At 41.9% G+C, this 144,179-nt stretch overlaps 3 protein-coding genes across 5 annotated transcripts in view; 2 read left to right on the forward strand and 1 right to left on the reverse strand.

Annotated features, from left to right (window-relative positions):
* Nucleotides 1-211, forward strand: part of LOC114651590 (T-cell ecto-ADP-ribosyltransferase 1-like) — a 23,167-nt gene extending 22,956 nt beyond the window's left edge. For 2 of the 3 annotated variants that reach the window (XM_028801417.2, XM_051927607.1), the window contains one exon: nucleotides 1-210. This exon is cut by the window's left edge and continues 660 nt beyond it. The gene's annotated coding sequence lies outside the window, so the exon portion shown is untranslated. The other variant, XM_028801419.2, reaches the window with a different exon arrangement.
* A 9,840-nt stretch (nucleotides 212-10,051) lies between these two features.
* Nucleotides 10,052-63,453, forward strand: LOC114651591 (ecto-ADP-ribosyltransferase 5-like). The gene is made up of 4 exons (XM_028801421.2): nucleotides 10,052-10,125; nucleotides 42,841-42,927; nucleotides 53,361-54,000; nucleotides 63,094-63,453. The coding sequence occupies exons 2-4, from the start codon at nucleotides 42,850-42,852 to the stop codon at nucleotides 63,180-63,182; spliced, it is 807 nt and encodes a 268-aa protein (XP_028657254.1). The 5' UTR covers nucleotides 10,052-10,125; nucleotides 42,841-42,849; the 3' UTR covers nucleotides 63,183-63,453.
* Nucleotides 63,454-110,674: 47,221 nt separating this feature from the next.
* Nucleotides 110,675-144,179, reverse strand: part of LOC114652592 (uncharacterized) — a 34,799-nt gene continuing 1,294 nt past the window's right edge. The window contains exons 2-6 of the mRNA XM_028802965.2: nucleotides 129,272-129,401; nucleotides 126,113-126,282; nucleotides 125,195-125,614; nucleotides 116,956-117,074; nucleotides 110,675-111,432 (exon numbers count right to left, since the gene is read on the reverse strand). Coding sequence (XP_028658798.2) covers nucleotides 110,992-111,432; nucleotides 116,956-117,074; nucleotides 125,195-125,614; nucleotides 126,113-126,282; nucleotides 129,272-129,401 — 1,280 coding nt within the window. The 3' untranslated portion in view covers nucleotides 110,675-110,991. The remainder of the gene's footprint in view (nucleotides 111,433-116,955; nucleotides 117,075-125,194; nucleotides 125,615-126,112; nucleotides 126,283-129,271; nucleotides 129,402-144,179) is intronic.

The following is a 144,179-nucleotide window of genomic DNA, read 5'->3' on the forward strand; positions in this document are numbered from 1 at the left end:
TAACAGAACTAAAAATCAGTCTTAAATCCTTCCACTGGCACCAACTGAAGGAGTTTACCAAAATCAAATATGTTTATTTCTTTATCTGTCACAAGCAAGGATTTGTATTTGTCACACACACAGACAGACCACAGTTACAAAGCTCGTGTACTGTATATGTGTGTGCAGCTCGCTTACAGACACGCCTTTTTAAAATAATATTTCTGACCTTTAGAACATCACACCCTGGTCAATATGAATTCATTAATAAATGCTGATTCTCAGGATACTCAAGTGATCAAACAGACGTACCAAGAAGTATTTATCGGAAACAAATAGTTTTACAAAACAAGCTTGCACATGAGAAAACCTCAGGCCTGCACTACTCTGTATTTGTCAGTTTTGCTAACCTCAAAGGAAGCTGTCGTACGTCTTTCAGCTCCTTCTGATACAAAAAGTAAATGTGACAATTATACATAAAGATACATAAAGAAACAAAACATCTCATCTGCTTGTTTTTCCTGTCTTATCTATTACTCTAAATATGCCCTCCACCCTAATGATTACAAGCAGACAGAGTTTACTTTTCTGATGAGAAAATGCAGGAATTAGAATAAATGAATAGGCAGTTTTCGAGGAGTTAATATGTAACCACAAACAGCCTGTCAGTTAAGCTTATGAGCCCACTGTGCTTGAACCCAGGACTCCAGGGGTTCCAGAATTTCCCAAACAGGCCCCACAAGATCAGCATCTACAGGTAGTAGTGGGGTACTGAGTGTCTTGGGCTGAGCCTCTTCTGAGATGAATAGTGAAGGTCCTAGTCTGCTCTGTATGTGGATTTGGAGACCTCACATCCCTCATTTGCCATGTTTGAGACTTCAATTCACAATACTTGCATTGTTTTGATTGTCACGTGATTCCTGTCACAACAAGCTCAAAAATGGATGCAGGCCTCAATGAACCATCAAAAACCGGACTTGCCCACCTTACAGGTTTGGATGCGGTGAACAGGCCTCACCCTATGCAACTTAGCTCCAAACTCAAATTGAAGGCTTCAGGCTTCCCAAGGCCCAAAAACGGGGACGAGCTTTTTAAACTCAAAGGGTTAGTTGTATTGTCCTATGGGTTTAAGATGATCTGGTCTTGGTTTACAGTAACATGACCAATATTTGGGTTTAGTGCTGTGGCAGTGGGCTTCAGAGCTGTGGACTAGCAGAGGAGTAAGATTAAGACTAAGTGCAGTTGGAGTGTTCTTCTAGGAGTCGGAGAAGGGGAACAAAGTTGTGCTCTAACTTAGAGCACCTCATGAGCAGGTTTAATGGACTGAGTATGGTGGGTAATGTTACAAAATGAATTCTGCATGCATCAGACAGACTGTTACAGACATGATAAAGCATAAATATTTCATTTAATAAAAGTTTATATTTAGACTGAATTATAATATGATACTGAATTAAATATATTTAAATCAATACCATAGAAAAGACAAGCAATGCATGGAAATATATATATTATGGAATATAAGAAATATAGCTTAGTATACATTTAACCATTAATCTTCAGTTAAAAGATAAAGAGCAAGTGTCTTTAACTAAGAAATTGCCCTCCAGTTCACAAAGCGCACATTGAAAGAGGCCTACAGTTTCTTCCATGCTCTATTCCTTTGGAGTGTCATGGAGGCATTCAATCATATCAAATTTTATTTGTTACATACAGTTATACACATAATGCAATCAGTAGTTATAGGCTTATTTACAGAACCTCAAGAAAAATTTAAATATTTTAAAAAATAACAATCTACCACAACACACACTCGCTTAGCAAGTGTTCTACAGATCTGATATAAAATCTCGCACAATATGTATTCCACAGAGCTTGTGCTCTACTATGAAGTTTAAGGTACAACGAGACATTTATTTATGAATATTATCCCGTGTCTGTCAAGGTGTTTATTGCATCTTTGGTGACTCTTGGATTAATTCAGTTTTTAGGAAAAACTAAATGGGTTATCTGTTGTAACCACAAGGGGGTGCCACTGAGCCCAAACCACCGACCCAATAATGTCCATACACAGTTCCGATTCAAATAAAAGGTTTTGATTCACTACAAATACCTTCTTTACAATAACACCAGCTACCAATTCAAATACAAATCATCTCCTTCAACGTTCAAGAGAGTATTGGTGGGCTCTCTTTTAAACTAAACCCAGGAACTGCTTCTGGTCTCCTGTCCATGTCCTCCAAAGCACTTTTGGGTCATTTGGAAACCACGGCAATGGACCCCAAAGGCCCCAAAAGGACTTCGCCTCTGTACTCCATCTCCCATGCCACCCTGCAGGTGTCATAAACTGGTCCAGCCTGGAAGAACACTGCCACCTGTCTTGTGGGGGAATGACATGCATCTGATAAACCTATTCACTTGTTGCTTCCATTATGGCCTCCTGGCCCGGGTATGAATCCTTCCTTTATCCCAGCCAGGAATGCCTGTCCTTCCTTCCAGGTACCTGCAGTATGTAATTGGGAAATGAGCCACAGAGACACAATTATGCTTCAGATAGGATTATATGACATCTACCCCTTGACGTCATTACTTTCTATTTGCTTTCAATTTGGGTCTTTCCATAAGCTTGAAGTGAGTAACGTTTACAATAATGACTGCGTCACTCAATTCAATCTAATGTAACTTAACGACTGCAATTAAGTTTAAATGAGCATGCACTTCTTCCCTGTGCATTGTCCCTTTAAATTGAGAGAAATGTAGCTGTTAAAAGAGGGATACATGTTAATTGTTGGCCCGCTGCCTTTAAGGGGCCATCAGCCGGTCAGTTAAGCAAACACTAAGCAAAAACAAGACTAGCTATAGATTAGTTAAACTTGACATTGGTCTTGCTATACTGTTCACTGCAACAAAACTTAAACCTGAGGTTCATGGCCTCTTAGTGCCGTACTACGTAGACTCGTCTTAATCTCTGACTACTACAGTGCTATCTCAAGTACACTACAAGCAAGTCAAACAGTTCAAAGATACCCTGTAGCGGTCCGGTGCCGCTAAGATTCACACTGTCAAAGAGACGGTGATTTATTTATTTATTTTTATTGTGGAGATTCCAGGGATGCCCCCAGCCTTGGCCCGACCCGCACACACTCACAAGCAGAGACAAAAAACAACAGGTGATAAAACAATTAAAGAATGTATTAAGCACTAATAAAGAAAATATAATTATACGCTAAATAATTCCACCCCAGTCCCTTTACGGTGATTTACAATAAACAGCAACAACCGACAACAATAAACACTCATTATAAAATCCATGGAAAACGGCAACGGATGAAATGAAATGATGCTGGTAGATAGTCCAGAGATCAGCATGTTGAATGGGAATGTAAAGATTGTCCTACCGGTATTTCCTAATGAACTGAAGACGGGTGAATAGGATCAGGAGCGCTCCTTTCTTCACAGGATGGCAACAAATCCTTGGACAGTCCTCATGTGCAGGAAGAAACCAGACAGACCACGGCCCAAAACAAGAGATGATCCCGGACAAAACGAGAATCCACAGGTATCAGAATGAAAGGTCGACAGACAGGAACTTCAGCAACGAAACACAAAATACTTCCTCTCTTTTGGTATCATTAGCCCTCTTTTAAATGTCGCACTGGCCTCCTTGTACCCAACAGCCCCTGCATCCTAAATAGATGATCAATAAAAGCTACTGCAGGGAGTGCTGGGAGCTGAAGTTTCAATACCCCAAAGAACTGCTACAATCCTTTATGAAGGAAAAAAGTGCTTAAAAACTCTGAGCCAAAGGACAAATAAAGCATGGTTTCTTTATATCTAAAAAACTGATTAAGTTTAAAAAAGGAAAGAAAGATAATGCAGGAAAAAAGAAGAACAAAATATTTTCCTCAAAAGGAAAACCCTTAAGCAAACCACAGTTAACTCCATCTATAAAAAGTACCTTAAGTGAAGGAGGGTGCAAAGACAGAAAATTCAAATACAAAAGACTTACAAAATTACAAAAACAGGATCTGAGTAGTGTGGACCACCAGGGGGAGTACCAGCCACCCTACCCAACTCAGAGAGATGCAAGAGGCACAAGTTCAAGCACATACAGTTTATTTTTTTTCTTTTTCCCTCGTGGGAAACGCCTTCCCCCGTTTCCCACAAGTATAACACTGTTCAGCCCACAGCACTCTTCTTCTCTCTTTTCTCCTCCACTCCTCCTAGCAACCTTTGTCTACTCCCATCCGACTCTGGCTCCTGGAGTAGTGGCTGCCAGCTCCATTTCCAGGTACACGTTGATGAATTTATGAAGAGCTGCACTCAAGGGCTCAACAGCAGTTGCAGCACCCCCTGGCGACGCCCATGGAACCCAACAGGGCTGCGCCAAATTCTAGCTCCCATGGAGCCCTGCAGGAGTCCAAAGCACTGCTGCAACCCAGGTGGGCTGCCACCTGGTGCTCCACTGGAGAGGTAATACTCTGGATATTTTCCCTCCCCCAGTCCTTCCAGCGTTGAGGAGTTCCAGCTAGGCAAGGGTCCTGGCCGTCCATCACAGTAGCTTTGGCTTTAATACTGCTGGGCCTTGTACCCTAGCTGCAAAATTAGGTGGTCCTGCTCAGTCTTCAAATACAGGAGACAGGGCTGAGAACAAAACACAACACTGAAAAAAATGAACAATTAATGCCATATTAAATAAATAACACACAAAGATTACGTAGAAAGCCTGAAACTGAAACAGTAACAAAATATATAAAATAATACTTGCAAAACAAAAGAACTGGTTAAATTAATAGTAAAAGCAACACTTGAGGCATGGAAAAAATCTGCACTGAACCATGACTGATTATTGTTTCGACTCTGAACCGCAGCAATGTATTTAAGTTTCTTAGAAAATCTGATGTGGTGATGCTTTACTTCAGGGTACACACACTCAAATGGGGAGAGGGTATTTTGAAAGAAATGGAGCAGAACATTAGACATAGTCAAAATACACACAGAAAGTGGAAACGAGAACCAAATCACACTTTTAACAAGCCAAAACTGAAACTGGGAAATCAGAGTCGAAAAACATTGCAAAAAAAGTCACACGTCTGAGAGAAAAAGAAAGAACAACTCTAAGTCTTTTAGGGAAGTGTCGTCAGACTCAGGTGTCACATTAACCTGTCACATTAACATCTTCACAATGTAATTCACAAAAATGGTGGCCCTTTCAACAAAATCAAAATAGGATCAGAGAAGGCACAAAATATTTTTAACAAAGTGTATAAAAATAAACCAACTGGTGTATGGCCGGAGCTCTTGGAGTAGTGGAAGGACTGGCAGACTGAGCCTATTCAGGGCATTACCTCTCCAGGAACGCTAGAGGACAGCCCACCTTGTTTGCAGTGGTGCCTTGGGCCCCCACAGTGCTCCTTTGGAGTTGGAGTTTGGAGCAGTGTTGATGGGTTCTGTGGCACTGACATGGGGTGTTGCAGGAACGGCAGAGCCCTTTGGTGCAGCACTTCTGCCACGCCTGGAAGTGCTGCCAGAAGAAGATCACCGGACATCTGAAGCACTTCTGGGTGCCCTATAAAAGGAGCCAGCTGCCACTACTCCGGGGTCCAGAGTCAGGAAGAAGGCAGACAAAGCTTGACAGGAAATGTGGAGGCAGACAGGAGAGGAAGAAAAAGAGAAAGGAGAGAATGAAGAAAAGAAAGTGCTGTGCTAAAGTGTATAGGTGGGAAACAGGGGAAGGCATTTCCAAGGAAGAAAAAGAAAAAACAATAAAACGTGTGTGCTGAACTTGTGTCCTGAGTCTGCCTGTGTTGGATTTGGGTGGCAGGAGCACCCTCAGCAGGCCACACCAGATATTTGCTGTCTTCATAGTTAAAAGTCTATAATTAACACATAAAGACAAGAAAAAGATATAAATGAAGACTAAAAATATTAAAGCAAAACAGAATAATAACACAGGACTCAAAGTTCTGGTCACCCAGTGTTAACAGACATCACTCACATCAAGTCATTCATGAAGAAAAGATGCAACTGACCCATAACTACATAAGCCACATAGTGTCTGCTACCTTATGCATCATAATTCTTTAATTCTCCATTGCAATTTACTACACAGTGGATTCATGTCAAAGACCAGCTAGGCCTTGGGTCATCTTTATAGTCATAGTAATAGAGACAAGTTTATTGTCATGTGTACATAGTACAAGTAAATTTACATTTGCATGCTTCAAGAGATGTCCTTTCAAAATGAAATGTTGCAGTTTACCGCTCACAAGTAGCAGACTGGCCCTGGTAAAGATGACTAGGCAAAAAAATATAAGAAGTTTATTGTCCTCTAATATTAGAACTAGAATAAAACAGCCATGCTGACTTCTGAAACATGGTCTAAAAATACTGTAAATTACAAATGCTAGAAACGTAAGAACTTAAGAATTAAGGCAATGCTTAAAGGTAAGGTGTTTAAGACAGTGGTATACAGTATATGGAGCAGAGACAAGGGCAGTAAAGAGAACACAGGAGAAGAAGTTAGATGTAGCAGGAATGAGAATACTGAGTTTGATGTGAGGAGCTACAAAAAAGGGCAGAAAAAGGAATGAGACCATCAAAAGTGGGAGAGAAATTTAAGAAAGCACAAGAGAGTAGGCTGAAGTGGGATGGACACGTGATGAGGAGAGACAATGAATATGTGGGCAAAAGAGTGATAGGAATGGAAGTACAAGGGAGAGAGAAAGTGAGGGAGGACAATGTAGAGGTGGATGGATAAAGTAAAAGAAGATTTGAAGGAAACGGGTCGGACTGGTGAGGACGTGCAGGACAAAACTGTATGGAGAAGGCTGATCAGGCACATCAACCCCACACAGAACAAGAAGAAGAAGAAGAAGAAGAAGAAGAAACTTGTTCACATATTTTAGTACACTTAAGTTACAAAATCAGCACCATAGAATAACCCTTTCAGATTCAGGCTCAGAGTGCCTTCTTAATGGCTTATCTAATCAGTAATAATAACAAGTTAGTAGAAATGCAGCAGATCTATGTTACCTGAGCACAGTAATTAAAACCATCTTGGCTGTGACAAAATAGAAATACATGAATGTGTACTAAACATGTCACTGAGTTTGTTATGTTTTAATAAATTTGGAAAAATGTCTATTCTCCATTCATCCACTAAACAGTATCATCTCCAGACAGAAGAGCAGCTTCAGCGACAGACTGCTGTCAATGTCCTGCTCCACAGACAGATTGAGGAGATCGTTCCTCCCCCAAACTATGCGACTCTTCACTTCCACCCGGGGGGGTAAACGTTAACATTTAACATTATACAAAGTTTTTGTCTGTTTTTCACCTGCATTATTATCTGTCTTTAATTTAATATTATTTATTGTATCAATATGCTGCTGCTGGAGAATGTGAATTTCCCATTGGGATTAATAAAGTATCTATCTATCTATCTATCTATCTATCTATCTATCTATCTATCTATCTATCTATCTATCTATCTATCTATCTATCTATCTATCTATCTATCTATCTATCTATCTATCTATCTATCTATCTGTCTATCCTTTTTCATTTTGTCATTTTGGGGTATTGCATGTTGCTTGATGCAGGGTAAAAACTATATTAGAACAAGACTACAACTTAACAAAATGTGAAAGAAGTGAAGGTGTCTGAATACTTTCTGAAGGCATTGCATATTGTATTGTAAGCTGTTGTTCATACTCTGATGTTTTCTTAAAGTTTTTAGTGTTTATCTGAAAAGGAAAGAAGAACATGTGGGGAGAAATTGTCGGTTGGAGTGGAGGAGTGGATGAGCTGGTGTACTGTATCTCTGTGGTAGATGTTCATGTTTGTTTTATAACATCTTGCGATAAACTGTGTGATCTCCTCTCTGTATATATATATCTGTATTTCAAGAGCGGTTCTGTTATATGCTCCCAAAAATTAATAACGAGGCGCCTTCCATGACTGTTAAAGCATTGCATTTATCATATATTATTTCATTCTATGAATTCATTGTCTTTTTTGCCTGTTGTTCATATTGTACTGCTGTCACTAAATGACACATAAGCATGTCACTGTCCTATGTGCATATGACAAGAAAATGGAACTTGAACTTGAGATTTGTATAAGCACATGGCCCTAGAAATAAACCAATAACCAATAAATAAACACAAAATATGTTATACTTTATTGTACCATAAATGTATAAAAATATAAATAATTTATATCAGAAATGCATGACAGAACATTAGAACAATCTAGATGAGAACAGGCCATTCAGCCCAACAAAGCTCGCCAGTCCTAACCACTTAATTCTTCTAAAAAAACATCAAATCAAATTCTGAAAGTCACTAAAGTCTTACTGTCAACCACACTACTTGGTAGCTTATTCCAAATGTCTTGTGCGAAATTTACCCTTAAAAAGTTTTCAACTGTGTCCCCGTGTTCTTGATGAACTCATTTTAAAATGACAGTCTCGATCCACTGGACTAATTCTCTTCATGATTTTAAACACTTCAATCATGTCTCCTCTTAATCTTGTTTTGCGTAAACTGAAAAGGCTCAGCTCTTTTAATCTTTCCTCATAACTCATCTCCTTTAGTTTTAGTGTAGGATAAAAACCAAGAGCCAGGCCTTTAATGTCCTCTTGGGCTCAGCCATCAGCAGTGTGTCTGTTTGCGGAGAGAGTATGGCAACCTCGTCGAGAGGTTTACTTACCTTGGCAGTGATATTCATGTCTCTGGTGACTCTTCTTATATCAGTAGATGGATTGGGAGAGCATGGGGGGGGGGGTCATGAGGTCGCTGAAAAGGGGTGTGTGGCGCTCCCGATATCAATGTAAAAGGACGAAGGTCCAAGTCTTTAGAGTCCTGGTGCTTCCTGTCTTGCTATATGTTTGTGAGACATGGACGCTATCCAGTGACCTGAGATGAAGACTGGACTCCTTCAGTACTGTGTCTCTTTAGAGAATCCTTGGGTACCACTGGTTTGGATTTGTGTCGAATGAGCGGTTGCTCATGGAATCCCGAATGGGGCACATTACCTGCATTGTGAGGGAGCGTCAGTTACAGCACTATGGCCAAGTGGCAAGATTCCCCGAGGGTGATCCAGCTCACAGGCTCCTCATTGTTGAGGACCCGAGTGGCTGGACCAGGCCAAGGGGATACCCATGTAATACCTGGCTGCAGCATATAGATGGTCATTTCCAGAAGGTGGGATTGGACCGCGTGTCTGCCTGGGGGGTTGCTAAACAGGATCCCAAGGTGTTTCATGATGTGATGGGTGTGGCAAAGTGCTGTACCAGTGCAGGCTCCCCAACCTGACCTGACCTGACCTGACTTGTATAATTTTGTTCAAATCCAGGGATGTAGAGAATCAGACCAACAATGAATACTATGCACTGACAACTAATTGATGTGATGACCCATTTAATGTGAAGTTCATTTGCTTACTCACACAGGTACAATTTAGTGTGGCCACTTAACCAAACTGTTAGCTACAGTTCGACCTCAGAAAAATCAAGAAAAGACCATCCATCAAGCTTAGAATCGAGATTTCTCCAAAGCTGGGTCACTGGTGCTGTGATTATGTTCTATTTAGTATTAATTAGTCCTTTTGTGAGCCTATTTCTTACTGTAATAAATATCTCCTAGCCCATGTAACAGAATATGACAGAACTTTAATGGAACCGAACATATTCAGACTACACTAGGCAGTTCTTCAAATTGCATGTAATTACTGAGTAGAATGTGTAATATGTTGCATAACTGGGAGCATTTTTAGAAAAGGAAAATACTTCATGTCCCAAAATCTTTGTGTAAAAGTAATTTTCTGTAAAACAAAATCTTTGCAAATAGCACAGAATAGCATGTCAGCCAATGGAGTCTGCTAGAAGTGAGCCTGCACTTGATCAATGCAAAGGTACGGTATAGAAGGAATGCTTGTACATGTGCATAAATGTGATAAGAAGTTGTTTTCCAGGAATTAGTGCAAAAAAAATAAATTAAAATAAGAAGTAGGACGATAGTAAGTCAGAGCACACTTACTACACCCACACGAAGGGTATTTGTGAGGCCATTTTGCCAGTCGTTCAAGCACTGGGAAGTCTCTCTTCAGTTTGAAGCTTATGAAGTATTGAAGATAGACTGGGTAGGGTCACTTTTTGTACTTTGCTGTTTATTTATGTAAAGCAGATATTAAATAAATGAAATTATTTGTCATCATGGCTTCACATTAGCCACATAAAACAAAAGCTAAGTCTTCATCTGTATAGCCATCTCTTTGATTTAAAGGTGACTAATTAATTAGTCTGAAGGAGCAAAGCATTTGAAATCAGGTCGAAAAATAACAAATCATGTACTTACTATCACTGTTTTTCACTGGTAATTGTTCAGGATATGCAGAATAAACTGATACTGTAAAGAATGGTAATGATCTATAGGTAAACTCAAGAGTATTTTTTGGCTTCATTTATATATAATATTGCTTCTACTTTCAATTAGCTATAATGACAAAGTGAAAACATATTTTCAGAAAGGTTTGCAAATTTATTAAAAATCAAAAACTGAAATCTCTCAAGAATTCAGACTCTTTGCTTTGGAACTCCAAATTGTGCACAGGTGCCTCTTGTTGGTTTTAATTCTCCTTGAGATGTTTCTAGAACTTGATTGGAGTCCACTGTCTCAAACCGAAATTGATTGGACATCGTTTAGGAAGGCACAAGTGTAGCTGTGTATAGAGAGGGTCAATTCACAATTCATTCTGCAAGTCAGGACAAACACCAAGCCACGAAGTCCAAGGAACTCTTTGTAATTAAAGTTTGGTGTATGTGGCATAGATCAGGGTACGGGGATCAAATCACTTCTAAAGCTGTGACTGTTCCCATGAACATAGCTGTACCTCCATGACTGAGAAATTGAAGAATTTTGGAACCACATGAACTTTTCCTAGACTCGGCCGTTCATCCAAACTGATTAATTGGGTACAAAGGGCCTTGGTCAGGGAGGTGACCAAGAACCCAATGGTTACTGTAACAGAGCTTCCGAAGTCCTCGGGTGAGAACCTGTCAGAAATGACAACCATCTCAGCAGCACTCCGTTATTCGTTTGTTTGTGGTAGAGTAGCTACACGGAAACAACTTTTGACTAAAAGGCATATGACTCTGGTCTAATGAGGCAAAAACTGAACTCTTTGGGGCAGAAGTCTAATGTCTGGTGTAAGGCCAGGTACTGCTCATTACCTTCCTAATACCATCTCTACAGTGAAGTATGTTGGTGGTGGCATCATGCTATGGGGATAGGGAGGCTGATCAGAAATGAGGGAAGGAAGAATGCGGCCAAATACAGAGAGGCCCTTGAAGAAAATCTGCTCTGCTGTGCACACCACCTCAGACTGAGGTGAAGATTCACCTATCAGCATGAAAAGAACCCAAAGTATACAGCCAAGTACTTCTAACTTCTTTATTTTTGACAGTCCTAGTCCTGTGGATGGCAGGTTATAGACGCTTCCCACCCCATCTAATGGAGCCTGAGACAATCGTCCAGGAAGAATGGGATAAACTGCCCAAATCCAGATGTGCGCTTGCAGAGACTTTCAAAAAAGACCCAAAGGTGGGAGTGCTGCCAAACGGACTTCTAGAAAGTACTGAATTAAGGAGCTGAATACTAATCAGAAGGAAAAATAATGACATTTTAGGTCAGCGTTTCTCAACCTTTAAGTATTTGCGACCCGAGTTTTCATAACAGTTTTAATTGCGCCCCTGTAATGTTTTTTTGGAAGGAGCCCACTAATAAAAATGTGTTCTTTTTTAATTAATGATATATCACAGATGCACATTTTATTATACCTGCTTAACTTTTATCGACATTTATCTAACTCTATATTTATTTTTCTAGTATCAGAATGTAGTTTAAGTTAATTTGTTTTGGTTTCAATAGATGTATTTTTCATATTTTCAATTCTTATTTTCTTTTTTTCACATCTTTGCGCCCCCCCTTTTTGTTACTTTGCACCAGAAAGTTAAAAAATAAAGCAGGAACAACAAATAAGAGATAAAAAGTATACTAGATAGATAGATAGATAGATAGATAGATAGATAGATAGATAGATAGATAGATAGATAGATAGATAGATAGATAGATAGATAGATAGATAGATAGATAGATAGATAGATAGATAGATAGATGGTATGTTTTACACTTATAGTAATATAAAGCAGCCATTATAAACAAACTCAGTATAGACTGCATGAAGATCAGGAATTGAATGCTGGTTCCTGGAAGTATTACGATTAACTTAGGTACCAACTGAAAAGAGATTAAGGGGCATGTGATGGCTAAAGGGATTTATATATATATCCATCCATTCATCCATTTTCCAACCCGCTGAATCCGAACACAGCGTCACGGGGGTCTGCTGGAGCCAATCCCAGCCAACACAGGGCACAAGGCAGGAACCAATCCTGGGCAGGGTGCCAACCCACCGCAGTATATATATATATCCTCTTTATCAAATACAATTTTAAAGTTTGAAGGGGCAGAGTCTTTCTGGACATTACATATTCCACTTTCTGTGATGCTAGACATTGTTACTATTTGGTAAAAATTAAGGGGAACTATGTAATTACATGTGGAGTTGGCATGTTCTCCCTTTCTCTACAATATGTGGATTTTGCTCCAGATTGTCACCAAAATGCACAAATTAGCTAAAGTAGTAGATAACAGAGTGTGCATTAGTGTGACCTTCCATGGGTTGCCTCATGTTTGGCTCCTGCCTTGTGTCCAATGCTCCAGGAACAGGCTACAGACTAAAATTCTTAGTTGATTTAAGTGGTCATAAAATGGATGGATGGATGGAAGGAGAAGCATGCCTCATGCATCATGCAAGACAAACATCATTAGCATTCCATCTTCATTTAGTGGATTCTCTGTCTTACAGTGCCTTTTTAAAAACTTCTATATATATATATATATATACATACATATATACAGTATATAGTAAAAACCTCAATACTCTAAACATACACTGGAACCAAATTTGTAACGGCTATTGTATTTGTAGGTTAAAACAAAAAAAAAACTGATATACTTTATTAATCTTAATTATTAATGTGAATTTCCCCGTGGGATTAATAAAGTATCTATCTATCTATCTATCTATCTATCTATCTATCTATCTATCTATCTATCTATCTATCTATCTATCTAATCCCTGAGTGGAAATTGTCTCTTTGCATGACCCTTTGGAGGTCATCAGCCATACTAAGGAAAATAAAAGTTTCTTGTTTATTCAGTGCTTCTTTGGCTAGCAATTTGCCTTCTTATCTACAGCTCTGCATTTGTCTGGTATTGATAAGTCATGAAGTGAATATGAAAGGGTGTGAGTAGACAGTTTAGGGGGCACAGTGACTTGCAATGATACGCACCTTTGCCATACATTTTCTTGTCTATTCTTTTTTTCTCACTGTCCTTTATAAGCTGCTAAGAGGGAACTGGCTGGGTTACTTCTGCACTTGATTAAAAAGAATAAAACTATAGATATGGAAGGGGTAACCAGGGCAAAGAATGATGTGCCTCTACAGATTTCCCCAGTAAATCATCATGTTATTTTGCAGACTCATAATTGTTCTGTGTGGTGAGATACTTGAATGCCTTTTTGATACTCTTTTGACGTATCTTAATCATGTTGTTCATAGTGTGTTCTTTCAGTACAGTAGTGTTGGTCCTCAAAATATAAAATAGACAAGCAGAGATGTTAAGATACAATTAATGCATAGGAATGCTTTGATGATTTTTTTGAACAGACATATTGTTGTTGCTACAAAATGTATTGCATGTTTTTTGTTCTGACATTGATCACAATTTTACTGAGGAAGTGTAAACTTCTGCCTCTGCCATTTGAAATGTAGTATATGCTCTACCTTTAAAGACAACAGCAGCAACAACAGCATTCATTTCTGCAGCACATTTGTATATGCAGGGTGTAGCACACAGTGCTTTACAATGTCAGACAAATAGTTACAAGAAAATTAGGAACAAATAATAATGAGTAAGTGATAAAAAAATAAATCAACGAAGGCTTACATGACACGGATAAATATTTATTAGAAAAGACAGCCATTGCACAATGGGCTTTGGTTATGTTTGGAGATCAAACTGATGTTTTGTGCTATTATATTTTTATGATTCAAATAAAATGTAGTATTATATTATTATTATATTTCATAGTTTATGGTTGGGATAATATTCATTTCAAAAATTGTAAACATAAAATTCAATGCCTGAAACTGGAGATTGTGACCTACCTTGTTATTCAGAAAACAGTGCTTACAAATAATTTAAAACTAATATCAAACAGCAAGTTAACATATTGCAAAGGTAAGGTCAAGTAAGTTACATCCACATTAAAACATTTTCATTTAAAAATTATGTTTTTCAATGAAAATGATCCACAGTAGCATTTTCACATCATTCGCGAAAGTACGAGGGTCATTTCAGCACTTTTTTTAACACAATTTATTAAGAATTTCAAAAACAAATTCCATCACTTTTCTACATCGTCACATGACACACACCATTTCCAATAAAAATGTAAAAGTACGGAAACTTTTTGAACGTCCCTCATACTTACATCCACACTAAAATGACTTAAAAACGCATATGATGTAGTTGTCCCCTCACACTGGGCATGCACAAGGCATAGATATCCTAAACTGGGCATGCACTGTGTAATCGTGGCCCAATTTTAAGCCTAATTTTCAGCTGTCGACAGACTTCCTGTTTTATGTGCAGTATTGAGAGGGTTGCATCTTATGACTGGGCTATGATGAAAGCAAAAGAATTTCTGTCATATAAGAAATTTCAGTCAGCTGTTGTGTAATGGAAGCTGTCTCCCAAGCTGATTTTCTAATGTTGACATCTAATATACTATATGTGTGTTGTACACATATAGTCTGAGCACCCATTTCATGGCATGTCAATCAGACTGAACATACTTGTGCAGTTTGAGCACAGTTATTACATTTATGCAGTGTGAGTCTCTCACTATCTCTCTGATCTCTAGCTGTCAGGAGGACAGGTTGGCCACACAACTAGTGTGCTGCTGTGGGTGCTGCAGGATTTCAGACTCACTTCATGATGCTTTTCCATGCGTTATGGTTCATGGTGATGGTCCTGGCCTGGTTTCAGGTCAAGTTGTCAAACCTTCAGATCTTCCTCCACTTGTTTGGTCCACGTTTTCTTGAGCACCGCCTGTTGTATCCTCCACTGGGTGGGATGCTGTCTCCAGAGGAGTCTGTGTGGTAGCCTGTTTGTGCCCATTCTGCACACAAGGCCAAACCACATCAGTTTTTGCTGCTGGTTTTGTTCATCAATGGTTGGTTTCTGTTGACATTTTGCCCAAGTGATTTTGTTGCAGATGTGATCACGAAGTGAGACTTCCAGGGTCTGTCGCAAACATCACATTTGGAAAACCTTGAGAATGTTCAGATCCAGTTTGATCAAGATCCATAGAGGAAGATTGGCAAGATCAGCGTCCGGAAGAGGCAAAGTTTGGTCTTCATGGAGATGTTGGCTCTCCGCAGCCACCTGTCCAATTTTGTTATGGATCTCTGCTGTAGATGCCACTTTATTTTCCTGGATCAGTGACCCTAAGTATTTGAAGTCCTGCATCTGGTAAATCTGGACACCCACAAGGTGGACAATGGCCTGTGATCTGTCCATTGTCAGTACCTTGGTCTTGCCCATATTGATTTTCAAGCTGTACAATTGGGTGATATCATAGAGGATGTTCATGGCCTCTGCATCATTGTCTGCGAAAAAGGAATATCACCAGAAAACATGAGGTCAGTCACGAAGTGGTCCTCATCAAACTGTACCCCACATCTGCCTTGTAATGATTTTCTCATGATGGCATTGATTACAATGTTGAAAAACAGTGGAGAGACTATGTCCCCTTGGCAGACTCCAGTCTGAATGGTAAACTCCTGTGGTTGGGCGGTGGAAGTCGAAATTTGGAGATGCTAACTGGCTTGTCCCTTTTAATCGTAGCCGGACAAAACAAACAAAAATGAAAAGCAACGAAAAACTGTGCTAATGCGCTATTCCCAATCAGGGATTCCTCCTTCTTTAAGGACTTGAGAGTCTTGTGCTCTGCCGTGCGGCTTGTTCGGGTCTTCCGGCAAAAGACGCCTTTTGCTTAGTCAGTGCTTCTTTTATAGCGAAACTTCCGGAAGGGGTGGGATTAAGTGCCCTTACTGGGCGGCTTATTGGAGCTGTGAGGGAAGAAGAAGAACAGAACAAAGTCAGCAGTAGCCCCCCGTCTCATCTTGGCGGGTTATTTCATACCATTCCCCGGCCCTTAGAGGAATCCTCCAACGCCCATGCGTGACACTCCTCAGATAGTTAATTTTGGATAGGCTGGTTGAACCATTGAACACTGTCTGGAGGAGTGTGGTGACTTTCAGTTGCATGTGTTCACGCTCCCATGATCACCTCAGGACAGGGCAGTAAACACAGTTGAAAGCTGACTTGAATTCAGTGAATATGATGACAGTTCACTAGCCACAACGGATTCTTTACTCCATTAGTTGACGAATGGCAAAGATTTGATCACAGCATTCCCAGTTCCCAGTTTTTCCAGCCTTGACTGAACCATCTTGATGAACACCTTGCTGAAGATGGAAATGAGGCTGATGCCTCAATAGTTCTTGCATTCTCTGTTGTCATCCTTCTTGTGGATGGGCACAATGACGGCTTTTCTCTACGTGAGTGGTTCTTATTCCATGCACCAGATGGTTCGAAAGATTGAGTGAAGTCAATGGAGCAAGATATCTTCCCCAGCCTTGATCGCTTCTGCAGTAAACTGGTCCACTCTTAGAGCTTTGCAGTTCTTCAGTGATCATGTGGCTGATTTCACTTCCTTGATCGTAGGCTCAGCATCAACTATCGGTACCTTGGATGGGTTAGTGGGAGGTGAAGCTGCTGGTGGTCCCTGGGATGCGTTGCAATTGTACAACTCATCGTGGAATTCTGTCCACTGTTGGAGGCATTCAGTGGGTGATAGCATGAAAGTCCCATTCACTTTTCTTGATGTTTGGTCTTCCCACTCTGTCATCTGAGGGTGCGGTAGAGGATGTGGTACTTGTGCTTGGATGCTGCTTTTTCAAGATCAGCTGCCGCCTGCTTTAAGTATGCCTTTCTCTCTATATTCATCTTCAGTCGGACTTCTCAATTGAGCTGCTGGTAATGTTCATGGTTGACCCATTTTATCTGGTTTTGTTTGTCCACCAGATTCAGGCATTCGTCTGATATCCATGGCGGCATTTGAAAATGGGCAGGTGGGCACACTGGTTTGTATATTGCAGGGTGGTGTCTGAAATCCATTTTTCTTTTTCATCTACCTCCTCCAACACAGCCAAAGATGAAAAACAATTGGATAAGGCAATCTGGAACTCCTTTTTATGAATAGTGAACATCAGCTGCTTTCAATCCAACCTGGCTGGCAGAAATGGCGTTTGTGGCTTCCATTTCATACATTGTAATCTGAGTTGCACTTTGGCCCAGATGAGGTAGTGATTGGTTCCACAGTTGGGTCCTGTCATGGCACAGTCATCCTTAGGCAGGGCCGGATTTATATGAAAAGAGGCCCTAGGCTATTCCACTTATGAGGCCCTTTCACCTTCCATTTTTAAGTTTGTAAATTACATGAGAGATAATAAAATACGTAATACACGTTGATCTTAACCAATACATTTTTATGTTTGTTTATTAGTCATATGCGTAGAATTTCTCCTTATTTTCGGTTCAGTGTTTTAGTGTTCACTGTTTTTAGAATAGTGTAATTTTAATTTTGCTAACAATTTGAATGTAGGCCCCTCTTGATCTTGAGGCCCTAGGCTGAAGCCAAGTTAGCCTATAGGAAAATCCGGCCCTGTCCTTAGGTGATAAGCAGAAGTGGGATGCTGAGTTATTGCCTGATGAATCTTGCTACATGAGTTGATGTTTTTGGGGATGTTGAAAGTGACTGTTCCCAACTATCAAATTGCTGGATGCAGTGAATGACAGGAGGTGTAGGCCATTGTCATTAATCTCTCCATGACCAAATCTGTCCATCATTGCCTCCCAATCAGACCTTTCTCTGCAAATGTGGATGTTGAAATCTCCAGCCAAAATGTGGGATTGAGTCCAGCATGAATTGAAGCTGGTTGTAGAAGGCACCCTTGGCCAGGTCTAAGATGGTGATGCCAGTGGTGAGGACTACCAGGTGATCTGATATTGGTCAAAGCTAGCAGCCTAAGTGTCCGCCATAAATCCAACACCTGTTTTTTATTTCTCACTGCCAGAGTAGAAAAGCATCATCATTTCATCAATAGCTGGTGGTTGAATAGTCACCATTCCAGATCATGTAACTCTAAGTTCAGATAATGCTGTGATCAGTATCTGATGTTTGGATTCTCACATTATGGTTTCCTTGTGGCCAACATGATGTGTGCTTTGAATGTTCCACGAGGCCATGTTATTTTCCATTTTCAGTGTGTCAAATTACTTTCTTCCGCCAGTAGACCACTTCTCACCAGCACCCTGGGTACCTAGTACTCAGTTTGATCAGCTTTCCATATGGTTTCCTGTCTGCTTTCCCACTTCCCCAGTTCTGGTTATCTCAGCAGGGTGATCACCTTCTTCCTTTTGCAGGAGGGCTTGGGATCGTCCTGGCGTAGTTTGCAGCGTGAGTAGTCTCTTGAGCATAATTTTTAAAATATCGGACAGTGTGTGCCCAGGATAACTCAAAACAGTGGAACACACGTAAAACATATCTCCACAAGCTTCTTTGAGGACATTTCATTAGATCATTTCTGGCCTGAGAGATATATTTGTTTACAGCCTGTTTTTTTCATATTAGACCATATGATTGTTAAAATTGTTCCTTTTTTTTAACCAAGTGTTCTATGTCATTTTGTAAGTTTGTTGGTCTTTTTGACAATTTCTGTTTGGCCTCAAGATTTTGAAATTATCTCTTATTATTTGACTTCTGATTTAGCAGACTTGGTTTTCACTTTTGTAGAATTGTATTTTATTTTTCTTCTTTCATTATATTTTGGTTTTCTATGGATTATTTTCTGTATTTAATTTCAGATTTTTGATCTTTTGGGATTCTTAACATTTTTGATTGTATTTTGAGTTCTTTTGCAATTCCCTTATTTAGTTTAATAAATTCTGTTAAATATTCATAGTTTTTGTGCTTGGTCAGAGTGTTTATCTGTGATTTTGGCCTTACATGTTGAAGTAATATTTAATGATATAATGATGGTAGTAGCTTCGGCAATGGACTCTGCACCAGCCACTTAGCCTGCTAGAGCTGTAAATGTCAAACAACTAATGGTAAAGAATTGTAAAGCATTCTGATCTTGTGAGAGGCTTTGGATGAAGATGTCAGCCAAATACAGAATAATAACAACATACATACTGTGATGGATGGCCGCCAGCTCAACCCGGCAGGGACACCCAAAGACTGGAAGGTTGGGGAAAGGCAGCTACTTTGGGACACTGCCTACCCCAACAAGCCAGATGGCAACTTCCCTGCAGCATAGCGGTGCCCCAGATTCCTGCAGGGTACCATGGGATCTGGAGTTCGGCTTCACAGCCCTGCTGGGTACCGTGGGTGCCGGCAAGAGATGCTGCAGAGGAATCTGGGAGTTTTTATTGTCTGCATAGCCCAGAAGTACTCCAAAGTCATGGGGACGGAAGCCCCAAAGTATTTCCAGGCTGAAGAAAAAGCCAATTCTGCATCTAACCTGCAAATACCAGCAAGTCATGAGGATGGAAGGACAGAAGCACATCCGGGCCAAGAACTATATAAAGGACTGCTGTGAACCCAGCAAGCGAGCCGGTGTTGGGAGGAATAGGACAAAGCTTGCTGGGAGGTGTGGAAGAGAGATTTGCGTTTGTTACTAGTGTTATTGGTGTTTTCTTGCCTGTTTATTGTGGCAGAGGTGCTTGAGGGCACTATTGCAGGAAGAAAAATATTAAAAGATCTTCTTGTTGCTTTTAACCTGTGTCCAGTGCGTCTGTCTGTTGGGTTTAAAGGTGCAACAGCGACCCCTAGCGTCTTACAATACATACAATCTGCCCTTCAGCCAATGAATAAGAAGTTTGACAAATGACAAGTGTCCATCAAATAAAGTTTTATCTATCTATCTATCTATCTATCTATCTATCTATCTATCTATCTATCTATCTATCTATCTATCTATCTATCTATCTATTTATCTATCTACATTTCTAAAAATTGTGGCTTACCTTTTGAATTGAATTTTTCTACAAATGAAAAAGAAAATGAAGTAATGATGGAAGATGTTAAAAAAGCTCCTTGTTAAAAAATATTTAAAATCTGAAGAATCAGATAAGCTGCATACAGATGCTGATTCCATGTCTTATGGGATTTTATAAAAATGGCCAGAATGTGTAGACTTATCATCCTTACTTCTGTCTTGTCTAAGATTACCTACATAGATAGATAGATAGATAGATAGATAGATAGATAGATAGATAGATAGATAGATAGATAGATAGATAGATAGATAGATAGATAGATAGATAGATAGATAGATAGATATTTTATTAATCCCGATGGGAAATTCACATGCAGAAATTTTGTCAAGAATTTTATGTATGTGGTTAGCAGAGGAATATTTAACCTTTTTTATTTTACTTTTTTGTTCTGCTTTAATGGAGTCCCTGTGGGCTGGGCTTTATTGGTATGTTCATGACATATAAACGTATATTAGTTCAGTTTTAAATATATATATTGTCACGCACGAGCGATTAGGGAGCAGCTGAGCGACCCGGTCCGTTGCATAAAACACCCCGCGAGGGAGCTACGACGGTGTACTAACCTTTGTTTTCTTAATTCCTCAGAAAGGCAGAAGCAGCGGAGCCGTAAAGAGCGCCCGGAACGGTCTCGCAAGCGCACACTTCCGGGTGCAGTTCTAAACAAAGACGAGCCTTGATGACGCCATGCCCAGAAACCACTGCAACGCCTCCCAACATTCCTCCTGTCTTATTTCCTGTCCCGTCAATATAAAATGTCCGTGTTACCTATTGTATCTGTCGAAAGTTGATTTAATGAACTGTTTTGACCTGGAAAACCGTACCATTCAGTATACGGGGCTCACAACCCCAACCCTTAATCTCTTGTGTTTGTCTTCTTTTGACAGTGGCGTAGTCGGCAGGATAGTAAATACTCTTATCGTCCGAGAAAATGACTGAAGGACAGGACCTGAACGCGGTCCTCAACACCCTCGTCGCGGAGCTGCAGGCGGTGAAACTGGACGCAGCCGCGACGAAGGCCGAGCTCTCTGATACGAGGAGGCGGCTGGCGGCAGCAGAAGCGGTAAGACCGGAGCCGGTGAGACCTCCTCTCCCTTCGATGGTGGCCCTGACGGCCGATGATGACATTGAGTCATATTTGAGTGTTTTTGAGCGTACCGCCAGCCGTAATCAGTGGCCGCGGGCTGAGTGGGCGTCCCTCTTGGCGCCGTACCTGAAGGGGCCCGCGCAGCGTGCTTATCATGACCTCCCCGAGGAGGAAGCCGCCCAATATGACCTCCTGAAGGCCAAGATATACCTACGATACGGTGTGACCTCTGGCCAGCAGGCACGCGCCTGGCGGCACTGGAGATTTGACCCCGCACTCCCAGCTAGAGCCCAGGCTTTCGAGTACTGGGGTAAGCTAGGGCGCTGGCTACGGCCAGACAGGAACCAGGCTCGCCAGGTGGTTGAGCAAGTGGCTTGTGAGGGTTTGATTCATGCAATGCCAGACTATCTCGCCCAGCAGGTCCGGAGGCACCCGTTTAAAGACATGAATGGCCTTCTGGAGGTTTTGGAGCGACAACTGGCGGTGACCCAACTCGGGGGATCTGATGGCTCCAGTCGGGGGTCTCGACAGGGACGGCCCGTTGCCTCCGAGCCCTATCGCCGCCCCGCTGAGGCTCCGGTCAGGCCAAAAGAGCGTAAACTCGCGCTCCCGCGCTGTTTCAAGTGTGGGGAGCCGGGACATTTGCTGCCAGCCTGCCCCCTCAATCAGGAACCCATGGACTGCACTTGGACCCGGGAAGAAAGGTACTGTGCACTGTCTAATCCCCTCGCGGTTACTAATACGGGGGTGGTGTTGTTGAATGGACACTCGGTGGTGGCTATGTTTGATTCCGGGAGCAACATTACCATTGTTGCTCGCCGTTATGTTTTACCGCGACAATGGCTACCCCAACATTTGGGGGTAAAATGTGTGCACGGGAAGACCCGCTCTTACCGGTCCGCAATGTGTTTCATCTCCTGGGAGGGGACTCTAAAACGAATGATGGTGGCCGTTATGCCAGAGCCCCCTTTCTCAGTTATATTGGGACGGGATTGGTCTAACAAAATAAGCGGTAAGACTATCACCACTCCAAAAGCCAAACCGGGTCTAGTTATGGTGGGTCGGGAGGCCCTCCCAGCTGCTCTCACGCCGTGCACCTCGGCGAATGTTGATGACGTGGACTGCTCGGGGGGGCCCTCTTCGGCACCGGACCTCGGACGGGAAGTAACCCCGGGCGAGGTTCCGCTGCAGTCGAGTGCTCCCTCGGATCCAATAGTGGATACACTCAGCGGGTTAGACATACAATATCGCTCTACCCCTGCGTCATTCAAAAGGGAACAATGGAATGATGATTCCCTGAAGTTCGCCAGGAATGCTATAGTGTCCGCTGACGACATATCGTCTATGGCTTCCACACCACATGGGCCGTACTTTGTGTTAGACAATGACTTGTTGTATCGAGTGGCCAAGCATGACGGTGAGGTAAGGAAGTTGTTGCTAGTACCGAAGACTTACCGGCGGGAGGTCTGCGAACTAGCTCACGCCCACCTCCTAGGCGCCCATCTCGGGGCCGAAAAAACACTGGAGAGGGTAACGCTTCGGTTTTACTGGCCCGGGATCAAGGAGGAGGTCCGACGTTTTTGTCAATCCTGCCCGGTTTGTCAATTACGACAGATTCCTCGGAGGGACCGCGCTCCTCTAGTCCCGATTCCCCTTATTGATATACCCTTTGAGCGGATCGGTGTCGATCTGGTAGGACCCCTGGAAACCTCGGTGCGTGGTTTTAAATATATTTTGGTAATGGTAGACTACGCAACTCGATACCCTGAAGCAGTTCCCTTGCGAGCTGCTAATACAAAAAACATCGCACGGGAATTGGTAGACTTATTCTCCCGAGTGGGTATACCCAAAGAAATCCTCACAGATCAGGGTACCCCATTCACCTCGGAAACGTTCAGGGAAGTTGCCAAATTACTCCGGGTTAAGCATCTGAAGACATCCGTTTATCATCCCCAAACGGATGGACTAGTTGAGCGCTTCAATCAGACATTGAAGCAGATGCTCCGCAAGGTAGTCAGAGAGGATGGTAGAAACTGGGACCAGCTTTTACCACTCGTACTTTTCGCATACAGGGAAGTACCCCAAGCCTCCACAGGGTTTTCCCCCTTTGAATTGTTGTATGGACGCCAACCCCGGGGATTATTGGATATACTAAAAGAGGGATGGGAAGGGGAGGCCCATCCGTCCACCAATGTCTTAGAATATATCGCGCAATTTCGCGATAGATTGGAGAAAATTAGGCCGTTACTAAAGGATCACATGGCCAGGGTTCAAGCAGCGCAGGTCCGGAATTACAACCGAAACTCTTCGCTGCGTGAATTCCGGCCTGGAGATCGCGTGATGGTGCTCGTGCCCACCTCCCACTCAAAACTGTTAGCCCATTGGCAGGGCCCATACGAAGTGAAGGAGAGAAAAGGGCTCGTCGACTATTTGGTGAGCCAGCCGAATCTTCGACCGAGGGAGAGAGTTTATCACATCAATCTTCTGAAACCTTGGAGAGACCGGGAACCGGACCCTCCTCCCGGTCCTACTCTCGCCCTATTCTCTGAAATTATGCCCCTTAACTTTGGCTCCAATTTGGTGCCCCACCAGCGACAGGAGCTCGAAAGAGCCATCTTGTCTGTCCCGGAGGTGGTCAGCGAGACACCTGGCAGGACCTCGCTGATTGAGCATGATATTGTGACCGACCCTGGGGTGGTTGTCAGGGAACGGCCCTATCGTCTCCCTGAGGCGAAACGTGCTGAGGTGGAGCTAGAGGTTCAACGGATGTTGGACATGGACATCATCGAGGAGAGCCATAGCCCTTGGTCTAGTCCTATCGTCCTCGTTTCCAAGCCGGACGGTTCGTGGAGGTTTTGCAACGACTTCAGGCGCCTCAACCAGGTCTCGAAGTTCGATGCATATCCCATGCCCCGGGTGGATGAGCTTCTAGAGAGACTGGGGACGGCCCGCTATCTGACTACCCTTGACATGACGAAGGGGTATTGGCAAATTCCCTTAACGTCGTCCGCAAAAGAAAAAACGGCTTTCAGTACCCCTAGCGGTCACTGGCACTATAAGGTGCTCCCATTTGGATTGCACGGGGCACCAGCGACATTTCAGCGTCTGGTTGATCGAGTGCTACGGCCCCACCACTCCTATTGTGCCGCCTACCTGGATGACGTGGTTATCTATTCCGGCACCTGGGAGGACCATGTAGTGCAGGTTTATACGGTTCTCCTGTCACTAGCGAAGGCTGGGCTTCGTATCAATCCTCGGAAGTGTTACTTTGGGATGAACGAAACCCGCTATTTAGGCTACCTGGTGGGAGGGGGATTAGTTAAACCACAGTGTACCAAACTTAAAGACATCTTGGAATGGCCCCGTCCGATGGTCAAGAAGCAGGTGCAAGCCTTCCTGGGGTTAGCAGGGTACTACCGCCGGTTTGTACCCCACTTCTCTGAGAGGGCAGCATCCTTGACGGATCTTACAAAGAAGCGGGCTCCTGTTACTGTGGTGTGGACCGAGGAAGCGGACCATGCATTTCGTGACTTAAAACGAGCCCTTACCTCTGCACCGATATTGCGTACTCCTGACTTTTCTCTACCCTTTCTTCTCCAGACCGATGCTTCGGACACAGGTTTGGGTGCCGTGTTGAGCCAAAGCATCGATGGTGTTGAGCATCCTGTGCTGTATCTGAGCCGGAAACTGCTGGACCGGGAGACCAGGTATGCTGCGGTGGAGCGGGAGGCCTTGGCGATTAAATGAGCAGTAACCCACCTGCGGTATTACCTGTTGGGACGGGAATTCACTTTGATAACGGACCATGCCGCCCTCCAGTGTATGGCCCTGCATCGTGACTCGAATCCTCGTGTCACCAGGTGGTTTTTGGACCTGCAGCCGTTCAAGTTTTCTGTCGTTTATCGTCGGGGCTCCCTGCAGGCCAACGCGGATGCTCTCTCCCGCGTTCACGACCTCTCGGTTCGGGTCGCCCGACCCGGTGGGTCTGGGCTAACGGGGGGGTTCTGTCACGCACGAGCGATTAGGGAGCAGCTGAGCGACCCGGTCCGTTGCATAAAACACCCCGCGAGGGAGCTACGACGGTGTACTAACCTTTGTTTTCTTAATTCCTCAGAAAGGCAGAAGCAGCGGAGCCGTAAAGAGCGCCCGGAACGGTCTCGCAAGCGCACACTTACGGGTGCAGTTCTAAACAAAGACGAGCCTTGATGACGCCATGCCCAGAAACCACTGCAACGCCTCCCAACATTCCTCCTGTCTTATTTCCTGTCCCGTCAATATAAAATGTCCGTGTTACCTATTGTATCTGTCGAAAGTTGATTTAATGAACTGTTTTGACCTGGAAAACCGTACCATTCAGTATACGGGGCTCACAACCCCAACCCTTAATCTCTTATGTTTGTCTTCTTTTGACAATATATATATTGAACATCCTTCACAGAGTATAGTAGAGTTTGTTACTTACCTTACTACTTAAGTTACCGTGACCACTAGGGGTTGCTCTTGAGCCAGTCCTAAACACAGAAAGACCCAGAGACGCCACAGTTCAGTAACAGGGGATTTACTGAAGGAAAGCATTTTTGGGAAGGTGCTGGGAAAAGAAAAAGAACAAACACTAAGCCCCTAGGGGCCTGACTCCATAACATACAATACTTTGTCACCTGTTTACCTTCCTCTTCCTTTTCCGGCTCTCACAGATAGCATCGGAGTTTCCTCCTCTTCTTCCTCTATCACATTGTAAGTCAGTCCTGACTCCAAGCTTACCAGCTGAGGGCAGGAGGTTCTTTTTCAAGGGCAGCACAAGATCAATTCTGACATTATGGCCATTTGGCCAGCTAATAGTTCAGAGCCATTCCTAAACCCTGTGGTTGACATGCATCTTTATTTTTAAGGAGCTAGGCATGCATATATTTCGCCGGACCATGTCTCCATCCTCCTGTTCCTCCAGAGTGAGCTGGGGGGACTACCAGATGGTCTATTGACCTCCTCTGGTCAACATTAATATCCCAACTTCTGAAAGACTCCTTTGGCTTCCACTGGTGGTCCAGACTGACTGATACTGTATACAGGAGAAAGAAACCTCAGGACCCTGATGTCTTTAACAGCATAGTGCAAAAGTCATAAGCACTTTAGATAATTCAAAGTGGTCTTAGATGGTTATTTTATGTCTTCTGGATTAGTTTGTCAATAGAAAAAAAAAACTATTTTAGAGTTCCAGACATTCCTTTTGCAAAAAGAGAGGCGATGCAAAAAAAGACATTTGAATGCACTTAAAGAAAGTAACCATTTTCCAACCCACTGAATCCTAACACAGGGTGTTCTTCTTCATAAAAGAAACACCAAAAAGCCATTCCTCAGAAAGTGGAAACATAGTCAAATGACTCACCTATGGCAAAAACACAAGGACCGAGGCGGAGAAAAATGACAGCCGGTCATCTGGACTGACGAGTGCAAATTTTTGGTTGAAGCAGAAGGCAGTTGGTCCACCGAAGGACTCGAGAACAATATGGATGAATAAATATATGGATGAATGGTAACAATGAAACACAGTGAAGGTTTGAGGTTGTATTTCTGCAAACAGAATTGGAGATTTGATCCAAATTGATGGCCCCATCACTACTGAGAAATACAGGCAGATTTTTATCCGTAATGCAATAACACCAGGGAGGCATCTAATCGATCCCAACTTCACTCCACAGCTTGACAATGACACACGACCCAACTCATCAAAAGAGGACCAGACTAATGGCCGACAACAGAGCTCTAAACTCCACATCATCAGGCCAGTCTGGGATTACAAGCAAGAAAGCCAAAGTGCAGTGGAATTGACAAAACTGCATGAGAGTGAAGCTAAGAGGAGGCAAAGGGTACTCATGCCAGGCATTCATTTATGATTTTCTTTTTTGTTTATTTGTTTGTTTACTGCACTTTGTAGCAAGTTTACTGATTAATACAATGTGTTCACATCATTATTTTTGAAAGCATTCTTATTCAGATATTTTTTGCAAGTATCACACAGACACACACACACTGTTGGGCCACTTTACCATCACCCATCCATCAAACTTGCATGTCTTTGAATTGTGGGAAAAGCAGCAGGAGGGAACATTTTAGATAGATAGATAGATAGATAGATAGATAGATAGATAGATAGATAGATAGATAGATAGATAGATAGATAGATAGATAGATAGATAGATAGATAGATAGATAGATAGATAGATAGATAGATAGATAGATAGATAGATACTTTATTAATCCCAATGGGAAATTCACACATATATATACTAGTCATTTAGCCCGTTACAATAATGGGCGCTAGAACAGTAGTGCATAAACATTAGTAGGAACAGTCTATATTAAATGGAAAGGGACTTTGACTTCATTCTGTTTGTTGGTCGTATTTTTCTTTCTTTCAGCCTTTCTTTTGTTGATGTTTACTTACTGAGCTGACCGTTCTTCGTGGGCTGCCGCCGTGGATTGTGTGTCTTTAATTTTCTGTGACAGTAATACTGTCTTGTACGTCTGCTGACTTGTACGTCCGTAATATACCTTTCATTTTCTCTGGTGGTAATACAGGCGTGCGCGTCGGTAATATGCCTTTTAATCTCCTCTGACAGTAATACTGGCTTGTATGTGGCTGTAATATGAGTCACTTTATTGTATACCTTTAATTTCCTCTCGCAGTAATACTGGTTTGTATTTCCGTAAAACGCCTCTAACTTTCTTTGACAGTAATATCGCGCATCGCACCGTGCCCAGCGCATGTGAACTTCACCAGAAGACACACACACACGGACACCTGGATGCACAAAGGGATTTTATTAAAGAGGATATATATGTGGAAGTGAAGGTTTGTGAAACGGTTTGCATACATTGTAATGAGGTGGGGTTGGGAGGGTATTGGTTGTAAAGTTTTATTTATTATGAGTATGTTCTTCTTAACTTTGCATATGCTGGGTTCATGTCCAAATGTCTGTTAATGGAGATTTTGTTTGAAAGCCAAGATTCGGCCAGCTCTCTGGCACTTTTAGTACTGTCCTTAAATCTTACTTGTACATTGTCCCACTTGAATGTATGTCCTGTTGATTTAGTATACGTGTAGATCAGTGATCGTGAGTCCTTCCTTCTGACGGCGTTGCGATGTTCCTGTATACGTGTTGTGATTCTTTTTGATGTTTGTCCTATGTATACTGCTGGGCAAGAACTGCATGGAATACTATAAACTGCTGCCGATTTCTTGTTTTTGACATTAAAAAAAGAGGGCTTGTGTGCTATTCTGATGCCTGATTTGGACAGGATACGTGCTAAACCTTCTGACACTCTGTGATGATAAGGAAGTGTGTGCCAGGTGGGATGAAGGGTCAGATTGTAGTCGATTGTTTGCTGGGTTCTCTGACGTCTCCTGTGTAGGCATTGTTTAATGAATGTCTTTGGGTATTAGTTTGAAGTGAAAAGATGGAAAAGATAGTGTCTTTCGTTCATTTTTGTCTCCTTCCCATTACAATGGGTGTGAACTCTTCTGAATAGAGTTTTAATACAGCTCCGTTTATGAGATGCTGGGTGATTACTGGTGAAGTGTAATATCTTGTCTGCATAGCATTCCTTACGGTAAACACTTGCAATCAGGGTGGCGTCGTTACGTCTTTCAATGGAGATGTCCAGGAAATTGATGCGTCGGTTTGTTTCTTTTTCCATGGTGAATTGGATTGCATATATATATATATATATATATATATATATATATATATATATATATATATATATATATATATATCATATATATATATATATGATACATAAAGGACTTTTATTCTTTTCCCAAGCACCTCTCCAACTCTCCTTCTGATAACATGCCACAAATACAATTACAAACACGATAAATGAGTGAATCTTCCTCCTTCTATCCTCCAGTTGAGTGTTGCTTACTTCCTCCTGACTCTGACTCCAAGAGCTATGGAAGCAGGCTGCTTTTATGGCGAACCCGGGAGTACTTCCAGTGATGTTACGTGGCTAGCTAGAAGCAATTCTGGGCTACAAGAAAGCCAGGGAGATTCTTTCCTGGCAGCGCACCCTACCATCCCCAAGGAAACCCTACAGGGCTGCACTTTCATACTCCAACTTCCATGCAGCCCTGTGGGTATCCAGACTGGGACCCTGCCTGAGGGAGACTGCCACCAAGAATGGAGAGGGATGAATTGCTCTCCTGCTGGTTTCTGATGTCTTTGTGCATCCCAATCAGGATGGATATCATAAGGCGTCCCAGCCAGATATTACCGTCATTCCATTATGGCATCCTGGCTGGGTTAGGAATTTGCCCCCTGTCCTGGGTGGGATGCGCACTCAACCTCTGGGACAGCTACAATATATTTTTATAAATCTCTCTATTATATAAAAAAAGCTTGGTACGAGACCTGACTTTTTCAGAGAGACGAGGCAAGATATTTTCAGAGAGATAATTTCAAGTCCAGTGAGACGAGACTTTGTGCCAAGAGATGAATTGAAAACCTAACAGGTCCAAGCGGGGGTGGAAATAAAAGACAAAGAGTAGAAGACAAAGTAAAACATCGTAAAGAGGTTCAAAAACGTTGGCGTGATACACATGCAGAGCAGGTTAGAGATTATGAAAGTACTAAAATTCAAAAAACTGATAGTAAAGATTGCGTTAGCGCTACGAAATGGAAATTATTACTCAGTGAAATAACAGAACAGCGAAAACAAATCAAATACATGGACATAGGTGATATGACAGAGCTACTACAAGTTTAATTTCAAAGATTCAAAAGATTCAAATTCGGTCACGTTTATATTTATATATATTTATGATCACGGTGAAGCGATGCTATATAGAATCGAAAGAGTTTTTATCGTGTTTATCCAAAAGCACAGCATGATCCGTCGCAAGTGGCAGATCCAGGAAATGACTAGCACATAGGCGAGCAGGGGGCAGAGCCCTCTAGTATATGTACAGTGGGGCAAAAAAGTATTTAGTCAGCCACCAATTGTGCAAGTTCTCTCACTTAAAAAGATGAGAGAGGCCTGTAATTTTCATCATAGGTATACCTCAACTATGAGAGACAAAATGAGAAAAAAAAATCCAGAAAATCACATTGTCTGATTTTTGAAGAATTTATTTGCAAATTATGGTGGAAAAAAAGTATTTGGTCAATAACAAAAGTTCATCTCAATACTTTGTTATATACCCTTTGTTGGCAATGACAGAGGTCAAACGTTTTCTGTAAGTCTTCACAAGGTTTTCACACACTGTTGCTGGTATTTTGGCCCATTCCTCCATGCAGATCTCCTCTAGAGCAATGATGTTTTGGGGCTGTCGCTGGGCAACACGGACTTTCAACTCACACCAAGCTGCTTACCTATTGCAGATTCAGTCTTCCCAGCCTGGTGCAAGTCTACAATTTTGTTTCTGCTGTCCTTTGACAGCTCTTTGGTCTTGGCCATAGTGGAGTTTGGAGTGTGACTGTTTGAGGTTGTGGACAGGTGTCTTTTATATTGATAACAAGTTCAAACAGGTGCCATTAATACAGGTAACGAGTGGAGGACAGAGGAGCTTCTTACAGAAGAAGTTACAGGTCTGTGAGAGCCAGAAATCTTGCTTGTTTGTAGGTGACCAAATACTTATTTTCCACCGTAATTTGCAAATAAATTCTTTAAAAATCAGACAATGTGATTTTCTGGATTTTTTTTCTCATTTTGTCTCTCATAGTTGAGGTATACCTATGATGAAAATTACAGGCCTCTCTCATCTTTTTAAGTGGGAGAACTTGCACAATTGATGGCTGACTAAATACTTTTTTGCCCCACTGTATATACAGTCACATGAAAAAGTTTGGGAACCCCTCTTAATTCTTTGGATTTTTGTTTATCATTGGCTGAGCTTTCAAATTAGCAACTTCCTTTTAATATATGACATGCCTTATGGAAACAGTAGTATTTCAGCAGTGACATTAAGTTTGGATTAACAGAAAATATGCAATATACATCATAACAAAATTAGACAGCTGCATAAATGTGGGCACCCCAACAGAGATATGACATCAATACTTAGTTGAGCCTCCTTTTGTAAATATAACAGCCTCTAGATGCTGTCCTCCTATAGCCTTTGATGAGTGTCTGGATTCTGGATGGAGGTATTTTTGACCATTCTTCCATACAAAATCTCTCCAGTTCAGTTCAATTTGATGACTGCCAAGCATGGACAGCCAGCTTCAAATCATCCCATAGATTTTCGATGATATTAAAGTCAGGGGACTGTGACAGCCATTCCAGATAATTGTACTTCTCCCTCTGCGTGAATGCCTTTGTAGATGTCGAACTGTGTTTTGGGTCATTGTCTGGTTGAAATATCCAACCCCTGCGTAACTTCAACTTTGTGACTGATGCTTGAACATTATCCTGAAGAATTTGTTGATAATGAGTTGAATTCATCTGACCCTCGACTTTAACAAGGGCCCCAGTCCCTGAACTAGCCACATAGCCCCACAGCATGATGGAACTTCCATCAAATTTGACAGTAGGTAGCAGGTGTTTTTCTTGGAATGCGGTGTTCTTCTTCCGCCATGCAAAGCACTTTTTGTTATGACCAAATAACTAAATTTTTGTCTCATCAGTCCAAAGCACTTTGTTCCAAAATGAATCTGGCTTGTCTAAATGAGCATTTGCAGACAAAACAAGTGACTCTGTTTGTGGCGTGAGTGCAGAATGGGCTTCTTTCTCATCACGCTGCCATACAGATGTTCTTTGTGCAAATTGCGCTGAATTGTAGAACGATGTACAGATATACCATCTGCAGCAAGATGTTCTTGCAGGTCTTTGGAGGTGATCTGTGGGTTGTCTGTAACCATTCTCACAATCCTGCGCATATGCTGCTCCTGTATTTTTCTTGGCCTGCCAGACCTGCTGGGTTTAACAGCAACTGTGCCTGTGGCCTTCCATTTCCTGATTCCATTCCTTACAGTTGAAACTGACAGTTTAAACCTCTGAGACAGCTTTTTGTAGCCTTCCCCTAAACCATGAGACTGAACAATCTTTGTTTTCAGATCTTTTGAGAGTTGCTTTGAGGATCCCATGCTGTCACTCTTCAGAGGAGAGTCAAAGGGAAACACAACTTGTAATTGACCTCCTTAAATACCTTTATATCTCATGATTGGACGCACCTGTCTATGAAGTTCAAGGCTTAACGAGCTAATCCAACCAATTTGGTGTCACAAGTAATCAGCATTTAGCAGTGACAGGCATTCAAATCAGCAAAATTACAAGGGGACCCACATTTTTGCACAGCTAGTTTTTCACATTTGATTTAATTTCATACAACTAAATACTGCTTCACTAAAAATCTTTGTTCTGAAAACACCCCAGTACTCAGATGATCCTAGGAAAAGAAAGACATACCACTGTTATCTTTTTTGTTGAAAGTAGAGTCAATTACTATGCAGACTGAGAGGGGTTCCCAAACTTTTTCATATGACTGTATATATACACTATATAGCCATATATGCCACAGAGGATGGTTCTTTGCCTGGCAAGGACATAACCCAGCCAGGACACCTTATATTCTTCATCACGGATGGGAATAAAAGATTAATGGATAGACTGGGCAAAGGTGGATGATGGGAATAGTTCATTCCCCAACACAGAAGGTGGCAGTGTTCCTCTTGGCTGGACCCAGCTAGGACACCCACAGGGTTGAATGGGATTTGGTGTGCAGAAGTGCAGCTCTGTCAGGGTCCTTGGGTTCCACCAGAGGGGGCTGCTGGGAAAGGACTGAATTGGTTTCTAAATGACCTGAAAATGCTTCTGACTGCCAATGCTATCACACCAGGAAGCATTTCTAGCCTGGCTTAAAAGAAGCTTCACCTTGGGGAGTCAGAGTAGGGAGGCCGCAGGCAAAACTCACCAGGAGGGTAGAAGGAGAGAAAAGCGCATTTGCTTTGTAAATTGTGTGTATTTATGGCCATGTTCACCGGAGAAGGAGTCGGTGATAAATAAAATCCTTTATTTGATCCCAGAATTGTGTTGCATGACATTGTGTCTATAGTTTGGGGCTCAGTGGCATCCCCTTGTGTTTACATGTATATTGCTTTTGGTTATGCACATAAATATTTATTATGTTCCGGTACCTACACCACCTTGGAAGTTTTCATCTTTTATACGATATTGAATCACATTGGATTTAATTTGGCTGGGTTGACAATGAGAAACAGAAAGAGACACTTTAACGTCGAAGTAAAGCAGACACCCCGCTTAATCCTGACCAGGGTCATGGAGGTCTGCTGGAGCTCATCCCAGGCACCACAGGGCGCAAGGCAGGAACAAATCCTGGACATGACAGAAAGTTCATCACGGGGTGAGCACCAACCAAACCAGCCAATTCACCTAACCTGCATGTCTTTGGACTGTGGGAGAAAACCCACACAGACACGGGGAGAACATGCAAACTCCCCAAAAAGAGATGTGGACCTTGGAATGCTTAATGCAAGGCAGCAGCACCACCACTGTGCCCACCCCCTCTGCAAAGTGGTCATAATTAATTCCAAATATATAAAAAACAAAATAACATCGCACAATATCGTAAAAGAAGTGAATAAAAGGACTACAAATAATAATGTGATAATTAGAGAATCAGGACAAAGTCACAAAGGTCATTTGTGAAGCTGGATTTTGAGATGACTGATTGAGCTGAGATGGCTGAGCTCATCGGCGGACCCGTGCTTGGACTGTTACTCTTTCAAATTTGTATTACTAATGTTGTTTTCATCATATTGTGAAAATCTGCAATAGTTTTTTAGTAGACACCAAAATAGCAAATGCAGAGGAGGCAGCAAAGACATTTCAGAACAATCAGGATGACTTTCAAAACTGACCAAACACTTGGAAAGATGTGTCAGCAAAAGCAACATTAATTATAAAAAGAAGGTGGAGAAGCAACTGATGACAGCCATTTAAAAGTTTATGATGGCATAACGTTTTCCCAGAAATGGACAGAATAAATTAAACACAAGTTAGGTTATATTACAACACTTTTATAATTGCAACATAAAAAGTATTTGCTCCCTTCTTTTATTCTTAAACAGCATAATAATCACAGATCTGTTGTCACTTTGACACTGATAATCAGCATCAAAACCCCAAATTAAATCCACTTTGATATCCATCCATTTTCCAACCCGCTGAATCCGAACACAGGGTCACGGGGGTCTGCTGGAGCCAATCCCAGCCAACACAGGGCACAAGGCAGGAACCAATCCTGGGCAGGGTGCCAACCCACTGCAGGACACACACAAACACACCCACACACACCAAGCACACACTAGGGCCAATTTAGAATCGCCAATCCACCTAACCTGCATGTCTTTGGACTGTGGGAGGAAACCGGAGAGCCCGGAGGAAACCCACGCAGACACGGGGAGAACATGCAAACTCCACGCAGGGAGGACCCGGGAAGCGAACCCAGGTCCCCAGGTCTCCCAACTGCGAGGCAGCAGCGCCACCGTGCCGCCCCACTTTCATATATTGTTGAATAATAATAAGATGTGAAAGCATCCAGTGAAGTGAATACATTTTATAAGCATAGGTAAATATAAACCAGTCAGTCAGTCAGTCATCGTCCAACCCGCTATATCCTAACACAGGGTCACTGGGGTCTGCTGGAGCCAATCCCACCCAACACAGGGCACAAGGCAGGAACAAACCCCGGGCAGGGTGCCAGTCCACCACAGGACACACACACACACACACACACACACACACACACACACCAAGCACACACTAAGGACAATTTTGGATCGCCAATGCAAGTAAGCTGCATGTCTTTGGACTGTGGGAGGAAACCCACGCAGACACGGGGAGAACATGCAGACTCCACACAGGGAGTACCCAGGAAGTGAACCCGGGTCTCCTTACTGCAAGGCAGCAGTGCTACCACTGCATGCTATCACTGTGCCGCCCGGTAAATATGAATATTAAATAAAAATAGATATAATATAAAAAATATAGATATTGCAGTGCCGCTGCTGAGTCTGTTTACATCTTCCCCAAGTGTGCTGGTGTTTCCTCCCAAATTCCAGAAGTGTGATTAATTTGAGGCTCTAAGCTGGCTTGATGGAAGTGAGTGCCATGCTACAGTCTCCTCCCCACCCTTCAGCAGGCTCTGCAATGGTTTTTAATAGTAAATGCTCCGTGGGGACCTAATACAGATAATCTGAAAGGCACTGATAAAGCTGATGCATCTTTATTCCTTGAGGTAAGTAGTAAATCTCGTGTTTGGGGACTCCGATTTACATTAATGGAAAGTGAATTGGAATGTCGGAAGTTGAAAGGGTCATGGGAATCCAGAAATAAAAAAAGAGTTATGAGGCTGAAGTAGGGGCCCTGACAACTTTTAAATAGTATCTGGATGAGACAAGACTGAGCAGAATTATAAATATTTCTGAGTAGGTGCAGTTTGAATTTTATTTGTAAGCTGAAAATCAAATATAATTCTGCAGTGCACAGACTTATAAGCGGTGTAGGACTTACAGCCACATGCTGAAGCTTACTTGGAACTTCTTTTTTGTAAAGAATTGAATCCAAAATTGCAACACTAAACAATAAAGGACATTTTAGGCAGAAAAAAGTTTGTTCACCATTATACAAGGAACTCCAAAACAGTTAATAAAGTGGGAAAGAACATGCCTTTGATTTCCAGTCAATCAGCAAGTGTTTGAGGGTCCCATGATAACAAAAGCAACTGTAACGTCTACATAAAGAGAAACTTTAAACGCATGCATTCTGTGTCTTCCTCCAGATTTTCATTTTAACTAACATATCATGGGATTTTCCTTTTAGTTTTGCGTTCTGCAGAAGGGGTCAAAAAACAATAACGGGTGAGCCTTCCTCAAACATCTGGACTGTAATGACAAACCCCCCCCGCTAAACATGTAACAGCAGATTGGGGTGGGTGGTAGGTTTGGGGGGGGGGGAGGGAGGTGTGGCAAGTCAAACTTAATCACTCCCTTGACTTCTGAAGAGTTAAATTTCAAACCTACAGGCTTCCCTCTGCACTGTTAGCTCTCCACATCTTTCCTGTCCTTCTCTCTCGTTGTCTGTAAGTATGCCTGATTTATTATATTTAAGTTGAGTACTTTGTGTTTGGATATTTGTGTTGTATGGTGGATTTGCTAAAAATAAACGGCATCAACATCATGAATGGCTTTTCTTAAAATGTTTTCTTTTATGAATCTGTACTGTCATCTCAGACATAAGAAGTATTGTAAATAAGGCAACTTAACAGACGTGCAGACAGACATACAGGCGTGAGCTCGGGAACCAAAGCAGGTTGATTTTTTTTTTGATCAGTTATTTATTAAACTTAACAGAGAGCGATGACACAAAATATAGGAAGGAACTGAATTTTACAGGGAAATCCACCCACCCCAATTCCACCTAACCCAGGAGATAAAGGTTAGAATAATAAAGACCACCACCAAAGAGTGGGGCAGCAACAAGTGAGAACTTAAACAGCAGAGCTGAAACAAATGCAGATTTTAATTAATCTGCTGGAGGCCCCGTTGCTCAAATGATCCAAGGTCGCTGAAATTGTGAAAGGATTATTGCCAATGACTAACAGTAATGAACTTGGGGCCTTGCTTTGGGCACCGATAATTAGTTTGGAATGCCGAGACAGAAGAATAGGTCTGACAGAAAGAAGGTTTGGGGTAAAATTAAAGAAAGATAACAGTCAGAGAAAGAATAATGATGAACAAAACAGCAGAGTTTGATTTGCACACAGTTTCACAAAATTGACCCTAAAATTAATTTCACAGTTGCTTTAAAAGTTTTAAAAAGTTGTTTGGGGTAAGAAGCAAGAAATATTGTTCCCTCGGGGTTATTCCACAGCCAAAACGGACATTTCCTTCCTCAGTCGCTCTCTAGTTTTGCTGTTGCCTGCATTGCAGCTCCCCACTCTTATGCTTTGCCTTCCTTCTGCCTTGCCCCGCTCATTTTGGGTGACAGGTACTGACATCTACACTCCCTTTCTCCAACTCCACATCCTTCTGATGACTCGTCGGCAGCCATTTACCCAGGCTACTGGATTACAGCAGTGAGGAAGTGCATGAAGGTACCATGAACACCCACGCTTTTCCACCACACTCTACTTTGCACCGCTCACTTCACAAAAGAGGTAGCACCATACTTGCCCCGACCTCACAACCTTCTGGAGAATTAATGGCAGCCACTCATCCAGGTATTGTAATGAAATAATAAAATGTAAAGTAAATAAAGTAATAAAGTAAATGTATTGACCCAAGTCAATACATTTTAGAGGCAGAGAGGTGTGTGCAGATGCACAGTCTCTATCCACTCCCCCATTTTCATGTTATGAACAAGAATAAATTCCTCCATGCTTCTGCATATGGATAAGAAAGTTACAAATCAGATGAAAATATTTTTTAATGACACCGATTGCATAATTTGTTTTGCAATTTTTTTTTACACTGAGTTGGGTATGTTGGGGTAAAGGAAGGAAGGATAGAGCGAAGGATAGAGCTGCCAAGCAAGAGGAAAAGAGAAGGTTTATGGATGTGGTGAGAGAGGACATGCAGGTGATGGGAGTAATGGAGCAAGATGTAGAGGGCAGGAAGAGATGGAAAAAGATGATCCGCTGTGGCAACGCCTAATGGGAGAAGCCGAAAGACGAAGAAGAGGAGATTTGTGGATATGGTGAGAGAAGACATGCAGGTAGTGGGTGTAACAGAGCAAGATGCAGAGGACAGGAAGATATGGAACAAGATGATCTGCTGTGGCAATCCCTAACGGGAGCAGCCGAAAGAAGAAGAAGGAGATAGTCATGTAGATGCTGTGTGTGCGATACTACAATGGCTGTTTCCTCTGCACATGTCCAAACCAATGCAATCTTACCTCTCTGACTTTGTCTCCCAACCATCCAACCTGAGCTGATCCTCTAATGTCCTCATTTCTAATCCTATCTATTCTCGTCACACCCAATGCAAATCTTCACATCTTTAACTCTGCTACCTCCAGCTCTGTCTCCTGCTTTTATGGTCAGTGCGACCGTCTCTAACCCATATAACATAGCTGGTCTCACTACCATTCTGTAGACCTTCCCTTTCACTCTTGCTGATACCCGTCTGTCACAAATCGCTCCTGACGCTCTTCTCCACCCATTCCACCCTGCCTGCACTCTCTTCTTCACCTCTCTTCCACAATCCCCATTACTCTGTACTGTTGATCCCAAGTATTTAAACTCATCCACCTTCGCCAGCTCAACTCCCTGCATCCTCACCATTCCACTCACCTCCCTCTCATTCACACACACGTATTCTGTCTTGTTCCTACTGACCTTCATTCCTCTCCACTCTAGAGCATATCTCCTCTTCTCCAGGGTCTCCTCAACCTGCTCCCTACTCTTGCTACAGATCACAATGTCATCAGTAAACATCATAGTCCAAGGGGACTCCTGTCTAATCTCGTCTGTCAACCTGTCCATCAACATTGCAAATAAGAAAGGACTCAGAGCCGATCCCTGATGTAATCCCACCTCCACCTTGAATGCATCCATCAATCCTACCGCAGACCTCTCACAGCATCTACATGGCAATATCTCCTTAAAATGTGGCTGTTATGTGTGATGCTGTTCAGAAATAGGTTTAAATAGGAGCTGGTTTAACTTTTTCTTGCAGATTGTATATCCATGTATTTTATGTGGCCAAGATTTAACTGTCTTGCAGTGTGTAGGAGTGGGGAGCTGGGAACAGTGCCCAGCCTCATGTCAGAGTCAGCTGCTTGCTCTCATGAAGGTGTTCTGTCTGTTGGGAAGGGCGGGGTGTTCAATTGTTCTCTTGCTCAGCTTGATCAGAAACATCTTGAGTTTATCACTCTGTAACTTGTATGTTACTCGTTCACTTCCCAAGTCCAGTGTGACAACCATAAAGCTAATTATCGGGCTGAAATAAATGATGGCTTAACCCAGATTTACATTTTGGTAGGGGGCAGTGGATGAGTATAACATTCTGGCCTTGCATGAAGTTGTTTTTTCAGCTGGGTTAGTGTGGGATTGGTTAGGAGTTTCTCACTTGCTCAGCTTGATTAGATAGCTCTCAGTGTGTTACCCTAAACCTAAAGGCCATTGCTTCATGTCCCAAGTCCGGCATTAATAGTGACATTCACAGAGCAAATTATCAGACTATGATAAATGGCGTCATGGATTCCTTTTGTGGGGGGATGGAATGTAACAGTCTGGCAGCGAGTGGGAACAAGGAAATGGGAATGGTGCCCATAGTGGCCTCAGAGCGTGCTGCTTGCAGTCATGAAGGTGTTTGGTCAGATGGTGAGGGAGTATTTCTCAGTGACACAACTTGACGAGAAATCTCTGAGTGTACAGTATCTCTGTAACCCGAAGGTCGCTGATTCACATCCAAGGACCCAGGGTGACGTCCACAGAGGGAATTTTTGAACCAAGACCAATGTTGCTATGACCAAGATTTGATTTTGATGTTTGGAATATAATGTTCCAACAGTGCATAAGAGCAGGGAATAGGGCCCAGCCTCACATCATAGCAGCTGCTTGCTTTCACAAAGCTGTTCTGTCAGCTGGGGTTGTGTTTGTGTTTGTGTTTGGTTTGATCAGACATCTATGATTTCATCTCTTTGTGTCTTTCTGGGATGCTGGCTCACACCAGTGGGCCAGTACTAACTGAGACATCCTTAAAGTGAATAACAAAGCCTAAACCAAACCAAAACCCCTAGTCAAGAAACACTCAGAATCCCGCCTCCCTAAGTGTTCTTTTCAATAGCCAACAAAGTTTTCTGTAACATTCCAAAATCTTCAATGCTTGGATTACAGTGATGTCATCCTAATGTAAAGATGGAATAAGATTATATCACAAGTAATGTGACTTTTAGTCACATGACCAGAAATGGTCCTGTTAGCCACAAAAGAGACATAAAAAACATAAAATGGCACCACCCGTGAGGTAAAAGTGACAGAACATAACAATAAAAATAGTATGCTTAAATGACAAAATAGACACAGATGCATAATAAATACCCTTAATTATAACAGTATGATGTGATTCATCTACCTAATACACAGTATGCATATCTTATTCCCCATAGCTAATTTATTGTATATTTCACGGACCCAGAGGAAGTATTAATGGGATCCCCTGATTACCATGAAGTATTTTGAACCCTAAAACCTGGGTGCAACCACAAGGCCGGCTGCCAGTATTGAGCACAGCAATGAGAAAAATGGGTGTGTGAGTATGCCATCTTTCAACAGCTCCACAATGCCAGACTCTGATGGCTTACGGATACAATGCAGTGAACAAATGGAGATTTAAATATTTAGGAACAGAACACCCTGCAAAGAAAGTACAGAAGAAAGCAGAAATTCAATCGGAAGCTACCGAGTTGATTGGGAAGAAGGACATAACCGCGATCAAGTAGGCCACAGGGATTAGATCATGAACCGACATCCTAGCTCTCAGTTTGTCATGAACTACTGTAAAGCCGTGTGCTTAAAATCAGTTGTTTTATCATTCCACAGAAAACTAGAAACTGATTTCAGCCCAGTATTTAATGGGAGGAGTAAGTGGAACTATAGAATACCAAATACCAATGTTCTCTTTGATAATAGCAAGACAAGACTGAAAGACCAGAGTTATTAACAATTAATAGAGGGTCTTATATTAAAAAGAATGTGGCGGTAGTTCTTAAAGGATATAATTGAGCTAATGATAAAAATCTGTGACAATCAGACACAGGAATAAAGGGGGAATTAAGGACAGACTCAACATTAAAGGTCATTGAGAAATAAATGACAGGATTAATTCTAATTAATTTTCTAACCAGGTAAGATTTCAGATGTCCCAGATAATATTAAACCCTGGTAGATGTCAGATGGAAAAATTACCTAAGCAAAGAACATTATCTGCATGTACAAATAATTACGTAACAGGAACTGAAAACTAGATTAGGAGTTAAAAGCTGGGAGATTTGGATGGCAACTACATGCAGTGTAAGATATAAATTAAAAATCAGGGGGAAAGAAGGTAACTCTGCCTGGCTTGTCTACTAATGAGGAAGGATTTGAGATTTTAGATGGTCTCAAAGAGTGTGGAGGGGACTGTACGTAGAGTATTATTCAAGTTTACAAAACTCATACTAACACCAAATTTGTCCATGACCTGTTATAAGTAAGGCCAAATCACGTGGTTGAAAGCTCAACATAAAGGGAAAGGAGAGCAACTGGACTTGTAAGAGATAAAACATAATCAATAATATTTAGAAGTTTGTGGATGTTGTTAGAAGCCAACCAGGCTGAGCAGGATAAATTAATTATCTAAAGACATTCTTTAAATGTCAAGCTATGACTTTAGCTAACAGTTTTACATCTGTGTTCATAAAAAAACAGAAGATCTGTAAATTTGAAAAAATTGGGAGTGGTCTCCCCTAGACTTTCTCATATACTCAGATATGGGGATGGATATTTGAGGAGTAATCCGCAAGACAATGATTATAATTTTATATTATGTACTGTACATTAAAGAATCATCAAGAACAAATCACATCAAATTAATAATATTGTATATTGAACAATTATAAAAGTAAAGCTGAATACATCGGACCCTGCAGCTGCATGAATAAAAGGTTAAGTACCACCTCCGGTTAGCAAAATAGCACAAAAGTCTATAGAAATCTACGTTTTGTACCTAATACTTGTATGCAAAATTTGGTTGAACTTAGTGAAAGCGTACTCAAGTTATTGTGTTTACACACACACGCACACACACCCACACAGACATAATTCCAAAAATGGTATTTTCTGACTCAGGGAGGTCTAAAGCATTGAGATTCATCAAAATCTTGAAATGGAGCTTTTGGGGGATTCCAATACTTTCCCCATACTTTGTATATGAGAAAGTCAGGGAGGTCTAAAATGTAGAGATTCTTCAAAATCTCGGCATTGAATTTTTGGACAATTACAATACTTTCCCTATACTTCATTTACAAGAAAGTAAAAAGTAATTTCCTTGCCATGCTTTAAAGATTAACAATGACTGCCATGTTCGTTCTTGGGTTTAAGTGATTAGATGATGTGACATTTATCATATCAAAGATACAGAGGCATAATTAGTTTCCAAAATGACAAAATTAATTATCCATCCCTTGGGCCAGCTCAGGAGGAGGCCTATCAAGCCCTGGGGACTTCCCAAAACTTATAGTGTCCAAGTTTGCTTGAGTTCAATCACAGAGATGGCAACACTGAAACAGGAAGGCTCTTCATTTGTGAGACTAGGATGGCAAGGATACTAAGAAAATATTTAATATTGGATGAAGCAATGCTGATACAACCTAGATAATGCTACTAGGGTGGGTGACGTTTGATTGCCAGAAATCAGTATTAAAAAATGCTTGTGTATTTTTGTTTCACAGAAAGAAGAAATGCAATTTCAAATGTCTTCCACCATCTATACAGTCCTCCTGGTGTGTTTTCTCATTTTTGTGAATGATGCCAAGTCGGTAAGTGCAATATGGCAATTGCCTCATACAAAGGGCACACATGGGGCTCACTGTGCTGAATCACTATAACCCTCTTTGAAGTTGATGGCAAATGAAAATGGGCATTTATAACGAAAGACAAGTTAGAAAATTCAGGTGTGTTCAAGGAATTAGTAAACTCTTTTGGAGCATTTTTACATTTTGTGCTTTCACTTCACTAAAGATATGGACATCACATTTATGTTTTAAATATTTTGTAAAATGTGTCATATTAAAAATAACAGTGACAATACACTGAAATTAAATACTTCAGCTCCATGCATAAAATACAGTATCTCTATTTCAATAGAATTTTGCAAAGTAATGTTAAAAATATGCATTTATTATTGTGTCAGTGAAGAGTTAATTTATTACAGATCATATAGCAGTAAAAATGTTTTGGTTGTTTATAATGTTTTATAAATGCTGAGTACACGTGTAGCTTTCAAAGTGACACTTTAGACTCTCCTTTCACCTTCCATTCATTTCTAGGTGCAGTAATAGATTTTTTTCTTGCCTTGCTTGCATTTTTTTTCTTTTTTATGATCCCAAAAGATCATTTAATTTACCTGGCATGACTTCATGCAATAGAAGTGAATTAGTGTGGCAGAGGTTCACAAAAGCTGCCAGGGACATGGCGAAATGGCGACATTCACGGTTGTGTGAATAACTCAGGCAGTGTGGTGTAGTGGTTAAGGCTTTGGACCTCAAATCATGAGATTGTGGGTTCAAATCCCACCACTGATGCTGTGTGACCCTAAGCAAGTCGTTTCACCTGCCTGTGCTCCAATTGGAAAAACAAAAGACACGTAACCAATTGCATCTTAAAATGTTATAAGTCTCTTTGGATAAAAGTGTTGGCCAAATAAGTAAATGTAACTCTGCTGGCCCACAAGACAAAATGGCAATAATAGGTGCTTCTGCATTTTGTACAAATGTTTCCAAAGTTAATATTAAAATTTAAAGCAAAGCAAACAATTGCACCAGCATTCAAATAAGACTAAACAACAAATATATTAAATGATGATAAATTTCCCAATGTCATTCCTAATTTAGATATAACAAGTAATTGAAAATGTTCTTAAAATAAAATTCTCCAAACTCTATTCTGCTCCATGTACTTGATGCATGTGTGAATTTTCTACTGCAAATGATGGCATAGATTAAACTGAATTTCATATTCTGTTTAGCTCACATTAGACTCCAAGGACATCTAATTACTGATTGCATTGAATGTTACGTGTTAGCTGGGATGGCATAGTGGGTAGCATTGATGTTGCATGGATCTACGATTCTGAGTTTGGTTCTCACAGCCTGTTATGATCCATGTGGAGTTTGCTTACTCACCCTCTGTCCAAATGCGTTGTCCCCTGTGAGCACAAGGAAAAGCTGATTAAGAAATGGGGATGACCAGGACAGGAAGCATTAAGGGAAAGATCTGTCCCATCATTCATCATCTAACAATCTACTATCAAAGAAGCATTGTAAGAAATAAATAGAATATAGTCAAGAATTGGGAAGAGTAAAGCACTTGAAAAAAGTTTTTATAGATATCCACAAACTCTGATAATGATGTGTCTGAGGCGTCGCTTTTTACATTGCTGCATGGGCTTTGTAGAATTACATGATTTCCAGAAACACCCTCCGAACTCACCGATATTGCATTGTAATCATAGAGACTCAAAATATCGGCATCTGTAAAAAAAATAAGCAACAGCTAACTTCTATCCATCTATCTATCTATCTACAGTGTATCCGGAAAGTATTCACAGCGCATCACTTTTTCCACATTTTGTTATGTTACAGCCTTATTCGAAAATGGATTAAATTCATTTTTTTCCTCAGAATTCTGCACACAACACCCCATAATGACAATATGAAAAAAATTTACTTGAGGTTTTTGCAAATTTATTAAAAATAAAAAAAACTGAGAAATTCCATGTACATAAGTATTCACAGCCTTTTCTCAATACTTTGTCGATGCACCTTTGGCAGCAATTACAGCCTCAAGTCTTTTTGAATATGATGCCACAAGCTTGGCACACCTATCCTTGGCCAGTTTCGCCCATTCCTCTTTGCAGCACCTCTCAAGCTCCATCATGTTGGATGGGAAGCGTCGGTGCACAGTCATTTTAAGATCTCTCCAGAGATGTTCAATCGGATTCAAGTCTGGGCTCTGGCTGGGCCACTCAAGGACATTCACAGAGTTGTCCTGAAGCCACTCCTTTGATATCTTGGCTGTGTGCTTAGGGTCGTTGTCCTGCTGAACGATGAACCGTCGCCCCAGTCTGAGGTCAAGAGCGCTCTGGAGCAGGTTTTCATCCAGGATGTCTCTGTACATTGCTGCATTCATCTTTTCCTTTATCCTGACTAGTCTCCCAGTTCCTGCCACTGAAAAACATCCACCATGCTTCACTGTAGGGATGGTATTGGCCTGGTGATGAGCGGTGTCTGGTTTCCTCCAAACGTGATGCCTGGTATTCACACCAAAGAGTTCAATCTTTGTCTTGGGACCTTATACAGACAGGTGTGTGCCTTTCCAAATCATGTCCAGTCAACTTATTTACCACAGGTGGACTCCAATTAAGCTGCAGAAACATCTCAAGGATGATCAGGGGAAACAGGATGCACCTGACCTCAATTTTGAGCTTCATGGCAAAGGCTGTGAATACTTATGTACATGTGATTTCTCAATTTTTTTATTTTTAATAAATTTGCAAAAACCTCAAGTAAACTTTTATCATGTTGTCATTATGGGGTGTTGTGTGTAGAATTCTGAGGAAAAAAATGAATTTAATCCATTTTGGAATAAGGCTGTAACATAACAAAATGTGGAAAAAATGATGTGCTGTGAATACTTTCCAGATGCACCGTATCTATCTATCTATCTATCTATCTATCTATCTATCTATCTATCTATCTATCTATCTATCTATCTATCTATCTATTGTGAAAAGATCAGACTCGACACACTTGAAAAGGTTTGGGGCAGCCACCTGTATATTATCCCTGGCTGCAATGGGTTTGTTTTTTGTAGACAGACGTGTCTTTGATGGAGTCCAGACATGAACTGATTGAGGTTGAGAAGATGGCGGTTTTAACTGACAAGACTGGAAGTGACGTAGGGGAACTGGAAGTGACCTTCTTCTGACGTCATCCTAGGTGTCGGAACAATAAGTGACATCTTCAGTGATGAATCAGACAGGTTTTCCCGTGGCTTCTCTGCAGAGATAACAGGAGAAGTTTTAGTGCACCCCACCACCCCCTGGCCTGGCGTGGAATTACCTTCGCTTGGTGAATACAACGTCCTCCTACTTGCCCATGTGTGACACTATCTATCTATCTATCTATCTATCTATCTATCTATCTATCTATCTATCTATCTATCTATCTATCTATCTATCTATCTATCTATCTATCTATCTATCTATCTATCATATAGTGTTTTACAGTTCTATTTGTCTATCTGTGCCCTTCATTCTGAGCAGGATCATAGGGAAGCTGAAGCCTATACCAGCAAGCATAAGCCACAAGACAGGAACGGTCCCTAGACACGGTGCAAGATGTTTAATTAAATTAAAAAAGAAACAAAGAAATATTATGTATGTTTAGAGGCTAAATGAATAAGTGAGAAACAGGTTTATTGTGTCATATGACATCACAGGTACATACTAAGTGAGTTTACGACTATAATTTTTGATGTGATAAAGAAAGGAAATATTTAATTGGTGCTCAGAAATGTGCTATTAGGCATTTGGCACCACCTGCTATTATCAAACAACCAATAATAACATCTCTGTTTAAATCATCAATGGAACAGGGAACTGTCCAAATGATCCCAGAGTCCTAGCAGAGAAGATCAGATGAATCAAGCATGTCCTGTCTTCTGTTGGGGGCTTCCCCTTGAGCATGGTAACCCTGTTGAAAATAAAATGGCAGTTTCCCCACACCAGGCCCAAAGTGTCCACTTTATTACTTCAGTCACTTGAGATGTACAGATAAAGTACAGAGAATTAAAGAAAAGCAGAATGTATTAAAATAGAATAACAGCAAATTAAGTAAATGAAATAAATGACAGAAAAGACTGAATTACACTAAACTTTGAGTGTGAAGCATTAATAAAAAATATATCTTTGCTTTAAAGTCAGAAAGCTTAAATACTGCTTTCCATAAAGATTAAGGTAACATCTGTGTCAGAGGGGCTTCTCCTAGATTCAGCAGTCAGGCTCATGCATGAACAGCATCTTTGATGTCAGGATGGCTGGAGAGTGTTTAACACCTCTGTTGTCTCCTCTTAGATGGGCCGTTCTTTATGCCAAAACACTCATGTAGGGTTCCTGGTGTAGTGGTTAAGGCTGTGAGGTTGTGAGGTCAAATCCCACTGCTGACACTATGTGACCATAAGCAAGTCACTACACCTGCCTGTACTCCAATAGAAAATACAGAAAACGGGTCACCAATTGTATCTCACATATTGCAAGTCACCTTAGATAATAAAGTAAAAATGTAGATGTTCCAGAATGTGTGACATTCTGGTGATTGAGAAGCGTGGCCTTAATAATAATTTTTAACTTATTTAGGGTGTTTCTGAAATGCAAGGACACTTTACACACTACCTAAAAACATAATTAGCCAGAAAAAATAATAGTAACCAAAGAGAACAAACACGATAGTTACAATATACAGTAGTTACTTTCTACAATGGTTAAAAATCTATGACTCCAGAAAAATATTAATCAAACAAATACGTTTTCAACTTAGTTATAAAAGAAGGTAGTGAAGAGCTGTTGCACAGATACTGAGGTAAGGATTTCCAGATGTGAAGATCTGTCATTCCCACCAAGAATGTTTGCTCTGCAGGGCCATTAGAAGCCCACTACCACAGGGTCAAAGGGCATATGGGGGTTACCTTATCTGTGAAGAAGGTGGGAAGGATATTTAGGAGCAAGATCATGCAAATCTTTAAAAGTAATGAGTGCCAGTTTATATTTGATATGAGACAAAACAGGCAGCCACTGTGAAAGCTTGAAATTCTTTGATAACAAAAGTATGTGAAAAACACTTTATCTTGTCAAGGGAGCTTTACCAGTTTATTTTGCCAGTTCCCTTGGTGTCTTCAGTTATCCTGGGGAAAAAAGTTTACGCCAAAGTCTAATCTTTCTAATCTCACGTTATAATATAAGTTATACATTTTGATTGCAATGAAGGAAAATGTGCATGGACTTGGGTAACAAAATGGAAAATATCCAAAATATAGGGAGTTAAAACAATGCCGCTCACAGCACTGCACTTCATGGTGTATCACAGCACTGCTCTTTGTAAACACAGTGCACATATTGCACACTAAAACATGGCGTACGGACAAAAGCAGAAATGTGCATACGCACAAAAAAATCCACATGCATAAATCTGTGCGCACACCAACTTCCATGTTCTTCCGCTCTATAAATCCCAGTCAGCGTGAAAGTAATGTTCGTGCATGCGCCTGTACCCCCACCCTGACTCCTCCCAGAATTACACCTCTTTGAATATGCAAATAAATATAAATAGTTCTTTATATTTTGCGTTCTGTGAAAAGACAACAGCAAAAGCACAGGGAAAAAGGAAGAATTTCAGCAAATACCAAGTAGAAACGAGGAAAAACGTTCTATTTGTTTGTTTAAGCAGTGATATAAACAATAAAAGGAAGCTGATCAAGTGACAGAGTGGTGGAGAAACTTGAAAGTTCAAGTTCAGATAGTCGTACAGTGCCCAAAATAAATAAGAAGTGGTCAGATATCAAAGTCGCAGTGAAAAGGCGAGTCGTAGCCCACCGTTTGAGTGTCAATATACATTATTTAAATGCAGTTAAAAATGTATCTCTATTACGTAATATATACTGTATATTTTACTGCATTTCATCTTAAAAATGATATCAAGAGCTCCAAGAAAATAGCGCCTGGAAATCTAAATCAACTTAGAAGCCAGTTGTCATCATCTGTAAATACGCGCTCTCTTCTATTGAATTGAATTGAATTCCTTTATTGTTATTGTATGATACTAAAATGGTAAAATAACAATAATAATAATAATAATAGGATAAAAAACAGTGAAAAATATACAATATGAAAGCATAAATGGCTCAGGATATGCAATATTACAACTGTATTGCAAATGCAAGTTTACAGTGAGGTAATTGTAGTTATAAGTACAAACAGTTTTACAAGGGGCACTTGATGGACTGAATGAGTGTGTTTATAGCTCTTGGGATGAAACTGTTTCTGAACCGCAAGGCCCCTACAGGAAAGGCTCTGAAGCGTTTGCCAAATAGGGGAAGTTCAAATAGACTGCGCGCATGGCTGAAGCAGCGTGTGCTAGAAGCTCTATCTCACAGACACAGTCTGCCATAGAGCTTTCTGATCAGCTGCTGTAGAGCTGTGATTCCACACTCAGATACAGAGGGTTAAATACTCAGCGCTGCACTGACAGTGACATCGCTAAAGCAGCTATGGTATTTGGAATAGGCTGGCCATTCTGTGCACCATTATATGGTTACAGGTTGATTACAATCAGATACCTTAAACTAATAAACAATATGCGGTTAATTTCTGTGTATTTAATAAAGCCTCATCATGGATGTGGATCTTAAAAAGAAAGGGAAACCACACTGGAACAAAAGCACTGCTTTGACGCTGGGTGCCGCCAGTTTGCAAAATCGAGTGGAGATCTTGCGTACGGTAGGGATTGACCTGACCGTGAAAATGTGAGTGGCTTTACGCCAAGTTTAGTTTTTATACATCACGATGTGAGCGTGGAAACGGCGTACGCAACACTTTGGAAAATTGGATAAGCTTGCCATATCCAGGTGTGGAAAGCATGTAGAGACTTATCCAAGATGACTTAAAGGTGCAAAGAGCCTTCTACAAAGTATTGCATTAAAAGCCAAAATACTTATATGAACAAGAGGTTTCAGGTTTTTGATTTTAAATAAATTTGCCATCCTTAGTGAAACATGTTTTCACTTTGGCATTGTGAGTGATTGATTAAGTGTAGATTAATCTATTGTGTAAATGTACCCATTTAAAATGTTCAAATAAAGTGTGCAGAAATTGAAAATGTCTGAATCCTTTCTGAATCCACTGTATTAATAATGATGTACTAAGCGACCTGCTCTTCCTAGACCCTGGCGGTATTGAAGTCTAAGCTAAAATGATAGTGACCCCATATTAAAATGAGAAATAGCTACAGAAGAAGAAGAACAAAAGTATTGAACAGAGATAAGTAAAAAAGCATTGGAGTCTCAAAAAACCTTATTGATACCAGAGCAGCATTCCACAAAATGCAACAAATTGGTCATACACTTATCTTTATGATTCCAAAGTGTGATACAATTTAAACATGTCCTGATTTGGTCTGTTTAAATTGTGCCCCCTCAGCCCCAATGAAGGCACTTGGAGACTCGGGACAGACAGCAGAATCAGGCTTTATTGTACAGTGCACATTCAGACGACTTGAGCCCTGAGCCATAGGCATCTCTTACATTTATTACAATTCTTATCATGCAAGCCATTATTCATCGATCATCTGACTCCTATAATTTCACTTCACTAATCTTGCCTTTAATTAATTCTAATATTTCTAAGCTAAGGGGGTATCAAACTCCTCTCTGTCCATCAAATCTGTTTGACAAGGCCTACCTGTACTCCCTACTAGCTCTGTGCTTGCTACCTTTATTTACAGCCAAAGAGTTCTAAGTGATGGACCCATCTTTCTCCAGCTCTCCTGCACATCTAACCTTTGACTTATGAACTATTGGTAGTTTCTAGCTCATACAGAATAATAAAAAAATATGCAGGCATAAGCCTTTTCAATCCTAACTCTTACATCTTAATACTTAGTGTCTATTTTTCTCATGTACTTATAATACATTTCTAGTTGTAGAGATTAACAATTTTAAGAATAAATTTTTCTATAACAGCAAGCAAGCTGTTAAACCACTGGAGCCAAAATCATTACAGTGCATACAACATTGTGTCTGATTTTTGAAAACATTCAAGATGCTGTTCAGTTCCGATCTTTTCACTCAGATGTGACACAGGTCTGATCATTTAAAGAAGGGTGATCAGCATCAAAAAACAGTATGGATTCAAAATTTTTAAGAGAGAATGTAATCAACTTTCATAGAAATTTGTTTGCTTCTCAACAGCGTCTCCTCTCGTGTCAACAGGTTTCTACATAAAGCTCCAGCAGTAATAACTGAGCTCAGATGTTTCCTTTCGTTTCCTGTTTCTCCTCCTTACAGTCATGAGCTGACACATTCAAAGTTGTCCTGCACTGAAACAATGTGACGTGGTGCAGCACCCAGTACACTGTATGGCTATTACATTGCACATATATGTAAGATTTGGTTCACTTATAAGATAAATTGAAGCAGTCAAAAATAAATCAGAAATGAGGCAAAAATCAGAATGAGTCACTTTTAGCTGCAATATGAAGGTAGCCTTAATAGCCTCATAAAGTTGATCAGAAAAAGAGCTTGTAACCACAAGGGGCTGCCACCGAATCCCACACTTCAGACGCTGTTCCACATAACAGTCCCAGGTTCAAATAAGGGATTATTACTGATCACCAACACTGTTTCCAAAGTGAACACAGCCAAATATACATACTCTGATGCTTCTTCTCTCCTTCCGTTCCTATAGGTGAGTGTCTCCTGCTACCTCCCGACTCTGACGCAAAGCGGCTCCTTTATCTTAGACCCGTGAGTACTTCCATTGTTAGAACACACTCCGTTTGAAGCACTTCTGCACACAAAGCAGGGATTGTAAACCCTTGCAGCACCCTCTGGCGGAACCCACAGAAGCCAACAGGGCTAAATTCCGGGACTCCAGTGTCCAGCATTCGCTTTGGGTATCCAAATCCAAACGGCAACTGAAGCCCAGGGATGCCACCATCTAGTGTATTGGAAGAGAAAATATTCACCACTTATCATCTACCCCGATCCTTTCATTGCACTGGCCTGGCTGAGTAAGAGTCCTTGCTCAATCCTGGCCAGGTTGCTAGCCCATGTGTGTGCCATCTATTATTATAAGCTGTTTTATGTCACCAACAGCATTCAAAAACAAATGTACCAAAATGCTAAATAGAGAAATGTTTAACCAGCATTCTGCTGTAATTGATTTTAGTTTTTTGGATGAGGGTCCAATCTTTGCAATTGCTAGCCACTTCACAAATTTTGCCCCACACCGCACCAGGGCGTACAGACCAGCCTTATGCTGGATGCTTGCAACTCCTTTACCTATCGAATGCCATGAGTGCCCCCTGATTCTCTTTTCAAAGTTTGCTGCTTTCTCTTTCCCCCTTTGGGACGGTGTGCAGCACTTTTCAAACCGCATGAAATCACATGACCCAGGATTTGCCATCCTCCCGCACTCCATGTGCCCAGATTGTGGTGAGCACCAACACAAGCAAACACCCAAGATGTAGTAGACATGTGATACTGGAGGCTTCATAAAAGCACTTCTGTCCTGAAATGGCAAAACAATAGCAAGCAGTGTGCACCTCACTGCTGATTACTTAATTTATTTAAGATCAGCTTTACTTACTCCTCCTGATTTTTCCGTAACTGAATAAGTGTGCCCATGTTGCATTGTGCCACAAACTATGATTCTAAATTGGCCCTGTGAGTGAGTGGCCGTGTAATCAACTTGTGCTCTGACCACAGCTGTTTTCTTACTTTAGCCTGATGCTTCTTGGTTCTTCCGTTTATGAACCGGAGGCTCCACCAGTGTCAGTGCACCAAGGCCTATGAACCTTAGCAGATGGAGAACCGTTGATCGACTTGCAGAGGTAGCAGTCTCTCAGCTGTCTTCTCCCTGTACTGATGCTGCAAATGGCACTCCACATCGCAGATCTCTCCTCAAGACTTCAGCAACCCCTCCAAAGAGCCAAGCAAGTCCATTAAGGTCTCTGTGGTACCCTTTGCTTTCCTAAATTGCACAGTAGGCCTTATTCTCATCCCACTGCTAACACCAATATAGCACTCATGTTGAGTGCCAGAATGGATTCTCTGCTCTTTACAAGGCTCTTTTAGATCGCTTGCTAATCTTTGAAGGACTTGTTGCCATTGGCACACTAGATGGAATTCTGTTTGTGACATTGCAGGCTTGCCATTTTCATAGGTGTCCCTACTGCTGGCTCTGAAGCTGCTCATTTGCATGATGGAATGACAGTTCATACTATGGGTGAGTTATCCTTGGCTGATGCACTGGTACAACATGTTAGGGAAGTGTTAGTGGTAAGAACTGAGCGATATAGGGCCATGTTTTGAAGAGCATTAGATTTTTAAACTGTCTGTGGTAAAATACTATTAAATCATTAACCCACTCATCCATTACATGATCTTCCTACTGATCCTACCTTTTCTTCTGTTTCAGTCTTCATATATGAATGAGAAATCCTATGATGATGATTACAAGGGGTGCCTGAAAGAAAGAGAAAAGGAAATTACAGAGCATTACCTGTTTCACGAGCTGAATAATAGCTATCTCATGGACTTTGTCTGGGAAAATGCAAGCAGTATCTTGGAATTATGGATGCCGGAAGGTTTGGACTATTATACTGCCATAGCTGTTTTGGCCTACACGGGTGAGCATATGTATTATGATTTTAATGTTGCAGTGGCAAAGGGTGTGAGGGAGGTGACAGCCGAGTACTTCAGGTCAATGCATTTCCTGCTCACCAAGGCCATACAGACCCTCAAAAGTAGCGACTGCATGAGGACTTACAGAGGAATATCAGAAGAGTTGCGGCCAAAAAAAGGAGAGACTTTCCGCTTTGGAAGATTTGCATCAACTTCTAAAGATTTTAAAGTTGCAGAAGAATTTGGCAATGAAACAGTATTTAATATCACAACATGCCATGGAGCGGACATTTCAGAGTTTTCCGTGTTTAGGAATGAATCTGAAGTGCTTATTCCACCCTATGAAGAGTTTGTTGTGAAGGAGACTAATGGTAGACACATTACGCTTGAATCACACAAGGTCACCGTGAACTACAGATGTTGGCCTCTAAGTGGTAAGTTCTGCTATTTCTTGAATGGGCATGTCTAATTTATTTTCTTTAAATCTGAACAATAATCTGTTAATAATAGATGTCATTACTGCTTATCAGTTCTCTTTTAGTTAATAGATTATAAAATAGGGAGGCATGATGGTGTAGCAGTTAGTGCTGCTGATTCAAATCCTGGTCAATGTGTGCAGTTTGCATGTCCTCTGTGCCTGCAAAGGTGTTCTCCAGATGTTCCTACTTTCCTTTCACATGCTAAAGTTATGCCTATTATGAAATTGACTGAGTACAGTATAAGCAAGTGTGTCCGGTGGTTGTCTCATGACTTCTACTCAATAGAATCAGCAACCATCAATACCAAATTGATTGAGCTGCTAAGGACAAACAAAAACTGTTGACACAAGAAGTTCAATCTTCTTATTGTGAAGAGCCCTGTCTATCCATCCATCTTTTTCCAACTTGTTCATCCAGTGAACATGAGAGTATCTTAAGCACCACTGAGTAGAAAACTATTGACATAACCAGCTCAGCATCATTTAAATATTATAAATCCATGTGTATACAACAAACAAGAACTAATCAAAGGAAAAAAAAAATCCTACATCCAACTCATAAGATCCTCATTTTTGGGGACCCGAGTGGTTGGACCAGGCCAAGGGATCACCCACGTAACATCTGGCCGCGGCAGATAGATGGTCATTTCCGGAGGGTGGGACTGGACCGCATATCTGCCTGGGAGGTTGCCAACCAGGATCTCAAGTTGTTTCATCGTGTAGTGGGTGCAGCAACGCACCGTACCAGTGCATGCTACCCAACTTGACTTGACTTTATATTTCATATAACAAATTGGAACCAGAAACTCACAAAGAAATTGGGATGAATTCAATAACCATGTCCCTATCCCTGTATATCCCAGTCTACAAGGGAGAGATTATCCACTGTTGGATAATCACAATCAGTTACAAATGGCCGCCTTGGACACTGTAATTCACACTGAAGCCTGACTGACATGTTTAGGACAAGGAAAGTCCTTCTTCACAGCTGTAAAAGGCTTTGAAATCCTGTTGGAGATACCATGAATACAGTTAATCGCTTTTTGTTTCCAAAATGACAGTTTATATATTGGTGTAATAAAAGTAGTACTCACTAAGTTAATAAATTTAGAACTATAGTAAGTGACTAGTCAAGATAAGGCCACCTATACTTCTTCAGTTTCTTCTTCTTCCATAGCTATTCCCATTTTTATATGGAGGGATGGGTTTTTATTTTTTTGACTAGACCTTTTATGTCTGAATGCCCCCCTAGATGTCAACCTTTCACATGTATCTGGATTTGAGACCGGTTTGAAAATGGGTTACCATTGGAGAACCATTATTTGGTCTAAAAGAAAGGTATAGTTGGCTATCAAGTTGAACTCAAGTGGAAGTGCTAATCACATCCTACTGATCCAAATCAGGGTCACAAGAGACTGGAGTCTGTCACATCAGCATCAGACGCAAGATAAGCATCACCGCTGGATTGTCCGCCTGAGCAGTGCAAGGCCTTCTCACACACACAGAGAGCCAGTTTAAACCTGCCATTTAACCGAGTAATCACTTTAATTATAAGTAGTGTTTCTTTCTGCTTAATGTAAATCACAGTGTCAAATTTTTAAAGAGAAGTCAAAATACAGGGCAAACATGAGTAAGTGACAAAGGGGGCACGATAGGCTACCACAAAGTAACTCACCTACAAGTGCAGGGGCTGACAAAAGACAACGACAATGAAAGTGAACAGAAAAACAAGGAGAATGCCTACTCCAGTAATGAAGAATCACGAGAGGTGAGCTTTGCTATTGAGATGGCATGTCAATTCAAAGAGTTCATCAAGCCCACTGGGAGTAACTGTTGCCATTTTGTAAATCCATCAGGACTTTTTTCTTATTGGAGGTTGTCATAATTTCTACCTCTGGGGTGCGGTTTGACAATTTAACAAATCAGTGGTGCTTCTGTGTGCATTTTATTTTGAAAGTGTCTTGACACTTGGACCCTTTCAGGGTGAGTGGTTTTGTGTTCTGTGATTTTGTTGTGTATACAATGTTCTTCCAGGAGAAAAACATGGGCGATAAAATGTAAATACCTTAGTTGTGTTGTACTGTAGTTAGAACAATGTGTCAATGTTAAATTGGCCTCTTTAACATTTAGTCTGAAAATATCACTACAGCAAGTTGACTGCTGATGTGTGCATGAGTCAGTGAATTATTTACTACTAGCTGTGTAAGCCTGTGCTGTAAAAAGCCCGGGCTCCTAGGAATCATGGATTCTGGCACTTCAATCAATCAATCATATCGGTTTTGCATTAGCTAAGCCAGTTTCTCGCTCCTTGGAGGTTTTGTTTTGCCGATATGCTTGCCTCGCTTGTGTATTAGCGGCTAAGCGAGTTTCTCTTTTGTCGGTGGTTTCACTTTGGCAACAGAGTCGTTTTCTTTGAACGTTATGCTGTAGCCTTGCACTTCCAGTCCACCTCGGACAGACAGACACACTAACACGTGTAGACGTTTATATATAAGACTAGGAAATACTTAAGTCTCTCTGGGCCAGACGTGATTCGCACACGAGAAAACAAGTCTGGGGACAACCCGTTAAAATAATTTGTAGTGAACAGCGGCAAAATTCGGCACTGCAAAAGCTACGCCCACAGTGTTTCTTCCTAAAATTCCCTGCCTTTGATTTCTCCAGTCCTTGCATTTTAAACCACCGCCGGGGTATCAGGGAGAGAGTAAAAGATATGAAAGAAAAGACTTGATGCCGAGAGAAAATAAAAAGCTAAAATGGCTGCTATCTATTCAGGAGTTCAGTAGCACCAGGTAACTGAAGTTCAATAATTCATTTGCTCGTTTTAATACAGTCCTGATCAAAAGTTTAAGACCACTTGAAAAATGGCAAAAAATCATATTTTGCATGGTTGGATCTTAACAAGGTTCCAAGTAGAGCTTCAACATGCAACAAGAAGAAATGGGAGTGAGACAAAACATTTGTTGAGCATGCAATTTAATGAAAACAACGATTAAACTGAAACAGGCTGTTTTACAGCTGATCAAAAGTGTAGGACCACACCTCCAAAAAAACCCGTAAACCCCCCTAAAACAGAAATCAAACTTCCAAACATGAACTCAGTACTGAGTAGCTCCACCGTCATTGTTGATCACTTCAAAAATTCGTTGCAGCATGCTTGATGCAAGCGTTTCCATGAGGTGAGTGGGAACATTTCTCCAAGTGGTGAAGACGGCCGCACGAAGGGCATCAACTGTCTGGAACTGTTGTCCATTTTGATAAACTTCCCTTGCCATCCATCCCCAAAGGTTCTCAATTGGATTTAGATCAGGGGAACAAGCAGGATGGGCCAAAAGAGTGATGTTATACTCTTGGAAGAAGTCCCTTGTCTTGCGGGCATTGTGTACTGTAGCGTTGTCCTGTTGAAAAACCCAGTCGTTACCACACAGACGAGGGCCCTCAGTCATGAGGAATGCTCTCTGCAACATCTGGACATAGCCAGCGGCCGTTTGACGCCCCTGCACTTCCTGAAGCTCCATTGTTCCACTGAAGGAAAAAGCACCCCAGACCATGACAGTGGAGACAGATACAGACATACACCCATGTAGACCACCACAGCTACATGGCAACACATGTTTACGATGCGCCTCTGTCTGCTACAATATCTTTCTATCATTACAACTATTGCATCCCTATATGACATCACAGCGGAAAATAGAGTTTAGATAAGCGTTGCTGTCTATGAATATACAACGTATTAAAACACTGCAGCTATTCAGGCATGGCATGTCTCAGGAATGTTACATTTTATTAGTTATTCATTTAGATGTGCAGTCAGAAGGTGGATGCGGTGCAGTTTTGTCCATGTATTACTGGTGTTGTCAGGCAGATTTGTTGATTCAGGTGTTTTGAGCACTGAAACCTGCATCTTGTTGGCTCATCCTTACCAGCAATCTTCATGGCAGTCCTTTAATGGAGTGTGATATACCGATTACTTCAAATGCATATTTTACTGTTCATATTTTCGTGATTATAGCAACCAATTTTTTCAAGCTTACATCAACTACTATACTAGCGTGAACAACAGAGAACACACTGAGCACCTGTGACAACATATTGTTCACATTTCCATTGATGCCTTCAAATGACAATGTCTAATCTAATATTACACAAACGTTTTTCCCTTGCTTCAGAAGCATGCAATGTGCTCTCTCGCCACATGCAACCCACATTTATGTGTCTAATAGGGTTATTTTTTTTTGACTGTAGACGGTTCATTGTAACGAGAAGCTTTCTTTGTGTCGGACCAGATTAATGAGAGCAACTCTGATCTTAACAGTTCAAAATCAGTGCCACCTTAATGAGGCATTGGATTGGTTTAGGAAAATCACACTCATTAAGCCGTCTTTGAGATGTGACAAGGATGGACAGGATTAGAAATGAATACATTTAGAGGGTCAGCTCAGGTTGGACAGTTGGGAGACAAAGTCAGAGAGGTGAGATTGTGTTGGTTTGGACATGTGCAGAGGAGAGATGCTGGGTATATTGGGAGAAGGATGCTAAGGACAGAGCTGCCAGGGAAGAGGAAAAGAGGAAGGCCTAAGAGGAGGTTTATGGATGTGGTGAGAGATGACATGTAGGTGATGGGGATAACAGAGCAAGATGTAGAAGACAGGAAGATAAGGAAGAAGATGATCCGCTGTGGCAACCCCTAATGGGAGCAGTCAAAAAAAGAAGAAGACACTTATTGAGCCGTCTAATTGTCCCCACTCGGTTTTAAGCAAAACTCACTCCTGGTTGTCTCCAGATGTATAAATTACACATCTTGCTTCAGAGAGACTAGGAAACATGGAGCTCTCCAGTCCACGATGGTGGTGTGTATCAGGTGGCGTAAGTGGCTTCCATGATTTCTCTCAGCGTTCAACTGATTCAAGAACTGTCTTTCATTTTCTCTCTATTGCATAAGCAGCTGTTGCAATTTTCCTCATGTCAATTTGATTTTGCTCTTCTTCTTTTGCTTTCCGTCATGACACCTTCTCCAGCAGTCTCTCTCTGCAGTTTTTTATACGAAAGATGGGAACCCCAATAACTTCACAGAGGTTCCAATCAGTGAAATCTTAAGCTTCACCTGCCACGATTATACATCATAAGCTTTTGAGTAAGATCAAGATTAAGGTTGTACCCTCAGTGTTTTGCGAGTAATCGTCACACTCATATAAGCAGCTTCCATGATTGCTTGATTCTCAGTGAGCAGCCACATCCAGGAATGTTGTTCATCTACTACCTATCATGTAAGGGGATTCTGCGATGTGCTTCATGCCTGGCAGCTTCTTCAATTTGCATCATGCTCAGCCAGTGTTTCTGTCCTTTTTCTTTTCTCTGCCATGTCATCTTCTTCAGAATTTTGCCTATGGGGTCACCAATAGAAACGCATGAAGTCAGATAACTTGACAAGGGTTGCTGTCAACCAAATACTCTTCAATTAAGACCGAGAACAAGGTTGTAGCCCCAGTGGTTCATGGGTAATCATGTGACAGACAGCATTTTATATATGCAGATTGCTTTGTGATTGAATGGTTTCAATTTGTTATATAAAACTAGTCATTTAGCCCGTTACAATAACGGGCGCTAGAACAGTAGTGCATAAACATTAGTAGGAACAGTCTATATTAAATGGCAAGGGACTTTGACCTCATTCTTTTTGTTAGTCGTATTTTTCTTTCTTTCAGCCTTTCTTTTGTTGATGTTTACTTGCTGAGCTGACCGTTCTTCGTGGGCTGCCGCCGTGTATTGTGTGTCTTTAATTTTCTGTGATAGTAATACTGTCTTGTACGGCTCTATTCAATAAGGGTGCGCACAAAAAGGCGAGCTTCAAAAGGGCGACCTCAATTGAGCGCGGCGAATAAAGTAGATAATTTAGTTCAAATGGCTCTGGAACATGTGAAGAGCAACAAAGGTGCAGATCTTTATTTACGTGCGCCTTTATTCGCTGCGCCCAATTGAGGTCGCCCTTTTGAGGCTCGCCTTTTTGTGCGCGCCCTTATTGAAGGATACCGTCTTGTACGTCCGCTGGCTTGTACGTCCATAATATACCTTTAATTTTCTCTGGCGGTAATACAGGCGTGCGCGTTGGTAATATGCCTTTTAATCTCCTCTGACAGTAATACTGGCTTGTATGTGGCTGTAATATGCGTCACTGTATTGTGTACCTTTAATTTCCTCTCGCAGTAATACTGGTTTGTATTTCCGTAAAACGCCTCTAACTTTCTCTGACAGTAATATCGCGAGTCGCACCATGCCCCGCGCATGCGCACTTCACCGGAAGACACCCACACACGGACCCCTGGACGCACATACGGATTTTATATATATAGATACTGTACATAATGTATTAAGATTTGTTCTATGTTTATTATTATTTATTTATTATATAAATTCAGATTTATGATATTTGAAATGCTTGTGTCAATAGTGTCCTACTCACGCTTATTGGAGTTTTTGCACAAATTCACTTGGAGCTTTCGCTTAGATGAATAGCAGGATTGTTTTGGTGGTCCCTTGAGGAGTATTTATTAAGTCATAGAGTGTGAGGGGTGTAACTTGTGGAATTTTCACACAGTCATCCATACATGTCAAAATACAGAATGGGAGGAAGTGGGGGCTAACCTCTCAAGAGATAAGGGGCTGGATGTCTAAGATCATTGAATGGGGTTGCGTAAGGGGGTTCTCAGGAAACCCACCCCTAAAGATGACACTGCTCAATGGTGCCTAAGATATGCTCAGGTTCAATGTGATGCCAAACTTGAAAAAAGATGGACAGGCGGACAGGGTGGCACATTGCTGCTGCAATAAGGTGACAGGGGTTTGCATTTCGAATGTTCTCCACATGCAGTTCTGCACATGTTCTGCCTGTGTCAGGGTGGGTTTCCTCCCGCAGTCCAAAGACATGCCAGTAAGGTGCATTGGCACTATTGGGTGAATGTGTCCATCCTACTATGGACTATATGGGATTGTTCTATACTATGGGATTGTTCTTGCTCTGGATAAGTGAGTTAAGAAATAGATTGTGTGATAAATGACCATGCTTCATTCTTAGGACTGAGGAGCCACTCATTCAGTGTTATTTGTGTCAAATCAAGAAAATGCACTGAAAACAAAATTAGAAAAAAAAAAATAATGAAGGGTTTAAGGAGCACTATGGCACTTGTCCAATAGGAAAGAGTCCAGTATCAACACAGTGTTTAATTAGCACTTTTAAATGTTTCTATGGTCCTACACCAAACATGGGGTCTCCACTTTCAGTCCTGGGGAGTCCACTGTAGCTGCAGCTTTTCGTCTTCACCAATTTCCATTAATTAATTTTCCATTATTTTGTTGCTCCAGAAATGATAAACTGATTATGCTCAATCATTATTGGACAAAGCAGGCACATGTGTGTTAGATGGGGATGAAGTCATTCTTTTTCACTCGCTATTTAATATTGTTTTGTTAATGTTCAAGTTATTTAAGCTATTAATTAAGAAGTATGCAAGTAGATAACTCTGAAGGAAGTGCTGGCTTCTCTTACAAATTCTCAACAGTATGTGAACTGAATACGGATGGAGAGCAAGGAAGGAAAACCATGGCATTTGGGATTTAAAACAAGAATGTTATGTCAGGGAAGATAGGAGCAAAATCTTGGAAAACATCCAAGTTCTCTAAACCCACTCATTCCAGCCCTGGGTCACAAGCAAGGCTGACCCTATTCAGGAAACATTGTGCATATGGCAGGAACCAGCCCTGAATGGAATGTCCTTAAGTACTGTGAGCACTGTGGTTGGGAGGCATCTCTGATCCTCAATCCCCAGACACAATGGCACAAGGACTAGTCCTGGGTTCAAATCAATTCTTCATTTGAAAAAATCCCATCAAAATAGGCTGATTCACACAACAATGATATTCTTTTCCTCTTCCGCTCCTCTCCAGGCATGCCTTGTCCTCTCCCTGGGTAAGATGGATGGTTCCTTTCTCAAGTCAGACCCTGTAATACTTTTAGTGCGACACTATGGTCTTCCATGTCATGTGGACCCTCACAGCTCTTCCCACACTCCCATTGTCCCCGATATGGCTGCCTGTGGGGACTACAGTTTCCACACTGCCACCCAGTGTACTGTTGGAGCACTTGGTCCGGGGTGGCAGACTCTCTTAGTCCTTCTCCTTTTTTGGCTTTCCAACCAGTAATGGGAACATCAAACATCTCAGTTAGGCAGATGGAATGCCCATCCATCCATAGTGTCCAAATCAGGAAAGTGAGCAGGAAGCCCATTCATCTCTGTTGTATGATGGCCTCCTGGTGGAGAAAGGGGTACCCCATTAATCTCAGGTGGGATATCAGCCTATCTGCACCATCTATCACAATACACTCTTCCATTTTTCACTCACACTGGCTCCATTTGTACTGATTTGGACAGAAAACCCTGGTGGACATGGAGAGAAATGTGAAATATGCACACCAAAAACTGACATCTGATACACTGAAACTGTGAGATTGCAACACAAATGCCTATAGACAATTCATTTAAAAGCAGACAAAATTTGAAAGACGAAAAACAAAAATGAAATTAAGTCCATCTTGTTAATCAACTCTTTAAAATAAAGGCAAGGCTGTAAGGTCTTTCACTCGGCCTAACCGCTGACTTGTAGAGCTTTAACAAGCAGGCTTGGGTGGGTGTAAATAGTTTAATCATTTTTAAACAAGGGACTTGTGTCTATTGAAACAATTGTTCTGTTATTTAGATTTCTTGGTATTAGAATTCTCAATAAAGTTGGCTGGAAAGCCTGAAGGAGGCCCCTCATTACGTCAGAGCAGGAAGTTCAGCAGTTTGCACATCAGCGAGGCCTTGTGGATCAGTGGAGTAAGCAGAGCAAAGTTAGGCCCTGTCATGGACTTCAATAAAAATGATGTCATATTTAAATCATCAGTTAGAGAAACAAAAATAACATTCAAAATGAAATTGTAAACAGAAATCTGACAAACTGTATAAAGCGTATGTACCTCCACCCACCTGACTGTGTCCTCTCCTGTCTGCAGGGTCTTCTGGAAGGAGCACACTGCCACTGAATGTTGTGGCTCTGCTGATGGCAATTCACCTGCTCCTCAATTCTTCCATATTACAATAAGGATCCAGAAAACGTTTTTGACAATATGGTAATGTGTGCTTTAAATGGGTTTATGCGAGAAAAATGATGGTCCAAAATAAAAAAAAAAAGTTTTATATGTACTTTAAATAAAGATCGCCTTTTATTTTTTTATTGCGTCTTTCAGGGGCAGCCATCTTACTTTTTATTGAATCAAGTGAATCCTTTTGTTTTTGATAATGTGTTCTCACACAAAATTGTTTCCAATTTTTTAATTACAGTGACTCTGGCTGATAATGTGATTTCTGAATTGGTTTATGGAAGGGAAATGTTGGTAAAAAAAATAAAGAAAAATTGTAAAAATTGATAAAGAATTTTGTTGTGCTATCACTTTTTAGCATCCTTTTTCATATTTCTAGTGAATCTTACTTCCTCTGGTACCGTGTTCTTATATTGGTTATTATGGAATGAAATGATATTTTTTCCCAGTTAACACGTATTGGTGTCAAAAAATAGGAGAGTCAAGCTGTTCCACCGTGGACTTCTGTGTTATCTATTGACAGAGGTGTACAAAGCGTCAAAGGAAATAAAGCATGGCGACAATGCAGTCTTTATTCAAAGCTGCTGAAAGGCGTCTTGTCCTTATAGAATTGGGGACTCATAAAGAGTTTAAGATTTGGATGGCAGATGTGAAGGAGGTGAAACTTTGAGATTGTGGACACCCTAAGCCTTGGAAATGGACCATCATTCGAGAAGTGGTGTTAGTGGAAGTCAATGACACAAGGTTAAGGTACAGGGCCTGCACGTGTAACTGAAACTAATTAACAGAGATGGCAGGAATGAAGACGAAATTTGGTAGTAACACATAACAATTACATTTTGCGATTAGTAATTTATAAAATAAGCTGTGAAAAACTGAATTTGCAACAAAAATAAAAAAGGTTGCAAAGCAAATGGGGCTACACTTCCAGCTAAATTTGTGCCATTGACACAAGGAGAAAGGAGTTTAGTTCTGATCTGGAAGGTGTCACAAAAGGTCTCCAGACAATTGCAAAGGTTTGGGGCAGCCACCCGTATATTATGTCCTGCAGAAGGGTGAAATAAAGCAAAGTTGTTCACAAGACTGAGTCCAAATCAGAACTGAATATGTGGAGGTAAGATGGTGGTTTTAAAGGTGGTTGGAGGAAATTATGTAATTTATGCCGGATATGAAAGTGACGTCTTCGGGACCAGAAGTGATGTCATCAGAGGTGCCAGTACCTGCCGGGATTTCCCAGGAATAGTCTGCAAGGAACTGAGAAAGACAGTCATCACACTCCGCCAGCCCCTGGTCTGATGTAGCATTACAGTTACTCAAGCCCTTTAGCGGCATCCTATTCTCACGTATGTGACAAAGGGTTTACTTGCATTAATTCCATACATTATATGTTTGCCTGTCATTTAGAATTAAAAAAAAAATACTTTCCGGATGCACTGTATATGTGTCCATTTGGTTGCTATGTCTCAGTCATTCCAACAGAAGGCTCATCACAAACATTAATATTGCTTTTACAAAACCCAAAGACATATGTATTGCATTGGTTATTACAACAGTGGCACATAGATAGATAGATAGATAGATAGATAGATAGATAGATAGATAGATAGATAGATAGATAGATAGATAGATAGATAGATAGATAGATAGATAGATAGATAGATAGATAGATAGATAGATAGATAGATAAAACTGAAAGGCACTATATGATAGACAGATAGACAGAGAAAGGCACCATTAGCACAGTCTGGAAGCACTTCCGGGTGACACAGGAGCCCGACAAAGTAGTGCTTCCCAGTCCCTACAGCACCCCCTAATGACACCCCCAGAACCCAAAAACAGTAAATCAGTAAAGGAGAAAGGACTAACCGCGTCAGCTGCGGAGCTCAGCTCGGAGCGAAATGAAGTGAATGAAATGAGGTGAATGGGAGGGGAGATGATCACATGACTCCCCCACCCGCCTTAACTCTCCGTCCCTCCACAAACACACAAACACAGCCACACGGATCCCAGCTCTCCTTTATAGATATATATATATATATATATATATATATATATATATATATATATATATATATATAACATATACAGATACACAGTATATTTATATGGTGCATATACAAGAACGTTGAATATAAAAGAGAATAACATAACATTCTTTCCTTTTCATATGGATGCAACTGATGCACAAATTACATTCAATATCCATCACTGTTTTACATCTGTTATATAAATTTTTACTTAGAAAATTGTCTCAAAATTATTATAAAATGAACATCTGGAGCCATGCCATTGCATCTGTTTTAAAATTCATTGTGAACGCAAACCATTGCCTACAGAACTGTGTTGTACTAAAAAGATAATAATCTGACACATTGACTTGTGAACTGTGAAGTTAGTAGCTATTGGCATCAGAAGCGATTCACAAAACTGGATTGCTCAACTGAAGACAAACAGTAGAGATAATCTTCACTGAAGTCTTTGGAGATCCATTTTTTTTTTATAACTCAGGTAGAGGGGACGCTGGCACACGCATGTTGTTGCCATTCCTCCCTGTTAACAACACTTTTCGCAAAATTTGCCTTAATTCTGCACTTTCTTACGCTTGTTTTATTTCTTTTACTGTACGTATACTTCGTGGATACACATGACTCGAATTGCATGGATTTGGCTTAATATTTACAGATTTTATGGACTCCGCTTTACTGGGAACAGCTGAGTCTGTGGATCACGGGATGAGACCTACGAACATTTCTTTGTACCTGGCGATCTAGGACCTCGGGATGATCTGTCTCCGTGATTATATTCGCTATGCTGATCTGCTCCCGTTTCATCTTACAGTACTCTACGACCGGGAACAGATTTGATGTTCACACTAACCTGGGTTTTGGCTCTGGGACGATCACGCCTGAAATTACCAAACATTACTATTTGTGGCTGTGTAGTGGAACCTCCAAATCCTGCTACCTCCTCCTGCTATGCTTTCTGCTGCTTTGCTCATCTACGCTACCACACCCGCCTGTCCTACCGGTTCCGTTGTGCTGTGCTGCTTCTCCAGTGCTATTCAGATAAGTATTGCCCAGTATCATGCTAAAATAATCTCATGACAAACTCCTTCTTCTTAAACAGTTTGTCCAGAGCAAATGGTCTGACTGGAACATCCTAAAAGACGCCAGTATTTTGCAGCGCCCGAAATATGTACATCGAGGGTCAGGTCACTGCCACCTCCAGGCTGCGAATGAAAAGACCACGGGCAGCATTTGCTCAGGAATAAGCCGTCCTTCTCATGGCCCTGGAAATAGAAGTGTCAGTGTGCCGAATTTACATTATGTGGAAATAAACCCTGATCATGACTCTGTGCAAAAAGAAGCCTCATTATCTAATATTGCATTTTTTAACTCGAGATCTCTTAATGGCAAAGCATTGGTGCTGTCAGAACTCATCACTGACACCAAACTTGATAGTCTGTGTTTAATGGAGACATGACAAAAACCAAATGAATTTACGTCACTCACCAAGGCGACACCTCCAGGATTCACTTTCCACACAGAGCCTCGCAGCTCAAGGCAAGGCGGTGGGCTTGCAGTAATTGTCAGAGCAGACTTAAACATCAAACAAATCCCAATTGACTGTCCATTGTCTTTTGAGTGCCTGGCTCTTAAACTAATAACGGAATCTGGTCCTGTCTCACTCATTGTTCTTTATCGTTCCCCAAAATACAATGCATCCTTCTTATCCGATCTGATTGAACTTTTGACCCACCTAAGCTCTTACTCTCAGAGAATTATCCTTCTTGGTGATTTCAACATCCATATTGACATTACTACATCTAAACTGAGAAATGAATTCCTACCCTTACTGGACTGTTTGGACTTGACACAACATGTTGATTTTCCCACCCACTCTGGTGGTCATATACTGGACTTGATCTGCACTTCTGGACTATCTGTTGCCAACATTTACAGCACTGATTTGGGACTCTCTGACCATAAAGCAGTATTTTTCACTGTCTCATTACCTCTCCCATCTTTTACCTGTAAATGTCAAATTTCTTTCCGAAACCTTAAAAATATCTGTCCCTCTATCCTTTTTGGATCCATTTCTGATCTTTTACTGTCTTCACCTATTCCGTCAACACTAGATAGTCTTGTTGACCACTATAACTCAGCCCTTCATTCAGCATTAGATAAAACAGCACCTTTAAAACATAAGGAGGTTTCCTTTAAACGTTCAGCTCCTTGGTATCATTCAGAATTGCGATCTATGAAAGCAGTCACGTAAGTCTGGGATGATGCATGCAAAATTTGAAAATCAGACGTTCCACCTGCTTTGAACTGGAATATCACCATGACTGTTACGGCTTACGCAGATGATCAACTCCATTTTGAGATGAATGCCACAATGAAGCGTGGTGTGCATTTGGTGGCAAACAAGCACTTCAGGTCCATGTGGTTCCTACTTACCAAGGCCATCCACACCCTAAAACTAAGGATCTGCATCAGGGTTTACAGAGGGATAAAAATACTGTTAAGGCCAAGAAAAGGAGAGGCTTTCCACTTTGGAAGATTTGCATCATCTTCTCGTGACAGCACGGGTTCAGCTTCATGCTCCTTCTTCCCTTTTTGGAGTCTCTCCAAAACAACACTTTTGGTAATGTAACTGGATGAGCTTGGCAAATGGGAACAATTCACACTCAGAGCAAGGGGATGGTGCTTCTATTACAAAAATCAAACAAAATCAAAACAGTGTCCATAGTGCTGTGCTTCAAAACATTCCAGAAATAAATAATTTTTATTACATCTTGCCTGAAGAAGGTGTCCTGAGTTGCCTTGAAAGCTTGCATATTGTAATCTTTTTAGTTAGCCAATAAAAGGTGCCATTTTGCTTGATTTCGCATTACATTCATAATGGCTAACACAGTACAACACCCTAGTACTACATAAATAATCCATAAAATCAGGTAAAAATAAACCCAGATGTTTAAACCAAGGCAAAAAAACAAGAATAGATAGATAGATAGATAGATAGATAGATAGATAGATAGATAGATAGATAGATAGATAGATAGATAGATAGATAGATAGATAGATAGATAGATAGATAGATAGATAGATAGATAGATAGATAGATAGATAGATACTTTATTAATCCCAGGGGGAAATTCACAACCTGTATAACCTGAATAACCTGTAGCAGTCATTGGGGCCACACCAGCCAAACACTCCTAGTCTCTCCAGCTCACCCAAGGATTGCTCAGCTGAAGAGACTTCAGCAGTCACGCTTCTCTCGCTACTGACTCACATCTTGGCTGCCTCTGCCGGTGTTAGCCAGACCACTCTGGGTCCTCCTGTCTTCCTTCTCGCACATGTAGTCATCCCTCAGATCCCTAGGGAGAACTCCACCTCGATCAAACACACTCCTACACATTGTCCGTGGGCACGAACCGTCCCTCGAGCGCCGATCCTTCCCTCCATTAAGGACCCCTGACTGTACTGACCTCTCTCTCTCTTCCAGCCAGCTGGCTCATCCTCTTTCTTTTTTCCTCCCGATTTCCTATGCTGGCCCATATTTATACGGCTCCATTTTGCAGAGTGCCTCAATCATGCACTGCAGGAAGCTGATGAAGCAATTGAGAACGATGGCACCCTCATGTGCAGGTGAGACTCACCCCAATTACCTCATCAACTCTCCATGGCTGCATGATCGTGCCCACAGAGAATGACACAGCCAAATGGATTATTTTAAAGCTGGCCTTTCATTTAGAACTGTGGACCCGCTACACCAGACGTCTGCAAGTCTTGGCATTTTAGCACTGCAACACTATTCAATATCACAAGGTGCCATGGGGCGCACATTTTCAAAATATTCGGGACAGAATTTGAAGTTCTTGTCCCACCCTTTGAAGAGTTTATTGTCAAAGTCAATGGTGGAAACATTACTCTTGAATCGAAGAAGGTCACGGTGAACTGCAGGGGTACACCTCTGAATGGTAAGGTGCTGCCCACTACCTCTTTTGTTTCATCTGATTATTTTACTTTTTTTCTAAATGTAACAATGACCTGTGATTGTATTATGGGATTGTCATAATTTTGAACACCTAGATGCCATTGCTGCCTATCAGTTCTCTTCATTTGATATTTTTTTGCGGTTTGCACACTGGTGTAACGGTCAGTACCCTCTGCCTCACAGCTCCAGTGTCAAATTCTGGTCTTGTCACTATCTATGTGGAGTTGGCATGTTCTCCCTGATTTGTTTCACACACAAAGATGTTCCTGTTAGGAAATGTAGGGAGTCCACAGTAAGTTGACCTTGAATGAGTAAGTGTGCCCACTAATACATCAGTGCCAGCGTCGTGGTGGTTGCCTGCCCTCAAACTAAAATGTGCCTAAGATAGACGCTAGGTGGCTGTGACCCCAAACTGGATAAGTGGACGAATAAATGTGGATGGGCAGTGAGTAGATTAGCACATGAATGACCATGTAGCTCTCTGAAGATGGATGGCACATTGTGACAAATCCATTCAGTGAGCTCAAAACAAATGAATTAAAGAAAAACTTTAAGAGCCTGAGAAGCACTAAGCCACAAAGATGCACACCCATCTTCCATCCATCCATCCATTTTCCAACCCGCTGAATCCAAACACAGGGTCACGGGGGTCTGCTGGAGCCAATCCCAGCCAACACAGGGCACAAGGCAGGAACAGATCCCAGGTAGGGTGCCAACCCACCGCAGGACACACACAAACACACCTACACACACACAAAGCACACACTAGGGCCAATTTAGAATCGCCAATCCACATAACCTGCATGTCTTTGGACTGTGGGAGGAAACCGGAGCTCCCAGAGGAAACCCACGCAGACACGGGGAGAACATGCAAACTCCACGCAGGGAGGACCCGAGAAGCGAACCCAGGTCCCCTAACTGCGAGGCAGCAGCACTACCACTGCGCCACCGTGCCACCCCACACCCATCTTTCATACATCTATTAAGAAAAAATTAAATTTTGTTTTTTATGACCCCTTTGGTACAAAGCATTTAACAATGTCATACCACACGAAGGTTAGGTGCATATGACACTGATAATTTTTATTTTCTTATTTTATTTTTATGTTATTATTCATTTTATCCATGCATCCATCCATCCATATCCAACCCGCTATATCCTAACTACAGGGTCACGGGGGTCTGCTGGAGCCAATCCCAGCCAACACAGGGCGCAAGGCAGGAAACAAACCCTGGGCAGGGCGCCAGCCCAACGCAGTATTCATTTTATATTTTTTATTTTATTATTATGCCTGGCGCTACTTCAGAGTTGTTGTTCCAAAATAGCTCATTCACCTTCAACCAATCAGCTTTCAATGTTGCCTCTGACATCACAATGGAGGTATTTATATTGAAAGTCATTTAACCGATTTAAAAAATGTTACCTTATGAATTAAACAATGATAGATCTTTTACATGTAAGCTTGGAATGTTTTACACACATTTTTGTGACTGAGACAGAGAGGTTCTTTCTTTAAGTCCAATGAGGGATTTTGGAAGCTTTTTTGGACACTTTCAGGTTTGTGATATTTGAGGCTGAGTTTAAAGTTCTATGACTGAAGGTGGACTACTGTCCCGGAACGACAACTTTGATGTTTGTCCGATAATATTACATGATCCAATGGTGCGTCCTGTTGTGGACCAAAGCCCTCCTGTACATCTTCCACTTTCTCTGACTGGACATCAGCTAATGAAGGAGCCACACAGAGTTCTACATTCATTATGAGGTCATTTAATGGCCAGTGACCACAATAGTAAACACAAGCAAGAATAGGAAGATTGAGATGTGGTCTACAGTGCCACTCAGTGGTTAAAAAAGGAACTTGTAGCCATGTCAGAGAAGTGGAGAAATAAGAAAATACAGGTTTTAAAATTTAATGATACATTAAGCTGATGTCACATTAGTGATTTCTAGTTTGTGGGGTTTGTGAGATTTACTGACCGCAGTTGTAGATTGTGTCACCAAAACATGTTATTTTAAATAAGGGGTTCTCAACATCAGTCCTGGGGGCACACTGTGGCTGTGGGTTTTTCTTCTAATCAGCTTCTGTTTTAAATTGTACTCCTGGGCTAATTAAGTGATGTGTTATTTCCCAAGTTCTGTGTTTTGGAAACAATATAGAAATTACAAAACCTAGTTGGATAATATATATATATATATATATATATATATATATATATATATATATATATATATATATATATATATTAAAATGTACTAAGCAGTTATATCGGAATAATGTTTTTTTTTTTTCATTTTAACAATATTTTCATCTTGATTTTCATTCTGCTTTTCCAGGTGTTTTAATTGTTTAATTAACCCATTATTTACTAATTAGTGGGTCTGATGCTAAAGTAGTTGCAGCCTTTCATGATTCAGGTGTAGTTTGCCTGGTTTTATTTGTCATTATTACGATACAATGAAGGGAGCAAACTGCACAGAGAAAGGGCAAAATATAAGGAAATCTACAAAAGAGAGTTAAGCATTTAAATTTACAGCAAAAATATAAATGTTAAAATTATGTCTCTGTGCTTTTTTAATGTAGAATAAGAAAAAAGAAAAAAATACCAATTTATGAAATGAGATCAGTGTTAGCCATTGTCACTGATTATGAATCTGGTTGAAGCAAAAACCTAAATCTACAGTGGGTACCCCAGGACCGACTTTAAGAACCCCTGATTTAAATGACTGAAAATCCCTGGCCATGTCAAGTTTAGCAACTGAGTGCTGACCTTCCAGTGCAGTCATGCACGTCACATTTTTGTAACTGCCAATAACGTACTACCTGATGAAGCCAGCAAGTTCAGCCACAAACTCTGATCTATTTTTTCCTTTTTTCGTTCTTTCATGGTACATAAAACACGACACATCAGAGGGACGAACTCCTCTTCTGTTTTGTGTGGCCCAAAGCTAATATGTTCCTTATTCTTCGTCTCTGCATTCTATGCACTGTACTTTTGGAGGAGCACTCATTGGTTGTCAGCTCTCCTGCACACATAGCCCACTCTTTACGACTAAAGACTATGAAATGAATAGCCTTGACACCTGCAAAAAGGTTTGGGGCGGCCACCCATATATTGTCCCTGGGTTTTTCTACAGCACTCATGGGCACTGTTTGGAGTTCTCCACTGAACTGAGTGGTGGAAGAAACATGGCGGCTTTATAAGCCGAAAGGCGGAAGTGATGTCATCTGGCCAGAACCGGAAGTGACTTTAGTCTGGAGGCTGGACCCGGAAGTGACTTCAAGAAGTCCATGTGACCGTCATCATCAAATCCTTCCATGAGAACCCTGAATACAATGAGGACTGATCATTTATGTTGGGTAGATTGCCTAGAGGGGGCTGGGCGTTCTCATGGCCTGGAACCCCTGCAGATTTTATTTTTTCTCCAGCCGTCTGGAGTTTTTTTTTGTTTTTTCTGTCCTCCCTGGCCATAGTGTTCCCTTACTCTAATTTTAATTTATTTTGTCTTTCTTCATCATGTAAATCACTTTGAGCTACATTATTTGTATGAAAATGTGCTATAGAAATAAATGTTGTTGTTGTTCAGTCTGGGGCTGGACCCGGAAGTGTTGTTGAATCAGGCAGGTTTTCCCATATTTGGCCTGTAGAGATAACAGAGGTAGGTTTAGTGCACCCTGCCACCCCTTGGCCTGGCGGGTAATTACCTCCACTTGGTCCACTCAGCTCACTCCTAGTTGCATGTGTGTGACAAGACACAATCAAACCTGTTTGAATTTATCGGAGCAAGTCACAGACTAGTTGGAGTGAGGTGCTGAAGTATGTCAGCAGTTCACGAGAGGGTGATCACAACTGCCTCCATCTCACTAAGGTTATGTAAATGACAGCTACGGTTGAAAATCACTGGAATTCAATTTAGGCTTGGTCTGAAGGAGAGACTGTGTGAGGGCATGTGCAACAGTGTGCCAAGTGGGAGTTCAGGGTGTTTGTGAGTAGAGGGCTGCAGAATTGGCTCAGACGCTGGAAGCAGAGGGTGATGGTGTGATGAACCTCATCAGAATTGGTTGATGTTAAGAGTGGTGTCCCTCAGGGGTCAGTGCTAGGGACGCTGCTATTTTTAATACATGTAGTGCTCTCCATAATGTTTGGGAGAAAGATATATTTTTCCTTGATTTAACCCTCTGCTCCACAGTTTAACAATACAAATAAAATAATTCAGATGTGATGAATGTGCACATTGCAGTCTTTTGATACATTTCGTTCACATCATGTGGAAATGACAACACGGTTCACCTGTTTCAGGGCACCATAATGTTTGGGACAATTGGCGTCACAGGTGTTTGTGATTCCTCAGTTGTGTTTCATTGCTTCATAAGATACCTCGGCCTGCTTCTACCTTTTAGAGTCTGTAGCTGCCATTGTTCAACAAAGTCAAAGAAGCCATTATGATGCTGAAAAACAAGAAAATCTGTAAAACCTTAGGAGTACCAAAGTCAACTGTCTGGAATATCATTAAGAAGAAAGATCACAATGGTGAGCTCAATAATTGTAAAGGGACTAGTAGGCCAAAGAAGACCTCCACTGCTGATGAGCCACTGTCTGAGTGTCAACACCACTGGAGGAGGAGGTGGAATTCCGGGGATTACACTGTTTGATCAGCGAGCTGCTACAATTATTGGCGAGTCTCCTATAACTGGCATTTTCTCGCTGCTTGAGCCTGAGAGTGGAGGTCATTATAACTTCATTCTTGTTCAGTCAGTGAGCTGGTGAGTGGGGTGAGAAGCTACGTCTTCAACAGGTACCCTTTGTCACCTAAGAAATCGTGTTATATGGTTACAACATACAGACAATTTTGACCAAAGGGGTAATATTAAATGCGTTATATTTCTGAGAAGCCAGCCATCACACACAACACCATTTTCAAGTTTGTTCTCCACACTATTATTTCTCAGGATGAATGAATCATGAGTTGAGCCAGACCATCTCAGCCTGCTTCTGCTTCAAACTTCTGCCTGCTTCTACCCTTTAGAGTCTGTAGTTGTCATTGTTCAACATGAGGACAAGAGCTGTGCCAATGAAAGTCAATGAAGCCATTATGTGGCTGGAAAACAAGAAAATCAGTAAAACCTTAGGATGACCTAAATCAACTGTCTGGAATATCATTAAGAAGAAAAAGCACACTGGTGAGCTCAGTAATTGCAAAGGGAATGGTAGGCCAAGGAAGACCTCCACTGCTGATGACAGAAGAATCCTCACTATGGTAAAGAAAAAAACTGAAATGCCTGTCTGACAGATCAGAAACAGTCTTTAGGAGGCAGATGTGAATTTGTCAGAGATGACTATCAGCCAACTTCATTAGAAATACAGAGGACACACTGCAAGATGGAAACCACTAGTTAGCCACAAACACAAAATGGCCAGACTGCAGTTTGTGAATTAGTACTTAAAACAGCCTGCAGAATTCTGAGATAAAGTCTTGTGGCCAGATGAAACAAAGATGAACCTACATGAGAGTGATGGCAGGAGCAAAGTGTGAAGAAGAAAAGGAACTGCTCAAGATCCAAAGCAGACCACGTCATCTGTTAAACATGGTGCTGGGGGTGTTATGGCTTGGGCATGTAAGGCTGCCACAGGTCCTGGCACACTTCTCTTCAATGATGATGGAACTACTTATGGCAGTGGCACAATGAATTCTGAGATGTACAGAAACATCTGATCTGCTCAACTTTCAGTAAAAACCCCCAAACTCATTGGATGGCACTTCATCCTACAACAGGATAATAATCTACACATACTGCAAAGTTAACATAAGAGTTTTTCAAAGCTAAAAAAATGGAAAATTCTTGAATGGCCAAGCCAGTCACCTGATTGGAATCCAACTAAGCAGGTCTTATGTATGCTGAGCTGAAAGTAGCTGCATTAGGGGCTTGGCAGAGCATCACTGGAGAAGATCCCCAGAACCAGGGGCTTCATGTATGGAGCTTTGTGTAGAATTCACACTAAAACAAGGCTTACAGACAAAACTAGAAATGTGCGTGCGCACAAAAAAATTCAGATGTATAAAATTTTTGTGTATGCAAAGTTCTACGCACTTTCCCTTTATAAATCTCAGTTAACATGAATTTTAATGCACATGCACGTGCCTACCAGTCCTCCCAGAAATTTGCCTATTTGAACATGCAAATCAATATAAATAGCCCCTTCTCTTCAGTGTTTTGTCATAAGACAATGGCAAAAGCACATGTACAGAAGAAGAATTTCAGCGAAATGAAAGTTCTGCTCAGTGAAGTGAAGGCAAGGACAAACATACTATTTGGTGGCTTAAGCAGTGGTATAAGTAACAAAAGGAAACTGATGGAGTGGCACAGCATGGTCAGAAGTGGTCAGATATCAAAGTCAACTTAAATTGTAGATCTCAGGCCTATGTGAAGTTTTTAGGCCTAGGATTATTTGAAGGATTAAGCCTATTTAGATGTTTTGGTACTATAAATCAGAACCATGAAAGTATGTAACGGTTCAGCTCCTCTTGATATCTCAGTTGGATTAAATGGGATCAGTAGAGGATTCGTGGGTGGTTAGGCTATGTGGGGGAGCTAATGGAGGCCTTGAAAATTCTCAAAGGCATTGATGAAGTTCATCCAGCAGTATTCTTTGAAGCAAGCAGACTTTTAGTCCAAGTCCATCATCTTAATTTACTAGTTCTATGTAAGATGACAAGAACTGCGTTATTGATTTCCTATAATTTGGTAACGGATGAACCGTTTGTAGATCACAAAGCAAAATGCAGATTTAACTTTCTTGTGAAGACAAACTTCAGATTTGTTTCTTTCTCTAATTCTTTATTTTACATTGTATAAAATACAGCTTTTGCCCTTTCTGCCTTCTTCATTAATGACAGGGACAAAACAAAAAAAAAAAAACTTGGGCGAACCCTTTTGGAAAATCTGGACTTCAAAACAGGGATCGCAAAGGTGTTTAATGGATTTGAGTCCAATTTAAACACAGCCCTGTGAGAGAGACGGCAAAATTTGAAGATTTCTTTGGGACTTCACGTCTTCAAATTGTGAACAGCATTTTCTACATTGTTTTCTGTCATCTGTAAGTATGTCATATTTAATATGTTTTAGTCATATTTGGCTGGGGGTGGCACGGTGGCGCAGTGGGTAGCGCTGCTGCCTCGCAGTTGGGACACCTGGGGACCTGGGTTCGCTTCCCGGGTCCTCCCTGCGTGGAGTTTGCGTGTTCTCCCCGTGTCTGCGTGGGTTTCCTCCGGGCACTCCAGTTTCCTCCCACAGTCCAAAGACATGCAGGTTAGGTGGATTGGCGATTCTAAATTGGCCCTAGTGTGTGCTTGGTGTGTGGGTGTGTCCTGCAGTGGGTTGGCACCCTGCCCAGGATTGTTCCCTGCCTTGTGCCCTGTGTTGGCTGGGATTGGCTCCAGCAGACCCCTGTGACCCTGTGTTCGGATTCAGCGGGTTGGACAATGGATGGATGGATGGATGGATATTTGGCTGATTGTGTTGTCTGAATGCAGGTAGTGTAAAGGGAGTTTTAAATTAAACTTTATCATCTTTATAAATTGCACTTGTTTCAATTAAGCAGTTACATTTTTTTCCACTAAGCATTTATTTGGTATGCATATACTAATAGTGTCTCAGATATATTGTTAAGTTTTTTTTTACATAAACGCTACTAAAAAGATCTGAGCTCAGGAACCAAAGGTGTTTTCAATTCTGTGATCAGTTTTTATTAAATCAAATGCAGAGTAGCAACAGGAACTTTAGAAAGGAACAGAAACGATAACGTTAAAGCAACCCTTCTTATACTGTCCTGCCTGAACCTGGGGACAGTCATTGTAAGGTACCCTGTCCCCAGAAGGAAAGGGGGAGCACTGAAGGAACAACACACCAGGGTTTGAACAAGTGAGCCGAAAAAGTCGGCTTTTCAATTGACCTAATGGATGCTCTGTTAATCTGTGACTTCAAGATGGAGGAAATAATAGATTGATGATTATAAAGAGCTTGGGGGCTTTCCAGCAGGAAGCTAGAATACGGAGACAGAATAATTTATTTCAGTGAAAGTTAAGAGGTGGCATTGAGTGGTCTAAGATAAGGAGGTGGTAGGTCTGGCCACACTCATCTGGGCTGAGAATTTCAGACTGTAGAGGAAATGGCTGTTTCAGTTAATAAGTTTGGTTCAGTCATCTCATGTCATAGAGAGAGAGAAATGAAATGCACTTTACGATAGATAGATAGATAGATAGATAGATAGATAGATAGATAGATAGATAGATAGATAGATAGATAGATAGATAGATAGATAGATAGATAGATAGATAGATAGATAGATAGATAGATAGATAGATAGATAGATAGATAGATAGATAGATAGATAGATAGATAGATAGATAGAGTTACAGAAGCTCATTAAATAAACAACTAACTAAATAAATATGTACACCAGAATGACTAAAAAGAAAGATAACATTTGACTTGGCAGTCCCAGTGCCAGTCCCAGTCGGGTATTATGCAGACCTACTGCTGTTTCTATAAAGGAAATCAGTAACATGGACACCATAGGCTCATCGACCTACAGAGATGGCTGGATGGTAATGAAGGGAGAAATCAAAGAACAGAATCCTCAGACTGTTGCCAGCTTTGTTCAGCCTGGTAGAGCAGATAGGTAACTCCATCCTTCTCTCCAGTCCTTGTTCAATAGGCAAAGTGCAGTGAGTCCAGGTGGCCTACCACAAGAGGACTCATATATTCCAGGACCAGTCTCTCAAAGGGCTTCATGATGTGAGACATAAGCACCACTGGTCTGTAGCCATGAGGTGAAGAGGCGCCTGTCTCCTTTGGAGCAATACAGAATGTTTTCCACAGCAGTGGCACTTTCTGAAGCTTTAGTGACAGACTGAACAGGTGACAGAGGACACCACAAGGGTGGTCATCACTGGCCTTAAAAACTCAAAGACTGACTCCTTCTGGTCCTGCAGCTTTTCCTGTGTGTAGCATCCACAGTTGTCTCCTCACTTGACAAGTAAAAACTTCAAACATCAATGAGATGACTTAGATACTGTACAGTATATTACATACCTATATAAATATACTGCTCAAGGGTGGCATCGTATGCACCTATACATAATGTCCCAGAGGTTCTCAATTGGATTCAGATGAACAGGGAGCCAGTCAATGGCATCAATGCCTTCATCATCCAGGAACTGCCTACACACTCTGGCCACATGAGGCCAGACAGCATTGTCCTGCACCAGGAGGAACCCCAGGGCTCACTGCACCAGTGTAAGGTCTGACAGCAGCTCTGAAGATTTTATCCCGGAACCGAACAGCAGTCAGGGTACTGTTGCCTACCATGCGGAGGTCTGTTTGACCTTCCAAGTTATGCTTCACCAGACCATTTCTGGCCCACCACTAAAATGGTCATGCTGGATGGTATTACAGGCTGCATAACATTCATCATGGTGTCTCCACACTCTTTCATGTCTGTCACAAGTGCTCATTGTGGACCTGCTCTCATCTGTAAAGGGAATGAGGCACCAATGGCGGAGCTGCCAATTGTAGGATTTTTTGGTAAATGCCAAATGAGCTGCACAGTTATGAGCTGTGAGCACAGGTCTCACTAGATGATGTCGGCCCTCATTTTCCCCTCATGGAGTCTGTTTGTGACAGTTTGGTCAGAAACATGCACACCAGTACCCAGCTGGAGGTCATTTTGTAGGGCTCTGGCAGTGCTCCTCCTGTTACTCCACACACAAAGGAGCAGATACCACTCCTGATGCTGGCTTGATGCCCTTCTATGGCCCTGTCCAGCTCTCCTCATGTAACGGCCCATCTCCTGGGAGACACAGAAAACTTTCTTGAAATGGCATGTATGAATGTGCCATCCTGGAGAAGCTGGACTACCTGTACAACCTGAATTGGCTGCAGGTACCACCTCATGCTACCAGTAGTGACAGGGGCACTAGCAAAGCACTAAACTAGAGAGGAATCAGTCAGGTAGGATAAGGAAAGAGCAACTGCCTGTTGCCACCACCTGCAAAGCCATTCCATTTTTGGGGGTTGTCTTGCTGTTGCCTCTCCAGTGCACTTGCTGTCTCCTTCATCCAAGCTGATTCACAGTCGCTTGTGCTTCCTAACTGGACAGACTGATAGCTCTGAAGCTTAACTGACTTGGTGGCAGTGTATATATGTGTGTGCACATACTGCGTATAAAAATAATTACATATATAATACTGTATATGCACTTTGAATTGTATTTCAGTAACTCAATTTACATGATACTTAATTTGCATTATGGACTCATGCATATATATTGTGACTTTATTTTTGTTTAATAAACATGTTGAACAAAACAAAGATGAATGTCCATCCTTTCTCTACTACATACATAGGCACACGCTGAAGCTGAATAACCTTCTCATATTTGTAAGATCCACATTTGGACACTTTTCATTTATTCTGTTTTATATTACTAAGAATGACCCAGGCTCGCATTTTACTTTTACACATGTCTCATTACATACAATACTTTACTTTTAAAGCAAACCATATTTACTTTTAAATTCAAAAAACAGTATGTGCAGCTGTTTGAATTCCTTAACTGATGCCTGTTCTTTTGTCCACATTACACATATTGTTCAGTCCTTGACTTAAACATCTGGATGCAGAATAGAATCAGCTCCTTTTGTACCATCTACTTGTCCTGTTCTCTTCTTGTATATTATTTTTTCCATTTTGTTCTTCAACACTTATAGCAATTTGTGTGTGTGTGTGTGTGTGTGTGTGTGTGTGTGTGTGTGTGTGTGTGTGTGTGTGCGTGTGTGTGCGTGTGTGTGTGTGTGTGTGTGTGTTTTAATACTCGACTCCAAGTGCGGCCCTCAAAACCCTCCCTGCAAAGTGTTTATTTTAAACCCCTGGAGACCACCCCCTCCTAATTCTCTTCTGTTATCACTTAAGCATTTTGGCAACAGACCCTTCCTGTTTCCAAACGTCCCCAGTTTGTATGATAGAAGGAGCACATTTCCATGGAACATTTCTTCCTTAAAAATTGCCACCTTCTTCAAATAATAAATTCCTGTCTTAATGGAGACATAACAGGTTATGCAAGGAAGGTAATATCTCACTGGCTTTTAATATCAGATTTTTACTTTCACATAAGAAGTAAAAAAAGACAAGCACGCGTCAGTGCTGGATTTGTTGTGAATGCCACAAAGCTTCTTCTTCTTCAGAAGAGGAGGACAGGAGTGGAAAAACTTGAGTTTCTAAGTTTACAATATGCTTCAGATAATTCAATTAAATGCCAAGCACATCACCAAGACCAAGACGCTGCATGCTACTCAACTGTACTCTACTCAGCCCTACTCTAGGCATCTCCTCCTCACAAATTACAAAAAAACAGAGTATGAAAAATCAAAATCGCAATGCTGAAGAATCTAAACTAAAGTTTCTTCTTTAATGCAACTGGGGCCACCAGCCAGCTATATCATCACGTGGCCCTGCCTCCTTGGACATCTATCTATCTGTCTATCTATCTATCTATCTATCTATCTATCTATCTATCTATCTATCTATCTATCTATCTATCTATCTATCTATCTATCTATCTATCTATCTATCTCAGACGTTCTGAGCTTTGGCTGGGCCACTCAAGAACAGTCAAAGGTTTGTCCTGAAGCCACTCCAGAATTATTGGCTCAATCTGATGTGATGTGTGCACTGGGACAGGTTTTCTTCAAAGGCCTCTCTATACCTGACTGCATTCATCCTTCACTCAGTTCTAGCTGACTATACTTCCTTAGAAGGCTGGCATCCTTCAACATCTGCAATAAGATGCTGCAGATGTTCTATCAGATGGTTGCGGCGAGTGCCCTGTTCTACAAAGAATAAGGATGCCTCATGCCTGGAAAAACTGGTGAGGAAGGAAGGCTCTATTGTAGGCATGGAGCTGGACAGTTTGACATCCGTGGCGGAGCGATGGGCGCTGAGCAGGTTCCTGTCAATCATGGAGAATCCACTGCATCCACTAAATAGTATCATCTCCAGACAGAGGAGCAGCTTCAGCGACAGACTGCTGTCACCGTCCTACTCCACTGACAGACTGAGGAGATCGTTCCTCCGCCACACTATATGACTCTTCAGTTCCACCCGGGGTGGGTAAACGTTAAAATTATACAAAGTTATTGTCTGTTATACCTGTATTTTTTATCACTTTTTAATTTAATATTGTTCTTTATCAGTATGCTGCTGCTGGAGTATGTCAATTTCCCCTTGGGATCAATAAAGTATCTATCTATCTATCTATCTATCTATCTATCTATCTATCTATCTATCTATCTATCTATCTATCTATCTATCTATCTATCTATCTATCAGTTCCTCCAGGAACTGCTTGCATACTTTCACCACATGAGGCCAGGCACCAGGAGGAACCCAGGAGTCACTGCACCAGCATAGGGTCTGACAATGGGTCCAAGAATTTTATCCCAATACCTAATAGCAGTCAAGGTGCCGTTGTCTAGCCTGTAGAGGTCTGTACGTCCCTCCACGGATATGCCTCCCCAGACCATCACTGACCCACCACCAAACCGGTCATGCTGAATGATTTTATAGGCAGCATAATGTTCTCCACGGCTTCTCCAGACCCTTTCATGTCTGTCATGTGTGCTCAGGGTGAACCTGCTCTCATCTGTGAAAAGCACAGGGCACCAGTGGTGGACTTGCCAATTCTGGTATTCTATGGCAAATGCCAGTCAAGCTCCACGGTGCTGGGTCGGTAGTAAGCACAGGGCCCACTAGAGGACGTCAGGCCCTCAGGCCACCCTCATGAAGTCTGTTTCTGATTGTTTGGTCAGAGACATTCACACTAGTGGCCAGCCTGCTGGAGGTCATTTTTTAGGCTCTGGCAGTGCTCAGCTTGTTCCTCCTTGCCCAAAGGAGTAGATACCAGTCCTGCTGATAGGTAAAGGACCTTCTACAGCCCTGTCCAGCTCTCCTAGTGTAACTGCCTGTCTCCTGGAATCTCCTCCATGCCCTTGAGACTCTGCTGGGAGACACAGCAGACCTTCTGGCAAAGGCACATACTGATGTGCCTGTCATCCTGGAGAAGTTGGACTACCTGTGCAACCAAACCCTATCGGGTCCAGCTATCTTCTCATTCTACTAGTAGTGACACTGACCGTAGCCAAATGTAGAAAAACGAGTGAAAAAACAGATGAGGAGGGAAAAATGTCAGTGGCCTCCACCTGTTAAACCATTCCTGTTTTGGGGGTCATCTCATTGTTTCCCCTCTAGTGTACCAAAGCAGCTGGAACTGATTAACAACCCCCTCTGCTACTTAACTGAGCAGACCAAGTTTCACTGACCATGATGTTATACTCTCATTAAAAAGTGTGCCTTTAATTTTTTTGAGCAGTATATATACAGTATATATGTACAGTATATATATTTGTAGGTAGTTACACATTTGCAAACCGTATCATAGACCTTCTCTTCACACACACATACACACACACGCACATAGACATAATTCCAAAAATGGTATTTTCAGACTCAGGGAGGTCTAAAACGTCAAGATTCATCAAAATCTCAAAATCAAATTTTTGGACAATTACAATACTTTCCCTATACTTCGTAAATAAAAATCAGTTAGAACAACATGACGGCAGTTGCAATTAACATCCAGCACAAGGACGTTTCTTAGTAACTTAGTAACCTTTATATTTAGAAAATTCAAGGAGTAGTAACGCCACTAGATGACAGTATTTCAACTCAAAAGACAAGTTCTTAGGTGTTATAGGCTTATAAGGACCTTATTGTCCCGTGACAGAGTACAGGGAAAAATTAACCTGCTTCTATAACCCCAATTCCAATGAAGTTGGGACGTTGTGTAAAACGTAAATAAAAACAGAATACAATGATTTGCAAATCCTTTTCAACCTCTATTCAATTGAATACACTACAAAGACAAGATATCGGATGTTCAAACTGATAAACTTTATTGTTGTTTTGCAAATCTTCACTCATTTTGAATTTGATGCCTGCAACACGTTCCAAAAAAGCTGGGACAGGGGCATGTTTACCACTGTGTTATATCACCTTTCCTTTTAACAACACTCAATAAGCGTTTGGGAACTGAGGACACTAATTGTTGAAGCTGTGGAGGTGGAATTCTTTCCCATTCTTGCTTGATGTACAACTTCAGTTGCTCAACAGTCCAGAATCTCCGTTGTTGTATTTTGTGCTTCATAATGCGCCACACATTTTCAATGGGACAGGTCTGGACTGCAGGCAGGCCAGTCTAGTACCCACACTCTTTTACTATGAAGCCACGCTGTTGTAACACATGCAGAATGTGGCTTCGCATTGTCCTGCTGAAATAAACAGGGGAGTCCCTGAAAAAGACGTTGCTTAGATGGCAGCATATGTTGCTCCAAAACCTGTATGTACCTTTCAGCATTAATGGTGCCTTCACAGATGTGCAAGTTACCCATGCCATGGGCACTAACACACCCCCATACCATCACAGATGCTGGCTTTTGAACTTTGAGCTGATAATAATCCGGATGGTCCTTTTCCTCTTTGTCCCAGAGGACACGACGTCCATGATTTCCAAAAACAATTTGAAATATGGACTCGTCAGACCACAACACACTTTTCCACTTAGTGTCAGTCCATCTCAGATGACCTGAAGATGAAAGCCGGCGGCGTTTCTGGGTGTTGTTCATATATGGCTTTTGCTTTGCATGGTAGAGTTTTAACTTGCACTTGTAGATGTAGTGACGAACTGTGTTAACTGACAATGGTTTTCTGAAGTATTCCTGAGCCCACGTGGTAATATCCAGAATGATGTCAGTTTTTAATGCAGTGCCACCTGAGGGATCGAAGGTCACAGGCATCCAGTGTTGGTATTCGGCCTTGCCGCTTAGGTGCAGAGATTTCTCCAGATTCACTGAATCTTTTGATGATATTATGGACAGTAGATGATGAAATCCCTAGATTCCTTGCAATTGTACGTTGAGAAACGTTGTTCTTAAACTGCTGGACTATTTGCCCAAGCAGTTGTTCACAAAGTGGTGAACCTCGCCCCATCCTTGCTTGTGAGCCTTTTGGGGATGCTCCTTTTATACCCAATCACGACAAACACCTGTTTCCAATTAACTTGTTCACCTGTGGAATGTTCAAAACAGGTATTTTTTGAACATTCCTCAACTTTCTCAGTCTTTTGCTGCCCCTGTCCCAGCTTTTTTGGAACGTGTTGAAGGCATCAAATTCAAAATGAGTGAAGATTTGCAAAACAACAATAACGTTTAACAATAACAATAACTAGATATAATCGGGCTCACCTCGACGCACAGCTTGGACTCTGGAACCAATCTCCTTGGGAGGGGCTGGACTCTCTACCACTCTGGAGTTGCCCCCGGTGAGAGGCGCCGAGCAGGTGTGGGTATACTTATTGCCCCCCAACTTGGAGCCTGTACATTGGGGTTTACCCCGGTGGACGAGAGGGTAGCCTCCCTTCGCCTTCGGGTGGGGGGACGGGTCCTAACTGTTGTTTGTGCGTATGCACCGAACAGCAGTTCGGAGTACCCACCCTTTTTGGAGTCCCTGGAGGGGGTGCTAGAGGGCATACCTTCTGGGGACTCCCTCGTTCTGCTGGGAGACTTCAATGCTCACGTGGGCAATGACAGTGAGACCTGGAAGGGCGTGATTGGGAGGAATGGCCCCCCTGATCTGAACCCGAGCGGTGTTTTGTTATTGGACTTCTGTGCTCGTCACGGATTGTCCATAACGAACACCATGTTCAAGCATGGGGTGTTCATATGTGCACTTGGCACCAGGACACCCTAGGCCTCAGTTCGATGATCGACTTTGTGGTCGTGTCGTCGGACTTGCGGCCACATGTGTTGGACACTCGGGTGAAGAGAGGGGCGGAGCTGTCAACTGATCACCACCTGGTGGTGAGTTGGCTTCGATGGTGGGGGAGGATGCCGGTCAGGCGTGGTAGGCCCAAACGTGTTGTGAGGGTCTGCTGGGAACGTCTGGCAGAGCCCCCTGTCAGAAGTAGCTTCAACTCCCACCTCCGGCAGAACTTCGACCACATCCCGAGGGAGGTGGGGGACATTGAGTCCGAATGGGCCATGTTCCGTGCCTCTATTGTTGAGGCAGCTGACCGGAGCTGTGGCCGTAAGGTGGTCGGTGCCTGTCGTGGCGGCAATCCCCGAACCCGCTGGTGGACACCGGCGGTGAAGGATGCCGTCAAGCTGAAGAAAGAGTCCTACAGGACCCTTTTGTCCTGTGGGACCCCGGAGGCAGCTGATAGGTACCGGCAGGCCAAGCGGAATGCGGCTTTGGTGGTTGCTGAGGCAAAAACTCGGGCGTGGGAGGAGTTTGGGGAGGCCATGGAGAATGACTTTCGGACGGCTTCGAGGAGATTCTGGTCCACCATCCGGCGTCTCAGGAAGGGGAAGCAGTGCAGTGTCAACACTGTATATGGTGGGGATGGTGCACTGCTGACCTCGACTCGGGATGTTGTGGGTCGGTGGGGGGAATACTTCGAAGACCTCCTCAATCCCATTAACATGCCTTCCAATGAGGAAGCAGAGCCTGGGGACTCAGAGGTGGGCTCCCCCATCTCTGGGACTGAGGTCACCGAGGTGGTCAAAAAACTCCTTGGTGGCAGGGCCCCGGGGGTGGATGAGATACGCCCGGAGTTCCTCAAGGCTCTGGATGTTGTAGGACTGTCTTGGCTGACACGCCTCTGCAACATCGCATGGACATCAGGGACAGTGCCTCTGGATTGGCAGACCGGGGTGGTGGTCCCCCTCTTTAAGAAGGGGGATCGGAGGGTGTGTTCCAACTACAGAGGGATCACACTCCTCAGCCTCCCTGGAAAAGTCTATTCAGGGGTCCTGGAGAGGAGGGTCCGTCGGATAGTCGAGCCTTGGATTCAGGAGGAACAGTGTGGTTTTCGTCCTGGTCGCGGAACAGTGGACCAGCTCTATACCCTTAGCAGGGTCCTGGAGGGTGCATGGGTGTTTGCCCAACCAGTCTACATGTGTTTTGTGGACTTAGAAAAGGCATTCGACCGTGTCCCTCGGGGAATCCTGTGGGGGGTACTCCGAGAGTATGGGGTACCGGCCCCCCTGATAAGGGCTGTTCAGTCCCTGTACGATCAGTGCCAGAGCTTGGTCCGCATTGCCGGCAGTAAGTCGAACCCATTTCCAGTGAGAGTTGGACTCCGCCAGGGCTGCCCTTTGTCACCGATTCTGTTCATAACTTTTATGGACAGAATTTCTAGGCGCAGCCAGGGTGTTGAGGGGGTCCGGTTTGGTGGGCTCAGGATTGGGTCACTGCTTTTTGCAGATGATGTTGTCCTGTTTGCTTCATCAGGCCGTGATCTTCAGCTCTCTCTGGATCGGTTCGCAGCCGAGTGTGAAGCGGCTGGGATGAGAATCAGCACCTCCAAATCCGAGACCATGGTCCTCAACCGGAAAAGGGTGGAGTGCCCTCTCAGGGTTGGTAGCGAGATCCTGCCCCAAGTGGAGGAGTTCAAGTATCTCGGGGTCTTGTTCACGAGTGAGGGAAGAATGGAGTGTGAGATCGACAGGCGGATCGGTGCGGCATCCGCAGTAATGCGGGCGTTGCATCGGTCTGTCGTGGTGAAAAAGGAGCTGAGCCGCAAGGCGAAGCTCTCAATTTACCAGTCGATCTATGTTCCTACCCTCACCTATGGTCATGAGCTATGGGTAGTGACCGAAAGAACGAGATCGCGAATACAAGCGGCTGAAATGAGTTTCCTCCGCAGGGTGTCTGGGCTTTCCCTTAAAGATATTGTGAGAAGCTCAGTCATCCGGGAGGGGCTCAGAGTAGAGCCGCTGCTCCTCCGCATCGAGAGGAGTCAGATGAGGTGGCTCGGGCATCTGATCAGGATGCCTCCTGGACGCCTCCCTGGTGAGGTGTTCCAGGCACGTCCAACCGGGAGGAGGCCCCGGGGAAGACCCAGGACACGCTGGAGGGACTATGTCTCTCGACTGGCCTGGGAACGCCTTGGGATTCTCCCGGAAGAGCTAGAAGAAGTGGCCGGGGAGAGGGAAGTCTGGGCATCTCTGCTCAAGCTGCTGCCCCCGCGACCCGACCTCGGATAAGCGGGAGACAATGGATGGATGGATGGACAATAACGTTTATCAGTTTGAACATTCGATATCTTGTCTTTGTAGTGTATTCAATTGAATATAGGTTGAAAAGGATTTGCAAATCATTGTATTCTGTTTTTATTTACGTTTTACACAATGTCCCAACTTCATTGGAATTGGGGTTGTATTAATCAGCATGTGGCATGCCACCATTCTCTGGTCCCATCATTACTGAGAAGAACTACCTTACCTAGAGTAATAGAGAGTAATATCTATCATGCATGTTTATAGTGTTTGTTTATTTTATTTACTTTCATTAATGTCTAGCAATATCTTCTTCTTCTACTTTAGCTGCTCCCATTAGGGGTTGCCAAAGTGGATCCTCTTTTTCCATATCTTCCTGTCCTCTACATCTTGTTCTGTTACACCCATCACCTGCATGTCCTCTCTCACAACATCCATAAACCTTCTCTTAGGCCTTCCTCTTTTCCTCTTCCCTGGCAGCTCTATCCTTAACATCCTTCTCCCAGTATGCCCAGCATCTCTCCTCTGCACATGTCCAAACCAATGCAATCTCGCCTCTCTGATTTTGTCTCCCAACCATCCAACTTGAGCTGACCCTCTAATGTCCTCATGTCTAATCCTGTCCATCCTCGTCACACCCAGTGCAAATCTTAGCATCTTTAACTTTGCCACCTCCAGCTCTGTATCTAATTGGAAAAAAATAATCTGGTAGTCAGGGGAGCAGGAGAAGCCAATTTTTGTTCAGAGTGTAACTATAACTCACCAGAGTAGGTAGAAAAGAGTTTTGTGGGAGATTAAAGACCAGCGGGTTTATTATCTGACCAGCCAGACTTGGGGAATACAGGTGGAAGAGATGAAAGGACATGGTGCTGACCAGCCGCTGGACTGGATGGGGTGATTTGAGTCCATCTGAGAGACTGCTGATGCAATACACCCCATTGGTGGAAGAGGTGGGTCAAGAACCACTACAATTGGATAAATTGTAGCTTGAAGGTGCCTCTTGCTGCTGCTCTATGCAGAAGAACATGCAGTCTGTTTCTTTGTTCCATCTAAGGGCCATGCCAGACCACCAATAAACATACTAAGGCAGAGAGCCATCTGGTAGTAAGCATATAACAATCCAGATAAATTGCTTATTATCAAAGTTGTATTGGTATTATTGTCACACTCATTGCGTTCTGTTTAAATGTTGATCATATTGTCTATAATGCATGAATAAAAGCATAACTTTCACCCCAGCCTGTTCTGATTCTTTATCTAATTGAAAGGGGAAGACATTGAACTACAGTAACGGTCAACCCTGACATTGACCAGGCTGGAAAGAACAAAACATATAAGAGATATAGATGAATTCTGTTATGTTGTCTACATAAGGAAAAGTCTAAAAAGGAAAATAAGGTCATCTTAGGACCCTACTATGACAAAACACCTCCAACCATCCATCTTCCTCACCTAGAAAATCTCAAAACACATTTGCCATAACCTAGCAGCAACACATTATACACCATACTGTATGTGGTGACACGTTCAATTACTTCTGCCCTTCAATGATGGCACCAATAATAAGATGCTAGTTGCTTAGCCACCCTTAAATAAAGGAAGTACCGAATTAAAATGTTTGAGATGGACATGGACCAGACTTTCCCTTGCTGACCATGCAAAAATAATGGAGTGAATGATCAAACTTCTTATGTTCTTTCAGCCAGGATGTGGTTTTACCTGTCCACCATGACAATGGCCCCAAAGGAGGCCCAGAATGGATCACAGAAAAACAATTCACTTTTAGAGACAGGTAAGTCAAGGATGATTTGAGATGAAGACCAACAGAACAGGAACTGGCAAAATCTATTGTTTTCAGACACATTTTATCAAACTCTTTGTTTCTTGGCTTGTTTTAATTGTGGTAAGTTGATTCTGGGCTTTCCTCCACCTCACTGAGTTCCAGATCCACTCTCACATATTTCTGAAAGTTTATAATAATTGGATTCTCAAACACCTAGATCTAGATTTGTGATTCAGGCTGGGACTTTTTTTGTTGTTGTTGTCACCTTTTCTCTTTCAAAGTTGCAGTAATAAAGATCAAATGTATTGAGCCTCTTCCATCCATATGCATCTGTATGATTCCACATTGAATACATTGAAGACAAAAGACTTTGGAGCAACAAAGCGGTGGGAAATGAGTTTATGACCGTAACACTTCAAGCTAAACTAATGAACAAATTCCTTCTAGTGTCCATGGAGATTTGGAGCAAAACTGTGTCTCGTTTATAGAACTAATAGACTAATTTATTAACCCATTAAACTGTTAAACAATTCATAGGACATTTATAAGTATGAGCAATAGTGGGCAGACACCAATCCATCCATCTTCCAAAACTGCTAATCCAGGGCTGAGCCACTGAGAAGCTGGAGCTCATCGTAGCAACCATCAGACACAAGGTAGAACCAACAACTGGACCAGGTACCAGTCCATCAAAGGGTGATTACACGCTAGAAATGTCAGTTCTCTTAACTTCCAGGTCTTTGGACGTGTGGGAGCAAAGCAGAGCAACCAGAGCATGATGGAAAGAGAAGAGAAGAACTGGATAGATAATAAAAGTAAGCTTGGAATGAATTCAAAACCACCTGCCTCTTCGTAATGAAGAATGTTTGATCACTTTCATATAAAAGCATTAAACCATCATATGGTGGTGCAGTCGTGGCGCTGCTGCCTCACAGTAAGGAGACCAGGGTTCATGTCCTGAAGCCTCCCTGTGTGGAGTTTGCATGTTCTCCTCATGTCTCCATGGGTTTCCTCCGGGTGCTCCGGTTTCCTTCCACAGTCCAAAGACATGCAGGTTAGGTGCATTGACAATCCTAAATAGACCCTAATGTGTGGTTGAGGTTGTGTGTGTGTGTTTGCCCTTCAAAGAACTAGCACCCTTTTCACGGTTTCTTCCTGACTTATGTCTTATGTTTTCTCCAAAAGACCCCTATGACCCTGTTCAGAAGTAAGCAGGTTAGAAAATGACTGACTGACCATCATATGGCCTGGTGAATCACAGCATGTTCAGGTAATGTGGCATTTTGGATAATGTGGAGACCGGTCTTTAACTTCTTATTCAAGACTCTTTTTTAATGCTAGACGGATTTTATTTGATACAATCAGATGGGACTGAAAAAAAGGCAGGAGGGTGACTGGAAACACTGCACAACATTTTTTTTTTAAAAGTCTTGCTTCCTGAAAAGTTTTTGCTGATTGTGACAGGTACCTCTTGGGTGGTATGCACAAATATAGTTTTGGATTTACTGCGTCACGTAGAAACTCTGAGAAATAGACATTTATATGTTTACTGACAATAACATATTTAGTCACGGTTATGTTTTGCATAAGCTATTAAGTTCAACAGAATTAAAAGTGTGTTGCTCCTGATTTTCTTTTGTATTCAATGTCTGGTGCATCATATTGCAGTGTCCAACAGTAGTCAACAAGCACTGATGGATTCCAGTTGCCCTGGTATCGTTTCTCCATCGTAGAAATGTCCTGGTGAAACCTTTCACCGTGTTTGTCACGGACAGCACCGAGATTTGTGGGGAAGAAGTCCAAGTGTGAGTGGAGGAAATGAATCTTGAGTGACGTGTTGCACTTCATTGTCTTGTATGCTTTGAGAAGTTTGTCTACCAGCTGAATGGAGTTTGGGGCTCTGTAATTGCCCAGAAAATTGTCAACAACGTCTTTGAAGGCTTTCCAGGCAATTTTTTCCGGCCCAACTAACAGATCTTCAAACTGCTTGTCACTCATAACATGTCTGATCTGGGGGCCAACAAAAATGCCCTCTTTGATCTTGGTGTCAGTTATTCTTGGGAACATCTGTCTTAAATAGCGAAAACCTTTGCCTTCCTTGTTCAGTGCTTTCACAAAATTCTTCATGAGCCCCAGGTTTATGTGAAGAGGAGGCAAAAATATCAAGTGATTCATGTGCCACATTTTTCTGTCCTGGAACTAACTTTTTACAGAGTGGCCAGTTCTGTCAAGAATAGTGTGACTCTTTGGCATGGATGTCCCATTCACAGATGAAACAACAGTACTTTGTATAGCCGAGCTGCAGTCCTAATAACAGAGCAATGACTTTAGGATCTCCACAGATATTCCAGTTGTACCTGCTATACTGGACGTGCTTCAGCAACAGTTCCATGTTCTCATACGTTTCTTTCATGTGTGCTGCATAGCCAACAGGTACTGAAGGATAAATGTTGCCATTGTGTAACAGAACAGCTTTCAGGCTTAACATTGACGAATCAATGAAGAGACGCCACTCTTCCAGGTTGTGATCACAACCCAAGGCCGAGAACAATCCTTCAATGTCACAACAGAAACAGAGATTGTCAACTTCTGCAAAAAGTTGGTTATATCAAGATGTCGTCATCGAAACACAGAAATCTTTGTACCTGGTGACAGCAAACACCATTTCTCCAGTCTCGAACCCAGCAGCTCGGCTTTTGCTTTTGACAGACCCAAATCTCTGACCAAATTCAAGACTGTGTTATCAGATGTGGATCACCTGATGAGCACAGTTCAAAAGCTGGATCAATGTCACTGTCAGTACCCTGCATTGCAGTTTCTTCATCTAGTTCGTCTAAGGTCCAATCCTCTGGTGGTTTCGGAATTGGAAGACTGTCGTCATGTGGCATGGGTCTCATTGCTGAAGGCAGATTAGGATATTCAATTGACTTCTTGTTTTTGGCAGAGAAATCAGACACATTAGTCAAACAGAAGTAACAGTCTGTCACATGGTCTTTCTGTTCTCGCCATATCATCGGAACAGCAAACGGCATCGTCTTTCGAGTGCCTCTGAGCCAGACTCTCAGACTGACAACACATGGCGCACAGCAAATGTGAGGCGCCCATTCCTTGTCTTGATCACCAGCCGAAATACAGATGATAAGCTTTCTTCACAAGCGCAGTCCTCCAACGTCTCTGAGGCGCAAGTGTATATTCGCCACAGATATAGCAGAATGTATTGCGGCTGTTATGACATTGACGAGACATATCGCCCAACACCAAAACGTCTTTAGCATCAAGCTTACTTACTGTTATATTGCTACAGATACCATACCTTACTATACTGATACTATACATACACACTGACTATCTATATTAATCAAATGATCAGGATCAGTGTATGCCAGCCACCTTTATAGCATGCTGAGACAGCGTCAAGCTCGTTCAGACCTGCCCAGGATGTTAACTTCCAACCTGCCCTGATTCCATACCTGGACATTCCCAGGCTGCACAAACCGTTGTTGATATGTCACTTACGGGAGCGAAAATGTTTGGATACAAATATAAGAAAAAATCATGACAAAACTGAAACGGTAAGTGATGGGTAAATTTTGATGTGATATTCGTGATCAGCACCCAATAATCTATAAGAAACACCCAGCAGTGTTCAAGAAGCAAAAACCTTGTTGTGCAGTGTGGTAGTTTCACTCTGAGCTCAGTTAAAAAAGAAATATGGCATATGCCTTTATTTAAGTATTTGCTTGGCATACCTGATTCGTGTTAAAGCTCAAACTAAGTTTAATGCTTATAAAATTTTATATCTACTTATGCTAATATATGAATACATAACTTTTTATTTTCTATACTCTATAAATGACTAATGAAGGTGTTTTGTTCTCGGAGCCCTCAGAATGACAACACATAGAGCAGCAAGTCGGTCACTTTGACTGAACTTGTGACCTTGTGGCTTTTTGATAGACTGTGTCTTCCACCCTAATAAACAGTTTCTCTTTTTCACTTCCCCCTACTAAACACAACAGTAAGTCTTTAAGGCAAAATGGAGAAAAGACTTTTTATTTCACATACAGGATGTTCTTATTGACTGTAAAATCAACCAAAACGTCAGTGCAGTAACTCAAGAGCCCAGGTCTTAGTTCTAGTTATGATGTGTGCTCCCGCAGTTTAAATCCCCTTTAGAACGGGAGTCAAATGATTTGGACACAGAAACAGATGAAAAACAAATAAAGGAATTCGATTTTCTAAAAAAAACACCTCCACTGTGCAACATTTCTAAGCTATAGAAAGGCTTTTGAAATGTTATGAACGAAGGTCACAGTAGTGCCAATTATAAATTAAACAATGTGTAAAAATTCAAACTCTTTCAAAATGGAGCCATCAATGTTTTGTTGATATGTTCACAAATTTGAATGTGGAGGATTCTTTTTATTTGTAACTAGGGGGTTGGGGGTCCCGCTCCCGAGGTGCGCCCCGATGAAGTGGAAGATTTTCTATTCTTTTAATTGAGAGATGGAACTGTCCCCTCCGACTACACACGGAGCTCGATTCACTCCTGAAAGAGACGTATGTTTGTTTGAAGTGTCTGAGTAACGTTTCTGTCTCTATAATCTTCTGTGTATCGTGCAACTCTGTGACCCGAGCGTGACAGCGTATGTGGATTTCACTTTCACCAAACAACAAATCTTTTAATTCTCGTGGATATGCCTCTTCAGTGAGAAGAAACATTACGTTTCCCTGATGGCAACACAAATTAGATGATCTACAAGTCTCCGACTTAAAGTTTAAATTCGAACAATATATTCGATCTTTTTTTGCCGTTCCTTTATTTCACCGAGTAATAATTTCTGTTTGTTTGCGCTAATGTGATCTTTACTATCCTTTTTTTGAGACTTTCGAATTTTAGTACTTTCATTATCTCTAACCTGCTCTGCCTGTGTAACGCTTGAATTCTTTACGACGTTCTACTTTATCATCTACTCTTTGTCTTTTATTTCCGGCCATCTCTTGGTACAAAGTCTCATCTCGCGGGATGTGAAAGTGTCTCTCTGAGAAAGTCACATCTCATCACAAGATTTTTTTATATAATAGAGAGATTTAATTGTCGCCACTCCAAAAGCAGTTCCTTAATGCCAGCTTTATTAAAAATACAGGCTAAGGAGACTAAGTTATCTCACAACTTGATATACAAAAAAGTCACTTTTGTGCCATTCCAAGTGTATTATACTAGTTTGAGTTGAAGAAAGTGTCAAAGAAGTGTTATTTGTTGAGCCGTTTTCATAGCTCAAATTCATTTTCTTCCACTTATGTTTGTAAATTATTTATTTTTCTTTCAAGAGTAAACGAGTAATAGACACATTTTTGCTGTACACAAACTAAAGTACACATTTCCTACAGAAAGAAAAAACAAGTGCTGTCAGTTGAAATGCCAAGCAATGATAGATCCCCTTTTCAAAAGAGATGGCTTTCTTATCTTCATCTCTCACAGCCCAGAGCTCAGCGTCTTTCCGTTCAAAGTTGGTCTCCAAAGACAGTAACAACCCATTTCTGCACATCCTCACACCTCTTACTCTCACTTAGGGTGGCAGCTATGTGTGTGCAGGGCAGGATCCCATCTAGGTGCCAGTCCTTCTTAGGGGTATTTGCATTGACAAGCTACTCTAACTCATATAGTGGGCTGATTCATAAATCTTTGAGATATTTGGGGTACAATTCACACTGGAAAGAGCATGCAAACTCTACTTAGACAGCGTCTAGTCTGGGATTTGAACCCAGGACCATGAAACTGCATTTCAGCAGCATTCGCCTGTGGTATGGTGGGTCTACGGCTTAGTAATAGATGGCTAATTATAAAGAAATCATCATGACCCCAAGAAAGTGCTGGTGAGTGGGAGTGCGTTTTGCTCTGCACTTAATTGAGGGGCTGGCTGACTGCACCACATTCACGTGCAGAGGCAGGAGGATCAGTCAGGTACCTCAATGGACGCAGATTATCACACCCAAGCCCAGTTAGGCAGTAGAGTACATAAGGAGCCTGCACGGACAGAGGGGGAAGGAAACAGATTGGCAGAAAGAAAGAGAAGAAGTGTGAAGTTAAAGGAAGGGACTGAGAGAAAGACAGGAAGATAGGAGAGAGCCAGTGAAAGAGCGAGTGAATGAGAGAAGGCAGACAGCCGGGTGGATAAAATAAACCAACCAAATCCACACATTTCCCTAGCAAACATTCTGTCTTTAGTCAGCCAGCCAAACATCCTGTAAAAATCTTAGCAATGCAATTCTTCACAGCCTCCCTTGAGGGGAAGCGTGCGGCCAATGCTCAGGGGCTGAAGAAGGTCATTCCAGCTGAGCGGTTCATGGAGCAGGAGTGGCCAGGCCTTCTGCAGATGACTCTTCACAGATCTCTGGGAAGGCAATGGGAGACAAGAGGCTCGGATTGGGAGGCCTGCTGTGGAGCCCTGGGGAGCAGGTGTAATAAGTATATAAGTTTAATATATATTATATTAAATATATTAATATAGGTGGATTGGCGATTCTAAATTGGCCCTAGTGTGTGCTTGGTGTGTGGGTGTGTTTGTGTGTGTCCTGCGGTGGGTTGGCACCCTGCCCAGGATTGTTTCCTGCCTTGTGCCCTGTGTTGGCTGGGATTGGCTCCAGCAGACCCCCGTGACCCTGTGTTCAGATTCAGCGGGTTAGAAAATGGATGGATGGATGTCACTGTGCTCTGTACAAAGAATATTTTATAAATCCACTCACATGTACAGCTAACAAAAGGCCAGATTTAGCACACAGGGGCTCATCATTTAGAACTGCTAGGCAAGCATTAGAAGACAAGAAAGGGACAACTACAGAATGGGCATTGTACTGAGTCAGCATGACATTGGATCTTTGTTTTCTTGATTTACCTAAGTGGGGGCCTGCACTTGAAGAAAGAGTATAAAGACTTGGAACATTGCCCGGCACACCTTTGAAGCCGACGGACGGATGGGAGGTTAATTTCATCCGATCTGGAAAATCCTTCCAACGCAGCAACGAAAATGGCAGACCCTACACAAGGAGTTGTCATGGCTTCCTCGTCTGTTATGCTGCGTAAACCGTCATTAAAGAAAACCAAGTTATTGTCTCCTATGTGGTGCGTATCACTAAGAGAGGGGTATCGCCTTTTTATATTATATCTACTGTATATTGTTTCGGGTTATGTAACATGCCGCAATTACAAAAGAATTTATTCCAACCAGGGAGCTAGCGCCCCCTGCAGGATTCAGCAGAAACAGGTTTAAGATGGATGGCTGTGTCTGTCGGTTGGGTGTCTCATCTGCCGCAAGGCCTCGTGAGAGGTAAGCAGAGGCGACATCAATTTTAAAGGGCAGGTTCCTGTCTTAGGATTTTTAACCTGACTTTTATGAACATTTATTTGCACTGTTTTTACCCTCCACTTGCCTAAGGATGATTTTATGGGTTATTTATTTATGGAAGGCGCACTGCACTGCTGGACACTTGTTTATAATAAATTCAACACTCACCTTTATTGCACCCACCCCTTGCTATGTGTACTGTATGTGTCCTCATTTGCTCGGCTCATCCCTTGGTTACGTAATCGATGGTGGTGGGTTTGAGCGGCTCCTGGACACCACAGGAGAGGGGAGCCAGCCCACACCGTCACATAGTTGTTAACATTTTTTCAAGGGGACACTTAAGTTACCAAGGCATTTACCTGTATCTCAGCAATGTTGGAACCTTATCCATGGTTTCTTACTTGCATTGGATTAAGTGGTTTGACATTATTAAATTTCACATTACTATCAAATCCAATCCTTACATTCCTCTAGTAAAGGTTCTGTCATCAGACAGACAGACAAACATCCTGTAAAAATCTTAGCAATGCAACTCTTCATAGCCCCCTTAAAGTACAAGGTACCAGCCATTTCCTGACTAGAACTTTATCACCACCAGGAAAAGAATTACCAAAATTGTCTTTCCAGGATATCTGTAATACAAGAACCATAGTCCAACAGAATCCTCTCTAGGCCTTACTAGCTCTCTCTGGAACAACGTCAAGTTTTTATTTAGTTATGTATGTATTTATTTATTTGCTTATTTGTATTACAGTCTTTAGATGTTTAATTTGGATCAATTTCTAAAAGTACCTCCTATGCAGGGCAAATTTCCTTCTCTCATCTTTGCAGAAAGTGAACTGATCTCTCCTCTTTCACGTTCCTGTTTAACTTGGTGCCCTTGAGTCACATGACTGCAAGGGACTTGTTGATGACCTCACTGGGCGTGTCTTGTACCTGCACACCTTTCTGGGTGTGGCCTATTCTCACTGTTGAACTGTTTTTATGCATTACATATTTTTATACCAACAGCTTACTTTACATTTTTAATGGTCACTGCCTTATCCTATTCTGCATTCTTCAAGCTGCTTCTGGAAGTGACATGTGTGCAGCTGAAAAATGTGCAGTATGAGCTACCTCAACTTTACAGATTACATTTGTGAGTCCATGCCCAGCCAGGACGCCCCTGCACACTATATTCAGAGGGAGTAGCCTGGGACAGTGCAATACCTCCCCCTGGACGCTAGATGGCCGCCCCCCTGGGTTGGAGGGGTGCCTCGGATTCCCGCAGGGCTCCATGGGACTTGGAGTTGGGTGAAGCCCTGTTGGGTCCCACAGGTACCACCAGGGGTGCTGTATTTGGGACTCCTGAGCCCGCGTGGGCAACGTATTCACCACACCCGGAAGTGCAGCCAGAACTTGGCGATCAAACACCTGGAGCACTTCCGGGCGAACTATAAAAGGAGTCAGCGACCACCACTCAGCGGCCGGAGTCGGGTGGGAGGTGGACAAAGCTTGGTGAGGAGTGGGGGTGGAAGAAGAGACTGTTTTGTAGTGGTGCTTAGTGTACTGTGTTTGGGACTGTGTTGTGGTTGGAGGGATTACGGGGAAGACGTGCCCTCCAGCTGAAGAAAATTAAAAATTTACTTATTTTTATACGTGCCTCCGTGTGAATCTGTGTCGGGTCGGACACAATATAGCACCTTTCATACACATTATTATGCAAAATCTAAAGGAGCAAAAAATAGTCAGCAATTAGTCAATGCATCATACTCTCAATAATTCAAACTCTTTAACAGTCTTGTCCTTACAGATGCATTTCAATGCCATTTTTTCCCTTTAGCTTGACTTTAATACACAAAATTCATAGAGTAACACTTACCTAAGAATTTGGACCCATTGAAATTACAAACTGGACAATAAAAGGACAAAGTGGTTTAATGGCTGAACCTTAGGCAGATGGGCAGAGTGGTGGCTCTGAGGTAGGGATCTGCACTGGTAATTGGAAGATTGTTGGTTCAGATCCCGTAAACGTCAGAAGTGACACTACTCCATTAGGCCCTTGAGCAAGGCCCTTAACCAGCAAATGCTTTGTCCTGGGTTATACAATACAATACAGTTTATTTTTGTATAGCCCAAAATCACACAGGAAGTGCCGCAATAGGCTTTAACAGGCCCTGCCTCTTGACAGCCCCCCAGCCTTGACTCTCTAAGAAGACAAGGAAAAACTCCCAAAAAAACCTTGTAGGGAAAAAATGGAAGAAACCTTGGGAAAGGCAGTTCAAAGAGAGACCCCTTTCCAGGTAGGTTGGGCGTGCAGTGGGTGTCAAAAGAATACAATGCAGTTCACAGAACAAAACAATTCCTCAATATAGTAAGAAATAAAAAAATATAAATTTTAGAAGTACAGAGCAGAATTTAACAGTAGATGATATATCCCATGATAAGATTTGGATTTGTGTAGAGTCCTGGAGACCTCATCCTTCAAGCTGCCTCCCCCATTTGGCCATTCCACGGCTGAAATAGTGCTGGGTCAGCCAATCCGATGAAAGGACCCCTCTCTCCCACGATTCCTGCGATCCTCCATCTGGGATGACTTTTCCTTAGGCAGGCAAAACAACTTGGCAGGTGGGCCATGACACCAAGTGCCACATTTGAGTACCGAGAAGAAAAACAGAATAAGTGAGGGTTAGTATACAATTATAACTGTCATGTTACTTATGTTTAAGTGCTAATGACTAACAACAGAGATGCAGTCTGTACAGTTAATCAGCAGCTCTAGTCAGGGTGTGCTAAACTGAAGTAGTGAGTCTTCAGCCAGGATTTAAAAGCTGAGACCGAAGGGGTATCTCTTATAGTAGCAGGCAGACCATTCCACAGTTTAGGGGCCCTGTAACTAAAAGCTCGACCTCCCACTGTTATTTTATTAATCCTTGGAATCATAAGCAGACCGGCATCTTGAGATCTTAATGTGCGCTCAGGTTTGTAAGTCATGATAAGTTCAGACAAGTAAGCCGGACCTCGACCATTTAATGCTTTATATGTTAAAAGAAGGATTTTGAAATCTGCCCTAAACTTAACCGGGAGCCAGTGTAAGGATTTAAGAACTGGAGTTATGTGTTCGTATTTTCTTGTTCTTGTAATAATACTCGCAGCCGCATTTTGGATTAACTGGAGGCTGTATAAAGAACAGTGTGAACATCCAGTGAACACCGCATTGCAGTAGTCAATCTTACTAGAGATAAATGCATGAATTAGTTTCTCAGAATCCTGTTTATTTAAAAAGCGCCTTAATTTCCCAACATTTTTAAGATGGAAGAAACATGTTTTGGACAACTTTGTAATATGCGCTTTAAATGACATGCTAGAGTCAAAGATAACTCCTAGATTGTGGGCTGATTCAGTAAAATTGACTGGGATTCCCACTGAGTTAAATGATGACAAAATATTGTTGTTATGACGTTCATCTGTATCCAGCCCTGCCAGTAGACCCTGCAGGGAAAAACCTGGGGGTTGGTGGCAGAATTGGCACACCAGTCACCATGAAAAAGCCTCCCAGTGTCCCATTCAATCTGAACAAGTGTGGTGCTGAGGTGTCACCTGTTGCATGGCCACACTTGGGTCCTAATCTGGGATCCTGAGTTGGTTTGTCATGTGGTGGGTGCGGCAATGTGCTGTATCAGCGTGTGCTCCTAACCTCTCTCTCTGTCTCTCTCTCTTAACCCACGACACTGCTCAAGTTTAATTCCAATTGTTAAACATATGTGTACTTTACCCTGGAAAACATTTTCACCTAAATATACAAAAATAATCACAAACAATCATCTTAAACACTTTCAAAATAGTCACATGGCCCCTCAGAGGCCTGTCCATCATAAAACATGTATTTGGTGTATGCATTTTAAATAAATACGGTGTGTGTGCTCCAGTGCAGAGTGTATATCCATCTATTATCCAACCCGCTGAATCTGAACACAGGGTCACAGGGGTCTGCTGGAGCCAATCCCAGCCAACACAGGGCACAAGGCAGGAACCAGTCCCGGGCAGGGTGCCAACCCACCGCAGGACACACCAGTCTTTATTGAATGGTCTATGGCACCTCAGAAAAACAGAAAGAAAGAGCTACCTTGATATAGTAAAGCTTGAGTATTTAAAGATACACACTGCCACACAGTTTCTATGCAGTCTTATAGACTGTGAGCTTCACATTAAAATATTCAAATATGGGAAATGTAAACATTTGTAGATATTATTACTTGGGCATCAATGGTTGTTTGTATATAGACAACAGTTACTCACTTAACAGAAGTTAAGATGTCGCCGTGTGTGTTCATATCTTGGATATTCTATGCAGATTCTGAGAGGTGGCTCTGAGGCTAAGGATCTGTGCTGGCATCCAGAAGGTTGCCGATTCAAATCCCCATCAATGTCAAAAGAGATCCTACTCCACTGGGACCTTGAGCAGGACCCTTAACCTGTAATTGCTCCAGTGGTGCTGTACAATGGCTGACCCTGCGCTCTGACCCCAAGGGGTATGCGAAAACTAACAAATTCCTAATACAAGAAATTGTGTAAGGTGAAATAAAGAACAAGAACAGGGTTCTTTTCTCTGCCTTTCCAAACCAATCACATTGCCTACTCATCTGGTATTCTGTTATGCTTTGCTGCCACCTACTGACCTACATAGGTATAGCCCACTTAAAGTGTGTCTGTATTTTTTATATTCTTTGCTAGATAGATAGATAGATAGATAGATAGATAGATAGATAGATAGATAGATAGATAGATAGATAGATAGATAGATAGATAGATAGATAGATAGATACGTTATTAATCCCAAGGGGACATTCACATACTCCAGCAGCAGCATATTGATAAAGAACAATATTAAATTAAAGAGTGATAACAATGCCGATAACAATGCAGGTATACAGACAGACAATAACTTTGTATAATTTTAACGTTTACCCCCCGGGTGGAACTGAAGAGTCGCATAGTTTGGGGGAGGAATGATCTCCTCAATCTGTCTGTGGAGCAGGACAGTGACCGCAGTCTGTCGCTGAAGCTGCTCTTCTGTCTGGAGATGACACTGTTTAGTGGATGGAGTGGATTCTCCATTATTGACAGGAGCCTACTCAGCGCCCGTCACTCTGCCATGGATGCCAAACTGTCCAGCTCCGTGCCTACAATAGAGCCTGCCTTTCTCACCAGTTTGTCCAGGCGTGAGGCATCCATCTTCTTTATGCTGCCTCCCCAGCACACCACTGCGTAGAAGAGGGCGCTCACCACAACCATCTGATAGAACATCTGCAGCATCTTATTGCAGATGTTGAAGGACGCCAGCCTTCTAAGCAAGTATAGTCGGCTAATCCCCTTTTCACATGACCCATGGGGGTCAGAGCACAGCATCAGCCATTGTGCAGCACACCAGGAGCAATTTTCATATAAAAAACAGAATGATGTTCCCCAAGCAATCAAATTTTGCATAGTTGCTTTCTAGGATCATATGGAACGAGGCAGACTACTTTGGAGCCCATAATTTTGACCTGGGAAGTCCCAGTGCTTGTTTTTTTTTTATTATTATTATTTTATTTTGTTTTTTTCCCTGTGTGTTATAAAGTGGGCGACGCCTCAGCACTACACCAGTTCCGATCCCCAACACGGTTTTGACTCTTCCAGGGATGAGGCTCTCCTGAGGACTCACTGGGCTCGCTACTTTGAGCAGCTGTTTAAAACTGCAAGGTGCAAACCACAAATCAGCCACAAACACAGGATGGCCAGATTACAATTTGTGAAAGAAGGACTTGAAAGAGCCTGCAAATGAGACCAAATTAAACCTGCTGTATGAGAGTGATGGCGAGAGCAAAGTGTGAAGATGAAAAGGAACTGCCCAAGATCCAAAGCAGGCCACCTCATCTGTTAAACATGGTAGTGGACTTGTATGGCTGCCACAGGTCCTGTCACACTTTTCTTCATTGATGATAGAAGTGCTGATGAATTCTGAGGTGTAGAGAAACATCTGATCTGCTCAAGTTCCAGTAAATTCCTTCAAACTCATTGGACTGTGCTTCATCCTACAACAAGATCTTCTTCTTCTTTCGGCTGCTCCCATTAGGGGATGCCACAGCAGATCATCTTCTTCCATATCTTTCTGTCCTCTACATCTTGCTCTGTTACCCACTCTCACCAGCACATCCTATCTCATATCCATAAACCTTCACTTAGGCCTTCCTCTTTTCCTCTTCCTGGGCAGCTCTATCCTTAGCATCCTTCTCCCAATATACCCAGCATCTCTCCTCTGCACATGTCCAAACCAACGCAATCTCGCCTCTCTGACTTTGTCTCCCAACCGCCCAACCTGAGCTGACCCTCTAATGTCCTCATTTCTATTCCTATCCATCCACGTCACATCCAATGCAAATCTTTGCATCTTTAACTCTGATCTTACAAGAAGATGATGATTCCAAACACACTGCTAAGGCAACACAGAAGTAAAAATGGGAAATTCTTGAATGGCCAAGCCAGTCCCCTGATTTAAATCCAGCTGAGGAGGCAGGCCTTCCATATGCTGAAGTGGAAACATAAGGGGACAAGCCCCTGAAACACGCAGGAGCTGAAGATGGCTGCATTAGAGGGTTAGCATAAGAGGATGGCAGAGAAGATCCTCAGAACCTGGTGATGTTTATGAATGGCAGACTTCAAGCAGCCATTGCATACAAGGGATACGCGTCAAAGTCCTAAATATGACGGCTTTAATAGACCTGCCATTGCTGCATCCCAAACATTATGGGGGGGCCATGTAGAACAAATGTTGTCATTTCTATACTGTGTGCGAATCCCCTTAAACGAAAGTCTGCAATGTGCACTTTAATCACGTCAGGATTGTTTGATTTGTAAATTTAAACTGTGGTGCTGAGTGATTCGATTAAGGAAAAATGTGTCTTGTCATTATGGGGACACTGTAAGTGAATAAAAATAATAACAGATACCAGAGAACTGATACTTCAGCATGTCTGGAACATTTACACCCGAGGGGTACCTGCGGGTTTGGTTAGTTTGCGGCTGTAAATTGACGAGAAATTAATGAGTGCCGTCTTGTAAGAGCGCGAATGTGTACCTTTGTTAATCTTCGCCATCCTCATCGAGACGTCTGTCCTGCCCTGCGTCCTGTGCGGCTCCGCGCGACTCTATTGAGAAAGAATTGGGTTTGGAAAATAAATCAATGAATTAATGTATTATTAACCACTCGTCAGTCCATTAGGCAGCCCGCTTAATTGAAATAAGTAAAGCTTGTGTCCCTGTTAGAATCACTGCTCCGAGAAAATGATTACCATTAAATGTGATGTAGAAATGAGTTAATTTTTCTACGTAAATCAGCATCTATTATGTAGAAAGAGACAGAGGGAGAGGTAGGGCGTGAGAGGGGTTGAGCGCATGCGCTGATACAGCGCGTTGTCTCACACACCCACCACACAATGAACCACGTGGACTGGGACCCGAGTGCAGATGGTCACACTTCAGCAACACATTGGAACAGTGTGCGGTTTTATAATGCATACAATAGAAAAAAAATAAATCATTACATGTTTTACTCTTCTTTTCAGAGGCGAGCGGGAAGTTCGCAGATCAAACTTTTTAGTTCCCTTCATTAATGCAGTTGGGGGGCATCACCGCAGAATCGACAAATGATCGAGATGAGACGTAGGAGGCGAGACCGAAAGTGCGCAGTTCAAACCGTATGTACAAGCTTCTTCCAAGACTTCGTTCTTTGCATTGCCAGCGCCCCACATGCACGACGCCACCGTGCAGGCTGGGCGCCCTTTACATGCCGGTGCAGCCGCTCCGAGTTTCGCTCGCTCGCTCGCTCGCTCGAAGGAAGCGCGGAGTGTAGCAGTCAAAGCGAAAGCGGACGCCTGGCCGTCACCTTCGAGCGGGCCGCTCATGGTGTCACCGCACCCTGCTGTCGCATGGTATCCCCAAGTCCTGACCTTTAACTGAATCAACGCTCGTCGCCCACACGGAAAGGCCAGAGCACTCGGAGCCGCTCGCTAGCGACTTCCCGTAAGACGCCTCATTTCTCGGCGGGTGTGACAAGTCCCCCCTGTGAAAGACACCAGGATGAGATTTAGTCAGCTACCCGTCTTCAACTCATCCAGCGCCTTGTTTGCTGAGCCGAGTCATTTCAGCTAGGGCGGCATTCTCCGACATTCAGCACAAAGGAGAGCGCCTTCAAGGTACTTCAGTTCGTAAAGCGCCATGACTACTTGGGTGTACGGCAGGTGGGGTTGCCATATAAAACACACTTCTACCGGAGACCCGTCTTAAATTGTGAGTCGCGGCACTAGCAAGCTTGACAGAGCTGGACTCATGCAAGCAAAGAAACACGAAGATTACTGCTTACGGCTGATTAAATGGGTTTACGGTTGAAAAAAGTAGGTGTTTAAAAGAAACGCAATGATTTAATTCATGAGGCAGAAGTACATAATAAATACAAATATTTGGGTCCGAAATTTGGAATTGTAAAATGTGTGCTTCGATTGAAAAGTTTAAAGTCAAAATACTCTTTTGATTCTAATAGACGTTTGCCATTTTCATCCTCTGATAGAGGTCCATACAGGGCTAGATCCTTAGCAAAGGATTAGCAGTAATATTATTTTTTTGAAATAGGCTAAAAAAAGACACCCAACATGCTTATGTTTGAAATTTGTCATTTTTAACTTTCTGGCAGTGCCCCTTAGAGGGCTAGGACCACTAAGTAAGAAAATCAAATGTCATATTCATGATTAGCAATCTTGAAATAGCCTAGAATGACACTCCACGTGCCTACATTATATTACCAATCTGCATTTTTTTTAAGTTTTACGAAATGGAATAATTTTGACCCCTCACATCATATATGTGGCCTGCAGAAATTCAAGTTGGGCAGCACGGTGGTGCAGTGGGTAGCGCGGCTGCCTCGCAGTAAGGAGACCCGGGTTCACTTCCCAGGTCCTCCCTGCGTGGAGTTTGCATGTTCTCCCCATGTCTGCGTGGGTTTCCTCCCACAGTCCAAAGACATGCAGGTTAGGTGCATTGTAATCCTAAATTGCACCTAGTATGTGTGGGCTGGTGCCCTGTGTTGGCTCCAGCAGACCCCCGTGACCCTGTGTTAGGATATAGCAGGTTGGAAAATGACTGACAGATTCAAGTCCTTCTGATGATTTTTGCTGAAGACACCTATCAGTTTACTCTTTATCGTAAGGGGGCAACATCCTGCACAAAAATAGCCTACAAATTAGGGATTTCTTTAAGTCTAGAGAGGGGTTTTTAACATATGGGTTTCAGGGGGTCCATGAGGGGCAGACAAAAATTAACATTCATATTCACTATACAGCACGGTACTGTTGAATTAGAGTAGATGTAGTAGTAGTATAAGTAATGGTAGTAATAGTAGAACTGTTTTAATATGCACAAGAGGATTTTATTTCATAATTATAATGAGTAGTCATTACTTTTTGCAAAAAAAAGCAGTGTGTATTTTTAGATTATTTACTTTAAAGTTTAATAATACTTTGTGTATGTCATATATGTGTGAGACAATCAAATCTCGATAAATAAAGTACACTATAATCATTCCATGCAAAGTTGTGTTTATGTGAATATTTCTGGGGAAGGGGGTCCATAGCTTTTATCAGATTCTTAAAGGGGTCCGTGACTCAAAAAAGATTAAGAATCACTGATCTAGAGGGCTAAAATAAAAATAGGGGAGACCCCAAAAAGCTTGACATCAAGATGAGTTGAATGGCGTATCATATGTGAGGTTTTCGTGTACTGGTGAGTGAGTAGACAAAAAAAAAAAGTGATATCAGAATATTTATAAATAATTCTTATGAACACAAAGCAGAACAATAATAATAATAATAATTCATTACATTTATATAGCGCTTTTCTCAGTATTCAAAGCGCTATCCACACAATTATAGAATAAAAATGGAAATTAGCCAGAAATGGATAAAAAAGTCCAAAAAATAATTGAAAAGAAAAAAAGACTTGTACGATGTGTAGACGCCCCAAGATCAAGATCAACTAATAAGAATCTATTACTCCATAATATATAAAGTGTAACCAAAGAAACAATTCAATAGTCAAAGATAGTAGGAAGCATGTAGATACAGTACACTGCAAAAAATACATTAAAGAGAAAAAATAAAAAATGATCCAAAGGAATATAAAGAAGACCATAAATGACCAACAGAATTGATCAAAGACAAGGAGTAACAAAGCACCTAAATGAAAAACAAATAAGGAGAAATGTGACAGTCACCACAGACAAGAATTGGATTTATACAATAAAGAAAAAATACAAATTGAAAATATTGAGATAATAATAATAATATAATACAATGTGGTCACTACCATAATGCAAAAATAACATATCTAATTACAAAACAATACAAATAAACAGAATGGAGAAAAGTAATCAAATAACTAATTATCCAATGAAAATTGCCAATAACAGAAATTAAATCATTAACTTTAACAAACAAAAGGGGGAACAATAAAGAAATGTCACAACATTCTCTAAGCCACTCAATCCAGACCAAGGGGGGGTTTGCTGCAGCCTAACCCACCTAGCACAGAAAATTCAGAAGTGAACTCTGGAGGGACATCACCAGTCACCTCAGCTGCATGTCTTTGGACCCCCAGAGACACGGGGAGAACACACACACTCAACCCAAGACGTGAACCCTGCGCCAGACTTCTTCTTTTTCTTCTTTCGCCTGCTCCCGTTAGGGGTTGTCACAGCGGATCATCTTCTTCCATATCTTTCTGTCCTCTGCATCTTACTCTGTTACACCCATCACCTGCATGTCCTCTCTCACCACATCCGTAAATCTCCTCCTAGGCCTTCCTCTTTTCCTCTTCCCTGGCGGCTCTATCCTTAGCGTCCTTCTCCCAATATACCCAGCATCTCTCCTCTGCACATGTCCAAACCAACACAATCTCATCGCTCTGACTTTGTCTCCCAACCATCCAACTTGAGCTGACCCTCTAATGTGCTCATTTCTAATCCTATCCATCCTCGTCACACCCAATGCAAATCTTCACATCATTAACTCTGCCACCTCCAACTCTGTCTCCTGCTTTCTGGTCAATGCCACCATCTCCATCGTATATAACATAGCTGATCTCACTACCGTCCTGTAGACCTTCCCTTTCACTCTTGCTGATACCCATCTGTCACAAATCACTCCTGACACTCTTCTCCACCCATTCCATCCTGCCTGCACTCTCTTTTTCACCTCTCTTCCACAATCCCCATTACTCTGTACTGTTGATCCCAAGTATTTAAACTCCTCCACCTTCGCCAACTCTACTTCCTCCATCCTCACCATTCCACTGACCTCCCTCTCATTTACACACATGTATTCTGTCTTGGTGGTCCTACTGACCTTCATTCCTCTCCTCTCTAGAGCATATCTCCACCTCTCCAGGGTCTCCTCAACCTGCTCCCTACTATCACTACAGATCACAATGTCATCAGCAAACATCATAGTCCACGGGAACTCCTGTCTAATCTCGTCTGTCAACCTGTCCATCACCATTGCAAATAAGAATAAGACTATAAAGACATTTAAAAGAATTAAAGTCATTTTTCATTTTCCAATTCCTAAAGATGCATTTACAAAACAATATATAGAGAAATGATGTACACGTGAAAAAACATTTCGAAAAAGAATTTGCTGGAGAGCCAACTCTTCTGCAGGGGTTAGGTATGGACCGCGTGGACCTCCACCTGTTTTTTGCTTGTCTGCCTTCTTATTAGCTTTAAAATTAATGTTCTTTACATTATATATGATTCTTTATGTCAACAATTCTTTAAATAGTTATATACGAATATTTACCAGTTTGAAGTATATTCTTGTATTCTTATATTCACTTTAACCTGTTCCCGTGTTCTCCTTGTGCTCATGTTTGATCTGGAATTATGACATATTAAATAAAAATTAATCTGACACATAGGAAATGAAACGCTGCATTCAGTAAGTACAATGCACACTACTTAGTGTTTAATTTGTCGGCCACTTTTTGCCAGTCATCTTTTCTGGTTTGGGCTACTTTTGCAGTGTTACCCCTTGTGCATATTAAATCTTGAAATTCTTCATGTCCTTCGAATAAAAGGTCTTGCTCCGCTTGTGTGAGAAAAAAATGCGCCCGTTCATTCGTCATTTTGTTACAGCCTATCAAAGACTTGCTGATCATGTTTTCTAGACTCAATATATATGGGCTTTTCAGTCAGCGCGGGCGCGCGCATTCATCTCGGATGATTAGATCCAGCTCGACTAATCTACTACACCTCTGCGTTTGAAAAACCGACCTATCCCAGATGAGTTTCACCGGCATTAACTCATCCAAGATGAGGCATCTGATCTCGGATGATTTAAGCGACGTACGGAAAATATCCCCCAGGACCAGATAACAACAACAACAACAACAACATTTATTTCTATAGCACATATAGCACATTTATAAGGACATCACGGTGTTTAGGTGGTGGTGGCGCAGGTCGCCACCACAGAAAACCGGAAAAAGTACAGAAGAGAAAGTAGGGGTTAGTACGGATTTTGGAGCCACCATGAATAATAATGATAATTAACTGAATATACAGAGCATCAGGATTAAACTAAAATGAAGTTATGAGAAGGCCATGTTAAAGTAATGTGTTTTCAGCAGTGTTTTAAAGTGTTCCACTGTATTAGCCTGGCGAATTCCTATTGGTAGGCTATTCCAGATTTTAGGTGTATAACAGCAGAAGGCCGCCTCACCACTTCTTTTAAGTTTAGCTCTTGGAATTCTAAGCAGACCCTCATTTGAAGATCTAAGGTTATGATTTGGAGTGTAAGGTGTCAGACATTCCGAAATATAAAATGGAGCAAGATTATTTAAGGCTTTGTAAACCATAAGCAATATTTTAAAGTCAATTCTAAATGGCACAGGTAACCAGTGTAGTGACATCAAAACTGGGGTGATGTGCTCGGATTTTCTTTTCCTAGTTACAGACATCGTGTCAGTGAATCAAGAGTGTCTGTGTCATCAGGTGCTATTGATAAATACAGCTGCGTGTCATCAGCATAGCTGTGGTAGCTCATGTTATGCCCCGAGATAATCTGACCTAACGGAAGCATGTAAATCGAAAAGAGCAGCAGACCCAGGATACAGCCTGGTGGAACACCATATAGAATATCATGTGTCTTTGAAACCACAAACCTCCAGGACGGGAACTGAGTACACCCAAGGACAGTAGAAGAGCCACATCATCCACCACCAATGTGCATCATCCACTTAGTATGTATATAGATGGTATGCAAATATAGCCCACTTGATTTAATTAGAAACTACATGGAGTAAATAATTTGATTTCAGGGTGGAGTGCTCCTTCAAGCTTGGATTGCTCCAAAACAAATCCAACTGACCTCCAAATGTGGTTAGGTCTCTTTCTCCATACAGAATGCCGCATGTCAGACCCCTTTATGGTGTAAGTGCCATAGATGACAGATGGGCATCCTGGCAGGGCGACAGTCTGACCTCTTGCCAAGATGGAAGGTGCCACGAGTTTGGATGAGCAGAAGCCAGAGGCCAGGAGCAGTTCCATCCTTCATAAGTTAGGTGGCAGTGGTCATCTTTCCAGTTTGGACACTGCAGGGGTTCATGGAGACTGCAGTCCAGAAGTGTAAAGCTGTCGGGGTCCCTGGGTGCCACAAGAGGCTGCTGTTGAAGGAGGACTGCACTGGTTCTCAGACAACCCTGAAATGCCCCACCCAAGTCATGATTGGTCACAGGCAGCCATTCTAGGTCCAGTATAAAATGAACCTCGGAGAGTCGGAGGTAGGAGGCAGTGGGCGACACTCAACTGGAGGCGGAAGGAGAGGAAAAGCGTCATTGTTTGTATGACTACTGGCTGTTCTTCTTTGTAGAGAAAGTGCTTGATGAATTAGAAATCTATTATTTGAACCCATTGCTATGTTGGGTATTATTGGGAATGGGGTTTGGGGGTTGGTGGCGCCCCCTACTAGTTACATTAGTTATCACTTCTTATGATTTCATGAATGCAATTCCTGTTATATCCGAGCAAAAGCAGGAACAGCAACCACTTTAGTTAAAAAAAATAACTAAATATATATATATATATATATATATATATATATATATATATATTTTAAAAATGTTATGTTTTATATTAGAAATGTTTCACATCGAAATGTTAAAATCAAGCATTGTGCATAGAGTCTTTCATAATGACTAACATTACTAACTTACAAAGGGGTCTTTATATTATACATACTGAACTAGTCATTCAAACATTAAATATTTACACTTAATTCTTAAATACAAAAGTGCATTATTCTCCCTTTGATTCCCCTAAGGGCTCCCCCAGACAGTGTCCTCGTCCCCAGACAGGCTCTTCCATGTCAAACAGAAGCCCACCTGACCCCCACTAAGTCCAAGTTCTCAGTTCAGTTGACAGACATCATTGTTGACCCCCTGGCTCATTCCAAGCCATGGCAGGACAGCCGACAAGTGCAGCTGGGTCCCAGCAGACACGGGACGGCCGACTCCTCCGTTCCCGCCGTGCAAGCCGAGAGGCGGACTGTGCAGAGTGAAATGTCTGTGGAACGCCTCACGATGTTCATGAGCTCTGGAAACACTTTCTCCTCGGGCTCTGGGCTGTTACTGCCAGACTCGGAGTGGTCATCAGTGGGGGGCACGTCATCCAGAAAACCCTGGGTGTACAGAATGTTAGAGAAGCTCGTCCCAGAGGAGTCGAGAGCGCTCCGTTCAGACCAGCAGGCCGCGTCGTCCATGTCACACACTTGGTCACTGTATAGCGTATTGCCCAAGTCTGACAGGAAGGAGATGTGATCACCAGCACTGTCCATCTCTGCAACTTTGTGGGGAAAGTCCACCATACCCTCATCGGATAGGACCATCTGAGAAAAAGCAAAGGCAGAGGATCACTGTTACAGTTATTTTTATATATATATAAAAAAAATCACATTGATTCACTGAAGTCCATCAAAAAAGAAAAACAGTTAAAATACTCCCCACCCACGCACAAGCACCCATTGTTAGGTGCTACAAGATCAGCAGGAGAAGATGACGGGTTTGATTGTCACTAGACCACATTTGCCTTGTTTGAACGGGAAAGATGCAAAAAGTCGTTGAGGAGAATTATAAATTAATTCCGTTTGTTTTTACACATCGCTCTACTCTAAGCACAGGCTCTGAGCGTGTCTTTTTATTGTTATTATATTTGCCAATGTAGTTGGTGCTATTGATGTGTCATTTACACCCACACCTAATGTTTCATTTCCTCCTGCGCTGTCGAGTGACTAATCTGAGGGCACATAAAGGGTTTTGTTGCTTTTTTTTTTGCTTTTTTAAACTGCTGTGGCATCTTTAAGCATTTGATTTATCACTTCATTTTAACTTTGATAATATAATGTTTTTAATATAAACATACATTATATGACCAAAAAGTATATGGACCATCCTACAGGTGAATGTCATTGTTAACAGGTACCTATAAAGAAGCAGTAGACTGGGCCATGCCTTTAAATGTGCCACCTTTTCCACACATCAGGATGTGAAATTTCTGCTCTGCTAGATCTGCCCCAGTCAGCTGTAAGATCTACTATTGTGAAGCGGAAGCACTGAGGAGCAACAGCAGCTCAGCCATGAAGTGGTAGACCACACAGACTAGGAGTGGGACTGTCAACTGCTGAAGGACATACCGCATAAAAATCACCTCTCTTCTATGGCGTCACTCACAGCACAGTTCCAAACTACCTCTGGAAGCAACATCAGCACAAGATCTGTGAGTTGGGAGCTTCAAGAAATGGCTGAGCAGTCATACACAAGCCTAAGATCACTTAGTAGGATGATAAGTGCTGGCTGGAGTGCCCTAAAGCATTGGACTCTGGAGCAGTGAAATTGTGACAAATCACACTGCACTCCCTGGTAGTCTGATGGACCAGTTTTGGTTTGGAAGATGTCCTGAGGGCACTACTTTCTGGACTACATGGTGCCTACTGTAGAGCTTGGTGAATGAGGCATAATAGCCTGGGGCTGCTTGATTCCAATGAAGGGCACTGTTAATAATATGGCAGATTAAGACATTTTAGACAACTGAGCCCATCCATCTTTATGGTAACAGTTTGTTGAAGGCCCTGCTTTGTGGTCTATATGGAGGAACTTGAGCGGCCTGACCTCAACCCTACTGGACACATTTGAAATGAATTGGAATGTCAGTTGAGAGTCAGATCTTCTCGTCCAAAGCTAGTAACCTGATCTCGCAAATGCTCTTTTAGCTAAATGGGTACAAATTCCCACAGACAAACTTTACAATCACCTGACGTCCAAAATGACGTTAAAGCCACAAGGGAGGTCCATGTTAATGCCCATGGTTTTGCCATGTGGTGTCCAACAAACTCAAATGGGTATGACGGTCAGTGTATAGTGCACCATGTAAGGTTGTGTCATCTTAAAATACTTAACATACCTTGTTCCCAAAAGTTTTGAGTAAATGAGTGAATAAAGGGGAAAAAATTCACAATCACAGTCAGAAGAAAACAAAATGCTTCACAGGAAATGACTGTTTACATAGAATAATGTGATAGAAAAAGTATCAATACACAACCACATAAATAATTAAATTATATTATGTAATTACGATTGTTTAGAAAGCTAAGAGGTGGTCTGTCTGTCTATCATATAGTGCCTTATCATATAGTACCTTAAACTTCTATCTATCTATCTATCTATCTATCTATCTATCTATCTATCTATCTATCTATCTATCTATCTATCTATCTATCTATCTATCTATCTATCTATCTATCTATCTATCTATCTATCTATCTATCCTTAGCAGGAAGTGACAGACTAAGGTGTTGCTCCCTCCGATCAACTACAGTGTTCTCTACAGTAGATATCTCCTACTCCTCCACCTCTCTACCTGTTAATCAGGTAACAGAAGTTCAGGATATTCTCATCTGGATTCCGTGTGACACAGGAGGGACAGTTCGTCTCTTTAGTGATGACAGCAATATTCAGCTCACTGCCATATTGGTAGACTCTGTCTTCATTGACTATGACATTCTTAATTATGTATCTCAAATTCACCAAATTCAGTTCACAGTTGCAAGGGGCTAGACACCAACCCAAAAGCAGCACTGGGTACAAAGCAGGAAAGAATGCTGGCTGGTTGGTAAGCCCATTGCAGGCAATACTTTCCCAGGCGTCACTTTACTATAACTAAGTAGTGCTATTTCTTGGAAGTTTATGATTTGAAATCAATCCTGTTTTTTTTACCAAAGCCAATGATCAAGTTGTAAGACCATTTAAAATTGTAAAGCATAAAGTAAGGGATTAAAAAAACAGATCAAAGAAAACACACTCAAGCACCAGCTCATGTTAGTCAATATTTAACCTAAGCTCACATCGTCAAGGGTGAGAGAAGGAAACCCTTACAGATATGTGAAGACTATGCTGACTTTAAATGGTCAAGGACTGCGCACTGAATTTAAGCACAGGGTGTTAGATCTGTGAGATGACAGCACTAACCACTGCGCTGACATGTGTGCAGGAGGTGTGAAGCACACATTCTGAAGAGGAGAGGGCACTGTGTGAATATAAAACCCATATTTGCTCAAGTAGTGTCCCAACTTGGGTTTTCAAAACAGATGAATGAATGAGGTTTGTCTGTTATACAATACTTTTGAGAGTTTCATACTAGAGATACTTCCACCAGTGAACTGATCGGTAATCCTTATTCCAAACCTTCCATTTACCACATCTGATGGACTCACAGTGACCAGGAGTCCTTTCACAATATGCTGACAGTCCATCGCAATATTCAAAAGTTATCCTCTGTTGAGGAAAAATGTCAAACCCATCCTCGTCCTCCATGGTCACAGGAGAGGATGGCATTACATGACGTTTGGGTGGATGTATGGAAGACGTGCTATATGGATGAGTGTTTTGATAGAACACAAAAGACGAGGCCCGAAGCCAAAACACATGAAAGGATAAAGAGAAAAACCTCAAAGACTATTCAGAAACAGGAAGTCAAAAACAGTCAACGGCAATATGAACAATAACAGGACAAAGCCACAAAGGCAGATGAAAAAAGAACAAAAAAGAGCTCTAAAGACTTAGTACTTTTATCAAAAGCAAAACTACAAAGAGTTAGAACAACCTACTGAACAAATGCTCTGCTCATGCATTATTGTGCCATTTCTATTAGGAGAACAGAGTTTGGATGGGCGTGGCCACAGACAGAAACCTGTCATGGGAGGGGCAGGGGGCGGAGTCTAGAACAAGACCTGATACCTACCTGCCCTTCACTATTAGGCGTCAGTTCTTTCAGCCATTAACTACAATTCAGGGTAGTGGGACGCTGAAACCATTGAGCATTTTGAGGCATGCAGCACTGGATAGAGAGTCAGTTTATTACTGGATAGTGTTATTATTATTATTATTATCTGAGTGAATGTGGCATATCCTGAGTATCTATACCTACGATCAATCCTGAATGCCTAGTTCATGTTAATGCAATTCTTTTTTTGGTATATTAAAGAAGATATTTACTATTCATGTGTTTTATCATTCCTTCTCACATGAGCCAATTTGTTTAATTTCCCTTCATCAAAATACAGGCTTATAGGATATAGAATACCATTTGTGCCAAATTATGCAGATAAAACGGCAATTATGAAATAAAAAACTATATGAAAAAGTGCAGTGACATAACATAGTGTCACACGCTTGTGCATGGGCAGTGTCTACCAGGTTCACGGAAGGTGACACCGCTGTGGCCAGTAGAGTTCCACCTGCAGACCTCCGGAGCTTCACGCTGTTGAGGAGCCAAACTTCACCCTGTTATGAGCTGACGATGTGCCGATTAGATTTTTAGCTAAATCATGCAAGAGAAAGAGGCAATTCTGCAATTAATTAGGAATTCTTCTCGTCAATTTCTATCATAATGACCTATTTTATGATCAGAAAGATCAGCATCAGAGCGGTTAATAATTACTGAAATGTTATACGATAGTTTAGGTATCTTGGTTCCTAAGGTGCAAAGTCTACTGATGCTCACATCCGAATTGTTTCTGTTTGTGTTCCCATCAGGTTCTGACATGAACATTTTGGTTTTCCAGCTCAGCACCCATACAGAACCATCTGAGAGTATTTAGAACCCTTTACTTCTTACACATTTTATTATGTTGTAGTTCTGTGCTAAAATCATTCAATTTCAAGCCAGAATAACAAAACGATTAATTTAAGGTTTAAGAATTTTGAAAATGCACTAAAAAACGGAAGTCTGATATTGACACAAGTATGGTGAAGCCCCTTCGGCAGAGGTTACAGCCTGGCATTTTCTTCGATTTGACCTGACAAGCTGCACACACACACACACACGTGGATTTGGGGACTTTCTGGCTGGGCCACTCAGTGACGTTCCCAGAGTTCTGTCTCAGGCACTCCTTTGCTTTGTGCTTGGGGTCATTGTCCTGTTAGAAAGGGGAACCTCCAACCCAGCCTCAGGTCCAGAGCACTCTGCATCAGGTCTTCATTAAGGGTCTCTCTACTTTGCTCTTTTTCAGCTTTCCCTCAAACCCGATTGCTGCTGAAAGACAACCCCACATCATGATACTGCTGCCTCCATCATGCTTCACTCTTGGAATGGTACTGCACTTAGGTGATGATGGTTTCCACCAGATATGACGTTTAGAGTTGAGGCCAAACCGTTCAATCGTTGGTTTCATCAGACCAGAGAATCTTACATCTCATAGTCTGAGAATCCTCATAAACTCCAAGTGACCTTTCATGTCTCATCTGGCAACTCTTTTATAAAGCATAGAGTAGTGGAGTGTTGCACTGATGGTTGTCCTTCTGGAAGTTTCTCCCCTCTTCACACAGGTTCTCTGGAGCTCCACGAGAGGGACTATTGGATTCCTACCATTGCTCTTCTCCCCTAATTGCCCAGCTCTAAACCTAAAAATTATTGGAACCCTTGTGCTCTTGGAACCCTTCAACACAGCAGACATTTTTATAGCCTTTCCCAGGCCTGTGCTTTGATAACATCCTGTCTCTAAGCCGTGTAGGAAACTCCTAGTGTTTGCTCTAATAGACATTGTTTCCTTTATATACAGTACGTCTGTCAACTGAGTTGACCACAGGTGGACCCCAAACAAGGTGTAGAAACATCTCAATGATGATCAATAGAAACGGATGCACCAGAGCCAAATTTCAAGTGTCGTAGCAAACAGCTTGAATAAATTTTTTGGAAACATTTCTAAAATTCTGTTTTCGAAGGATGACATTTTAAGGCTGACACATAACAAAACGTGAAGGGGTCTGCATAGTTTCTGTAGGCCCTGTACATATCTGTGAACAGCATGCGAGCTCCCCTGTGCCGACATCAAGTGGTGTCGTGGTGTGATGCCTACCAGAGTCTTGGGGAACTGGTCCTCCAGCGTTCTCCTTCCTTTCACAAGGTGCAGGGCTGCCAGCAGAATCAGCAGCAGTAGAAGTGAGATGAATCCTGCCATGATGTGCCAAATGAAGGCTAGGGGAAGAAAAACAATAAGAGTCAGAGAAAGACAGAGCGGAGGAGCCACACTTCCTGCATGAACACAGAGACCTCAAAGCACGTGACTTCTCTTCAGCGGTTGTTTTCCTTCACCTGGGGCCTCCAGGTTAAAAATACGTAAATAAAACAAAAGTTTAGGTAACCACAAAAAAAAAAAATATATAAAATAATAAAATTCAAATAGCAAGCAGCCGAGTGGCGTGTCGTCTTCTTGTGTGAGCTATTCAGAACTTTGTGACCTTGTGAACTTTACAAAATAAAGTGACTATCTGAAGGAACAGAACCATCCAGATGCCTGCCGGTCCATTGAGGAGATACCCACTTAGAACTGAGTTATTCTTGTTGTACCCTCTACATGCCACCCACACACTCTTGTGCCTAATAATACCAGACCATGAACGGCACAGGTAAGTACTTCAGATTTAACAGGTCAAGATTGTAATTATTAACAACACCTTAAAATAGTCTGAGGTGTGAAATCCTTTAGCACCCAAGCTTCTTGAATGTGGCAAAGGGATTGGGGGGCAGCTTGGCACAAATGGTGTTTACTGTATGTGGTGTGGGAGCAATGCGACACTTAGCTGTCATTTGGTTATTTTGCCTGTGAAGACATACTGGTTGACTGTCCAAGCATGGAATAATCACAGAGCAGCTCTCAGACTCCCATTCCTTCTTGTCTTTAGTACCCCCATGGAGGTGCCACCCATAACATTCACATAAGTCATAAATACTCTAAACAAGTGCATCTACCTGAAAGCACGAGAAGTGGCCCACAGTGGACATTTCCTATATCTGTGGCATTCACAACACACTCACTGATGTAGCAGCACTTTTCCTGGGGGTCCCTCCCTAAACAAACCATTTACAAAGACACCCTGATTTGACGTTCCTAGCATTTTCACACAGATGGATGCTGTTGTTGAACACAAAACAGCCATTCTCTGAAAAAATGGGAGTCTTTTAGGGGTACACGCACTGTAGTTAAAAGTGACCCCATTCTGATTTGTGCCTCATATTTAATTTTTTGATACAAATCTGATATGAATACAGACATCTATCCTGAACGCATCCCGCATGCGAAAAATGACTTTAGTCAGACAGATGCTGGTTGCTGCTTTACTTCCTGTTGTTTCAGTGCAGGACATCTGCAAGTTCATAAGCTTGTCATGACTTAGATGAGAAACAGGAAACAAAAGATGAGAGCCTGTCTGTCTGAGCGCATGTCTTACTGTCAGTGTCCTGTACATACTTCAAAACAAGGGGTCCAAAGGACTGGGGAGAGCGCGACAGCACAGGTGTGGATGCAAAACAGTTGTTATGAGAGCTACAGTATGTCCATTTTTATGGAAAAGTTTTGACTTCATCAGTTTTTTTTGCTAATCACACTGCTCAGAAAACATCAAATCTGTGTCACATATGAGTAAAAAAAATTGAAAATAGAGCTGCAGTGGGAATGTGGCCTTTTTTTGGTTTTCCAAAATCAAATGCAAGGTTGCAGGGACTGTTACTATCAACAGCATGGCAGGTTTCATGAAAAGGAATAACAAAATGACAAAATAATTCTTCTTCTTCCTCTTTTCCCACTTCTGTGTAGAGTCGATGTCCTTGATCAACGTTCTCCAAACATCTCAGCCCTGCCCGGCCCTCCTCCCCGCCCTTTTCCTTCAGACCTTTTTACTTTATCCATCCACCTCTGCTTTGCCTTGCCTCGCTTTCTCTTCTCCTGCACTTCCATTCCCATCGCTCTTTTCCCACATATTCCTTGTCTCTCCTCATCACATGTCAGTACCACTTCAACCTCCTTTCCTGTATTTTCTTTGAGTTCTCTCCCACTGTTTTGTACCTCTGATTGTCTCATTTCTTATTCTGTCCTTTTTATGTCCCTCCACACATCCATCTCAGTATTCTCATCTCTGCCATATGCAGCTTCTTCTCCTGAGCTACCTTTACTGGCCATGTCTCAGCTCCATACATTATTGCTGGCCTAACCACCATCTTAAAAACCTTTAACCTTTGCCATAATTCTTCAAGCGCACAATACTCCTGATACCTTCTTCTAATTGTCCCATCCACCCTGCATTACATGATTTATCTCTACATCTAGTTTTCCATCTTTGGTTACCATTGACCCTAAATGTTTTAATTTTTCTAGTCTTAGTCTTCCTGCAGGCTCACTTCTGAATCCTTATCTTTATTAAACCTCATCTATTCTGTTGTCTTCCTATTTATCTTCAATCCTCTATCTTTTAGAGCCTCTCTCCATTCTTCCAACATTCTCTCCACTTCCTCTTTTCTAGTATCACACAACACAATGTCTTCATCAGAAAGCCTTCACCAGGGGTATTGGTCTTTTATCCCATTACTTAACACATCCATAACCTGAACAAAGAGGTAAGGACTTAAAGAAGACCCCCTGTGCAGACCTCCTCTTGTCTGTTACTCCAACACTGCTTTTAACATGAGTCCTCACTCCCTCATAAATATCCTGGACACTCCTCACATACTTCTTGGGTCCTCCTTTGTACGTGCACCTCCAGACCTCTTGACATGGCACTCTGTCGTAAATCTTCTCCAAATCAATAAACACCATATGTAAACCTTTCTGTTTTTCACAATGCTTCTCTATGAGTTGGCTTAATATCTATCTATCTATCTATCTATCTATCTATCTATCTATCTATCTATCTATCTATCTATCTATCTATCTATCTATCTATCTATCTATCTAATTCAAAGACTGCTTCAGTTTTTCCTCTCCCTGACATAAACATAATTATTCCTCCCCTATGGTGGTCTCTTCCCTAAGCCTTTCCTCTCTAAACCTTTTCCACATTTTCATTATGTGTGACATCAGCTTTGTCCCTTGTCACACACGTGTGCATGGGAGGCAGCTAAAGGGCTCAAATGAGGGTAATTCCATGCCAGACCAGTGGGTGGCAGACTGCACTAACCCTTTCTCTCTGTCCTCTGGAGACCAGTTACGGGAAATCCCGCCCGGCCCAGATCACTTGTGGTTCCAGCCCCGATGACCTCATTTCCAGTTCCAACTCTGCTGACCTCACTTCCTCTGCCTAATCATAAAACCACCATTTTGTTTCATACTGTCAGTTCTGTGTTGGACTCAAATCTGCACACAACTCGTATTTAATTGCCTACTTTTGCAGCCTGATTTCAAGTATACGGGTGGCTGCCCAAAGCCTTTTTTTGTGCCATTTGTCTGTTTATTTGACACTCTCTATAGTTTCCCCAACACTGAACATCGCCCTTCTCTTTATAAATGGGTACGATCATAACGTTCCTCTGCTCCTCTGGTATTCTCTCCTCTTTCTAGATCTTCTGCATTTGATCCCACAACACATCTACTCTCTCTCTTCTTAAACTTTTCCACAATTCTGCTGGTATTTCATCTGGTCCTGTTGACTTTCCATTTTTCATTCTTTTCAGTGCCTCCTTTACTTCCTCCCTCATTTTTTTTGGTCCTAGCCCTTCACTTGGGATTCCATCCTCAAATACTACCCTTGGATTTTCTTCATTTAGCAGCTTTTCGTCCATCTATTCTTGATCCTCAATCAAGACCAGTCCTTGCTCATCTTTCATCTGCTTTACTTCACTAAAATTCTTTCCAGCCTATTTTGTCTTCTCCCTCTTTTGTCTCCAGTTTTTCATACACCTCCTCTAAATCCTGTGCCTTGGCTCTTGCCACTGTCCTTGTTGCCTCCATGTTTGTCTGTCCATACATTTATCTATCTTCTTCATTCCTTGATTCGTGCCTTGTTTGGTCTCCTTCGTAGCTTTTATCACACCCCGCACTTCTTAAACAGACCAGATCAGGACATTTCAAATTTGCTCATAACTATCAATTATAATAAAAACTGCAGTGAAAGTAATCAAAACACAGTGAGCCCAGACCTGTATTAACGGGAATTTGAGAAATCACTCATAAGGTCTTGCATTTAACACTATCTTTTGTTGTTAGCAGGGCTGTCTTACTGCATGGGCATGCTGGGCAGTTGCCCGGGGGCCCTATGAGCATAGGGGCACTATGCTATTCTCTGTATGTTGCGACTTGTTGATTAATCTTTGCTATAGCATGATTTTTAATGTTTAAACACTGATTTTGTTGGAAGCTCCAATGCAATAAATACAGTATATGTTTAATTTTATCAACTACTTACATTTTTATTCCTGTGAGTGGTTGTCTAGGTAGGGGACCCAATGCACTGCTTTCCCCAGGGGCCTATAATGCTGTTAAGATGGCCCTGGTCATTAGTCCCTGTGGTATAGCGGGTCCACAGCTCAGATCGAAAAGGCCAGTTTTTAAATAAATAATCGCTGCACTCGCGGCTTAAAGAGGGGGTGTGGTAGTGTGGCCGGAGCGGTTCCCGGGCTCTTTGTGATGCAGGCGGTCCTCGCATAAGTGCATGGGTGAGGAATCGTCCGCATCCGTAATTGATGGCGGGAGCTGCTAATCGCCACACCTGAGCCACGTCCCCATAATATATAGGAGAAGCGGAAGGTGGAAGGGTAGGAAAAAAGGACAGAAAAATAAAAGTGAATGGAGGTTAAGGGAGAGACACTGGAAGCGAAGGAGTCGGTGCGCGAGTGTGAGACTAAGAGAGCAAGTCAGAGCAAAGTCGCTGGTGTTTGCTGACAGCTGAGGGAGGCGAGCCCTAGCGGGGTGTTTGGCCAGCACCCGGGGCCTGACGGCAGTGGTCACTCCAGGAGCAGGAGTGACCAGGAGAAAGTTGGCTTGCCACATAAGGCCGAGATTTGGAGTGGAACCCCAGCGTGAGTGCCCTGGCCATTGGTGGAAGCCAAGTCTCGGTCTGGCAGTGACTGAACGAATCCAGGGATCGGGATGCCACCAGACCAGCAGAAGTAAGAGAAGGTCAGCTGCAGGCAGGGCAACACTCCTGGTACTTAGCCTGGATGAGAGAAGCAGGGGAGTCGCTAGTAGAAAGAAGGCACTGGGCTTTGTTTTTAAAAGGACTGCTTCCAGCCATTGTTTTAACCTTGTTTTAAAATGATCTATCCATCCATCCATTATCCAACCCACTTTATCCTAACTACAGGGTCACGGGAGTCTGCTGGAGCCAATTTCAGCCAACACAGGGCGCAAGGCAGGAAACAAACCACGGGCAGGGCGCCAGCCTTCCACAGGGCATGCACACACACACACACACACATACCCAACTAGGGACAATTTAGAATTGCCAATGCACCTAACCTGCATGTCTTTGGACTGTGGGAGGAAACCGGAGCACCTGGAGGAAACCTACGCAGACACGGGGAGAACATGCAGATTCCATGCAGGGAGGACCTGGGAAGCGAACCCAGGTCTCCTAACTGTGAGGCACCAGCGCTACCACTGTGCCACCGTGCCTAAAAGGATCTATTTATGTGATTTTATCCTCCACATTTTTCATTTGTTTTTAATGGATTATTTATTTAAAGACTATTTTTGATACACTGCACTATTTGAACACTTTTGTTTTCAGTTTTGACAGTTTTGCGGGCAAAACCCGCATCATAACAGTCCCTAGAAAAAGGCTACATGGCTGCTGTACCATATTTCAAATTCAAGTGATTCTCTGCTGAAGTCAGTAACTGTTCAAATATTTTTTTTGGCTATCAAATTATATTAAACCTGTGCTGTGCCTGGTCAGCTGGTTTCAGCTTAACAGTGGAAAAATGCTATGGCTCCCGGTCACTCTGGCTCCACACAAGCGCTCAAAGATTTTGAAAACCCAATGTAATTGTTGAGTTATTTCTACTGAAATACTGCCTAATGTCATTTCTACCTGTATCTGGGTCTGTCAGCTTGCCCATTCACTTCTTTGTTAATTGGCTTATGGTCCTCTACAATGAGAAGAGGTGGGCAAGGAGGACAAGGAGATGAAGTCCCTTTTGTCCATCACGCTATGACGCTGGATTTTACCTGACGTACAGAAATCCGGTTATGACACTCGTTGGTAGCACATTGCCAATTCCATCTTCCACTGATGATTTAGGCCAGGGGTGTCCAACTCCAGTTCTGGAGGGCCGCAGTGGCTACAGGTTTTCATTCTAACCCTTTTCCTAATCGGTGACCAGTTTTCACTGCTAATTAACTCCTTTCCATTCATTTTAAAATCCTCTTTTTAAGGATTCAGTCCTCTGATTTGATTTGTTTCTTCATTAAATAGCAGCAAAACAGAAATGAGATATGAAACGAGCCGACAGAAACTGGGGCTTCAAACTCCAGCCAATTTCACTCCAACCTGCTTCTTGATTAGAAGCTGACTTGTATTGCTAATTAATCCCATTATAATTCCATGGCTTGTTGGTGCTCTTATTCTGCCACAGTAGACATTTTCAAAAGTGTTGATTTTCTAAGACCGCCATCTGTTTATGTTTTGGTGACCTGAGCAGATCAGCCTTACTGAGACTTTCCCCTTTCTTTATTTACAGATATTGTGTGATGGACGCAGTTTAGCATTGTGTTTTGGTTCATTTTGTGTCTCATTATTTGGCGGCTAATTACGTAAAAAAGTAATTATTCAGGTGTCTGAGTCAAGTCAATTAAAATTAAGGCAAAAGAAGTTAATTAGCAGCAAAAATCTGTCACTAATTAGGAAGATGAATACCTGCAGTCACTGCAGCCCTCCAGGATTGGAGTTGGACACCCCTGCTTCAGGCATTCTTTTAGGTAGTCTGACAGCGGCTTGTTGTGCCGTTTGCTTGCTTTGAGCAGCACTTCTCTTGTGATTCTGAAGCTCGTTGTTCTTTACTCACCAATGTTTGCAGGTACTTTAGCAGGACCTTAACCACCCATCAACCCTCCTGTTGCTTGTCACCTCACGCATACTGTAGCAGCGGCTCACACAATACACAATATTCTTGCTGTGTTCAAAAATTAAATATATATATATTGTGTCTGGCTTTGTGGAGGTCTGATGAGGTTGCCCTTTGGGTCTGTAGGGCCCCCTGCATCACAAGAGCTGAAGGGGTGTCCATTAGGTACTGTCCAGGAGACAATCCAGTATAACCAAGCTATATGGCTGCTTGGGTCCTCATGAACAGGATTAACACTTAGGGTCCCAAAAAGTTTTTTTATTATATAAAAAAATCCTTCGACGCAACAAGACTTTTTAGAAGAGAGATTTTTTCAAGTCCCGTAAGATGAGATGTTTGCCTTCAGATTTTTTAAAGTCACACCCTCCTCTCAAACAAGACCACGGTACTCTCAACTCTCATTCGTGTGAAAGCTTTTGTCAGACACACTTCCTGCGCTCTCAGCTCTTATACATTTTAACGTTTTCCTCAATTTAAGTTCCCAATTAAAAAAGATGTATTATGAGCAAATCTTATTGAAGAATTTCATCACGAAGGGTTATCAACATAAAAAATGAGTACATGCACAATCCCAGCACCAAGAAACGAGAAAGTCAAATGAATTAACGCCAAAACTGTCGATCGTTTAAACATCAAATTAGTCGAATGCATCCAAAAATGTCGAACGGTTACGCGGCAAATTGGTTAAATGTGTATCAATAGACTATGCTGAAACAGCTGGTGGTGATCGTGTGGAAGAAAACAACAATTTACAATATCCTGAAGAATATCTACAACTGTAGAAAGAAGCATGTATCCAAGAAAAGTAATGTAGTACATCTTCCGCAGATAACATTACACAACAAAGGAGATCTAGATATGCCATTTGTATTAAAACGTTAACAGTTTCCCATTAGAACAGCTTTTGCAAAGACAATTAACAAATCTCTGAGCCAAACATTCGAAAAAGTCGTTTTATTTAATAGAAAGAGAGAAACGAAATTCAATCACGGGCAGTTATACGTTGATGCATATGTAACAATTCCCATGAAAATAAAAATCTGTTTAAAGTGTACATCGACATCCCCATACGCGAGCGGCAGAACCGCAAAGAGGCTATAGTGTAGCGCAGGCCGGGGGATTGGCGAGCAAAGTGAGCAGAGGGCAAAGCCCCCTAATATTTTTGAAAATAAATAAGAAGGTGTAACCATCTACTCCACCTCAATACCATAATGCCTCGTTATGTCCACTTTGGATACTTCAACCCATCCGTCAATACTTACCTGATGATTTGCTGTATAAGAAGATGCACTGCTCCTGTGAGATAGGACTGTCTTTGTAGGGTGCTGAGAACATGGCCTCCACACAGTAGCACATGTTAGGCGTTAAGTTCACAAAAGTCACCCGGTGGCACTCCTCTCTGTTCAACCGCTTGGTCACCCTTTGCATTGGATTGCCCATCTGTCCAGCTTTCTTAGTGTGTGATCTGCATGCAGACTCGGGTTCCTCTTCAGCTTTGTCTTTCCGGCTGTGTCCCCGATGGTAAAGGGAGATGCTGCACCTCAGTTTGCTATAGAAGGACCTAGTCTTTTTTGCCCTTTGATGAGATGAATTAGTGAATGGCACCACCGGGAGGTGCATCTCAATCTGTAGGGCTTCACTTGAGGAGGACAAGAGGGAGAAGTTGGGGGCGCTCACATTAGCTGCAAAAGAGATAAACCATGAGGACAAATAATCCATGATGGAATAGGCAGAGGTAAAGATCTATTGCTTATTCAGCGGTAAGCAATCTCTAGCGTGGAATAAGATCAATTAAGATTTAAAGAATTAAAATCAGGGTAGCTGGCAGTTGATCCTGTTATGGCAGGAAGCAACTGAGGCTTATTTAGAAAAGCCGGTCCAATTAAAAATACCACACACAGAGGGCACCATAATCATGAATCCCTTCCCTTTGTGTCCCAAAAACATCCATTTCTTGTTTTTAGTACCTGCCCATCACAAAGTGGGTAAAGGGTCACACTTCTTTACATGCTTTACACATTTTACTTTAATAACCCACTATGGCAACTATGACACGGTGAGCAGACATATAATAGCTCTCAGTATGTTGAACTCCTAGATATGTGCACAATGACACTTGGTGACCATCTTTGATAGCACCTGTACCCACCACCACTGCTACCCTCATGGAGAACCCTTACTGTCTCTATAGGGCTGAAACTGCAGGACTTCTGTCCAGTTGGATGTTTCCTCTTTCCAGGTAGCCTTCACCCTCAGAAAGTACAGCTCATGAGGATCTTCAAGGTGGGAAGAGAGTTCACAGCTTCTAGTTTTTATGCTGGCACAGCCCTCTACCTGTCTCCAATGGCTTCTGGAAAAGAAAGGCATGTAATGAGAGGATGAGCAGCCTGCAAAGTAAAGTCCAGTCTGAATAAGACAACAACCTCCCCCACTGACTAATGTCCTCAGTCAACTTACCCGAAGGTGAGACAGGAGGTATCAAAGCACCAACCATTCCATAAATGATTCAAAAAGTATTCAGACCTTTCACCTTCTGCACACTTCATTGTGTTTTAGATTCACACCGATCAGTCACAATATTAAAACCACTGACAGGTGAAGTGAAGAACATTGATCATCTTGTTACAATAGCACCCATCAAGGGGTGGGATATATTAGGCACAAGTGCACAGTCACTTCTTGAAGGTGAAATACAAGAAGCAGGAAATATGGGCAAGCATAAGGATCAGAGCAACTTTGACAAGGGACAAATTGTGGTGGCCAGGCGACTGGGTTATCACATCTCCAAAACAGCAGGTCTTGTGGGGTGCTCATGGTATGAAGGGGTTACTACCTACCAAAAGAGGTCCAAAGAAGGACTACCAGTGGCAGGGTCACTGATGCTCATGGTGGTCTAGTCTAATCCCACAGATGAACTACTGTAGGACAAATTGCTAAAAAACTTAATGTCAGCCATGAAAGAAAGGCGGCAGAACACACAAGTGCATCGCAGTGGGCGGTGTATGAGGCTGCTTTGCTGCAGACCAGTCAGAGTGCCCATGCTGACGCTTATCCACAGCCCAAATCATCTACAATGGGCACATGAGCATCAGATATGGACCACGGAGAAACAGAAGAAGGTGGTCTAAAGATTTCATTTAGATCATCAGGTGTGTGCATCTTTAACCTGGGGAGGAAATGGAAGCAGGATGCACTTTTGGAAGAAGGTCGGCCAGCAGAAGCGGTGTGATGCTCTCGGTAATGTTCTGCTGGTAAACCTTGGGTCCTGACATTCATGTGGCTGTGACACACATCCCACCCACCTAAAGATTGCTACACTCTATTTACACCCCTTTATGGCAATGGGACTCTCTGATGGCAGTGAGATAAATGCACCCTATTACTCTGCAAAAACAGTTCATAAATGGTTTGAGGAACATGACAAAGAGATCAAGGTGTTGACGTGGCCTCCTGATTCCTCAACTTTCAATCCAATCGAGCATCCATGGAATGTGCTGGAAAAACAAGTCTGATCCACGGTGGCGCCCACCTTAAACCTTACAAAACCTTAAGGATCTGCCGCTAATACTACAGGACATCTTCAGAGGTCTCATAGAATCCATGTCTCAGTTGGTCAGAATCATTTCGCCAGTACGAGGAGGACCTACACCATATTAGGCAGGTGATTTTAATTTTGTGGCTGATCAGTGTCATTTTAAATGGATAAATGTGTTAGGTTTGCACTCAGAAACCCATAATGACAAAGTGAAATATGGTTTGTAAATTTATCAAAACTCAAACACTGAAATCTTTCATAAATACAGTATATACAGTATATATATATATATATATGTATAGTGGAAAATCAGCCCTGGCACAGACAGACACTGAGACACACAAGTCCCAAAAGCACACGTTTTTATTTCTTTTTCCTTTATAGCACACAGTGCACAATCCCCAGCACTTTCCACTCACTCTCTCTCTTTCTTTCTCTATTCTTCTGCCACCACTACTCCTCTCCTGACAAGCTCTGTCCTCCACCTCCGGACTCGGGCTCCCCGAATGGAGTGAGGTGGCCACTTTTATGATGCCCCCGGAAGCACTCCAGGTGCTCCAGGACGATCATCCGGAGGCACTTCCTGGTGTGGTGGAAGTGCTGCCATCCAGGGCTCCACAATTGTCCAGGCGGGCCCTGGCGGTGGCCACAGGCCCCAACAGGATTGAGCTTCCAAGCTCCAATCCTGTGGCCTCCATGAAAACCAGGGGGGCTGCCCCCTCATGTCTTGGGGGAGGTTTTGTCTCTCTCACGGTCCTTCCATCCTCCAGACATCCCGGCTGGGGTCTGCCACAACATATATATATCAAATCAAAAGAACTCTTTCCAGAATTGGCTGCTCAGACAAACTCAGCACATAGACAAGAAGGGACTTGGTCGAGGAGGGGACCAACAACCCAATGTTCACATTAACAGGGCTTCAGAAGTCTTCAGCTGGGATGGGAGAACCCGTTGAAAAGACTATAGTATGTCCATTGAAGATAATGCACTGCTCACCACCTGCCTAATACCAACCCTACAGTGAAGCATGGTGGTGGCAGCATCGTGCTATCTGTGAGGTTCTTAGAGGCAGGGAAAGGGAGACCGGTCAGAATTGAGGGAAGCAGGAATGCCACCAAATACAGAGAGGTCTTTAAGGAAAACCTGCTCCAGAGTGCATGTGACCTCAGACTCGGACGTTGGTTCACTTTTCAGGATGACAATAAACTGCAGCATACAGCCAAGACAAAGCTGGAGTGACTTATTGAAAAGTTTTTGACTGTCTTAGAGTGGCCCTGCCAAAGCCCGGACTGAAACCCCCATAGAACATCTGCGGAGATACCTGAAGATGGAAGTTTACAGACACTTTGCGTGCAATATGATGGAGGTTGAGAGGATTTGCCAGGAAGTATGGAATAAACTGCCCATATTTGGGTGTGTGAAGCTTGTACAGACATACTGTACCAAAGAAGGACATGTACTGAATTAAGGGTCTGAATACTGATATGAATGAGAAATGTCAGTGTTTGATTTTTAAATCAATCTTTCTAAAAATAGGTTTTCACTTTGTCATTAAGAGGTTATTTGATGAAGATTGATGGGCACAAATGGCAAATTTATCAAATTAAAACTTAAAATAAATAAAATGTGCATACAGTGAAGGCGTCTGACTACTTTCTGAATTCACTGGAAATGCTGCATCCTTTTGGACTGTCTGATCAATGCAACCTATGCTCTTAAAGAATACTGAAGATGAGCCTTCTGTTAGCCACACACCCCAGCAGGGTGTCATAAGGCAGGACCTGGTAGCTGTTGTCACACCTACCTCAGTTCAGTATATTCCACTGTGTACTTGGTATCTGGATGCTGATTTGGTGAACCACTCCAGTAGAGAGTGGTGTGGAAGTCAGTCGAACTAACATGAGGATCACGTGGTGGTGGTGGCACCAGCTGACCTGACAAGACAATGAGGAGAAAAGAGAAGCATAGGAGTGAGGCAGTGGGAGCCTGGGACAGTGGTCAGGCAATGTGGCAACATATCACCTCTCTCTGGTGCCATGATAGATAGGAATTATTCAAATAACAGAACTTCATTTGAATTAGACAGTAAAAGCAATAGAGAGACTTGAAGGGCACTATATGATAGATAGATAGATAGATAGATAGATAGATAGATAGATAGATAGATAGATAGATAGATAGATAGATAGATAGATAGATAGATAGATAGATAGATGTAAGGCACTATATGATAGATACTGAAAATGACAGAAACTGAATGTTTTCAGGTTTTCAAACACAATCTAATAGTAGATAAAACACACATGAGTGAAGATACTTTCGTTTAATTTATTGAATGAACAAATTTATCCAACACCTACCAGCAAAGTGTGAAGAAGTAATTGCCCCCTGTGAAGTTATCTGGTTATGCCACATTTAGTTCTAATGACTATAATCAACAAATCTGAAAATCAACATCAGTGCTTAAAATTTGTAGGAAGCAAGTTGAGCCGTCTCTTTTACTTGCATACCCAGTAAACGTGTAACATGTTTCTGCTGTGATTGTAAACAAGAATATGTTAAAACAGTTAACTTAGTTTTATTTAAATGTATCTATACCTCTATAGATCAGATAATTCTGATGAAATAAGAGTTTTATGTTCTAGGTCGGGTAATAAAGAAGTGCATTAAAGGAATGCTCCACCTAAAAATGCTACATATAAATGGAAACACAGTGGAAACGCACACGAGATTGCGCTTTTGAATTGAAGACCCACCTCTCCCAATTCATTTATTTGTCAAGATTCCTGTCTTCCACTGCCCGTACATCTCTAAATGATGACGTGACAACCTTGAAACATTGCCTTCTTCCATTACTCTGCCAGTTTTCCCTTTTTGTCGCATACCTTCCTCCCTCTTTATTGTTACCCTCACTTTTATCCAGGAGAGGTTACTTTGCCTGGGAATGATCACTGCAAAGGTAACTCTCGGCACCGGCTGGATTCTCCTTTCTGGAAATCCTTTTTCCTTTAATGTAGTTTTATTTGAACTTTCAGTGGTGCAGATCCATGGATCATCTAGCTCCAATGCACAGCAATGACAGTGCACCGTACCTTTGGTTGGCAGCTGGTGGGCCGGTAGTTGGTATTTTTCCCTCAGTTTTAATTTCTAATTTCTCCCATTTTGTTCTTTTTGATCCTGTGTCTGTTGTGCCACACGTTTCTGCTCTGGAAGCAAATGCTCATCATCTGGCCATAATGTAATGAGACTCTTTAACATGGTTGTCCCATTCACAAATGAAACAACAGGACACGGCAGTAGCTGTTTGACTAGTTGTGGTTCTCTATGTGTATACTTCTAACATGAGAAGAAATCACAAAAGAGGCGATATGACAAGAAAACGTAAAGGTGATTAGCAGGCCAAAATCCTTAAGATACACCCTTAAGTGTACAGGAAGCAAAATCTTTGTTGTTCCATGTAATCCGCCTGTAACTCCAGCAGGAGAGCATGCATATATTATTCTCTATGGAAATTAACTTACTAGAACAGTAATCACCAGGAATGATGCTTTATACTGACAGAAAGCAGAAAGACCATTGTAGATAACCCGTGGCGGGATTTGATGGTCGGGGGGGGGGGCTCAAGCTGATGAGTAAAAAATGAAAAATGAAAAGTGAAAAAAAAAAAAAATACCAACAACAAGATTTGAAAAGAAACTTTCAGCCTCTATGGTTGTCTACTGATAAGCTGCAAAGGTGGTTTTGTTATCTTCAAATGGGTTGCTATCTACACTCGATTAAAACCCTCAGCAAATTATCTCTGGGCAACCCACTTCCGTCACATGAAATGAGCAACGACAGAGATGGTGACACCGAGACTCACACCTAAACATGAATCACTTAGGAGCTGTGATGATGACAATTTTGGGTTTATGCTCTGATTAATTCTGTTTTTTCTCTAACCAGAGAGTACAGAGAAATAAAGACATACGTTAAAGGAGTCACATAAATTAACAGGAAAGGCCCCATATACTGTAAGTGGATGAGTTATATCAGTTTGTAAGGCACAATCTGAAAATATTATTAATGAACAGCAGCATAAAAAGCAGTTATATAGAGATAAAAGGTACTGATTACTGTAAATAAGATACAAACATGACAGATATGAATAATGTTGTATTGCATAGATAGATAGATAGATAGATAGATAGATAGATAGATAGATAGATAGATAGATAGATAGATAGATAGATAGATAGATAGATATTTGTCTCAAGAGGACAAATGGCTTTTTCAAAACTTAATAAATAAATACATACATATTATGACAAGGGCGGCACGGTGACGCAGTGGGTAGCACTGCTGCCTTGCAGTTAGGAGACCTGGGTTCGCTTCCCGGATCCACCCTGCGTGGAGTTTGCATGTTCTCCCCGTGTCTGCGTGGGTTTCCTCCATGCACTCTGGTTTCCTCCCACAGTCCAAAGACAGGCAGGTTAAGTGGCTTGGCGATTCTAAATTGGCCCTAGTGTTTGCTTGGTGTGTGGGTGTGTTTGTGTGTGTCCTGCGGTGGGTTGGCACCCTGCCCGGGATTGGTTCCTGCCTTGTGCCCTGTGTTGGCTGGGATTGGCTCCAGCAGACCCCCGTGACCCTGTGTTTGGATTCAGCGGGTTGGAAAATGGATGGATGGATGGATATTATGACAAGCAAATACACACTAAAATGACTAAAAAAAGGCAACTTCCGACTTGACTAAAGATAACAAGGTCAGTCAGCATTATAAATGTGTATTTTTGTTGGTATTAAAGAGCCCTGGTACAGTTTTTGGGCACTGTTAAATGCTTTATGTAGAGGACATCTTCAAGCTTTTTGCAATGGCTGTTGTTCCACTTTGGACCCTGAGTTGGCACTGTCACCCTCATCCTCTCCTTTCTTGTCCTTGCATTCAGAGATCATCAGTGAGCGGACTGCTGACTTCACTTTCGCTTCCAACTAGAAGTTCTGCATCTTCCAGCTGGAGTCTTTACAACCTCAGTCTGAATAGTACTCACATCTGAGCGAGACATCCTTGTTTTTTAACTACATGTTGTTTTTTGCCATTTATCTTTTGGAATCAAAATCTGTCATTAAATGGGATTTCACCTCTTGGTGCTCCAACTCCTTATGTTGTTGTTTTCATATATCTTTACAGTGGTGTAGTCAGATGGCTTTTTGCCATGAAACAAGTGAACCCATGAACGTCGCAACCTTTGTCGCAGCACTGATAATGTACTTCAGATTATTTACAAGTTGCCAATCAAAGGACACATTTCGCAGAGGCACAAATGCAATGGAATGTTCAAGAAGCACTTGGAGCGGAGCGCACACAGGGCCCCTCACAAGTACTTGTACCTCTCCATCCTGAAAATGTTGTAGAGACATTTCTTCTCATATTTTTAGGAACAGTTATAGGACATTGCAAGCCAAAAAAAGAATAGCCCATACACTTAACCCTGTCCTCACTGGCCAACTCAAGGAGCTCAATGCACTGTACATGCCAAAGTGAATGGACTGGCATCACGACTGGGACAGAGAGAGACTCCTTACCCTGCCAGGAGGACCATAATGGAAGGGCGGCATAGAACGAGCTGCAACCCCAGCTGTTATGGTTAGCAATCCTTATCCCAATCGGGGAAGAAGGACAATGGATGAACTGGGCAAAGATGGATTTCAGAGGCCATTCATTCTCCTGCACGATAGTCGGTAGTGTTCCTCCAGTTTGGTCCCAGTTAGGACTTCCAGAAAGTTATGAAAGTTGGATTGTAGAAGAGCAGCTCTGTCGAGGTCCACATCCCCTCCACTGTTTCATGTGTGGGTTGACTGGTCACTTCATCCCATATTACCCACACTTGGATGAACAAATGGACTGTAGAAGAACACAAGGTAGAAGGCATTGTAGAATGACAGTAGAGAACCTGCTAATGCTTCCTTTCGCAGGTGCAGTGGCAATAAATGCACATATGGTCACCACACTGATTGATTCTAATATTTTAATTTCTGCTCGCCATTTTGTTTCTCCACTTCAATGGCAATAGGGCAAGACCTGTATCCATAAGGAAATTCACTGGTAAAGGACTGGCACCAGCGTGATTAGTTTTCAGAAAGACACTCGCACACAGTGGTATGGAATTCCAAGACAGCGGCTGCGTTAAGAGTCCCTGATATTAGAATTTATTCTAGTAACCCCAGATTTCTACATTACTTTCATTCTCTATATACACACGCTTTGGACACCAGCCTAGGTGCTGTATTGAGCCGAATGTTGATGGTGTCGATCACCCCGACATCTAACTGAGCCAGAAGCTGTTCAGTATCAGTAGATGCAGCAGTGGTTAAGTGGACCATACCATTAAGGTACTACCTCCTAGGCCTGGATTTCATTCTTGTTATAGATCATGCACCTCTCCAATGGATAGCGACACACACAGAGTCAAATCCCTGTGTCACCAGGTGGTTCTTGGACCTTCAGCCTTTTAAAATCAAAGTTCTTCATTGCAAAGCTTTCTCTCCTTTCCACAACTTCTTTGTTCGGTTCACTCTCAGTGTCAGACATGTGTGTAGGGGACATCTTCAGGGTTTCTGCTGTTGTTGTAATTCCACTCTGATTCACCGACTGGCACTGTCACTCATGCCCTCTCCTCCCTTACCCTTCAATTAAGAGATCGTCAATCAGAGGATTGTTGATGTCATCCTACTGGAAGTCCTACCTCTTCCAGCTAGGGCTTATAAGAGAAACTGCAAAGCCAGAAGACCTTAATCTGAAAAAGAAACACATCTGAGCAAGATGTCCTCCTTTTTCAACTATGTGTTGATTTCTTGTTCTTCTTCATTTATTTTTTGGTATCAAAACATGCCATTAAACGGGGTTTCACCACCTGCCGCTCCACATCTTTGTGTCTGTTGTTTTCGTACATCTTTAAAATATACATTTACTGTTAACACATTTGTTAGTTAATTACAAGTCAGTAGGTTTTGTTTTTGACAAACTAAAATCTTATATATAAACGTCTACACATGTAAGAGTGTGTGTCTGTCCGGCCCGGAAATGAGAGGTGGAGTTGGGGTAAGGGCTCAGCCTCCGAGGAAACAGAAAACTAAATGTCTACACGTGGAATTGTGTGTGTCTGTTTGTCCAGCCCAGAAGTGCAAGGCTACTACAGCATGAAGCTCAGAAAGCCGGCAAGGCGGCTCCAAGTTAATGAGTCGGAAGAAGAAAGCGACTCTGTTGCCAAAGTAAAACCGCAGAGAAAAGAGAGAAACTCTTACGCAAGCAAGACAAGCACATCGGCAAAACAGTATCCCTTTTACTTTTCCTCCTGCCACTAATACACAAGTGATACGAGCACATCGGCAAAACGAAACATCTGAAGAAAGACAGCCGCTTAGCATCTAATACAGAAGTGTGGTGAGTACATCGGCAAAACGGTATCTCTTTTACTTTTCCTCCCGCCGCTAATACACAAGCGAGGCGAGCACGTCAGCAAAATGAAACCTAGGAGAGAGATGCCCAGAGTAGTTCCTTTCAATTACTTGACATCTCTACATTTTAATTTTTTTTCTGACGAGTTCAATAGTTTCTAGGACTCCGGGCTTTTTACAGTACGGGCTTACACAGCTAGTAATATATAATGAGACTCCCAAATGTAGGTCTGAAATAGTACAAAACAGGCAGATGAAGAGCCAAATGTGCAATACTAAATCCCACCAATGTGACAGGCCCAGTAACTGCTTTATAATAATGGTTATAAAGAGAAGTACATTCTAAAAAATAATGGGAAGTTTCATAACATTAATAAGTATAACAATTAAAATGTGATGTAGATATTTGATTAGTACCAGAGACAATGGGATGTCACCTCCAGTTACTGCTGCATGTGTAATCAGCCCCGTTAAACAGCGAATTCTGAATCAGCACTCAGAAAAGTAATAAGAAAATTTGATCACTTATCAGAATCAGATATTTGGAATTTGACTCCGGTTTTGGTGACTTATAAGACTTATAAGTTACATAATCAACATACACACAACAGTTACGTGCAGCATCTTGAAAACGACACCACATAAACTGCTTTATAGCCATTCTGAAATGATGGATTAATGGCCAATTGATAACTTTGATTCTACAGAAGTAGCATTAAAGTAAAAAAAGGAGGAAGTGATGGAACAGTAAAACATTAAAATAATGGAACATGCTAATGAAAGAGCATTTAAATGATGGAATATCTTATGAAAAGGAGGGAGAGATTTGTAACATTAAAGCGTCAGGTGTTTGTAACATTTCAAATTTGAATTTGACTTGTCCATTACATATTACTTTTAATTATGTGTTATCATCCAAGTAACGTTTCCTCCATATACAAATGCAAGTGTTATTATTACTTCTGGGCACCGTGCCATGTGGCAGCCTTTACAGAAGCTCTCTTTCTTTCTTTTTTTTTCTTTAGAATTATTTTTTCTTTTAAAGTAATTAATTAGTAATGTTAAAATTTAGCCTCTGGCTTGTTTCCCATACATTTTTAATGAATTTTTAAACTAAACCGAAGAGATGCTGCTGTCAATGCAGACCCAAGCACCAGTCTACCAAAGCTGCCTCTCAGACAAGCTGATAACTTGAGAAACATCAGATGATCAGCATTGTCGCACAGGGGGACAATCTTACCAAGGACAAGACACAAAGTCAGGGGTTGATGAAATGCACTAATGTCCCTTCTACAGATCACCAGAACAGAAGCCCACCTAAACTGCGACCAGTTCCTGCCTCCCCTTCCTAACCACGCCCTGCTACTGACCTCATTTCCGGCGAGCCCCCTTTTTGAACCCGCCTCTTCTTTTCCTCCACCTATAAAAGTCAACTTTCTCACCTTACCAGGCAACTCCATCTTGGACACTGCTCTGGAGTTGCTTTGACTTAGAAGTGCTTGTGTTAAAATATACCGGGTGGATCCCCAAATCTTTCTTTGTTTTCTTGTCTTACAACATAAAATATCTGATGGCTGCCTACATACAATATATGACATCTGATTATTTAAGAGACACTGAGGAATATAAAGTGGGATATATTAAACTTTCCCGTAGTCACCTGGTAGCACTGCAGTCACTGCCGCCTTTAAGAAAAAATGTGTCTGTGCCCCAAACATTATGGAAGGCACTGTACATTTGGTGAATAAACACATTAGTCCATCATCATTCTTTACAAACCCCACTGCTCTGAAATCCCCCATTTCTCATCTTGTGTAATGTGAATGAGTGGTGATCAGATTGGGGGGTGCACGTATCTGATGAAGGGTGTCAGACATGTAGTGAGGGTCTTTCTTATTGACTATTTGCTCAGCTAGAGTTCGGCCCCAGGTTTAATCTATCTGATGAGTTTTGTTATTTAGTAATTTAGTGCCTTACTAGTAAAGATCACATTGTGCCTACTGTGTACCGTTTAAAAAAGACGGTAAGTTCCTAAGGGACAGCAAACCTCCTTCCTCTAATTACTTAATGGACAGATATTCCTGGACCTTACTTATGTTAATCAATTTCAAAGCACTTGGCTTTCTTGTCTATTTAACCCTTGAGTACTTGCACTGGTGTATTCTGCACACCAATCTCAGTAATTTTTGTCCAACATCCTTTTACTTGAGCCTACGGGCATAGCATCCACCATCTCTCCTCAGTTTGATTCACTACAAGTACCGTGTCGCAGTGGTCTCCCTCCAGTGTGCACCCAGCTGGTTTTATGAGTGGATGCACAGTCACAAGTTCCATAAGGTGCATTTGGTACACTGTGTGGGTACTTACGTATGGATGACAACAATGAGATGTTCTTCTTGCAATGACTTTGTCTGCAAAGAACATTCAACAACTGAAGTGAAATGTGATCCACGGGCAGATCCTGCAGTGCATGAAAGTGTGACTGGTGATGAATGAGCACTGGATAAGTGGATCAGGTTTATTTTCAGATAGTCCTAGACTGTGTCGTACTATTCAGTAATAAGGTATTAAATTACATTAACAACATTTGAAACTTAAAATTATTGCAGTATTTTATATTACAACCTCATAGCGAGAATATAAATAGCCATTTTAACACTGGAGCTTAAAGCACACCTCATGAGTACGTATGAGATAAGAAATGGTGTGAGAAGTTAAGGGTTAATCAAAGTTGTTTATATGAAGTGATTGTGTATTTAATAAAGTTTATATTTGTATTTTTATATACTTTATTAATCCCCAAGAGTAGACTGTCTTTTCACATGACCTTTGGGGGTCTGAGTGCAGGGTCAGCCATTGTATAGCACTCCAGGAGGAATTTTCAGGTTAGGGGCCTTGCTCAAGGGCCCAACAGAGTGGGATCCTTTCTGGCAGTAATGGGATTTGAACTAGCAACCTTCTGGATTTACCTGTGAATTTGTCACAACATTCTGTGTCTGCACTCAGTGAAAATCACTAGAACAAAAAAACAAACTGAATTAAATTCCTGTCCATTAGATTTTTGGAGACAGAAGCCTTCATTTCAGCAGCCTTACACGAGAAATGCCCAAATGTGCTTTTTAGGAGCAACCACTGAATGATGAATAAAATGTTCATTTGTTTTCTATATTAAAGTCATGGAGCGGTAATGTTTAACCCAAACTCTTAAAAATAACAGTTCTTTGATGGCACTATACTAGGTTGTGTGGTGACTTTGCTTGACAAAGAACTGTTTAATTTTAGGGTGTGTTCTGGGCATATAAAATTAGCTGTTTGAGCTTTGATAATGTTCCTTATATGTGAAAAAATAATACATCCTTCAATTTAGCAGGATACAACAGATCAGGAAAATATGAATTTAGGATGTGAGATTATATTATAGGAAGTGCCACTGGTATTTCACAAATCTCTTATCTAGTCATTTTTACTTATGGAGCATGTTACCATTCTTAATAAATAAAGGATCATTGCATAACCTTCATGTAGATGATTCTTTTGGGAACTAAAAATGGTTCCCTTATGGAATTGTGCCAAAGAACCACCTTACCAACTTTACTTTTTAAATTCGTAATGACAGGAACCTGGGTATGATCTCTAAGTTGTCACTAAGGTTCAACAAACAAATCTCCACAGTGGTAACGTCCAGCTTTTACCAACTGAGGCAAATCTTTCTTTCATAGAAGGAAATAGAGAGTTGTGCTTTTATTACATCTCAGCTAGATTACTGCAATTCTCTATATGTGAGTTTGCCCAAATCTGCCCTGTTGCACCTTCAACTTGTTCAAAATGCAGCAGCTAGATTTCTAACCAGCACTAGAAAAAGAAAGCAAATCTCACCTGTACTGGCCTCTTGCCACTGGCTACCGGTGAGATTTCGGAATGATTTTAAAATTTTGTTGCTTGTTTTTCAGGCCTTGCATGGTTTAGCACCCCAAAATACATCTGCAATCTCCTATATCCCCTCTCGGGAACGAGGGCTTTGAGGTCATCTGCTCAACTACTCCTTGTTGTTCCAGGATCACGGCTGATGTCTGAGGGTGACGGGGCTTTTTCAGTTGTTGCTCCCTAGGCTTTGGAATGATCTGCTGCTCCACATCAGGGGCCTCATTCATAACACCGTGCATAGAATTCACACTATAACATAGCGTAAGCACAAAAGCAGAAATGTTCATACGCACAAAAAAATCCAGATGCATAAATTTGTGCGAACGCCAACTTCCACGTTCTTCCGCTCCATAAATCCCGGTCAGCATGAAAAGTAGCACACGTTCACGCGCCTGCTGACCCGCCCCAACTCCTCCCAGCATTATGCCTCTTTGAATATGCAAATCAATATAAATAGCCCTTAAGATCAGCCTTCTGCGAAAAGACAATGGGAAAAGCAAGAGGGAAATTAGAAGGATTTCAGCGAATACCAAGTGGAGGAAAAGAAAAACGTACTATTTGTTGGTTTAAACAGTGGTATAAACAACAAAAGGAAGTTGATCGAGTGACATAGCGTGTCGGAGAAACTTGAAAGCTCAAGTTCACAAAGTCGCACGAAGTTGTCAAATATCAAAGTTGCCATGAAAAGGCGAGTTGTAGCGGACCGTCTGAGTGTCATATGAAAGCTTATTAGGGTACAGAGAAAAAAAAAAGGCACACAGTGGGGAAAAAGCACAAAATGTCAACTTTAATATCGAAATTTCCACTTTAATCACGTAGTTTATTTTGTCATTAAAGAAGAACATCATAAACTTCATCTTAAAATCGTTTAATTTACTAGTTTCTCAAATCCCATCATAACTAAAGTAGCACGTTAAATGCTTTGTTTTGTATGTATTCTTCTATGTGCTCTATGTGTGTGACTCACTACGTGCTTCCGGGCTTTCTCTTCCTCCAACAGGACACAGAATCCATTACATCTGTGATATTACAGCTCTCTGAATAATTAAAATACTGAGATGTATACGTGATATCATTTTCACGATGATAGGAGTTAAAGCGTGTTATTAAACATGGGAAAATGGTGGCGCAGTGATTGTTTATGTCTCACGCAAGATGCTTGCTGCGCCTTCGATGAAATACTTTATTGCAGCAGTACTGTCTCTTTCAAACGCACTAACCCCCAATTCCTGTCCTTACTTTTCTTTATCCAAATACCCAATCTCCACACAATCAGCTCTGTAACAGACGTTAAGCCATCTGTAAGCTTAGAACACCAATTCTTCAAAACGTTTAAGGAACATTGAAATATCTTCATAGTATGTGTTTAATTAATTTATCCATTTATCCTTCCAGCACCAGCAAGAATACAGTGTGAGGCAGGAACAATCCATGAACGGAGCGCCAGTTCCTCACTAGCGCTGTGGCACCGTCTCCTCACATGTTTAATTATTAACAACATAAATTATTTAAATGAAGGTAAAGTTTTATCTGTATAATATAATAAACATATTTTGCTGCATTTCATCTTAAAAATGATATCGTCATCATATGTAAATACGCGCTTTATAAAGTGGCTCAGGTTGTGCAATATTATAACTGTATCACAAGTTTACAGTGAGGTAATTGTACTTATAAGTACAAACAGTTCTACAAGGAGCACTTGATGGACTGATTGAGTGCGTTTATAGTTCTTGGGATGAAACTGTTTGTGAACCGCGAGGTCTGTACAGGAAAGGCTGTGATGCGTTTGCCATATGAGAACAGTTCAATAGACAGCATGCCTGAAGCATGCGTGTGCTTGATGCTGTATACCGATAATTCTCTTTCCAATCAGCTGCTGTAGATCTGTGATTCCACACTCGGATACAGTGATATAAATACTCCGAACGGTGCAGTGGGAGTAATAAGATAAGGAAAAAGATGATCCGCTGTGGCAAACCCTAACTGGAGCAGCTGAAAGAAGAAGAAGAAGGTGCAGTGAGAGTAACAACGCTAAAGCAGCTATGGTATTTAGAATAGTTTGACCATTCCGTGGACCATTATATTGTTGCAGGTTAATTACAATCAGATGCATTAAACTAATAAACAATATGTGGTTAATTTCAGTGTATTTATAAAGCCGTGTCTGGGATGTGGATCTAAAAAAGAAAGGGTAACCACACAGGAACAGTAGCACTGCTTTGACGCTGGGTGCCACCAGTCTGTAAAACCGAGCAGAGAACTTGCGTACGCCAGGGTATGGGGAACCGTGGAAATGTGCATGGCTTTACGCCAAGTTTAGGTTTTATACATCGCGATTTGAACGTGGAAATGCTCTTATGCAACATTTTTGTGCGTACGCACCATTTATACATGAGGCCCCAAGATCTTCTCCTTCTATTGAGGTTTTTAAGGCTTGGTTAAAAACCTACTTTATCAAGTCCGTATTTCACTGTGGATAAGGTTGTTGGGAGTGGGAGGATGGAAATTAAACAGTCACTAACAAACTGTTTTACAAGGGGGAGTCAAGCTAAAGTTAGAAAATGGGATTTATTGGAAAATGGAACGAACCTTAACAAAACTGATGATGTCATTTCTCAATGTAGTCTCTACCCTTCTCAATGCCTGGGTTCCAGCAGAATAAAAGGTTTTGTCTTGTCCTGGCAACCACTCCTGCACCCGAGTTATCGTCGAACACTACATGCTGAGGGGTACTACAGTCACTAGGGCAAGTTCCTGTGACTTGCTGGAGACCAATGTGAAGCCTGCTATTTGATCCAAGCGGTGAGGACTGCTGTCTCAAGAAGTCCCTTTGCTGCAAGACAATGGCACACACTACCAAGAACACCAAGGTTTGTCTGGAGAAACTGAAGTTTGAGTTATTGCCACATCCTTCTTATTCGCCAGATTTGGCACCGTGTGATTTCCACCTTTTCGGACTGCTAAAAAAACATCTGGGCGGTCATTGATTCAAGACAGATGACGACGTGAAGAAAGCAGTGCACGAGTGGTGGCAAGGACGAGACAAAGCCATTTTTCTGCTGGAATCCAGGCAGGTGGCACAAGTGCATTGAGAAGTGTGAAGACTACATTAGGTTCATTCCATTTTCTAATAAATCCCCCTTGTATAAAATCGTTTGCTTTATGGTAGTCATATATGTTCTTTTGTACAGCACTATGGTACAACTTCTGTTGTTTTTAAATGTGCTTTTATAAATAAATTTTCTTTTGACATTGAAGAGTGTAGGGAGATGTGCCAATTCATCGCAATTCTGCCTATCATGCATATTTGTGGGATGGGGTAGAACATAGGATACCCAGAGAAAACCTAGGATGACAAGGGGAATCATGCAAACACTACACCATACAGTGACCAGGTCTTGGGTACACTAGATAGCAGTACAAATCACTGCAACAACATGTGGCCCAGAATGATAACAACAAAACAATGTCAAAACAGAGGGCAGTGGACTTTGACTTGTTTGAAATGTTTAATAATGATAACCTTCATTCATGGAAGTGGCAGCAAACTCAAATCCTCCTCTTTGGGGACTGGAACCTGAAATAGCTTTTCTAGAATAGCTGAAAGGACGTGCTCTGTGCGGACTAACCTCATTCCTGCTTCAGCTGAATGGAGTTCAATAATTTAATAGAGTGCCCTTCTCATTTAAAGCTGAGAGTACCGTACACATCCAAAATGTGGTATAGTTAAAATAAAACTCACAAGGACATTGTCAGGCCCACATAATCTAATCACAGTCATGGCAGGCTGGATTCAATACAGGAAGCACTCGGTGCAAAGCAGGTGATAAACGTAGACAGGTCGCCAGTCCACTGTAGGGTCCATTCATGCACACAGCCACAAAGTACCATAAAAAGCTAACTAGACCTGCAAGCTTTAGAGGGTATGGGAGTAAAACCAGAGTAGCTGCAAGAAAACTACCACAGACAACGGCTGTCAGAGGTAACCTCCAAACATGGATGTTTAGTTGGTTAACTGGCAGGAGACACAGAGTACAGATAAGAGGCGAATGCTCCACATGGAGTGATGCCAACAGTGGAGTCCCTCAGGGGTCTCTCCTTGGACTGTTTGTGATTTCTATTAATGGCATTGATTCTGGTATAGTTAGTAAACTTGACAAATTTGCAGATGACACTAAAATTAGATGGATGGCAGACACTGAGGAGGCAGCAAAAAGAATTCAAAAAGACCTGCATGTTCTCCCCGTGTCTGCGTGGGTTTCCTCTGGGTGCTCCGGTTTCCTCCCACAGTCCAAAGACATGCAGGTTAGGTGCATTGGCGATCCTAAATTGTCCCTAGTGTGTGCTTGGTGTGTGTGTGTGTGTACGCCCTGTGGTGGGCTGGTGCCCTGCCCAGGGTTTATTTCCTGCCTTGCGCCCTGTGCTGGCTGGGATTGGCTCCAGCAGATCCCCGTGACTCTGTAGTTAGGATTTAGCAGGTTGGATAATGGATGGATGGATAATGGATGGAGGCCCTCGGATATGAAAGCTATCAAAATAAATTCTTCCCAATATAAATTATTACATTTTTTTATTGATTTTTATAGATCGCCCTGTTTCACTACTACGCAGGTGGAGGCGCGTGGGACAGCTAGTCTTTAATAAATCCAGTTTGGTCTTGTGATATTACAGAAGGAAGTGCTTTCTCAATCCTTCTAGCTAGTACTCTGCAGTTAAGTATGACTTGATTGCATAGAATAATATCAATAAAATTAAACTAAATTAAAAAAAAAAAAAGATACTGCATAGGGAAGTCATCAAAAATTTAGAATCCTCAAAGGCCCTGATAAAACAGACCCAGCAACGTTCTTTCAGCTTAAGGGTGAATCACATACTTGAGGACATCAGTGGAAATTAAGGGGAAGTTCATTTAACTACAAAGCATTTCTTCAAAGAGTTATGGGAATCTGGAACAAACTACTGAGACATGGAGTTAAAGCAGCAACCTTGAAAATCTTTAAGAAGAATCTGGATGAGATATGGGGACAGCTTAGCTATTAGTTAAACATTTGGGGCTTGATGGACTGAATGATCTCCTAACGTTTGTTAATTTTCTTATGTCCAATGGTCAGCCATGGGATACAAACCCAGGATGCTGGACCAATCAGTCCATTCCAAAATGAACCCAGATATTTTAAAGTATAGGATAAATCTTAATTTCTTATGGATGAATTTAAATTAAGCTTTATATAACTAATAGTTCAAAATCACATATTAAAAACAAACAATTAAACTGAAAAAAACTCTTATTATGAAAGACTGATGCACACCTCTGTAAGTCCCGATAGCCCATAATAACAATACACTTTATT

This window comes from Erpetoichthys calabaricus, chromosome 5 (genome assembly GCF_900747795.2).
Source record: "Erpetoichthys calabaricus chromosome 5, fErpCal1.3, whole genome shotgun sequence".
In the NCBI taxonomy this organism is placed as follows: Eukaryota; Metazoa; Chordata; class Cladistia; order Polypteriformes; family Polypteridae; genus Erpetoichthys; species Erpetoichthys calabaricus.

Coding starts and splice junctions, on each gene's coding strand:
- LOC114651591 (XM_028801421.2), top strand. CDS start 42,850: ATGCAATTTCAAATGTCTTCCACCATCTATACAGTCCTCCTGGTGTGT. Junction 42,928..53,360: donor TTGTGAATGATGCCAAGTCG/GTAAGTGCAATA, acceptor CTTCTGTTTCAG/TCTTCATATATGAATGAGAA. Junction 54,001..63,093: donor CAGATGTTGGCCTCTAAGTG/GTAAGTTCTGCT, acceptor TCCTGTCTGCAG/GGTCTTCTGGAAGGAGCACA.